The 144179-nt window shown below is 46.2% G+C and overlaps 1 protein-coding gene, 1 non-coding gene and 1 pseudogene across 5 annotated transcripts; all 3 read left to right on the forward strand.

Moving 5' to 3' along the window:
* The window catches only part of LOC119956811, a 115900-nt pseudogene extending 107775 nt beyond the window's left edge, over positions 1-8125 (forward strand).
* An 18644-nt stretch (positions 8126-26769) lies between these two features.
* Positions 26770-108464, forward strand: LOC119956911 (secretory carrier-associated membrane protein 5-like). 4 transcript variants are annotated; one of them, XM_038784472.1, is made up of 8 exons: positions 26770-26872; positions 36579-36654; positions 45301-45363; positions 47867-47986; positions 83487-83643; positions 86601-86702; positions 92816-92933; positions 102720-102917. In XM_038784472.1, exons 3-8 carry the CDS (start codon positions 45357-45359, stop codon positions 102915-102917), a joined length of 702 nt encoding a protein of 233 aa, XP_038640400.1. In that variant the 5' UTR covers positions 26770-26872; positions 36579-36654; positions 45301-45356. The 4 variants fall into 4 exon arrangements, with proteins under 4 accessions (XP_038640400.1, XP_038640401.1, XP_038640399.1 ...); XM_038784471.1 differs by having other exon boundaries at positions 26772-27017; positions 102720-108464; XM_038784473.1 differs by lacking the exon at positions 36579-36654 and having other exon boundaries at positions 26771-27017.
* Positions 108465-109210: 746 nt separating this feature from the next.
* Positions 109211-109369, forward strand: LOC119956949. Its single transcript, XR_005458715.1, has one exon. It is a non-coding gene; the product is annotated as a U1 spliceosomal RNA (small nuclear RNA).
* The last annotated feature ends 34810 nt before the right edge of the window (positions 109370-144179 follow it).

Below are 144179 nucleotides of genomic sequence, written 5' to 3' on the forward strand. Positions count from 1 at the left end.
CAACTTGTATTTATTTAGTGACTTTAATGCAGTAAAAACACTTCTGAGGAGTGTTACCAAACTGAATTTGATAGTGAGCCGCCTCAGGAGACATTAGGACAGCTGACTGAACACTTAATCAAAGTGGTCGGTTTCATGAATCGTCCTGGATTGTGAAAGACACAAACAGCTCAATTCCCACAAGCATTCAAACCACAAACGTAACAGTAACACAGTGTCTGTGACCAAAGGCTGAAACACCAAATTGTTTTCCTCAGATTTACCTGGACGGGCCATTTGGTGAGGGCCACCAAGAGTGGAACAAGTTCGAGGTGTCCATTCTGGTGGGAGGAGGGATTGGTGTCACACCTTTCGCGTCGATCCTCAAAGATCTTGTCTTCAAGTCGACTATCAACAGCAAAATACTGTGTAAAAAGGTAAACCTGCTCTCACATAGTCCTGGTCCGTTCCCAAGCTGGCATCTTTTACCCCAGATTCCGTCCCCTTCTCCCCCTGAAGGTGCCTGACTCTTATCAACATTGGCGTTGGCAGTCCCATGGCACGGAACCCATGTGCTATCATGTGTTTGCCTATACAGAGAGTGTCAACGCGCTATTCGACCACAGAGGTCAGCACTTGAGTCCAGCTGTAGGTTCATGCACTACCCACAAGCTTAACAACAAAGGACTTGGGAAAGCTCTCCAGAGTGGATTAAATGGATGTTTTTCTGTTGCCTTCCTCTCGTCCCGATAAAATGGAGTTAGTTGTAGGGTAGTGGGAGCCGAGTGGTCATGTTATTGAACTAGCATTCCAGAGACGTTAATTAATGATCGGGAGACACAAGTTCAAATCCTCCCGTGGCAGTTCGGAGGAATTAAATAAATCCATTATCAGTAATGGCGATGCAGAAAGTATTATATTGTGATAACCACCTGGTTCTCTAACTGTCTTTAGGGAAGGAAATCCTCCAACATTACCTGGTCTGGCTGATATGGCGGTGGCATGGTGGCACAATGGTTAGCACTACTATCTCACGGTGCCAGGGACCCGGGCACGACTCTGTCCTCGGGTGACTGCCTGTGTAGAGTTTGCACGTTCGTGCCATGTCCACGTGGGTTTCCTCCGGGTGCTCTGGTTTCCTCCCACAGTCCAAAGATGTGCAGGTTAGGTGGAATGGACGTGCAAAATTGTCCCGTTTGTGTCCAAAATGTTAGGTGGGGTTACGGGGATGGGACGGGGTTTGGGCCTGAGCCAGGATGCTTTATTGGAAGCCGACTGGATGGGCAGAATGGCCTCCTTGTGCATGGTAGGGATTCTATATGTGTCTCCAAGCTCACAACAATATGGTTGACTCTTAACTGCCCTCTGAGTTGGCCTAGCAAACCCACTCAGTTGTATTCAAGAACATGGTTCATTACCCACCCCCTCCAGGGCAATTAGGGATGGGCAATAAATGGTAGGTTTGCTAGCAATGCGACTGAGGAAATAAAATTCTGCTGTAGCTGTGATTACCTCCTGTAGCCTGAACCGTGGATCGAGTGAAGGACCTTCTGGTCTTTAGATCTGTATCACACCAACAGAGCACTCAGTCAAGTCACAAAGGGAGAGAATAATGTAACTATGGAGGGCCATATCACAATGTGGTCTTTGTTTAACCAATCTAGTTGAACGAGTAGAGCCAAGTACAACATCATTTTTATGTTCCTCATGCATATATCATATTAAAGATGTTTTCAGTAAACAAGGAAGCAATACATTTTATAATGATAACATTTATTTGAACACACTTTGTTCAGCTGCTTCCTTGAGAACTGGCATGATGATCAATGACCTTGACTAATGGGGAATTTGTTCTAACAACCCTGACTATTTTTATTTTTGTTGCAAGGTGAGGCGGGGAGCATTCCTTCCGTATCGCGTGCTGTGGCATCTGAGGAACATTAGTCACTCCTAGCTGGTTAGCTGTGGTGATTCAATATAATGCGGAGAATCTGCAACTATGTTCCAAGACTCCAAAAGTTGCGAACGCATTGTGAAAAAAAAGATTCCTCTTGATTTCCTGGCACTGCTTGGGAGGCTGTGTTGTCTTGGGAACTTTGAACTGCGTTCCCATCTAGTAACATGAAGCGGGTTTCTAGAAAGTATTTATTGGATCTGACATTTCACTGACTGCCCCCAGGGATGACCAGTGGTTCCAGATTGTAAATATGTCACGGTAGCATGGTGGTTAGCATAAATGCTTCACAGCTCCAGGGTCCCAGGTTCGATTCCCGGCTGGGTCACTGTCTGTGTGGAGTCTGCACGTCCTCCCTGTGTGTGCATGGGTTTCCTCCGGGTGCTCCGGTTTCCTCCCACAGTCCAAAGATGTGCGGGTTAGGTGGATTGGCCATGCTAAATTGCCCGTAGTGTCCTAAAAAGTAAGGTTAAGGGGGGGGTTGTTTGGTTACAGGTATAGGGTGGATACGTGGGTTTGAGTAGGGTGATCATTGCTCGGCACAACATCGAGGGCCGAAGGGCCTGTTCTGTGCTGTACTGTTCTATGTTCTATTAAGGGCTGGGCATTCCCTCTGACTGGTCTAGCCACCCTCCCCACACAGCCCTGCACATTTCTCCCCACTGCAAGCTCGATCGCTACCCTTGATTTTCCGGCCTTTCGTTCCAAAGACTGACGATGGTTACAGGCCCCGTGCAACTTCCTGACGTGATAAGGGCACCACGGTCACACAGTGGTTAGCACAATTGCTTCACAGCTCCAGGGTCTCGGGTTTGACTCCCGGCTTGGGTCACTGCCTGTGCGCAGTCTGCACGTTGTCCGCGTGGGTTTCCTCCCGGTGCTCCGGTTTCCTCCCACAGTCCAAAGATGTGCAGGTTAGGTCAATTGGCCATGCTAAATTGATCATCGTGTCCAATAAGGCTTAGATGGGGTTACGGGAATAGGGTGGAGGTGTGGGCATAGGTAGGGTGTTCTTTCTAAGGGCCAGTGCAGACTCGATGGCCAGATGGCCTTCTTCTGCATTGTAAATTCTATCTATTCTATCAGCGAGCAGGAGAGTCATTTTGCTTGTGTAGTAACCCTCACCAAACCCATGGGGATGACCTGATTGATCACCCTGTGAGGTGCACGGAATACGAGCTTCCCCACTGATGGGCGGAGGCCCAGAAGCTGGGGGCTCATGGAATCAACCCTTAAAAACCAGCCAGGATTGGGACCGGCATGATTGGTAGTCCCGGTTGGGATCTACGTGCTGTACGCCGCTTTGCGGCCTTTCTTAGTTCTAAACAAATCTTCGTTTGAATCGACTTTGATCTCCTGAGCTTTCGTATGGTGGTTACCCAAAGGAGGGAACATAACCCTTAGCAATATTCATGGAATGCATGACTTGCATCTGCATTAAATATTCAGGGCTTTGCGATCTGGAGGAAACTTCACCTTCTTTGAGGCTCTGGGTTAATTCCAGGTCTTCCTACATTTGCACGGATCCATTTGCTTTGCTTTAATCACGTTTTACTACTCCCCCATTTCCAGATCTACTTCATCTGGGTGACTCGGACACAGAGGCAGTTTGAGTGGCTGGAGGACATCATCCGTGAAGTTGAGGAGACTGATAAAAATTCCTTGGTGTCTGTCCACATCTACATCACTCAGTTGGCGGAGAAGTTCGATCTGAGGACGACCATGCTTGTAAGCAATGCTCGGGGTTTGTACTTTACAGGTAGCAGCTTGGGGCCATGAATTCAAGAATCCTCGGGTGCCCTCCATGCGTCCCTGGCTCTCCATTCTATTCCCTGCCTTTGCTCGGCTGCTGCTGTCAGCCATGCCTTTGTCAGCTCCAGGAGTGACTATTCCAACATTCTATTCACCAGCTTCCCATCTTCTCCCCCTTGCTCCTCCAAAGCTTAATGCCTGCATCGTAACTAATGCCGAGACTTTGCTGGTCCACTGTGCTCACCAACCGACATAGCTCCCGGTCAAGCAATGCTTCAATTTTAAAATCACCATCCTTGGGCAGGATTCTCCGACACCCCCGCCGGGCCGGAGAATCGCCGGGGGGAGGGGGGCGGCGGTGTGAATCCCGCCCTGCCACCGGCTGCCGGATTCTCCGGCACTGGTTTTTCGGCGGGGACGGGAATCGTGATGCGCCATTCGGAGGCCGTTGGCAGTGGCCCCGCCGGCGATTCTGCGGCCCGCGATGGGCCGAGTGGCCGCCCGTTTTCGACGGGTCCCGCTGGCATATTTTCCACCATGTGCTTGTTAGGTGAATTGGACATTGTGAAATCTCCCTCTGTGCACCCGAACAGGAGTGTGGCGACTCGGGGATTTTCACTGTAACTTCATTGCAGTGTTAATGTAAGCCTACTTGTGACACTAATAAAGATTATTATTATTATTGAGATGGTGTACTGCGCTGAAGGTGCCATATAAATGCAAGTTGCTGTTGTTAAAATCCCTGCCTTGGTGTTGACTCTGCAAAGCACTCAGATGCAATCCCGTGTGGAAGCTGCAGCTGAGCGCCAGTGTTTCCATTCATTATGTTCGCCGTTACCGCAACAACACGAGCGATGCACCAGAATTTAGATCTGAAGGGGAGGGGGTGAATGTTGGTTTTGCTTGAATGTGTCTTCACACACGGCTATCCTAACCTTGTCGTGACCAAGTGTAGTTGGCCTGTACCAACATTAGGGAAGTCCCACGGTCAAAACGACAGCCCCGCAATGCTCTTTAGAATAAATGTGAATGCACACGGGGTTCTGGGCGTACACAGTTGACCTGGCATCGAAGAACCTGCTCTGGTTATCAACGGAGCGCAGTCAGCGCTAAGCGGATCCGTTACTTGTTGAACTTTCCTCCCCCCCTGCCCTTCCGTGAATGATTCGATGTCTTGTTTCCTGCTCTAGTACATTTGCGAACGTCACTTCCAGAAGGTGTCAAACCGGAGCTTGTTCACCGGACTTCGCTCCATCACCCACTTCGGACGCCCCCAGTTTGTCCCCTTCTTCAACTCGCTGATGGAAGTGCACCCTGAGGTGAGTGCTGGCGTTGCGGAAGCTCAACTATATTTAACCTTCACCGTGAGGAACTTGATCAACTTGGGATGGTGGTGATGCTGGAATGGAAGTATTTGGATAGATTTATAAATTTGTTACAGTCTGAGACCGCACCCTCTCTTCCCCCCCCCCCCCCCCACCACCACCACCAAGTTGATAACCTATAATGGGTGCCTCAGAATTTAGAGTGTAATCATTCATACTTTTGTAGGTTTGAGTGTCAGCAATGGCTGAGTTGGCAGCACTCTTGCCTTTGAGTTACGAGGTTCAGGTTCCAGTCCCCACTCCATGGTTTGAGCAGACAGACCAGTGCTGTACCGAGGGAGTGCTGCACTATTGGGGGTGCTGTCTTTCGGATGAGATGCTGAAGCAAGGTTCCATCTGCCTGTGCAGATGGATGTGAAAGACCCCTTGCCAAAAGAGCAACGTATCTTGGCCAATATTCACCCCTCAATCAACATTACAAGAGAATAAAAAACCTGTTTTGTGGTGATATGCATCACTGTAAATACACTAGGGGTCAAAGTAGATACACTAGGGCACTGTAGATACACAAGGGGTTAATGTAGATACACTAGAACTAAATAAACACTAGTGGGAGCGCCAGAGACATCATGGCACACAGACATTCAACCAATAGGTCAGTAAGATAGGACACGACCAATGAGTAGTCAAGACGCACCCAGAGGTGACACTACCACAAGGGGGCTACCCATATAAAAAGGACAGGACACACATGCTCTTTCTCTTTCCATAGGCGACACTCAGAGAGACAGGGGCAGATCAGGAAGCACCACACCCACCACATGGCTTAGAGCAGACTGTTTAGTTGGATTGAGAGACTATAGTAAGATTAGTAGGAGAGTCGAACCCAAGTAGGAGAATTGTTAACTGTTCAATAAATGTGTTCAATAAATCTCCAAGTCTGAACCTTCCTTTGTCAGAGTATACATCAAGGAAGCAGCTTATGCGACGTGAAGAAGCATAACACAGCATGTTTGATCTGTATCTGCTTCTAGGTGGTTAGCCCTTCTGCCCCCATCCCACCTGCAGGAAAGTGGCCAGAGAATGTGCTGGGAATCGGGCACACCAGCGACGTGGGCATTCGCGCCTGCCCATTTTTATTTGGCCCATTAAGGGGTGAAAATTAAGCCATTGATGCCAATACAGTGATTGATTATGCAGGAAGGAGAATGTAGGGTGGACAAAGAGTCACTTGGCAATACGCAACTTAAGTGTTGCTGACAAAAGAGACGGCTGTCAAAGCTTTTCATCTTGTACTCGTCAGGAAGGACACAAGAATGCCAAATTTCAAAGGGAAAGACAGCTGATGCTGCACTATTGTTTGAACAGTAAACTATTGTTGTTGACCGTGAATAGTTCATTGTGCATTGATAATAGTGGATTCTCCATGGGAACATCTCTGTTCCCTTTGAAATTTGGCATTCTTGAGTTGCGAAATAGGAAGCTGCAACGACATGTCTCTCTTCAGCAGTTCTCACGTCACACATACCTTTGGGGTGCCAATAATGGAAAGTTCGGAGGAACACTAGGCATTATGTATAAAACAGGGCCAAAAAGGGCGCAATAGGCAGCACCACTGAGATAGATTGACAATTGTTCTATTTCCTGCTCAGCGTCGGGCGAGGGAGTCCTGAATTCCGATCCGGAGTGAACTAATCTTTTGTCCATTTGAACAGGTTACGAAGGTTGGAGTGTTCAGCTGTGGGCCCCCTGGAATGACCATAAACGTGGAAAAGGCTTGCAAACAGATGAACAAGCGGCAGGCGATCCAATTTAGCCACCACTATGAGAACTTCTAGACCCGTGACAGATTATGAAACTGACCGCTCGCATTTCGCAATGTCCAATTTTGTAACCTTTTCTGGCAATGGAGGTTAATTGTATTTTTTTTTAATCGTGAAAATGTTTTGTCTCTTTCGCATTGAGCACAGATAACAGGGCGCTGGCTAATTGTGACCAATCTCGTAGTGGGATCTGAAAATCTGACTTGCCTCCGCTGGGTGCGATTTTTCAATTGTAAGGATCTGTAAACATGGGGGAGGGGGGGGGGTAAAGCATATAACAGGCCAGAATTTGATGAAGTTGTGTTGCCTGAGCGATACATGCTGTTCTTAAAGTGCAAAGTAGCCAGCAGCAGCTTGTGCTAAGTAAGATATCGCCCACGAATTGTGAATCATCACATATTTCTGCACAGGACATGGATTAAATGCAACCTCATTGCTTCCAGCTTAATTACTCTAATTAAACTGGGCAGAGCAATGCAGTTTTCCCTAATGCTGCAGGGTCCACATCGCTTTGATTGAAGTGAGATTCAGACGGCACGGTGGTTAGCACTGCTGCCTCACAGCTCCAGGGACCCAGGTTCAATTCCGGCTTCGGGTGATTGCCCGTGTGGCATTTGCACTTTCACCCCCGCGTCGGCGCGATGCTCCGGTTTCCTCCCACAGTCCAAAGATGTGCAGGTGGATTGGCCACGATAAATTGCTCCTTAAGAGTCCAGGGATAAGAGTCCAGGTTAAGTGGGGTTACGGGGATAGGGTGGGGAGAGTGGGCCTAGGTAGGGTGCTCTTTCAGAGGTGTCGGGGCTGGCTCGATGGGCCGAATGGCCTCCTCCTGCACTTTAGGGATTCTATTCTAGAGTGTGACGTTTTCTCAGTTCCGCGATAATACACAAGCGGAGAGACCTGTGAACGGGAGCCAGTCTTCCTGAGGAATATGGTCCATATTTATCGAGCAAGATTCCGAGTTTTGTAGCAGATCCGTGTTTTCCTCTCTCGAAAGGGTCACAATTGATAGCCTTCAACTTGCAAACAGCTCACACAATTGAGGAAAGTAACTTGAAGTTGTATAATTATGGCCTCACTATGATCAGGTAGCAATTTACGTTCTGTTCCAGGAAGGTAGGCTGTCGAAGGAAATGGAAATAATGTGCTTTGTGCGTCAACCTTCAATCAGTGACAGGATCAGTAAAGTCTAATGTGATGCAATCAAGGAACTAAACCAAAGAGTCGGATATTTGTATCTACACTTAAAGTCGCTTCAGTAAAATGATTTGAGAATTCATTTCTTCCAAGTAGTAACATTGCTGTGTTATTGACCTTCTTTCATTCAGATTATTGGATAATTCACAATTTAATTAATAATTCATAACTTTTAAGGGCAAACTCTGTCTAAATTGCCAACCGTATTCAAGACTCTCAACACCATCCAGGAGTCGGCAGCCCACCCGATCGTCACTGCCTCCAGCAACACACAGTGGCAGTGGTGTGTACCATCGAGAGGGCGGTTATCCATGAAGGGCCCCGTCTTCTCAACCTTGCCCCCTCACCTGAGGTGTGGTGACCCTCAGGTTAAATCCCCACCCGTCAGTTCTCTCTCAAGAGGGGAGCGCAGCCTCTGGTCCTCGGGGACTATAATAATAACAATCTTTATCGGTGTCACAAGTCGGCTTACATTAACGCTGCAATGAAGTTGCTGTGAAAACCCCCGAGTCGCCACACTCCGGCACCTGTTTGGGTACGCAGGGGGTGGGGGGGGAGAATTCAGAATGTCCAATTCACTTGACGAGCTCATCTTTCGTGACTTTGTGGGAGGAAACCGGAGCAGCCGGAGGGAACCCCCACAGACAGTGACCCAAGCCGGGAATCGAACCTGGGTCCCTGACGCTGTGAAGCAACAGTGGTAACCACTGTGCTACCGTGCCGCCGATATGGCAACTTTCACGTTCTATCTGGAGGGATGTACTACAGCCAACTCACCAACTGCTTTGGAAGCACCTTTCAAGCCCAGACAACCCTATATGTTTTACTCATGCAAAACAAAGTGTATACATTTCAATTGGATCACGTCTCGTTCTCCTAAACCGCAAGGAACACATGTCTAATCTACACGATCTCTCACGAGCATCTCGAAGGGCAATGGCAGCTGATGGATAGAAGCGCATACACCTTCCCGACATGAAAATATATCGCTAATCCTTCTACTACTTCCCTAATGACACTGTGTGTGTGTGTGTGTGTCTGCACCATCTGGATTGCAACTGTTCAAGAAGCCAGCTCACCGACAACTTCTCAAAGGCCTTCTGAAGGGCAGCTAGGGATGGGCAATGAATGCCGGCCTAGCTAGCGGCGTCCAAATCCCGTAAATGAATTTTGAAAAATTAAAGGGTGGCCATTGCTTACAAAGTGCTCTGGGGTGCCCTGGGATCACGAGAGGTGCTACATGAATGCAATTATTGTTCTAACTTTAAAAAATTAAACTAGAACACTGAGCCATATTTCCACGGAGCTGTAATATTCTCCTGCGGCGTTGAGAAACTTTCTGATCTGGAACGTACTAACATCTAGAATAAAACATTGAACAGTACGCTTTAACATTGTTCAAATGTTTAGATGGCAGCAGCTGCTCAGCAGCACACTCTAGTGGCCGTGATCAACACCTGCAGGGCAGGTAATGTCATTACGCTCCATCTGACACAGCTTCATATCTCGTGATAGTGTGGGTATACAAGAGATTGGAGGTTGCCCATTAAGCCTGCTCGTCATTCAATGGATGTTTGATGTCAACTCCACCTTGTCGCACTATCCTCATACTCCTTAATTCCTCCAGTACTCGAAAATCCAGTGACCTCTGTTTTGAACCTACTCTGACCTCTCTGGGTTAGAGAATTCCAAAGATTCTCAGCCCTTGGTGTGAAGAAATCTCTCCTTATTCTCAGTCACGAATGGACAACCCCTTATCCTGAGACTGTGGCCCATGTTCAGGCTTCCCCAGCCCGGGGAGAAATATTTTCTCAGTGTCTACCTTGTTGAGCCCCTTAAGAATCTTGAAAGTTTCATTCAGATCATGGCCAGGATTCTGCAAAAACGCGGCTAAGTGTTGACACCAGTGTAAACACTGGAGTGTTTCACGCTGGCATCAACGGGCCTCTTGGCCCAGTGATTCTATAGCCGACAGGGGGCCAGCACGGCGCCAGAGTTCTCCGAGCTACTCCAGCTGCCGTACACGGGCCTACACTGCCGGCGCCGCGCAGCATGGCGGAACCACACAGCGGGCCAGCGCGGAAGAGGATAGACCCCCCCCCCCCCCAAGATTATGCACGCCCGCCAATCGGTGGCCCCGTGGAGGCACCCCCCCCCCACCCGGAGACTGATTCCCCCTGACCGCCCACCAGGACAGCCACCGCAGCCGCGATGCCGAGCTCCTGCCGGGTGAAATCATACGTGAACCACGCCGGCGGGAACTCTGCCGGACGACCGCGGAGAATCGCCGCAGGGGCCTATTTCAGAGGCCCCCGACCAGCGCCGCATCGACTGCGCACGCACGACTGCCGCCAATTCTCCGGTCACCAGAGAATCGCGGACCGGCGTTGGACCCGATCGCTGGTCTGAGGCCCCATTCTGTGCCCCCGCGTCGAGCGCCATTTCGGCATGGAGACTCGACGAATCCCGGCAGATGTCTCCGGATCACGGGAACCAATGCAGTGAGCCTTTGCTTTATACTCCTACTTGCTTGTTGAACCTGCATATTGGTCTGGAAGGACATACAAGTCCTTCTGAATACAAACATTTTCCAACGTAATGAAGATGTGTTGAGTAAAATATTACTTTATAATGTCTCAGCTGTGTGGTGATGTGCATGTAAATACACGAGGGGTTAATGTAAATACATGTAGACTAGGTAGACACTAGAGAGAGCACCAGAGACATGACACACACTCAACCAATAGAACAGTTAGATAGGACACGACCAATGGGCATTCACGATACACACAGAGGTGATACTACCACAGGAGGGCATTACACCAACCCATATATAAAGGACACAGCACACATGATCTTCCTCTTTCCAGTGGAGACACTCTGATTACAGACACAGGGTTGATTCAATATCACTCCCACCATGTGGATTGTAGCTGACTGGTTAGTCAGTCTGGGTAGCTATAGAAGGGTTAACAGTAGTGGCGAACCTGAGTAATAGAAGTGTAAATAGTTTACTAAACGTGTTGAAGTTATCTCCACGTCTGAACCTTCCTTTGTCAAGTGCACCACAAGGAAGCCGCTTATGCTATGCCAAGAGCATAACAAGACAAGCTGGACATACATATGTATCAAACTTTTCTGGGGAGAACATTTTTCCTAAGTAAAGGACACTGGCTTACAGCTATGTGGCTATGCTGAATTTGCAATGGACACAAGCTGCTTTATGGAGACATCCCGGCCGGGCTTCTCCGACCCCACGTGAGAATCACGCCACGCGCCACGACGCCGGCTCGGGCGCCCACGGCATCGCTACTGCGCCGGTCAAGGGCCGTTGAAAACGGCACCCCCACCCCCCACCCGACCCCCCCCCCCCCCCCCCCCCCGGCGTGGTTAACAATAGTTAACAATTTCTGCTTCTTTACCAAGTGTGGTTTAGCGATAAAACTTACTCTTTACTTGTTAACTTAAGGAACCTGACCAGTTTCTTTCTTGCAGTGAACTATGCACAGTTAAATATATTTTAACCACCCTTTTAAATTCAAACTGAATTGAGGAGTGGGACAAAGAGAGGAGTTAGTTCATCCATTGATCGTACCACAAGTCACTCGAACCCTTCAAAGAAAATCTGCTTTTAAAAAAAGGAACAGATAACTTCACACTTTACCACGTTGTATTCCATCTGTCAGGTTCTTGCTCGCTCACCGGGCCTGTCTGTATTCTTCCGCATCTTTTGCATCTTTTGCAAGGGACTTTGTTCCCTTTTGGGAGAATCGCACCCTATCTTTCCCAGTTGCTTTCTCCTCGAGGCAACACCTCGCCAATCAGAGTTGGTTGACCAACCAACCAGCACCCTTTTCTCCTGTAGCATAAACTGTTTGATTTTTGGTTGTCTTGACCTGGATCCTCAGACCTCCCAGCCGGGCGTTTCTGTGCAGCGAGAAGTGGGGCACCGTTTGCTGGCAGCGGGATTCTCTGTACCCGCCGCTGTCCATGGGAATTCCCACTGAAATCACCCCATGCCGCCGCAAAAGCCACGGATGGGGGTCCGCTCACGACACCCCAAGGATAGCCACCAAAGGTTAATCCCAAACCCTCCCCCCGCCGTGTGCCACCATTGTGAAGGAACCTTTCGGAAATGGTTCGCGGGACATTCAAAGCTCAAACCCTGTGTGGTAGTATGACTAGGGGTATTACGGTACCTTGGAAGTGAGCTACTATTGGTGCAGAGGATTCGCTGCCCATTGGCCCGGGTAAGTCATGTGCCTCTCAGCCGATTGGCTGAGGAAGTCATGTGCTTCTCAGCCGATTGGCTGAGAGGTAGGTAGCTCCACCTACAAGGCGGGATATAAGAACCCGTGCGTCCCGGCAGTCGGCCTTTCTTCTGTACGACTGCTGCCGGGCACACATCTTGTGCATTAAAGCCTATCATTTGGATCTCATCTACGTTTCGTGTCCATTGTTTGTGCATCACCCTGTCCATCATCGATGGTGAGGGTGCCAAGGGGAAGGAATCTCCAAACGCAAAAGGTTACCCACTATAGACTATAGAGAAATACAGCACAGAACAGGCCCTTCGGCCCACGATGTTGCGCCGAACTTTTGTCCTAGGTTGATCAAAGAATTTTGGACAATTTTCCATGGCCAATCCACCCAACCTGCACATCTTTGGACTGTGGGAGGAAACCGGAGCACCCGGAGGAAACCCACGCAGTCACGGGGAGGATGTGCAGACTCCACACAGACAGTGAGCAAAGTCGAAATCGAACTTGGGACCCTGGAGCTGTGAAGCAATTGTGCTATTCACAATGCTACCGTGCTACTCTTAAGAAGTTAACCTACACTCCATTATTCTACCCTAATCCATGTACCTATCCAATAGCCGCTTAAAGGTCCCTAACGAGATAACGTGATAACCTGATAACACCAAAACAGATTAGTTCTTGGAAGTTAGAACTTGCCCAACCAGTCCTCAAAATCAGCAAACTTTCTTTCTATGAACAAAACCGCACCAACCCTTAATTCCCCCCCACCCCGCACCATACCCAAAACGAAGAGTCCAAGGTCATCGCAACAAAACAATGATCACCGCAGAATGGGGCTATCAGCTTGAAATGTTGCCGAAACTGTCTCTATGTTCTCAAGAGTGTCCACAACTACCAGAGTGAAGTCCACTTGGCAGGGAAAACGGGAGAGGAGCCGTAACCAAGGCCCTCAAACTACTGCCTCTGGAGGCACTCCTCTCCACCACCCCCCCCCCCCCCACACCCCCCATCGACTCTGTGCCCATAAACCACCCTCATACCTTCTCGATTTTAGCCGCCCAGTAATAAAATAACAGATTGGACATATTATTTCTCGCTAAAAATGTACTGTTTTAACTAATTTTGGCTGATTATATTTAATCCTGGAAGAGAAGCCAAAGAGAAGTTTTCACCTCTGTGTGGCAATCAACCTCTATTCTATACCCTACGATGCCTGCTTCCACTGATATTTCCATTTCTGTCTCAGTCTCTCCGTTGCTGAAACCCTTATCGTGCTTTTGTTGCCTTCTATTCATACACTTAAGGGAGTCAGCCCATACTCTACTGCAGGGGTGGGCAAACTTTTCCGTGCAAGGGCCGCATTCAGAAATTCACAATTCACAAAGGGCCGCATAGTATATTAAGTAAAATAATTACTTCACCCGGTTATGATTCTGGGCGCCTCATATAGAACATAGAACAGTACAGCACAGAACAGGCCCTTCGGCCCTCGACGTTGTGCCAAGCAATGATCACCCTACTCAAGTCAACGTATCCACCCTATACCAGTAAGTAACCCAACAGCCCCCCCACCCATTAACCTTTAAAAAAAAAATTTTTTTAAAAAAAATTAAAAAAAAAAAATTTTTTTTTTTTTTTTTTTAATGACTTGGTGGGCCGCAGAAATACCTTTGGCGGGCCGCATGCGGCCCGCGGGCCGTAGTTTGCCCACCCCTGCTCTACTGCCTGCCTTCTAACTCATACCCATGTCCTGTTCAGCCATCACTCCTGTGCTTGTTGACTTACATTGTCTCCCCGATCCAGCAATGTTTTGTTTTAGAAATTCACGTTGTTGCTTTCAAATCCATCAGCGGCCTCGCCACCCCCCCCCCCCCCCGAAATTCTGGCTTTCCCTCCCACTCCAGTTTCCTTCACTGTTACATTGGCAGCCGTGCCTTCCGCCTTAACCTCTGAACTCACTTCCCAAACCTGCACGGGTTTCTTTCCACCTGCAAAACCTCAAGCTCAAACTCAGCTGTCCTCCATTGGCTTTGATGTAACTCTGTGCCTGATTGCCGTGGGATATCTAACTGCGTTAAGTAAAATGAAATGAAATGAAAATCGCTTTTTAAAAATTTTTTTTAATTCAATTTACAGTGCAGAAGGAGGCCATTCGGCCCATCGAGTCTGCACCGGCTCTTACAAAGAGCACCCTACCTAAGGTCAACACCTCCACCCTATCAGGCTTCAATGAAGTTACTGTGAAAAGTCCCTAGTCGCCACATTCCGGCGCCTGTTCGGGGAGGCTGGTACGGGAATCAAACCGTGCTGTTGGCCTGCTTGGTCTGCTTTCAAAGCCAGCGATTTAGCCAAGTGAGCTAAACCAGCCCCTGGTGGCCGAGATTCTCCAGACGTTATCGACGGGGTTGGGGGGGGGGGGGGGGGCGAATCATCCAGTCCTGCCAACGGCGAGCTCCCGCCGCGGGCTCTATGGTGGCGGGTGCGGTGCGGTGGGGGGGGGGCTGTGCGAACAATCTGAAGATCCCGTTGCCAGTCATTGGCGGGCTGCCTATGCCGCCGCAAACAACACGCCGTGGGGTGCAGAAAGACCCACCTTATGTTTCTGGATCAGTGGGTAGCTCTGACCCCTTGGACAGATTGGTGCGGGTTCAATCCCCCTCCAGAACCTGAGCACAAGGCTGACCCTCCAACACAGGACTGATGCCATGCTGTGGAGTCAGAGGTGCTGTCTTTTGGGCTAGACCTTAAATCAAGGCTCAATCTGTGTCCTCGTGTAGATGTGGAACATCCCATGGCACCATTTTGAAGAAGGGGCCTCCAGTGCCCTGGCCAATATTTCTATCAGCATCAGAAAAACGATTATCTGCCCGCGGGAGCCATTAGTACTTCATTGGCTGTAAAGCGCTTTGGGGCCATACTGTGGTCATGAGAAACAGCGGGGGGGGGGGAACTTCCCCAGACTTGTTGGGTACTGGACAGCCTTCTTTGAGGCTATGTCCAAAGTGATGGGGGTGAGGGTGGAGCCATGCCCGATAGTGGCGGTCTTCGGGGTTTTGGACCAGCCAGATCTATTCCTGGGGAGGAGGCCGGTCGCCCTTGCCTTTGCCTCCCTGATCGCCCGCCATAGAATCCTGTTTGGCTGGCGGTCAGCAGCACCACCCAGAGCTGCAGACTGGCTGTCCGACCTCTCAGACTCTCTCCACATGGAGAAAAGCAAATTCGCCATCCGAGGGTCAGACGACGGCTTCCACAGAACGTGGGAGCCATTCACCCAATTGTTCCGGGACTTGTTTGTGGCCAACGAACAAGCAGAAGAATAGCCAGGTAGTCAAGAATCAGGGGAAAGTAGCCAAGGCATGAGAGGGAGGGATAGACCCCGGGTGGGGGGAGGGGGGGGGGGGGTGCAGGGACACCTAAACCTAAGAGAAAAGGAAGGCAAACCACAGGAGAAGGGAAGGGGGGCAGAGGGGGGGGGGGGGGGGGGGCGGGGGGGGGGGGGGCGGGGGGGGGGGGGGCGGGAGGCAGAGGCGGAAGAGTGAATGATAGTCGGAAGGAGGGCACGGGAAACGACAACAAACTCAGCAAATACTTATCAGAGAGCAAGGAAAATACGTGCGAAAGACGGGACGAATGGCCGAAGCGGAGGTGAACATACAACGACAACAGCAGTGAGAACCGTCCAGGAGAAGCAAATAACAACACCAACTCCAGATCCATTCGCGTATTTCCTCTCTGCATTGGACATAACCAATTGCTTCTCCGGCACCCAAATGTATATGTACCTCCCTAGTTTTCGCCCCCTCCCTCCACAAACAGGTGCCTACTTATTTGTTAACATAATATTGCAAACTGTACATAGTTGCTGTTGTTGCGCTAGTGCACAATATCATACCAGTTTATTTATTTTATTTTCTCTTCTATATATATATTTCAATCTGTGTCCGTAACTGTAAATATACTGGTTCCGCACACTGGGCTAAATCGCTGGCTTTTAAAGCAGACCCAGGCAGGCCAGCAGCACGGTTCGATTCCCGTACCAGTCTCCCCGAACAGGCGCCGGAATGTGGCGACTAGGGGCTTTTCACAGTAACTTCATTGAAGCCTACTCGTGACAATAAGCGATTTTTCATTTTCAAAAACCCCCCAAAAAAAGTTTATTAAAAAAAATTTTTTTTCTTGAGGCGTGTTGATGCCGGGGCAGAATTTGTGGACTTTTACAACCGCAAAACTGGCGGGGAACCTGGACCGAATCAGCGCCTGTTTAGGGGCTAGCACCGGCACCACGTGGAACACAATCGATTTCAATGAAAAATGGTGCAGGATTCGCCGGGTCCGTGATTGACACTCGGGAGGCTGACAAGCTGCAGCCGCACATACACAGTACACTCCCCACAGACACTCATCCCAGCTAACAAGATGGCACTGCTTGCGCCCATCCCGCCCTGAGGGCACCCAGGGGAGTGCCCAGGGGCGACACCCATACGACCCGTGGCCCTACGTTCACAGTGGGCTGTTAGCGGTGTGCGCAGCTGCATGGCTGCCTTGCCGGCTGCGGCATTGGCGTTCCGTGCCCGTCCACCCCAACCCCACACCTTGGCCACCCCCCACTACTCTCCCTCAGCCCTGGCAGAAGCCCCCTGGCCAGCGGCGCAACTATCAGCAAACTATGGCGATGTTGGACACTTTCAGTACCCCCTCTCTCTCCCTCAGCAGCCACGCCGGGTTCACGATTTCTAAGAGCACAAGTGAACCGTGCCGTCGGAAACTCGGTCCATCGGAGACGGAGAATCGCGGAGGCCCCGGAGTTTACCGGGGCGGGCCCTCTAATGATATGCAAATGGTGTTTACGTAAATGCCTTCCCGGACGCATTGACGCCGCTGTCGAGGTGACGGAGAATTGTGACTTGGTGTCAAATTGGCGCCCGCCGCAATGGTGTTCCACCAATCGTGTTTCCCGATTCTGACGTCAGCCAACGGAGAATCCAGCCCAGGGTTTTTTATCATTTCATTAAACTGTCAGATGTTGCAGATCGCTGTGCATTGTGGGAGAGAAACAGTATTTTAACTGGTTGCCCCTGGTGCGGCCCCTGGCAAATGGAGCTGCTCATGTTACTGGAGTGATGTCAGAGTGTGGGTGGAGCTGAGCTCTACTTCTGCTTTTTAAGTTTCACTTTGAGAAAAGCTTGGGTGTGTCTGTGAGCTGCACTGCTGTTGATCTCTGCCATCCAAAGACTATCTCTGGATCATTTGCTGAATTCAGAAGAAGTATAAATGTTTTCAGTCTTGAATGTAAACCCTGATGTACTCCTGTTTGAAGGTTTGTTAAGTCTTTTGGATGTTAAAAGAACAGCATACAGATTACTTAGTGTTGTCGTCTTTGGGGGGTGTATTTGATTTACTGGTTGCTAAGATGTTCACTGTTTGTTTTGGAAAGGTTAACTTGAGTTCATAGAATAAACATTGTTTTGTTTTAAAAACCACTGGTCCATTTTCTGCTGTACCACACCTGTGGAGTGGGCCGTGTGCTCCCCATACCACAATCTATTAAAAGTTATGGGTCAGGTGAACTCCATAATGCACTTTGGGGATCTCTAAACCCTGACCCATAACAAGACCCACATAGACACGGGGAGAATGTGCGAACTCCACACGCACAGTGAACCGGGCCCGGGATCGAACCTGGGTCCAAGCGCCGAGAGGCAGCAGTGCTAACCACTGCGTCACTGTGCAGACCTGAATTTTATTGACAGAATTTTACACAAAATGACTACCTCCCCCAAACCCCGTTCTTGCAGCCTCACCTCTAGTTGCGTCTATGCAGTCTGTTTATTTTGCTCTGAACCAACATCCAGGCTTAACCAATCAAGCATAATGAGCATAGATCAGTTACCAGATCTACATAATTAAACACTGAACAATTGAACCATGAACACTACCAATCGTTCGGGCTTATACACGCTGGAGTTTAGAAGGGTGAGAGAGGATCTGATTGAGGTGTCTAAAATACTAAAAGGGATTGATAAAGGCAGCACGGTAGAATTGGGGTTAAGGCAGCATGGTAGCATTGTGGATAGCACAATTGCTTCACAGCTCCAGGGTCCCAGGTTAGATTCCAGCTTGGGTCACTGTCTGTGCGGAATCTGCACATCCTCCCAGTGTCTGCGTGGGTTTCCTCCGGGTGCTCCGGTTTCCTCCCACAGTTCAAAGATGTGCAGGTTAGGTGGATTGGCCATGATAAATTGCCCTTAGTGTCCAAAATTGCCCTTAGTTTTGGGTGGGGTTACTGGGTTATGGGGATATGGTGGAGGTGTTGACCGTGGGTAGGGTGCTCTTTCCAAGAGCCGGTGCAGACTCGATGGGCCGAATGGTCTCCTTCTGCACTGTAAATGCTATGATAATCTATGATTTCTTAAAGGTACATTCCTTAAACACCCATTTTTTAAAGGGTACTCTCACATGGCAGTCTCAACCCCACAACCTAAAGATGTGCAGGCTAGGTGGATTGGCCAGGCTAAATTGCCCCTTAATTGTGAAAAAGAAATAATTGGGTACTCCAAATGAATAGAAAAAATTAAGTTAAAACTCTGTCAATAACGTTTCTGCACATTTCGAAACGAGTGCCACTGCTGCATTGCTTTACCATATATAAAAGATACAACCAGGTCCTTGGCTGACTGACTGCCAATGCTTCATCCCTGAGCAATTTTATTTTTGTCAATGGTAATTTGCTAACACTTTCTGCTTTTTGGGGCACAGCAACGTTCCAAGGCAACTTGGCTGGAACAGGAATTGAACTCACGCTGTTTAGTGTCATTCTGAACCAGGCATAAGTCAACTGAGCTAACCGGCCACCTCTCTTAAGGTCTTGCGTCACTGATTTTGGAATCGAACAGGCTCAGTTACTAGGTAAATGAACTTCAGTACTACAGGTATCAGGAAAAGAGCGTGGAAACTTTGGACGACATAGATTGGAGAATGAATTGAGCTCAATGGTAGCTTGTTGCTGCCACCTCGTGGTAATGATTTGCGACTGCATCAATATAAATTCTGATGCCGTGTTAAGCTTTGCACACAACAGGGAGGTTGAGTTTCTCTGTCAGTTCTTTTTTTTCCCCTCTGCTCACCTTTATTCCCGGTGAGAGAGAGACAGACATTCAAATTAATGGGCAGAGCCGCGCAGAATCAAGAAATACAGTTGGGATAGAGAATTTAGTAAGTGGGGACGCAGAAATTTGTCCAGAGACGGCTCTGAGATAATAATAATCGTTCATTGTCACAAGTAGGCTTCAATGAAGTTACTGTGAAAAGCCCTAGTCGCCACATTCGGGCGCCTGTTCGGGGAGGTTGGTACAGGAATTGAACCCGCGCTGCTGGCATTATTCTGCATTACAAGCCAGCTGTTTAGCCCGCTGTGCTAAACCAGCCCCATTGGGCAGTCGTTACTCGCTGTAGCAGTTTGGTACAACGGAGTGGCTTGCAAGGCCCCTTCAGACGGTAGCTCGGAGCCGACCTCATTGTGTAGGACTGGAGACACACAGAAAGGTTACAGTGCGGAAAGAGGCCATTCAGCCCACTGTGTCGGCCAAAGAAAGGGAGACGAGTTTCAGGCTGGGCGAGGCCAGCGTCGGGTTTCCTTGACAACAGGGCATCAGCGAACCAGTCGGGGTTTCTCAGCCAATCCAAGAGTTTTAGCGTCACTTTTGCTGTTGCCAGCTTTTTTCACTTCAGAATTAACATTGAGTTTGGATGGCTCTTCAGAGGTGGAAATGTAATGGCTCATATAGTTGGAGAGGAGGGTGGGGGGGAGGCACCGGCAGAGTTGCTGATGGGCCAAGCACTGAGGACCCGCCTTAGTTACACACACTCCCGACCCAGCCCCACAACAGCTAGAAGTGCACCCGCAGATAAAGCAACAAAAGAGACTTTCTCCAACCACTAATGACAAGAGTGATGTGTGGACTTCGGGGGCGGGCAGGATGGGGCGGGGGGGGGGGGGGGGATGTATAACCACCACGTGACCCAGAGGGACAACCTGATTGATCTCCCCATGGGGCTATGGAACATAAGCATGCCTGAGGGGCAGAGGCGTAACTGGAGGGGCTGGTTAGATCGGACCGATTAAAGCCGGCCTGGATACGAACCGGCATCTTCGGATGGTCCTGGCTGGGTCTCTCGGTACCGCCGGCCACTTTGTGGCTTTGCATTTATTCACTCAATGAACCTCTAAATTTAAGTCCGACTCGGGGCCTCACCTCTGCAACTCAGCCCAATCCTCACCTTCTATTCTGCTCCGCCTCCCCCCACCCCCTCTCTCCAACTTCATTTCTACCTCTGAACAGCCATACAAACTCGAAACTTTAACTCTGTTTCTCTCCCCATAGATGCTGCCAGGCATGCTGAGTTTATTCAGCATTTTCTGTTTTTTCCACCATTATTTATCATTCGTTGTTTCCTCATGTACTTACCAAGTTTCCTCTCAAATGAATTCATGTTGGTTTTGGAACCAAAATTCTCAAGCAGAGCCAGTGGCCCAGTGGTATTGTCACTGGACTTGTAATCCAGAATAATGATCTGGGGACCTGGGTTCAAATCCCACCACAGCTGATTGTGATGGTGAAATTTGAATCCAATAAAATCTGGGATTAAGAGTTTAATTGATTAAATTTAATTAATGACCATGAAAACCTTGTTGTAAAAACCCACATGGTTAACTAATGTCCTTCAGGGAAGGAAATCTGCTGTCTTTACCTGGCCCAGCCTACATGTGTGATTCATGACCACAGAACAGTGTGGCTGACTGTTAAATGCTATTTTGAAATATTCAGTTAGGACGGCGAATAAATGCGGCCCAATATTGTCATAATATACACCCATGTATATGATGGAGTGCAGACAGGCAGTGATTGACACACAGGATGACCAGTGAGCACACAGAACACAGCAGCCAATCACCAGACAGGACACGACCACTATAAAGCCAGAGGGCACCAGTTTTCCCGCTCTCTCGGGATCCAGCCTCTGAGACAGTCAGAGCTCGTGAGCAGCAGCCAGTGCAAACACCATGTGGTAGTCAGTTAGTCTGGTCAGGTTAGCCTCATGTCTCCAGTCAAGTCAGCATAGTGTCAACCCACAGTTAAGCATGTAATATAGTTAGATGTTAAATAAAATCGTGTTGCATCTCATCAAGTGTTGGAAGCCTGTCTCTCTCTACACTGCATCAAACGCAGTCCACATAGACCCAGCTTACCCAACACATCAAAGGTGTCAATGAATAAAACACAAATAATGAGATTTCACCTCAGGCTCCCTGTGATTAACCCAGGCCTCAGAATTACTGGACCCCCTCATTGTGATACTTGGCCAGAGAAAAGAAAACGTATGTATCTAATACTGTGCCTATATGATGTGCCAGAGCACTTTGCAGTCAATTCATTTACTTTAAGGGTAGTCACTCTTGGAGGAGATACGGCGGCTAATTTTCACACGACAAGCTCCCAAAAAAGCAAACACGATAATGTCCGGAAAATCTGTTTTGTGATGTTGACTGGGAGGACAAGTATTGGCCAGAACGCATAATGTCATGAGAAGGTGGGGCAGTAGGCCATTCAGCCCTCCAGGTCAGTTCTACCACTCAATAAGATCTTATTTGAGGAAGGATGGGGTGTCATTGGAGGCAGTTCAGAGGAGGTTCACCAGATTGATTCCGGGGATGAACATGTTGATGTGTGAGGAGAGATTGAACAGTTTGGGCTCATACTTGCTGGAGTTTAGAAGGATGGAAGAGGATCTGATCGAGGTGTATAAAATACTAAAAGGGATTAATAAAGTAAACGTAGACCAAATATTCCCCCTTGTGGGGAAATCTAGAATGAGAGGTCACGGATACAGAGTGAGAGGAGGTAGATTTAGAACAGAGATGAGGAGGAACTACTTCTTGCAGAGGGTGGTGAATTTGTGGAACCCGCCCCATAATTCAGAAATGTTTTCAAGAAGGAGATAGATATATTTCTGATTTTAAAAACGGGTTAAAGGGATATGGGGAACATGTAGGGAGGTGGATTTGAGACCAGGAAGAGATCAGCCATGATCTAATTGAATGGTGGAGCAGGCTCGAAGGGCTGAAATGCCTACTTCTACTCCTAGTTCCTATGTAACCTGCCTTTGCTCAGTGCACATATGACATGACAAAGCCATTAGCTGCAGGAGTAGGAGGAAACCATTCAGCCCATTAAGCCTACTCTGGCATTCACACACCAGCGCGTTGCGCCTGAAACCACTTATTGTTTAAGAGCACAGAACTGGGACTGGCCTATTAGCTGCTCGTGAGATCAAAACAAAACCAATCCCACTGCCCTGTGTTATTGTGGCCTCAATGCCACTTCCCGCCTGTCCCCATCACTGTTGACTCACTTGTCAACAAACATTCTGTCTGGCTCACTTCAAGGAGCCCGCCTCCACGGCTCTGTGTGGAAGAGAATGCCGAAGACGCACGATCCTCTGGGATAAGAAATTCCTCATCACCTCTATCGAAAATGGGACAACACTTATTTTTTAACAGCACCCCCTCGTAGAGATTCACCCACAAGGGACACATTCTCTTTGCATCTACCCCGCCATGCAATTTGGCAAATTGGACACAAAATTGGCTTAATGGCAGGAGGCAGAGGGTGATAGTTGAAAGCTGTTTTTGTAACTGGAAGCCTGTGTCCAGTAGTATTCCACAAGGCTTGATGCTGGGCCATGTGCTGTTTGAAGTGTACATTAACGATCTGGGCGTTCGGGCAACACGGTGACGCAGTGGTTAGCACTGCTGCCTCACGGCGCCGAGTTCCCAGATTCAATCCCAGCTCTGGGTCACTGTCCGTGTGGAGTTTGCACGTTCTCCCCGTGTTTACGTGGGTTTCGCCCCCACAACCCATAGATTGTGCAGGGAAAGGTGGATTGTCCACGCTAAGTTGCCCCTTAATTGGAAAAAATTAATTGGGCACTCTTAAAAAAAAAATTTTTTAATGATCCGGGCGTGATTGTAGGAGGTATGATCAATAAGTCCGCAGATGACACAAAAATTGGTGGTATGGTAAATAGCGAGCAGGAAAGCCGTAGATTATCGGGCAATATAATCTGGCTGGTTCGATGGGCAGAACAGCAGCAAATGGAATTTAACCCTAAAAAATGTGAGGTAATGCATTGTGGGAAGACTAACGTGGCACGGGATTATGCAATGAATGGTAGGATCCTAGAAAGCACAGAGGATCAGAGTGTGCATGTCCATAAATCCCTGAAGACAGCAGTACGGGCAGATAAGGTGGTTAAAGGCGTATGGGTTATTTGTCTTTATTAACCGAGGCACAGAATATAAGAGCAGGGTCATTATGATTGAGCTGTATAAAATGGTGGTTAGGCCACATTTGCAGTGCTGTGTGCAGTTCTGGTCGCCACACTATAGAAAGGAAGTGATTGCACTGGAGAGGGTGCAGAAGAGATTTACTAGGATGTTGCCTGGGCTGGAGAAACCCAGCTATCAAGAGAGACTGGATAGGCTGTGTTTGTTTTCCTTGGAGCAGAGAAGCATAAATTCATGATTAGCACAGGTAGGGTGGCTAGGACCACAGGAATTTAGGAGCAGAAGTAGGAAATTCAGCCCCTCGAGTCTGCTCCGCCATTCAATCAGATCATGGCTGATCTCTTCCTGGTCTCAAATCCACCTCCCCACCTGTTACCCATATCTTTTTCACCTGTTTTTTAAAAATCTCTTTCTTGAAACTGATACCTTCTGGGGCTGGTTTTGCACAGTGGTCTAAACAGCTGGCTTGTAATGCACGACAAGGCAGCAGCGCGGGTTCAATTCCTGTACCGGCCTCCCCGAACAGGTGCCGGAATGTGGCGACTAGGGGCTTTTCACAGTAACTTCACTGAAGCCTACTTATGACAATAAGCGATTATTCTAAACCACAGTGTGTATTTAACCCGTATACAATGGACAAATGACCATCTGTTGCTTAATACAATAATAGTTTATTCAGACTCATGTCATGATATACACCAGTGTATCATGGTGCAGACACGCGCTGATGGACACACGCAGGGACCAATCAACATGCACAAACACCGCAGCCAATCACCAGTTGGAATACACACACTATAAAGGCAGAGGGCACCACGGTTCCCGCTCATTCTGGGTGCTGCCTCTCAGTGTAACAAGAACTCATTCAGCCCAGCACAGACTCACACCACGTGCTGAGAGAATCAACTGGTTTGGACAAGGCTTAGGTCTCTAGTTTAAGTTAGCATCATTTAGACCCACAGTCATCGTGTGTTAGTTAGAAGTGGTTAATAAATTGAGATCTGTGTTGGAAGTGTCTGTTCATCTCTCAAGTCTACACTGACCAACATGACAACACACACAAAGTTAATGTCATTCAATCACACACACATACACGTTGAACTCTAAATTGATACACAAGAAAGACCATGACTTAACTTCCAGGTGGCTGGCACGTAGATGAGGCCTTATTTGGAATCCTGTAGTCTGGCAGTGCTGGATGTTTGTTGCTGGTCGTCTGTGTCCTCAGCTCTGATCCCTCTGTGGATGGTGTGGATGGTCTTCCTCTTGGTTGTTGAAAGCTGCAGTCGCGTGAGCGTGTGGCGGGCTGGCAGCACCTTTTATCCATTGGGAATTTTGCGCGCTCTTGGGCGGTCCCAGGTGAATGTCCAATGGATCGATCAGGGCTCGACCACCCTGATCGACCTCAACCAATTAAGGGTTGCCACCTTGATGGCTGGGCGGGTCCCGGTTAGCCATTGGCAGTTAGTGTCAAGGCACGTAGGCCTTCCCAAATAATGAAAACCGACGCCACCAAGACTGCCACTTATTCTTAGTTTCTACCTGGAGTCCATTGTCCCGGGATGGCCTTTTAACGGCCTTTTTCCTGTGTCAGTTTCTGCAAAAGTTTGAGCTGCAGCCTTTGTATATTTGCAGGCTGCAGCCGGTCTGTGCTCTGGCTTTGGCCAAATTTCCCATTGATCCCTGTAGGGGCTATTCTAGGTGGCCACAAAAGCCATTTAATACCTCAGATTCCACCGCGCTATGGGGAGCGAGTTCCACAAATTCACCACCCTCTGCGAGAAGCAGTTCCTCCTCATAGGATAGGAAGGAACGTTTCCCCTTGGGGAGGGATCAATAACCAGGGGGCACAGCACTAAGGGGCAGGAGGTTTAGAGGAAATTTGAGGAAAAACCTTTTCACCCAGAGGGTGGTGGGAATCTGGAACTCGCTGCCAGAAAGGGTGGTGGAGGCAGGTACCCTCCCAACATTTAACAGGCATTTAGGAGAGCACTTGAAATGCAATAACAAACAAGGCTATGGACCAAGTGCTGGAAAATGGGATTAGAATAGATAGGTGATTGATGGCCGGCACTGACACGATGGGCCGAACGGCCTCTTTTTGTGGCTGTAAAGCTCCATGACTCTAATTCTGCAAATCTCTGACTTTGTCTATATAAATGTTTCTGGAACATACCTCTCCATTCACCTGAGGAAGGAGCTGTGCTCCGAAAGCTCATGTTTGAAACAAACATGTTGGACTTTAACCTGGTGTTGTAAGACTTCTTACTGTGCTCACCCCAGTCCAACGCCGGCATCTCCACATCAAAAAGGTTAGATGGTGTTATTGAGTTACGGGGATAAGGTGGAAGTGAGGGCTTAAGTGGGCCGGTACAGACTTGATGGGCCGAATGGCCTCCTTCTGCACTGTATGTTCTATGTTCAATCAGAGTCTGCTTCCAACCAGCCAGCACTTTCTTCATGTGAAGCACAAATTGTTGTTCTCTTTATGATTGCTATTCTTGCGAATTGTCCTGATGAGTGCAAGACGGAAAGCTTCGACAACATGTCTCTTTGCAGTCAACACTCAGAGTGGAGTTTCCATTTGAAGGACATTTGCTCGACAGAGCATGCCTGCAGAGAGGGGGCGGGGCGTTACCACTGGCGACCGGTCTGAGTGACATGGAGCTAGAGCTGGGGTGGCCGAGCTGACTGAGGGGGCGGAGCGTTGCCACCGGCGACCAGTCTGAGTGGCAGGATCTGGGGTCAAGCTGACTGAGGGGGCGGGGCTGGGCTGGTGACCTGCTCCAGCTGGTGCTGGGGGGCGAGCTGAGTGCGGGGGGCGGGGCGTTGCCACTGGCGACCGGTCTGAGTGACAGCAGCCAGTGCTGGTGACAAGCCAGCTGAGGGGGCAGGGGCGGGGCGTTGCCACTGGCGACCGGTCTGAGTGACAGCAGCTAGTGCTGGTGACAAGCCTGCTGAGGGGGCAGGGGCGGGGCGTTTCCACTGGCGACCGGTCTGAGTGACAGCAGCCAGTGCTGGTGACAAGCCAGCTGAGGGGGCAGGGGCGGGGCGTTGCCATTGGCGACCGGTCTGAGTGACAGTAGCTAGTGCTGGGGCGAGCTGACTGAGGGGGCAGGGGTGGGGCGTTGCCACTGGTGACCGGTCTGAGTGACAGCAAGCCGGAGCTCCAGCCGTTCAGGGAGTCCGGGCCCAGTTTAACGGTCGGGAGCGAGTTGGTAACCGTCGGGAGGAAGGTGAAAGGAGGGAGCCGCCCGTCACAGCACCCCGTTACCGGGGAGGGGAGGAGTGGGTGGAAAAGGGGCAATAAAGAGGGTAGAATGCAATAAACACATCTCCAAGCGCGCAGGCTTGAGGGAGAGACACGGCCGCAGCTGGACGGTAAGGACAGGCCCGGCCCGGCTAGGCCCGGGCGCCGGCACTGCAGCAGGGGGACTGGGTTTATGCAGGGAGAGGGGGAGAATCCAACATCCAATGCAGGCCAGCTGCAATGCACGGGGAGAGCAACCTTGCATCAATAAAAGTGCAAACCGTATTGGCAGGAAAGGTTAAATCGTTTGCATTGAGCCAGCCTGAAACAGGCAGCAGCCACTAGCAGAGGGGGAATCTCCCCAAATCTTTGCAGATTAATGCAATGTTCACTTTATGCATAGATTCACTTGGGGAATAATGCAATCTTGCATGCTTGACATTGCAGGGATTGAACCTAAATGCTTGAAGTTGCATGTGTATTATGTATGCATAAATATATATATTGTGCACTTAAATATACATATTTATGTCTTGCACATTAAATATACATTACTTAAATAGACATTTCTATGTGTATGTTACTTATACGTTTATGTGTTGGTACATTTCTTTTTATTCATGGGTTGTGGGTGTCACTGTCTAAGCCAGCATTTGTTGCCCCTCCCTAATTGTCCTTGACAAGGTGGCATTGAGAATCCTAGAATTTACAGTGCAGGAGGCCATTGGGCCCATCGAGTCTGCACTGGCTCTTGGAAAGAGCACCCTACTTAAGCCCACAACCCTACCCAACCTTTTTTTTGACACTAAGGGGCAATTTAGCAAGGCAATCCACCTAACCTGCGCATCTTTGGACTGTGGGAGGCACCCGGAGGAAACCCACACAGGCTCCGCACAGACAGTGCTCCAAGCTGGGAATCGACCCTGGAGCTGTGAAGCAACAGTGCTAACCACTGTGCTGCCTTCTTGAACCGCTGCAGTCTACATAGGGAGCACCCACTGTTAGGGCGGGAGTTGCAGGATTTTGATCTACCACAGTGAAGGAATGGTGACTTTCTTTTCCCCAAGTCAGCATAGTGAATGGCTGTGAGGGGGAACTTCCAGGTGGTGCTGTTCCCCGTGTGCCAGCTGCCCCCCTCCTCCTTTTGTGGTCTTTGCTTAGGAAGGTGAATTCCTGCAGTGCATCTTGCAGATGGTACACACTGTTGCTACTGTGGGTAGGTGAATGGAGGGCCAATCATGTGGGCTGCTGCGTCCTGGATGGTGTTGAGCTTTACGTGCATATTGGAGCCGCACTCATCCAGGTAAGTGGAGAGTATTCAGAGCACTTCTGACTTGTGCCTTCTAAATAATGGACAGGCTTTGGGGATACAGGAGGTGAGTTACGTGCTACAGGGTTCCCAGCCTCTGACCGGCTCTTGTATTTATATAGCTAGTCCAGTTTAGTTTCTGGTCAATGGTAACCCTCAGGTGTTGATCGTGGGGGATTCAACAGTGGTAATACCATTGAATGTCAAGAGTTGATGGTTAGATTCTCTTTTGTTGGAAATTATAATTTCCTTGACTTGTATGGTGTGAATGTTACTTTCCACTTGCCAGCCCAAGCCTAGATATTGTCTAGGTCTTGCTGCATTTGGACATGGACTGCTTCAGGGTATCAGTGAAGTTGTTAATAATGCATTGTGCAAATATCCCCGCTTGTGATGGAAAGAAGATCATTTGTGAGTGCCTGTCATTTTGATTTCCCTTTGTTCCCATTTCTTTTGTTATTTTATTATTTTTCGTTCGTGGATGAATAACTGGAATGTGCCTTTAAGCAGTGGACTCCATTTGAAGCAGCCTGCCAGTCAGGACAGTATGTTCCAGGTTTTGTATTTTGGAGAGGAGAAAACGGGTGAATCTTCAGAACCAACTTTGGATGAAGTTGGCTCATTTGGGTGGCTAGCAACCTGTGGGTTGGCCAGGGACAGTGTTCTGCCTGACAACAGTCAGTGATTGGTTCCTGCGTGTAGCTTCTGAGAGAGCTGGGCAGAAGTGATTAGCCCTTGAAAGAAGAACAAACTCTTGCTGCTGAAGTAAAGAACTGCTTTATTGTTCTAAAACCAGTTAGTACCTGGCACATATTTGCTATACATTTGAAATTATCTTGAACCTATAGTAGACAGCCTTGCCAGAGAAAACCATCTCAAAGCTAGAAGGAAGAAGGATTGAAATAAAAGCTTTTGATTCCTGAAAGACTTTAACTGGAAGCCATCCTAATACTGTTGAGATCCTTTATCCTTTTATTTTATCATTATTTTCTTTACCACTCAACCGCCCTTTCCCTCTGTGTTTGTGTGTGTCTATGTACTTAGAACATACAGTGCAGAAAGAGGCCATTCGGCCCACTGAGTCTGCACTGACCCACTTAAGCCCTCACTTCCACCCAATCCCCGTAACCCAATAGCTCCATCTAACCTTTTTGTTCACTAAGGGCAATTTATCATGGCCAATCCACCTAACTTGCATTTCTTTGGCCTGTGGGAGGAAACCTTAGCACCCGGAGGAGACTCGCACAGACACTGGGAGAACGTCCAGACTCCACACAGACAGTGACCCAGCGGAGAATCGAACCTGGGACCCTGGCGCTGTGAAGCCACAGAGCTATCTACTTGTGCTACCGTGCTGCCCACCACTTAAAGAGTGTGGAAAGGGGGGGTGGGGGGATGTATGGAAAGGGGTATTAGGTTGTCATTACATTTTTGTTAATTATTATTATTGTTAAATAATAAAAGGTTATTTGTGTTAAAGTTACAAACCTGGTGACTGCCGTTTATTGGGCTCAGCCAAAGTCCTTGGGTATTTTAAAATAACATTGAATTTCGCTCGTGTTGCGACTCTGAATTCAAGTTGGCCGAATTGTCTGCGCACTAGCCCAGGGTGTTGTGACACATTGATGAAGTAACTGAGGATGGTTGACCTCGGACATTACCCTGAGGAATTCTTGTATTAATGTCCAGGAACTGAGATGATTGACCTCCAACAAGCACAACCATCTTTCTCGGGTATGCCTCCAGCCAGCGGTGGGTTTTCTCTGATTCCCATTGCCTCCAGTTTTGCTCAGGCTCCTTGATGTCAAGGGTGGTCAAATGCTGCCTTGATGTCAAAGGCAGTCCTCTGCTCTGGAACTCAGCTGTTTTGTCCATGTTTGCACGAAGGCTGCAATGTAGCCAGGAGCAGAGTGGCTCTGGCAGACCTAAACTGAGTGTCAAGGAGCACATTATTGCTCAGCAAATCCAGCTAGATAACACTGTTGATGACCCTTTTCATCACTTGCTGATAATTGAGAGTAGACTGATGGGGAGATATTTGTTCTGCTTTTTGTGTGCATGGCATACCTGGGCAATTTTCCACTTTGCCGGGTAGATGCCAGTGTTGTAGCTTTGCAGGAACAGCTGGCTAGGGGTGCAGCTAGTTCTGGAGCACACATTTTTCAGTGCTGTTGCTAGATAGTTGTCGGGGTCCATAGCCTTTGCAGTATCCAGTGCCTTTCTCTGTTTTTTTGATGTCACGTGGAGTGAATTGAATTGGCCTCTGTGATGCTGAGGACTTCTGGAGGAGGCCAAGGTGGATCAACCACACGGCACTTCTGGCTGAAGATTGTTGCAAATGATTCAGCCGTGTCTTTAGCACTGATATGCTGGGCTTTCCCATCAATGAGGATGGAGATATTTGCAGAGTCTCCTTCTCCAGTGGGTTGTTTAATTGTCCACTTGCATTCACAACTGGATGTGACAGGGCTGCAGAGTGTAGATGTGATTCATTAGTTGTGGAATCGCTTCAATCTGTCTTTTGCTTGCTGCTTATGCTGTTTGGTATGAGTACAGATACACACATACAAATATGTATATTTGTACTTAAATATGCATATTTATATATGTATGCACTTGAACATAAGTTTATATATACACATGTATATTTAGCTACTTGTATATACAAATATATTTGTATGTATATCCAAATATACATCTTTTTATTATAAAGTGCTTATACACTGTGAAGCTTTTACCTGCATGTTGCATTGTGTCATCTCAACCAGTTGATTGGTTTGCATGTAGTTTTAGAATTCACCCCTCCCTGTTCTTTACCTTGATGTTTTCCAGCTCTCTTAAAGTATTTATTTGAGGTTTTCTTTTTATTAACAAAGATCAAATTGCTGGAAAGGCTCAGCAGATCAGGCAGCCTCTGTAGAGAGAGTTACAAGGATTACTTTTGCATGGCAGACTTGAGAGGAATTGGACAGACTTGGTGAGTGGGCAAAAACATGGCTGATGGAATGTAATGTGGAGTACTGTGTACAGTTAGGAAGGATATTCTCAGAGGGAGTATTCACCAGACTTGTTCATGGAATGGCGGGACTGTCCTATGAAGAGAGATTGGGGAAACTGAGCCTGTATTCTCTAGAGTTTTGAAGAAATGAAAATGAAAATCGCTTATTGTCACGAGTAGGCTTCAATGAAGTTGCTGTGAAAAGCCCCTAGTCGCCACATTCCGGCACCTGTCCGGGGAGGCTGGTACGGGAATCGAACCGTGCTGCTGGCCTGCGTGGTCTGCTTTAAAAGCCAGCGATTTAGCCCAGTGAGCTAAACCAGCCCCTGTGAATGAGAGGTAAACCAGCCCCTGAATGAGAGGTAATCTGATTAAACCCTGTAAAATTCTTAAAGGGATAGACAGGGTAGATGCAGGTTAGATGTTCCCCCTGGTTGAGGAGTCCTGAGCTAGGGGCACAATTTCAAAATAAAGGGAATCCACTTGGCACAGAGATTAGAATTCTTTTTACTTAGAGGGTTATGAATCTTGGGAATTCTGCACCCAGAGAGCTCAGCCATTCAGCATGCTTAAAGCAGAGATTGACCAGGTTTCTCAATGTCAATGACTTCAAGGATTATTGGGGTGGAGTGGGTGCATGATCAGCCATGATCGTATTGGATGGCGGAGCAGGCTCAATAGGCTGAATGGTCGACCCCTGCTCCCATGTTCCTTCAGTTTAAAAAAAATTTAAATCCCATAGGATCCAGGGGAATGTAGCAGGCTCGATACAAAATCGGTTCAGTGGCAGTAGACAAAGAGCAATTTTGAAGGTTATTTGTTGCAACTGGAAGGTTGTTTTCAGTGCAGTTCCGAATGGCTCAGTACTCGGTGCCCTGTTTTCTGTGGTACATGTGAATAATGTGGATGTAAATGTAAGAGGGATAATCAAGACGTCAGCAGATGGCACCAAAATCGGCGGTGTGGTTGATGGTGAGGAGGATAGCTGTAGCCTGCAGGACGATATCAGTGGACAGGTCAGATGGACAGAAAACTGGCAAATGGAATTCCACCCGGAGAGGTGTGAGGTGATGCATTCGCGGAAGTTAAACATGGAAAGCAAATACACAATAAATCCGAGAGAATACCGAGAAGTGTAGAGGGAGTGCGAGAACTTTTGAAGTGAATGTCCGCAGATCCCTGGAAGTAGCAGGACCGGTTGATAAGTAGTTACAGCCATGATCTTGTTGAATGGCGGAGCAGGCTCGAAGGGCCAGATGGCCTACTCCTGCTCCTGGTTCTTATGTTCTTAAAGGCGTATCGTTTGCTGGCTGAGTCATAGAATACAAGAGCAGGGAGGTTATGCTGGAAATGTATAAAATATTATTTTGGCACAACTTGGAAACTGTGCAGTTCTGGTCCCCTCATGTCAGAAAGAAGAGGATCATAGAATTTACAGTGCAGAAGGAGGCCATTCTGCCCATCTAGTCTGCACCAGCCCTTGGAAAGAGCACCCTACCCAAGCCCATGCCTCCACCCTATCCCCACACCTCCACCCTATCCCCGTAATCCCACCTAACCATTTTTGGACACTCAAGGGAAATTTAGCATAGAAAATCCACCTAACCTGCACATCTTTGGACGGTGGGAGGAAACCCACGCAAACACGGGGAGACTCCGCACAGGCAGTGACCCAAGCTGGGAATCGAACCTGGGACCCTGGAGTTGTGAAGCAACTGTGCTGTGCTAACCACTGTGCTACCGGGCTGCCCAGGATGGGGTTGTTCTCCTTTAGAACAGGGTGGGCTGAGGGGAGATTTGATTGAGTTGAACAAAATTGTGAGGGGTCTGGAATGAGCGGATATGGGAAGGGCCTATTTACCTTAGCCGAGCGGTCAGTGAAGAAGGGGCATCGATTTTAAGTGATTAGTGGAAGGGTCATAGGGGAGGCGAGGTAAAGGCTTTCATCCAGAGGGTTGTAATCGGTCCAACTGCCTGCAAGTAGTACAGGCAGAAACCTTCCACTCATTTTAAGGTATCTGGATGTGCACCTCCAGCACCCTAACCTACAGGGCTATGGACCAACTGCAAGACTGTGGGAGGAAACCGGAGCACCCAGATGAAACCCACGCAGACACTGGGAGAATGTGCAAACTCCACACCAGACTGTCATCCAAGGCTGGAATTGAACCCGCGTCCCTGGTGCTGTGAGGCAGTAGTGCTAACCACTGCGCCACCACCGTGGATACTTTTTAACTGTTGGAAAAGCTGAAAATATTGGAGGTCCAGGTTTAGAGATAATTAAAAATGTCATGAAAAGGTATATAAGAGTGTTCGTCATAATTGGCTGCCCCTCAATGCGGGAATGGCGTCTACTCAGGGCTGTGTGTTTCTGTCAAGGGTCTTTGTGTCTCAACAGGCCAAAATCAACGTTCTGATTTTCACGGGCAAGGTAGTAGGGTACGGGCGGGGCAGGTTTTGCTGCCTTTTCTTTGCTTCTCTGCAGCCACTCTGTCTCATCATTTAAGGTGTTGGGAAGCTTGATGGACCAGTTGTCGCTATTTTGAATAATTGGAATTATTGTCGACTATGAGGACAGTGTTAAACTTCAAAAGGATGGGCCGAATGGCCTTCTGCGCTGTATGTTCTATGTAAACCATGCTCAAACACATGACATAAATGGTGGAATGAGCTGACAATTGGGAAATTCAATCCAAAAAGTGTGAAGTGATTTATTTTGGTGGGACGAATGTGGGGGAAGAGGGAGGTAATGCAAAATAAGTACAATTCTAAAGGGGCAAAGGTGTACAAAATTATGAGGGGAAGAGATGAAGTGGACAGGATAAAATTGTTTCCCTAAAATTGTTTCTAGAGAATTCTAGAACCAGAGGACATAGATTCCACATAAGACAGAAGGTGTAGAGGGGACATGAGGAAGAACTTTTTTATGCAGAGGGTAGTGGGAGTCGCTGCCTGAGTTGGTGGTGGAGGCAGAGACAAACTCTTTTAAAGGGTACCTGGATCTGCACCTTGTGCTCTAAGCTACTGGGCTATGGGCTAGGTGCGGGAAGGTGGAATTAGAAAGGGCACCTGGGTGTCCGCGGGCTGACATGGACAAGATGGGCCGAATAGCCCCCTTCTGTGCTGTTCTGTAACTTTTCTATGATTCTTATTATCTCGGTGTATATCTGCACAACTCGATGAAGGTGGTAGGGCAGGTTGAGATGCAGTTTGGTGGGGGGGGGGGGGGGGGGGGGGGGGGGGGGCATTTAGGATATGGACTTAAAGTTGGAGCATAGATTATGAAAGCAGGGAAGTTATAGACCTGACAAAACTGGGTGGCACAGTGGTTAGCACTGCTGCCTCATGGCGCTGAGGGCCCGGGTTCGATTCCAGGACAGAACAGATTGGGAGAAACTTCCCATTGGAAGGATCAAGAGCCACAACATGAGGAAAACCCTTTTACGCAGTTGAGTGGTTTGGATCTGGAATGCACAGCCGGAGTGTGTTGTTGATTCATTTGTGGCTTTTGAAAGAGAATTGGAGCAGTATCTGAAGAGGAAACATTTGCAGGGCTACGGTAGACCCGGTGAGAGAGCGGCACTCGGTGAATTGCTCTTGCAGGGACCTGGCAGTGACACAACAGGCTGAATGGCCTACTGCGCTGTAAGAATTCTAATGTTGCCTTCAACAAAATAATCAAGAAGGTTTGTGAAATGCAAGAGCATTGGGAGCCCGAACTAGAAGTCCTGTTTTAGGTGTACAAAGCCCTAGTTAAGCCATACCTAGCATAACTGTGAGGAGCTTTGGGCACCACACCTCGTGAAGGATCTATGGTCCTGGGTGGCACAGTGGTTAGCACTGTTGCTTCACAGCTCCAGGGTCACAGGTTCGATTCCTGGCTTGGGACACTGTCTGTGCGGAGTCTACACCTTCTTCCCGCGTCTGCGTGGGTTTCCTCCGGGTGCTCCAGTTTCCAAAGAAGATTTGGGTTCGGGTACATAGATCTTTAAAATGCCACAAACAAGTGCAGAAAATAATCGAAAAGGCTAGTGGAATGCCATAAAGGATTGGAGCATAAAGACACTGAAGTTATGCTGCAGCTGTATAAAGCCCTGGTTAGACCTCACTTGGAGTCACTGTGAGCAGTTCTGGGCACCACACCTTACACCAGGATATATTGGCCTTTGAGGGACTGCAACATATGTTTAAAATTACAAGGAGAAAGTACACAAATTAGGCCTATTATTGCTGGAATTACGAAGGCTAAGGGGTGATTTGATCGAAGTCTTCAAGATATTAACAGGAAAAGACTGGGGAGATAAAGATAAACTGTTTCCACTGGTTGGAACTTCTAAAACTGGTCAAAAAGTAGTGAAAAAGGTGGGTTAATTTTAAATCTGAAATAGAAAAAATTTTGTTAATCAAAGATATTAAGGGATATGGGCCAAAGGCAGGTATATGGAGTTAGGTCACAGATCAGCCATGATCTCATTGAATGGCGGGATAGGCTCGAGGGGCTGAATGGTCTACTCCTGTTCCTATGTAAGAAATGTTCATATTTATTATGGATACCAAACTATACCACAGGCCCTAAATGTCCTACTTCTATTTGAAATCTAACCAGAAATAAACACCTTATTTTAATAGTCATCAGCGGGCACAGATTTCTTGCTGAAAGCAAGATCAGATACCATTGGAGCTTATATTGTGATTCCAGAAAGAGGAAAATAAATCCCACTGTTGCTCCAATTCATAAGTAGAATATCGGTCAACACTGAGAGCAACCATATCTACAAATGACTGACATGGCAATTGTAATGCAGCCTAATATTTTGAGAATCTAGTGCTTGTTGCTTATAATGGCTGCCCTGTTTTATTTTGATTCGATAACCTGTGGTTTGCTCACAATGAGTCAGAGAATATGTTGTTTTGTAACAATTGAGGTTTTGTCAACATAGTGCGATAAGAGAGTGTTGCGCTGGGCAAGGATTTTGTGTATTCTATATAAATTTGATTCGATTGGTATGAGAGGAAGCGCTTTGGGTTTTTTTTTTTGTCACTGAAATGTCACCAGCAGGGAGTGGTTTTGCTCACTGCAGTCACTGCAAGCAAACACCTCAAAAGAAACCAATTGTGAAAACTACTGATATTTTGGCTTACTGCACAGCTGACTCCTCTAACAAGAGTGTGTGCTTGTGTCTCGGCTAGCTTTCTGGGACAATGGAAAATCTTGGCACGGTCTCTTAATTAGCATTGTGGAAATTGCTGCAAATCAGTTTGAGAGCCATTGATGGTGTACACAGATCGCGGTGAATTATACCCTTGGAACCATACTCGCCATAATTGCAGCCACACTGGGAAAGAACTTGAAACCTTTCTCTTTTGCATTTTAAAATGTTGCAGGACCAAAAGGAGCTGGAGGCTGGCACACCAGGGACGATAAAAGGAGAAGGAAAGGACACAGTGGTGACATTTTAATGTAAGTCGTGACAGAGGTACAAGGGTGGAAGTTATTGGCTGAATTCTGAAAGTACATTTCACCTGTCATCCTGGGCTGCTTTTTATCGGTGAAGCCAAACTCATTGGGCAACCTAGAAGTGGAATGGGAGGGCCGGGCCAGGCCAAGTTACCTGTGCCCAGCACTGCCGATTTTGATCAAATGCATATGGTGGAGTGAATCATGAGCTTTTTCGTCAGCACACTGCGGCAGTCCGTTGATGCCCGTAAGTGGATGCTGTCACTTAGTTCATGCTGCAGCAGAGGGTCACTTGTCCGACAGGAATAACTTGTGTTTGATTTAGGCACAAAGGATTCAGCAACAAATTGTAATTTGGGTCTTGCAGTGGAGCTTCTTTTCAGTGTTTCATTAACTGACAAACATTCACGTAACTTGGTTCTCTGCAGACTCTGGGTGATCAGACTCGACCTTCGTCACGAGGCTATGGATTCTCGAGAGGTCTCAAGCCTGACTACCAGCCCTATAATTATACACAATCTGATGGGGTCCAATTATACACATCCTGGCCGCATCCTGTTGTTAACCATCTGTTATCTGCAAGGATCATGCGTCTACTAGCTCAGTTTATTCCCAAACAATATACATTCAGGTAGCACGACGCAGTACCAACAGGCAGGGTCTGGTAGGCGAATGGGCAATAATTAACTATCAACTTTCTTACCGTGAATAAGATTATTCAACATTGATTCCACACGATTTGGACTTTGCGGCAATATTTTTTGACCAGTTCAGAACAGTGAACATCAAGCAACCCGAGACTATCTGCCTTTTTTTTTTGTGGAATTCTCTGCCCCAAATTGCTGAAGATGCTCAATTGTTGCGTTTATCCAAAACAAAGTTTGATGGATTGGGGCGGGTGGGAGTGGGGGGCATTTATATAATGCCTTTCATGACCAGAAACATCTCAAAGTGCTTCACAGCCAATGGAGTACTTTTGAAGAGTATTCAATCTTGTATGTAGGGACAGGGCAACCAACTTACACACAGGAACAACGATGTAATAATTCAATATTTTTTTGCCAACATTGATTGAGGGATAAATATGGGCTAGGACACCAGGCTGCTCTGCCCGTCTTTGAAATAGTGTAACAGTGTCTTTTATGGCCAGCAGGAAGACTGGCCCTTGGTTTGAGTGAATGCAGCAGTCGCTCAGTACTGCACTGGAGCATCAGCCTTGATTATTCTTTCATGAGGCACGAGTGCTACCAGCTGAGCCACAGCTGGCACACAAGTACTGAAGAAATTAGTTTGAACTTCCAAATTTGTGGAAATAATAACCAGTAAAGATGTCACCAGAATTAGTGGTCCTTTCCTTAGGTCAGTATTGTTGTGGTGCTTCGTCCCATGACATGTGCCCAAATGCCTGACCGCACCACCGGTGGGCTTCCATATTTGATGGTGTGATTTCTTTTTGCAAAATTACACAAGGTCTGCTGTTGTTTTCTCAAAGTTCCCTCTCGCTTCAATTCAGTTGGCAGCTGCATTGCAAGTATATTTTTACTACCTGTAGCTCTGCCACCTGAGCTTTCCACTTGCCGCAGTCTCCTTCCGTTGCAGCTGGCGATTTAATATGAATACCATCTGCGCACTCTGCACTATTTTCTCCTCGATCAACAATTATCCGCATGACTTGGAATTTACAGCATTGAACCAGGCATTTGGCTCAACAGGCCTATGCTGGTGTTCATGTTCCATACAAGACTCTAATCCTTTTAGCATATCCTTTCATTCCTTTTCCCTAGCATCCTCTTAAACGCACCAGCACTATTCTCCTCAACTGCTCCTTGCCTTAAGTGTCACATTCCTGCGAGTAAAAATGTTTCTCCTGAATTTGTTACCAGAATCTTAGCAAGTGATAGTTGTCCCTAAATTTGAATTCTCCTGCAAATGGCATCATCTTCTCGATGTCTACCCTATCAAACTTCTTCATTTTATATTTGCGGCCTCTATTGTAATTATTATCTTTATTGTCACAAGTAGGCTGACATTAACACTGCAATGAAGTTACTGTGAAAATTCCCCAGTCGCCACATTCGGGTACACTGAGGGAGAATTCAGAATGTCCAATTCACCTAACAGCACTTCTTTCAGGATTTGTGGGAGGAAACCGGAGCACCCGGAGGAAACCCACGCAGACACAGGGAGAACATGCTGACTCTGACCCAAGCCGGATATCAAACATGGGACCCTGGAGCTGTGAAGCAACCGTACCGCCCTCTTTGTTTCTATGTTTGCTAGCTGTGCACATTTATTTTTTTTGAGGCCTGAAGGTCTGTGGTGTTCTCTTCCCCAGAGAGCAGTGGAGGCTGGGTCACTGAATATATTCAAGGCTGGGTTAGGCAGGTTCTTGATCAGCGGTGGAGTCGAGGGTTGTGGGAGGCCGTCGGGTGGGTGGATGTAGGCCACAATCCAATCAGCCATGATCTTGCCAAATGGGTGGAGCAGACTCAAGGAGCCAAAAGACCACACCCCTGCTCCGAGCTCTTGTGTTCTTTGCTGGTTATTCAGCAAGAAAACCTCTCCACAATGGATGATAATCAACTAAACCACAAAAGTGCTGATCCAGTTAAGGTTTTTGCACATTGTAGAATTGGCACGGCACTAACCATCTTTATAACTGTGGACCTTTGGAGACCTGGGATTTGGCTGCACTTGCTGTGTTTAATTCTGAGACGTGGCGGGGAAGCTTGCCTTGTGATTCTGGGCTTTCTACAAAATGCAGAAACAAGGATCGGCCTTTGCATGGTCCTAGTACCATCATGTTATTACGTTCTCCAACAGTGGCTAGGATACTGGGCAGAAACCCCAATATTTATTTTCATTTTGCAAGACTGTGAAAAGGATGCCTTTTTTTTGGCAAATAGGCATATGATAAATCAAAACAAACATTATTTCTAACACCGTATTAAAATATCTTTAACATCACGCAAGCAAATAGATTACAATTGCCTCTTAAACAATGATAATCAATAGTGACACAACCCTCAACTGCTATCTTTATTTCCACTCAAACCGAACCATTTCTGAGGGGACAGCACGGTAGCACAATGGGGTGGGGGCATCACGGTAGCACAGTGGTTAGCACGGCTGCTTCACAGTTCCAGGGTCCCAGGTTCAATTCCCGGCTTGGGTCACCTGTCTGCTGAGTCTGCATGTTCTCCCCGTGTGTGCATGGGTTTCCTCTGGGTGCTCCGGTTTCCAGCCCAAAGATGTGCAGGTTAGGTGGATTGGCTGTACTAAATTGCCCTCGGTGTCCAAATAAAAGGTGAAGTGGGGTTACTGGGATAGGTTGGAGGTGTGGCCTTAAGTGGGGTAATCTTTCTGCTGGTGCAGACACGATGGACTGATTGGCCTCCTTCTGCACTGTAACTTCTCTGATCCCAATCCACTTTTAAATACAGTTAGCACTCAGGAATACGTACTGTACAGAAATATCTGAGAAAGAGGGATCTTTTCAGACAGCTTCCGACCTGTCAAAATAATGCAGAATCTCTGGCTGTATTTCTTCATTGAACCTTCTCAGCTCCCCTTGAGAGGGCAGGAGAATGGGATAAGAAAAATATCAGCCATGATTGAATGGCGGAGCAGAGTCGATGGACCGGGTGGCCTAATTCTGCTCCTATGTCTTGCGGTCTTTCAGCCACAAATTAAAACTGAACCTCAGCACCTGACTGCTTCAACTCCTGACTCCTACTACATCACCTTACTTAGCTGAACACTATGTGTCTAGTTAAACTATTCCGCAAGGAACTCTCTTGATGTAAATAAAAATCTATTAGCCCAAACTTTTTGAGATGGTTTAATTGCTCCTCTGGCTCCATAAAAGCCCAGCTAGGATATTTAAAAACAGTACTGCAGCGGTCATAAACACACTAACCCAGGCTTTCAACACTTACGGCAGCAGATATACACAATACAATATGTCTGAAATTCCTACATTCGTCGCAATGTATTTAGGCACCTTGGATTAAAAATTAAAATTACCAAGTGAATGGGCAAAGGATTCGGCAAAGAATGCAGTCGGGTTTCTGGGTCCGCTAATTCATTGAGAGTGGCCTTTCATAAACACAACTTGTGCATTAAAGCAACATTAACATAATTGAAGAGACAGTGTGCTAAACTGAAGAATGACTAATAATTTTCAGTTTCATCAGTTATATATCCAAAGTTAATAATAATCTTTATTGTCACAAGTAGGCTTACATTGCAATGAAGGTACTGTTCGGCACCTGTACGGATACTGAGAGGTTGAATTCAGAATGTCCAAATTACCTAACCGCATGTCTTTCCAGACTAGTGGGAGGAAACTGGAGTACCCGGAGGAAACCCACGCAGACACTGGGAGAACGTGTAGACTCCGCACAAACAGTGGCTCAGCCGGGAAACGAACCTGGGACCCTGGCGCTGTGAAGCCACAGAGCTAACCACTGTGCTATCGTGCTGCACCAGTTGGCACGAAGCTGAACGCACTTTTGAACACTTTTATTCTCCTTTGCAATGAAAAAAAAAATCTGCTTCAAAACTGTTAAATATCAAAGCTGTGATGCATAAAAATTAGTGTTTTTCTGCATATTCAAGATCAGTTATGAATGGAATTCAGGAGAATAAGTCTATACTCGTTAAGTATACTCAAGATGAAGATGGTCAGATTTTTGAAGATCTCAGGAACTAAAGGGATTTGGGGAGCAGGTAGGAAAGTGGTTGGGACAGAGGATCAGCTGTGATCAGATCGAATGTTGGAAGTTGGCTGAAGGGGGCCTTAGGGCCTACCCCTATATTTTTAGGTACTTCAACTGTACATTTTAGAGGCAGCAACTTTTGTTTGAAGGCCATTTTCTGACGCACTGACTTCGGTTTGGGAGCTACTCCAGTGTACTTTCCGTAAAGCATAATTTCCACACGAGCCCAGATTTTCTGTCTCCCCTTTTAAAAGCTTCCATGCTTGCCCTAGCTTTTTTCACACTGAGCTACGTTTGATGCAGACTAACGCACACTTCAGTTTTGCCGATCCTCCTGCCGTCTGCTTTTTTTTTTTTGCTTCTTTCCTGAAAAACGTAAGATTATTTTAAAAGCAAAAATTATCAATCTGATCTGTAACAAACGACCACACAGCATAGGCTAGATTGCACGTTCATTTTGAAATAGTTACTTTCATTGATTCAATTCCCTTTTATTGAGTGATCGGTATTATGTTCAATCATAATTTGTCTGAAGGGGCTGATTTAGCTCACTGGGCTAAATCGCTGGCTTTTAAAGCAGACCAAGCAGGCCAGCAGCACGGTTCGATTCCCGTATCAGCCTCCCCGGACAGGCGCCGGAATGTGGCGACTAGGGGCTTTTCACAGTAACTTCATTGAAGCCTACTCGTGACAATAAGCGATTTTCATTTCATTTTCAAGATGTGTTGACCGGTCCGTCCTTGTATTGTTCACAATCCCCTGATCCTGCTTACGAAAAATAAATAAATAAATTGAGATTAATCTTCTATCCTCTTTACCTCCCCACCACCAAAACAGAAATACGTGTTGCTATAGACAAAACAGAAGTCATTAAATAATAAGTAGAAGAGCTTGTTGATTTAAAAAAAAAAGACATTGACAGTGTTTAGTTGCTGAATATATTGAATGGGGGAGAAGAAAAGAAACTTGACCAAAAAGAGAACGTTGCGCAGCTTAAGTTGAGCGTCATGTGAGAGTACCTTTAAGAAATGGGTGTTTATCTGTGATATCAGAGTGGGGTGAAGCTGGGCTGTCTGTCAGCTTTTTACTTTCGTTTTAGGCTGTTTGCTGCAGTGTATGTTTTAGTTTTGTTTTCAGAGCTGGATATCTGCAGTCATAGCCAGAAGGGCTCTCTCTCTCTCTCTCTGTATTATTTGGCGGTTGTATTTGAATTGATGGTTGCTAAGATGTTCACTATGTTTTAAAAAGGTTAATTAGAATAAACATTGTTTTGCTTTAAAAAAAAAACTTTTCCATTTCTGCTGTACCACACCTGTAGAGTGGGCCATGTGCTCCCCATACCACAATCTATTAAGACTTGTTGGTCAGGTGAACTCCATGATACACTTTGGGGTTCTCTATGGGCCATAACATAAGGCAACTGGGGCCTGTCCAGAATGCTGCGCAATTGCCCGATGATGATTTGGGGAGAAAGGCAACAGCGTGTCCGAGCCTGGAAACAGCTTGTTTATTGCATCAGATTAGTCATTGGTTGGGTGGCATGGTGGCACAATGGTTGGCGCTATTGCCTCCTGGCACCGGGGACCCAGGTTCCCTTCTGGCTTTTAGTGGCTGTCTATGTGGTGTTTGCACATTCCACCCGTGCCTGCGAGGGTTTCCTCCCATGGCCAAGCTAAATTTTCCAGAAGGTTTAGTGGGGTTGCAATGTCATGGAGACGGGGTGTTGGGGTGGGCCGAGGTGGGGCGCTCTTTATAAATTAAAAAAAAAAGTAGTCGCTGGTCACAAGGAGGTGTGGAAGTGAGCTCCAAATGTGACAGTCATTCACTGCCGTGCAAGTATCTCTGGCCAAGTAAATAAAAATAACCTTTTATTGTCACCAGTATGAAGTTACTGTGAAAAGCCCCTAGTCGCCACATTCCGGTGCCTGTTCGGGTAAGACGGTACAGGAATTGAACCCGCGCTGCTGGCCTTGTTCTGCATTACAAACCAGCTGTCTAGCCCACTGAGCTAAACTGGCCCAAGTGAAGACCGTCTCCCAAATTACACAGCCAGACTATCAAAACGAGGGGGTGAGGGAGGGTGCGCACAGGAAATGTCAAGCTGGCTAATGGAAGCTCCCAAGAGCTCCCATGTATAATGCATGACCACTTGCTGTTTCTGAAACCAGGACATCTAGCATGCTGTTAATGCTTTAATTCAACTATGATATTCATGTAATCGTAAATCAGTGAGTACCTTTCCAAGGGACAACAAAATTGATGTCGGGAATGGGCCAGGGAGTGAAAGTTTTTACCTCTGTCATTTGAGTTGTCTCCATACCATCAATCAAATGAGACACTGGAGAGAGTCATTTTTTATTATCCTCCACTTAGCCACCATGCAAATAGACTTTTGAATTATTTTCCTAAATCTTTGTGCCCTCCGCCTGCATATTTACCTTCAAAAGCTTCCTGAAACTTGTGTCTAGAGCTGTGAACTTTTAATCAAACTCCCTTGACTGCTCTCTTTCTAGTCCAGTGTTCATGGCTCTCTGTTTTGTGACAGGAAGGTTACTTTCAAAATGGAAGTTATTTTAATAGAGGGATCAGTCATAATGCACCATGCTTGTCCCTGCATGTTGCAGTTCGTCCTAATGTTATCTTTGCATATGTGAAATGAGGATTTGTTGTAAACAAATGCAAACCAATTTTTACTTTGTGCATTGCACGCTAGTTTTCTAAGGAAATACTCCAGGATAAATCCTGAATAGAACCTTGTATTTGCATAATCAAATTTATCATAATTTTTTTTTAAACAGATAAAAGTTTCACCTGGTGGTGTACTTGATGTTCGGTTATAAAATATTTTTATTTAGGCCATTGTTGCAGACTCGTGGTAGGTTAGCTTGCTTTGCCTCAACCCCTGTAATCCACTAAGCTGGATAATCGTGATACATTTAATTATGACACCTCAGCAGAAAGTCTTTCCACTTGAACGCAGATGATCACAATTCAAAGGTGTTGAAACTAACCAGATTAATTTGTTTTTTGTATTAATGATAATTAACATTGGAAAATAATTATTTGGAAGTGGGAGAAGCCAGAAGAGTAAGAAATCTGAATGCAGGCAGAGAGGTTTAGGGAGGGAGCGGGACTGAGGTGGCATTGCAGCCAGAAGTGAGCTGAAAGGAACTGGAGATGTGCAGGACCCCTGAATTGGGTTTTGGGGTATTTAGGAGGTGCTATAAGACTGAAGAAGATTGCTAAGTAAGTGGCACAAGAACAGGATAGCTAGATGTGGATAGGAAGGTACTTTTCTCCTTTTAGTGGAGGGGTCAATAACCAGGGGGCATGGATTTAAGGCAGGAGATTTGGAGGAGATGTGAGGGGGGAAACCTTTTCACCCAGAAGGTGGTGAGAATCCGGAACTCTCTGCATGAAAAGGTGGGAGAGGTAGAAACCCTCACAACTTTAAAGAAGTATTTAGATGAGTACTTGAAATGCCATTGCATACAAAGCTATGGATCAAGTGCTGGAAAATGGGATTAGAATAGTTTGGTGTTTGGTCGGCAGGGAGGCGATGGGCTGAAGGGCCACTTTCCATGCTATAAAATACTGTTTAAGACTATTGGCTTAGACCGAAGATAACTCAACTGGTTGGGCCAAATATCCTGTTCCCATATTGCATAGAACATGAGAAGCAGACTATTCAACCCAGCCGGTCAGTGCAAGTGAGATTCACCTGGATAAGAATAATCTGACCTGTTCTGTGACTGTAATTTGGGAGTAGGCAATTGTAAAATTACTGAAGTTTAAGTGGGAATGTTAGTTTAACAAATGTGAGCTGTTAAAGATGTATAATTTAATTTTGTACAGCAGCTGGAATTCTGACATGCACTCCTCCATATTCAAAAGCCTGTTTTTAAAAAAAATTATTTCTGTTTTCCAGGTTAGAGCGTGCAGTTCATTTGAAACACCAGAAACGCAGCAAACACCATCTTAAAAATGGCAGGTAGGGATGTAATTCTACATGTTCGACGCAATATGTAGCTTCTATTACGGAGTTTCTGCTCAGCATTGTTTTGAAAGCATAAAGGACCCATGGCTCCACATCACCATAGGACCTCACTTAGGATATTTCGGATCACATGCACGGTGATCAGCACTGCTGCCTCTTAGTGCCAGGGACCTTGGTTTGATTCTGGCCTTGGGTGACTGTGAGGAGTTTGCACGTTCTCCCCGTGTCTGCGTGGATTTCCTCCGGGTGCTCCGGTTTCCTCCTACAGTCCAAAGATGTGCAGGTTAGATGGATTGGCCATGCCAAGTTGCCCCAGAGTGTCATGACGAGGCAGGGGAGTGGGCCTAGGTAGAGCGCTCTTTCAGAGGGGCTCTGCGGACTTGCTGGGCCGAATGACCTCCTCCTGCAGTGTAGGAATTCTAAAACTGACTATTTTTAGCTCATTTTCTTCAACTTGCCTCAGCAGTTAATTCTTTTTTGTAATGGTGACTAGATTTCCAGTGGCGCTGTTTGTCGCCAGTCCCAGATACCTGAAACTCTGAACATCTTGATCAGACTTGTTCATCTCTGCACCTCACCCTCCACAAACCAACATTCGGCTGACTGTCCAGACTAGAGCTGGTTTCAAGCTTGCCTGATTTGCAGAAGATAATAAAAAGCAGAGTAAGCACTTTAAACGATCTCCACATTACTGGAGTGGAAGTGAGTCACTCAAATCTGTCCATTGTGCGACTGAAGTCCTTCAGCTATATCGGCTAACATTAAAGTCCGCCAAAAGCCATGATCAACGAATAACATTTTAAGATCCAATTGGTTGCAGCAGTGAGTGACCTTCAGGTCTTGGGAGGGCTGAACTGAGTATGGCCTCTCCCGTCAGCATTTATCTTCCAGTCCAGGAGTGGGTTAGCTCAGTTGGCTGGACGAATGGTTCACGATGCAGAGCGACGCCAACTGGATCTATTCCCATGCAGGCTGAGCACAGTAAGAAGTCTTCCAACACCAGGTTAAAGTCCAACAGGTTTGTTTCAAATCACAAGCTTTCGGAGCACTGCTCCTTCTGAGGTTATCCATGAAAGCAAACTTTTTCAACCTTGCTCCTCGCCTGAAGTGTGATGACCCTCTGGTTAAATCACCACCAGCCTGCTCTCTCCCAAAGGGGCGAGCAAACTTATTGTCCTCTAGGACTATGGTAATGTTTACGTTTTATCTTTGGTCTCCTTAAAGAAATTTATACATGTTACAAATAATTATCTGCTGTGCATTGAGGCTATTGTGTTTTTAAAAACGTATGTTTAAAATGTTACAACCTTTAACTGCAATGTGCTTGTATTGCTTGAAGGGCTATCTATTGGCAATTATTGTTTTCCCAGTTTGTTTTCTCCCTTTTTCACATACCACCAAAAGGATTTCAATTCTATTCCATCAAAAATAAATTTTGGGAAGCATCCATTATGCTTGTTCCACACTTAAGAATAATGCAATAAATGAGAAAATGGCAATCTGCCTGCAACACCTCCATCTCTCATCACCTTTTTTAGCATCTTCTGTAACACAACTTATGGACCTCTCAACATGTTTTGACTCAAGAGTATAGCTGCTCCAAAGTTTACAGAAGTACAAGTGACGGAGGTCAGTGGTGAGGGCCAGGTTTGAGAGCTAACAATGACTGATAGACGCAGATGTGCAGGGGTATGCCCCCAATAAATGGCCTCCCAATTTGTATGTCAGCTGGAGAACTAAGTGCTGACCTAAAGATGTTGGGGACTGGGGGGAACGACTGTTTCATTGTTTTTACTGAACATTGAACAAATTTGTTTGTCTTGACATCAAATGTTATGCCTTATTTCTAATGGGCCAAAATGTCCTGACGATCCAATGCTGATTCTCCGCAGCCTTGGCTGCAAGGGGAAATACATCAATGAGGTGCCAGACAGTTGAATGGGGAAGGAGACTTTTTTTTTTGTTGAGAGTGAGTGTACAGGGTTATCTTCTCTCCTATAGGGTGCGAGGAGGAGGGACCCTATGGCAAACAATTGACAGAGGAGAGAGAATGCTTTCAACCTGTTAGAATATGCTCTGGTCCACACCATTTCCTAAGTTGGAAGTATTGAGGATATGGTTGGAAGGAGGGCTGGGGAAGAAGGAAATAAACCCTGTTGCGTGAGGAGGGGACAGAACAGAGGGGGAAATGGAACCCCATTATTCTGGGAGTGTGGTTGGAGGTCCTGTGGAGGGAGACATTCTTTTTCTGAAGGGATTCAGGAGGAGAAACCCTTGCTTGGGGCATGGTAGGATAAAAGAAGAGGAGGGGAGACTCTGAGTAGGTGGGTCAGTGGCTGTCACAATGTAGACCTAATATAAAACAGCATATCCTCTGACTTGCTCATGGCCCCTAAGATACGCCAGTATTAATAAACAGCAAATATTTGATTTACTTTAAATCTTACATAATGTTTGCAATGATCTACAGAATGTTTTTATGTATTTTGTTTTCTAGAAAACAATTTTCCACCGCTCCCAAAGTTCATTCCATTGAGGCCATGCTTTTACCAGGATTTTAATGAAATTCCAGAACCCCATAAAGTACTGGCAAAACGCATTTACTACCTTTGGATGCGTGAGTATGGCAGCTGTATCATAAGTGATTGTGAATGCACCCTAGATGTGTTGTGGACCCTTGTAACATACCTCTAACCTTCCAAACATTGTTACATTCCCTTTATTTTCACAAGGACAAATGCCGTGAAATTACCATTTATGTCTATATTTCAAGGTATCAAATATCTATTCAATAACTATATTGAATCCGTGCAAGTTGGTTTAACCAGTTAAACTATATCATTTTTCCCTCCTTGCAAACTGACTTCTACACTGATTTAAAACATATATAGTTGTGTCTTCAGCTAAGGAGACTAGGTGGCACAGTGGATTGTAGAACACCATCGTTTGACCTCTGAAATCCAGATACAATTCCGGCCTCTGCAGGGAATCCAAATCTCTAAAGATTCAGGAATTGACGTGCAAGCAGTTTTTACTTCCTTGATCAGAGCAAGCATGGTTTTTAAAAATATTCTTCCATGTGGGTGTTGTACCTTCTAAACCACAGCATGTATTTAACCCGTATATGATGGACAAATGACTGTAAGTTGCTTAATACAATAATAGTCTACACACAAAGTTAAAGTTAATCAATTACAGACACATGTAAACTAATACACTAGAAAGACCTTAACTTCCAGGTGATTGGCAAGTACAGAGCAGATATAGCCTAATCTGTAATCTTGTAGTCTGACAGTTTGGGTGTCTGTTGCTGGCCGTCTGTGCCCTCTGCTCTGCTCCCTCTGTAGATGGTGTGGTTGGTCTTCCTCTTGGCTGGTGAAGGATTCACCGTTGTTGTTGGCTATCGAAAGCTGCAGTCGATGAGAACAAATCATGGGCTGCGCAGCACCTTTTTATCCTTTTGGGAGTTTCACATGTTTTTGGGCGGTTCCAGGTGAATGTCCAATGAATCGATCAGGGCTCGATCACCCTGATTGATCCCAACCAATTGAGGGCGGATACCTTGATGGCTGGGCGGGTCCAGTACGGCCAAGGCCATTGGTGTCTGAGGCACGTAGGTCTCCCCAAATAAGGAAAGCAGGTGCCACCGAGTCTGCCACTTACCTGCATTCCATTGTCCTGGGATGGCCCTTTAATAGCCTTTTTCCTGTGTCAGTTCCTGCGTAAGTCTGAGCTGCAGCCTTTGTATATTTGCAGGCTGCAGCCTGTCTGTGTTCCGGCTTTGGCCAAATTTCCCATCGATCTCTGCGGGTGGCCATTTTAGGTGGCCACATGGTTCTTGCTGGCAAGGCCAGCATTTGTTTCCCATCCCTAATTGCCCTTGAACTGAGTGACTTGCTGGGTGGGCCATTTCACAGGGCAATTAAGAGTCAACCACATTGCTGTGGATCTGGAGTCCTGTGTAGGCCAGACCAAATAAAGATGGCATATTTCCCTTCCTAAAGGACATTAATGAACCAGACGGGTTGTTACATCAATTGATAGTTTCCTGGTCACTGTTACGGGAACTAGCTTTATCGCCCAGATTTATTGATTGAATTCAAATTCCATCAAGTGCCTTAATGGGATTTAAGCCTGAGCATTCGCCTGGGCCTCTGGATTACTAGTTCAATAGTAATATCTACCAAACATTACCACTGTGCTACCATCTTCCTCTAAATGCCACAGCTGGAAATTCCACGTGGTTTAATTATAAGGTCCAGGTTTGTTTTAAGTGTTGCAGAGGGAGCAGTTCTCTGCTTCTGACCTGAAAAATTTGGAGCTCCGATTTTGTGAACCTTCGCACTCTAACAATCTCTCAAATGCTGTGAGCCCAATACCAGTTCTCTAATTTGTTATTTAGCCTTACAACAGCTACATTAGGGTGATTTTGATTTTTAAAGGCTGGAAACCCAAACTTCTTGATCAGTTTAATCAGTCAAGATGAAAGGGGGTTTTCTGACTGCTTACCTTCTCTCATCCTTTCAGAAATAATTACCAATTTCTGTCCAGTTATACAACAACCTTATGCTTTTGTGTGCCTTGTGGTTCGTGCTGCTGCTCCCAAATGGTCGGTTGTGAGCAATCTCTGACACGCTCATCAAAACAGATTTATTAAACTGGCATGGAGCAAGGTCTGTATTCGTTTTGAGCAATTGTTCAAGGAGGAATTTTCCCTTTTTTCATTTTGCCTGTGAAATGCTCATTTGATTTAAAAACTGCTTGGTAGGCCCAGTTGCGAGATGAGATAATATACAGAGAATCTCTCAGTAACACGGATTAAGGTTTTCTTTCTTGACGTGTAGGCCTCTTTCCAAATTAGTTTAACCCAGTGTAGTTCAACTGTCCATAACATTCAGAAAAGGAATCGGGGGCACTAATTTAATTACAAGTGGCCGCTTTCTTTTCTTGCTGGCTTCGTCCCTCAGCCGAGGACAGAATCTTTTTGATAATTCATTCTTCAGGAGGTCTGGAGCTTGACTGAGTACTGGATAGGTACCCAATTCATTTATTGAAAAGTCCTCCCAAGCTGGACAGTTGCTTCTTTTGGGTCCTTGCATGTTAATTTCAACAGTGGAACTCAAATTGTTTAATTGAGTTTGCTCAATAGTTTTCTTCAGCTTGTCTCTCAAGATTGCTTCTTTAATGCTTTTAAGGAGTAGCCATTTCAGTTATACTTTGAGCAGCAAAGTTAGAGCAAACAGATACTTACACAAAGTATACAGAATAGTGTATAGCAACACTAGAGAGATCGGGGTGAAGCACACTGTATTCTAAAGCTTGAGAGATGAATGCGGCTTGACTTTCACTTGTGCCTTTCTGTCAGTCACAAAACTTGGTGTTGAAATGAAATGAAAAAATGAAAATCGCTTATTGTCACCAGTAGGCTTCAATGAAGTTACTGTGAAAATCCCCTAGTCGCCACATTCCGGCGCCTGTCCGGGGAGGCTGGTACGGGAATCGAACCATGCTGCTGGCCTGCTTGGTCTGCTTTAAAAGCCAGCGATTTCGCTCAGTGAGCTAAACCAGTGTTTTGTATCAGCCCACTATATTTACCAAAAGGTTAATGGGATTTAATCTGAAAGGGGGGGATGGTGATAGAATACAATTAGAATAAATTGTTTCTGCTGTGCCGTGTCTTAGTCTGACCCATTCTGGAATGCTGCAGTCAATTCTGGGTGAAAGTCGTCACAGTCCCAGAGGACGCATAGGCTGCTCTCTCCGCAGAGAGAGACGGAGCTGACTGGTGGTGATTTAACCCAAGGGTCATGAGTAACTTCAGACGGTACGGGAACTGAACATGCGCTGTCGGCGTCGATCCGCATGGCAAACCCGCCACCAGCCAACTGAGCTCATCGACCCCCACAGGCAGTTCTGGGTCCTGCTCCTCAAAAGGTACATATTGGCCTTTGGGCCAGTTCATTGCACATCACCAGAAGGGTACCAGGTCTCAAATGGTGAAGCAGGCTGGCATAAATTTAATGTGTATTGCTTTTGAATTTCGAAAATTGAGAAGCGATCTAATCCGGGTGTTCAAAATGTGAAGCGGGATTAATAGAGAGAAACAATTTCCTGAGTTGGGATAATGATTAAGAATGGGAGGCTGTAGAGCAGTGAAATCAGGAAGCACTTTTTCACACAAAGGCAATGGAAATTTAGAATTCTCTTCTCCAAAAATCTGCAGACGCTGGGGGTGAATTGAAAGTTTCAATACGGAGATTGGTCGATTTTGTTTTAGGTCAGGTACTTTGGTATTTTTGGACTGGTGTGAAGCAAAGTTGGCTAACTGGACATCATTTTACCCAATAGAATTGACTCGATGGGCCGAATGACCCACGAGTTTGGAACTGTGCATACTTGGGGGTTTGGTCGATGGGAGAGTTAGGTGAGGCAGGGGTGCTCCTTTCATAAAATTTTCACCCTGTAGGAATTTGCTGCTGCTCTAGCCCAGCAGAACAAACTCGCTGTTTGGTAAGTGGTTAAGATCCAATCCATTCCGAAGGTTTAAATTAGTACAGAAACTGGTGCTAAGTTTAATAACATTTTGATGATAAAAGGAAAATGAATAATTGAATAGCATAATTAAGTAGTTAATTGAAACACATTAGGGATGGCGAGGCAGGTGATGTGTCACATCTGCAGGCTACAGCATGAGAGAGCTCTTGGATGCCATCATGATCCAGGGCAAACACTTCTGCAGCGAGAATTTGCAGCTTGAGGAACTTTGGCTCAGAGACAGTGGCAGGTGGAGCTGCAGACATTGTGGCACATCAGAGAGGTGGAAAAGTTACTTATAGAATTATAGAATTTACAGTGCAGAAGGAAGCCATTCGGCCCATCGGGTCTGCATCGGCTCTTGGAAAGAGCAGCCTACCCAAGGTCCACACCTCCACCCTATCCCCATAACTCAGTAACCCCACCCAACACGAAGGGCAATTTTGGACACGAGGGTAATTTAGCATGGCCAATCCACATAACCTGCAGATCTTTGGACTGTGGGAGGAAACCGGAGCACCCAGAGGAAACCCATGCGCACACTGGGGGAACATGCAGACTCGCACAGACAGTGACCCAAGCCAGGAAACTTGGGTGCTTTGCGTCAGGAGGCAGTCACGTTCCTTAGTATTTTGTCTTTTGATTTGGTCAGTGGTCCGGCAGCAGGGAGTATGACCACAAGTGAGGTAGGTGAAGGGACCCGGAGGTCTGGAGTGCATGAACCTCAGCCTTTGGAATTGTCCAATAGGTTCTCTCAGCGTGTTTGGATGAACTGAGGGACTGCATGAGCTGACTGAGCGTGGCACAGGAAACCATTCAAGTTGGAGGAGCAAAAAGGAATGTTGTGGTAATAGAAAACTGTATAGTGAGGGGAATAGGCACAGTTGTCTGCAGCAAAAAGCGAGAGTCCAGGAGGCATTTTGTCTGCCCGGTGCCAGATTTCAGACAGAGCGGAACTTAGAATCATAGAATTTACAGTGCAGAGGAGTCATTCGGCCCATTGGGTCTGCACCGGACCTTGGAAAGAGCACCCTACTTAAGCCTACACCTCCATCCTATCCAGTAACCCCACCTAACCTTTTTGGATACTTGGGGGTATTTTAGCATGGCCAATCCACCTAACCTGCATATCTTTGGGTGGATACCGGAGCAGACATGGGGAGAACGTACAAACTCTCAGTGACCAAGCCAGGAATCGAACCCAGGTCCCTGGCGCTGTGAAGCAGCAGTGCTAACCATTGTTACCGCGCCGCCCACTTGCAGTGGGTTCCGGAGGATCCAGTCGCCGCCATCTGCGTAGGTACCAACAACATAGGTAGAACGAGGATACTGGTTCTGCAGAGCCAGTATGAGTGAGTAGCTAGGCACTAAACTAAAAAACATCACCTCCAAGGTAATAACCTCTGGACTATTACCTGTACCACGTGCAAATTAGCATTAGGTACATGAAAATTTAGAGCAAGGAATGCGTGGAAGAGGTAGGTTCTAGTCTACAAGGCAAGAGGTAGGTTGTGGTCCATGAGGCACTGGCACCAGTATTGGGGAAAGTAGGATGGTCTGTACCTGAACCATGCTTGGATTGGTGTTGTAGCAAGCTGTAGAACTAGGTAAGAAGAGAAGGCATTCAAATAAATAGTGGGGGCAAGGTATCAAATTTGGCAAATGGTGTTCCATCAAAGTGTAGCGGCAAAGCAAGAGGAAAGGTATTAACATGGGAAATGAAAAACAGACCGTGACAGCCAGAGACCATGCGTGCAAATCTTAGAGTACATCAGAGAATGCTAGAGGTTACAAAAATAATACAAGGACAGAACTATGCACATAGCTTTCAAAACAAAATAGATGAACTGATAGCATAGATAGAAATAAATACTTCCAATCTGACAGCCATTACAGTGATTTGACTGCAGGATGACATAGATTGGGATCTGAGTATTGAAGGTTACATGAAGTTTGAGAAGGACAGGAAGTGAAGAAAAGAGTAAGGGTGGCATTGGCACAATGGAGAGGAGGGACCCAAGTTCAGGAAACCAGGGTGTAGAAGCGCTTTGGGTAGAGATGCAAAATGATATACGGTAAGAGGTCACTTGCAGGAGTGTTGTGCAGGGCCGCTGACTGTAACCATATGGTTGGACAGAGCATAAAAGAGGAAATAATAGGAGCTTGTCCGAGTATGGCGATAATCATGGGGGTTTTAATCTACGTACAGACTGGAAATACTCAGATAGCAAAGGAGCTCACAGAATGTTTTCTGGGTAGTTTCTTACCTGCATATTCTGATGCCAACCACGGAGCAGGCTCTACTTGACCTGGTATTCTGCAATAAGAAATAATTAAATGATGACATCGCGGCGAAGGCGCCCTAGGTAGTAACAATCATAATGTGATTGAATTTTATATTCGGTTTGACGAAGAGAAGTGTCCAAGACCAGTATTTTAAACCTGAATAAGGGCAATTATGAGGGCATGAAAACAGAGCTAGCTAAGATGAACTGGCAGTTAAGGTCAAGGGCTAGTTCAGTGGCAGACATATGCTTTAGAATGCACAGAATAGATACATTCTAATGAGAAAGAGAAACTCCAGGGCGAGGACCAAAGGATAGTATCAAACTTGTTGTGCAAAGATTGGTGGCAGGTCAGAAGTTTGGATAGAATTTAAAAACAGCGAAGAGTGGCAAAGATCAAAGGAAGAATGAGCGTACAATAGAAAGTTAGCTAGAAATATAAACACCACTCGTAAGAGATCTGTAGATATTTTAAAAATAAGTTAACCAAGTGAACATTGTTCCTATAAAGTGAGCCTGAGGAATTAATAATGGAAGATGGCAGATGAATCACAGGTATTTTCCCCCAGTCTCCACTAAGAGGATACAGACAATAACCCAGATGTAACAGTAAATCAGGAAATTGAAGGAGGGAGGAACTCCGGAAGATCACCAGGAAAATGGTACTGAGCAAATTGTTGAAGTTGTGGGCAGACAGGTTCCTGGGTCCGGTGTACTTCATCCTATGGTCTTAAAGAAGTAGCATGGGAGATATTTGATGCCTGATGCGTTGGTTTTAATTTTCCAAAATTCTTGGGATGCAGGGAAAATGCATTAGATTGTGGGAAAAAGCAAATGTAATTCCTTCATTCAAAAAGGGCGAGAGACAAAGTAGGGAACTACGGGCATAATATTTAGAAAAAATGTTAGAAGCTATAATTAAGGACGTTACAGCAGGGGCACTTGGAAAAATTCAAGGTAATCAGACAGAGTCAACACAGCTTTGTGAAAGGATAATTATGTTTAACCAAGTTGTTGGAGTACTTTGAGGAAGTAAGATATACTTTGGATGAATGGGAACTGGTGGATGTGCTATACTTAAATTTCCAGGAGGATAAGGTGCCACATCAAAAGATTATTGCAAAAATAAAAGCTTATGGTGTTGGGGTAAGATATTGGCATGGATAGGGCATTAGCTAGCTAATATGCTGTGTGGAGTCTGCACATCCTCCCCGTGTGTGCGTGGGTTTCCTCCGGGTACTCCGGTTTCCTCCCACAGTCCAAAGATGTGCAGGTTGGGTGGATTGGCCATGAAAAATTGCCCTTGGTGTCCAAAATTCTATGATTAACCTAGGACAAAAGTTCGGCACAACATCGTGGGCCGAAGGGCCTGTTCTGTGCTGTATTTCTCTATAGGCAATAGAGGGAAGTATGCATAAAGGGGCATTTTTCTGTCACGCACTGAGTGGTGTGCCACAGTAATCCGAGCCTGGGCCTCAACTTTGTACAATTTAAATACGTGACTTGGATGTAGGGGCTGAAGGTATCAAAGCTAAATGTGCTGATGGCGGTAGTTGGGGACAGTAAGATGTGAAGAGGACATCCGGAAGCTGAAAAGGGATATAGATAGCTTAAGTAAGTGGGCAAATGGAGTATAATCTGGATAAATGTGAAATGATTCACTTTAGCAGGAAAAATAATAAAAAAGCCTATTATCTAATGCTGAGAGATTGCAGAGCTCTGAGATGCAGAGGGATCTGGGTGTCCTAGTGCATGATTTGTACAAGGGTAGTACGCAACTACAGCAAGCAATTAGAAAATCTGAAAGAATGTCATTGTCTATTGCGAGGGGAATTGATTACAAAAGTAGGAAGTTATGCTTCCGCTATATAGGGCATTGGTGAGACCACATCTGGAGTACTGTATACAGTATATGTCGCCTTATTTAAGGATGGATTTACATGCATTGGAAGCAGTTCAGAGAAACTTTACTAGACTAATTCCTGGAATTGGTGGGTTGTCTGATGAGGAAATGTTAGGCTAGGCTTGTATTGGCTGGAGCTTAGAAGAGTAAGAGGTGACTTGATTGAAAAATAAAAAATCCTGAGGGGTCCTGACAAGATGTATGTGAAGAGGATATTTTGTGGGAGAATCGAAAACAGGCTGGTTTAGCTCACTGGGCTAAATTACTGGCTTTTCAAGCAGGCCAGCAGCACGGTTCGATTCCCGTACCAGCCTCCCCAGACAGGCGCCGGAATGTGGCGACTAGGGGCTTTTCACAATAACTTCATTGAAGCCTACTCGTGACAATAAGCGATTTTCATTTTTTCATTTAATTTCAGTCACTCTATTAAGAATAAGGGATCGTCCATTTAAGACAGATGAGACTAATTTAATTTTTCTGAGGGTCAGGAGTCTTTGGAAAACTTCCTCCAAGACTGGAAATAGAGGGCGGGATTCTCCCAACGGGAGACTTAAGTGCCGACGCCGGAGTGAAAACCGGAGTGTTTCACACCTGCGTCGGAGGCCGCTCCTCGCCCCCTATTCTCCCACCCCCGGGGGGCTAGGAGCGGCGCCGCGTCATTGCGCATGCGCAGGTTGACCGGCGCGTTTGCCGTCCTCCCCGCGAGCGCCCTGCAAGAAATGTCGGAGTGATTTTGCGGGGCGGCGGAGGAAAGGAGTGCGTCCTTCAGAGAGGCTGGCCAGCCGATCGGTGGGCACCGATCGCGGGCCAGACCCCTTTTGAGCCCCCCCCACACCACAGGCCGTTCCCGCGTTGTTCACACAGGCAGCGACCAGGTGTGGTCGGCGCTAGCTGGAACATGTTGTATTGGGCAGGCCACTCGGCCCATTCGGGCCGGAGAATCGCCGCTCGCCCGTTACAAACGGCGAGCGGCGATTCGCCAAGCGGCCAGCCGTAAATCTTGCCGTGCCGGTTTTGGGGGGGGGGGGGGGGGGGTGGTTGAGAATCTCGTGCGGTGCCAGAGCGGCGTGGCAGGACTCGCCCGGCGTCCCCACGATTCTCCCACCCGGCGTGGGGGGGGGGGGGGGAATTGCGCCCAGGGTCTTTGAATATTTTAAAGGCAGGGTCGATGGCTTCTTGATCAGCAAGGGGGTGAAAGGTTTTAGGGAGCAGGCGGAAATTTGAAGCTGAGGTTACAGTCAGATCAGCCATTATCTTATTCAATGGCAGAGCAGACTCAAGGGGCCGAGTGGCCTACTCCTAATTTGTATGCCTGTCTGTTGCACGGGTCCTAGCAATTGACTCGGAGCCAGATAATCGGTTAAGGTGGCAGAAGACAAGGGAACCTCACCCTTTCTCTTTGCACCAGTAATGCTCTTTGTAATATTTGCAAATTACTTGAAAGAAAACATGGCGGGTCTGATTAGCAAGTTTGCGGATGATACTAAGATTGCAGATCTTAGTTGCGGATAGTGATGGAGATTGTCAGAGAATACAACAGGATAAAGATAGGCTGCAGAATTGGGCAGAGAAATGGCAGATGGAATTTAGCCCAGACAAATGCGAGGTGATGCATTTTGGTAGATTCAATTCGGGTGGGAGCTATGAAATAAATGGCAGGAGCATACAGACAGAGAGCTGGGCATGCAGGCCCACAGATCCTTAAAAGTGGCAGCACAGGTGGAAATATTGGTAAAGAAATCATATGGCATGCTGGCCTTCATAGGACGGGGTATTGAGTATAAAAGCTCAAAAATTATGTTACAATTATAAAGAATGTTGGTTCGACCACATTTGAAATACTATGTCCAATTCTGGTCACTGCCCTACCAGAAAGACGTGAAGGTTTAGCAGGATGTTGCCTGGTATGGAGGGTATTAGCTATGAGGAGAGATTGAATAAACTGAGACCTCATAGAAGTTTATAAAATTGTTAGGGGTATAGAGAGGGTGAGCAGTTGAAGGTTTTTTCTCAGGGTGGCAATAACAATTACAAGGGGGCACAAGTTCAAGGTGAGGGGGGAAAGGTTCAGTAGAGATGTGCGGGGGAAGATTTAGAGGGTGGTGGTGGCCTGGAATGTACTGCCAAGTGAGGTGGTTGAGGCAGATATGTTAGCGACCTTTAAGACTTATCTGGATAGGCACATGAACAGACGGTATAGAAGGGTACAGGCAGTTGGTCGAGATAGGACTCCTGATTGGCGCAGGCTTGGAGGGCCAAAGGGCTTGTTCCTGGGGCAGCATGGTGGCACAGTGGTTAGCATTGCTGCTTACGGCGCTGAGGACCCGGGTTCGAATCCCGGCCCCGGGTCACTGTCCGTGTGGAGTTTGCACATTCTCCCCGTGTCTGCGTGGGTTTCACCCCCACAACCCAAAGATGTGCAGGGTAGGTAGATTGGCGACTCTAAATTGCCCCTGAATTGGAAAAAATAATTGGGTACTCTAAATTTATTTTTAAAAAGGGCTTGTTCCTGTGCTGCATTGCTCTTTGTTCTAGTTGTTCTTTGTTCACCCACATGATTCAGAAACTACCTGGAAACATTTGGAACATTTCACCAGTCTGAAATTCCAATCCATTCACTGCGATATTAGCGCAGCGTTGAATTAGCCTTGCACATCAGCATTCCAGTGTTCCTGATGGCAAAACAGTCCTGTGAAAGAGTGGGATAATGCAGCAGCTTGTGCTACTGCAACACTTCGTGTCTGCAGCTGGATGGTGCTGTTTACTTGATCATCCGTAAGGCTTTTTAACAGATGCCAGCCTACAAGTGCTGCAATCTTTTGTTGACATTGCTGGCTTCTGGGCCCATTTGTCCTCTCCGACTTCAGACCGTTTGTCTCCATTTTGACTCCAGCCCTGCAAACTGCAGAGATCTTGGCTGTTGCACTAATAAATTGCTGTTGTTTCAAATTTTTCAAAACCGTTAATGAAATGGTGTTGCGTTTTTTTTTCTACGTGAAGAATCTTGCATTATTAGCTGCAAATAATGTATCCTTAAATACACTAGTTATCCTCACTTATAATACCCGTTCGGTGTTATGAAAATTTAAGGAAAGGATATCCTATTTGATCAAAGCCTGAGTGCAAAATGTTAATCTCTCCAAATATCTACTTAAACGATTTCAGAATTTGGTGCAGATCCAGAGTTGTGTAGAAAATAAACCCAACCCTTTGACTACTGAATCCATGAATTTCTATGAAAGATTATATAGAGTCTGTAATATTTTGTGTTCTTATATACATGCCCTCTTGGAGTTCAGTGTTTCAGTGCACATTTTCAGTACTCTTAAATGTGCTTTATGCTCCAGGACATGTACTGCACTACATAATATTATGGCGTAAAATTATTATCTTTACATTGACCCCAGCTAACGTAATATTTGCAATGCATAATCATTAGGGTAATGTGGTAGCCAGTTTGTGCATAGCAAAGCCCCACAGGCAGTATTGAGACAAATTTCCAAATAATCCAGTTTAAACGATTTTATTTAAGGGATAAATATTGGCCAGGGCATCAGGAAAACAGCCTTGCTCTTTTTGAATTTTTTGTATCCACTGGAGAGAGTAGATAGCCGAACTGAAGAGAATTCCTCTGACATTGCTGCACTCCCTCAGACTGCACTCGCCTGTCGCGCTGAGTAACATGCTTAAGTCTCTGAAGTGGAATCTGAGCTCTCAACGTCTAGCTCTGAGGCGGGAATGCTGCCACTGAGCCAAGACTGAATCACCCCCCCCCCCCCCCCCCCCACCCCCAAAAAAGAAAGGTTAATGTTCTTTTTGACTGTCTTGCTTTTCCTAGCTTACTTTGATGGGCAGGAGCTGTTCTCTGTAGTAAGAACATAAGAATTAGGAGTAGGCCATTTGGCCCCTCGAGCCTGCTCCGCCATTCAGTGAGATCATGGCTGATCTGTTGTGGACTCAGCTCCACTTTCCGGCCCGAACACCATAACCCTTAATCCTTTTATTCTTCAACAATCTATCTTTATCTTAAGAACATTTAATGAAGGAGCCTCAACTGCTTCACTGGGCATGGAATTCCATAGATTCTCAACCCTTTGGGTGAAGAAGTTCCTCCTAAACTCAGTCCTAAATCTACTTCCCCTTATTTTGAGGCTATGCCCCCTAGTTCTGCTTTCACCCTCCAGTGGAAACAACCTCCCACATCTATCCTATCTATTCGCTTCATAATTTTATATGATTCTATAAGATACCCCCTCATCCTCCTAAATTCCAACGAGCACAGTCCCAGTCTACTCAGCCTCTCTTCGTAATCCAACCCCTTCAGGTCTGGGATTAACCTAGTGAATCTCCTCTGCACACCCTCCAGCACCAGTACGTCCTTTCTCGGGTAAGGAGACCAAAACTGAACACACTACTCCAGGTGTGGCCTCACTAACACCTTATACAATTGCAGCATAACCTCCCTAGTCTTAAACTCCATCCCTCTAGCAATGAAGGACAAAATTCCATTTGCCTTCGTAATCACCTGTTGCACCTGTAAACCAACTTTTTGCAACGCATGCACTAGCACACCCAGGTGTCTCTGCACAGCAGCATGTTTTAATATTTTGTCATTTAAATAATAATCCCTTTTGCTATTATTCCTACCAAAATGGATAACCTCACATTTGTCAACGTTGTATTCCATCTGCCAGACCCTTGCCCATTCACTTAACCTATCCAAATCCCTCTGCAGACTTCCAGTATCCTCTGCACATTTTGCTTTACCACTCATCTTCGTGTCGTCTGCAAACTTGGACACATTGCCCTTGGTCCCCAACTCCAAATCATCTATGTAAATTGTGAACAATTATGGGCCCGACACTGATCCCTGAGGGACACCACTAACTACTGATTGCCAACCAGAGAAACACCCATTAATCCACACTCTTTGCTTTCTATTAATTAACCAATCCTCTATCCATGCTACTACTTTACCCTTAATGCCAAGCATCTTTATCATATGCAGCAACCTTTTGTGTGGCACCTTGTCAAAGGCTTTCTGGAAATCCAGATATACCACATCCATTGGCTCCCCGTTATCTACTGCACTGGTGATGTCCTCAAAATATTCCACTAAATTAGGCACGACCTGCCCTTTATGAACCCATGCTGTGTCTGCCCAATGGGACAATTTCCATCCAGATGCCTCGTTATTTCTTCCTTGATGGTAGATTCCAGCTTCTTCCCTACTACCGAAGTTAAGGTCACTGGCCTATAATTACCTGCTTTCTGCCTACCTCCTTTTTTAAACAGTGGTGTCATGTTTGCTAATTTCCAATCCACCGGGACCACCCCAGAGTCTAGTGAATTTTGGTAAATTATCACTAGTGCCTTGGCAATTTCTCTAGCCATCTCTTTTAGCACTCTGGGATGCATTCCATCAGGGCCAGGAGACTTGTCTACCTTTAGCCCCATTAGCTTGCCCATCACTACCTCCTTAGTGAAAACAATCACCTCAAGGTCCTCAGCTGTCATAGCCTCATTTCTATCAGCCACTGGCATGTTATTTGTGTCTTCCACTGTGAAGCCTGACCCAAAAAACCTGTTCAGTTCCTCAGCCATTTCCTCATCTCCCATTATTAAATCTCCCTTCTCATCCTCTAAAGGACCAATATTTACCTTAGGCACTCTTTTTTTGTTTTATATATTTGTAGAAACTCTTACTATCTGCTTTTATATTCTGAGCAAGTTTACTCTCTTACTCTTCTTTATAGCTTTTTTAGTAGCTTTCTGTTGCCCCCTAAAGATTTCCCAGTCCTCTAGTCTCCCACTAATCTTTGCCAGTAGTAATCACTGCTACTTTCTACATGGCTGAAGCTGGGTGCAACGTGAACACTCGCTGCCTGAGAGAATGATGGAGGCGGATTCAAATCATGACTTTCAAAAAGAAAAGTGGACCAGTGCCATTATCTCGAGGGGAAAGATTTGCAAGGCTACGGGGGAACGAAAGTCAGGGAGTGGTAAATTGCGTTCGCAGTGAGCTGGCACAGACATGTTGCCGGTATGACCTTGTGTGCTATAGCATGAGAACTAGGAGCAGGAATAGGCCATTCAGCCCCTCGAGCCCACTCCTCCATTCAATATGATCGTGGCTGATCTCATCTCCACCTGCTTGCCTGCTCCCCATAATCCTTCATCTCACTACTAATTAAAAATCTGTCTATCTGCCCCCTCGAGTGTTCCGGCATCCCCTGCACTCTGGGATAGAGAATTCCACCCTGTGAATGAAGTAATTCCTCCGCATTTCTGTTTTAAATCTGCCCACCCTTGAGCCTAAAACCACGGCCTTTGGTTTTAGGATGTCCAACAAGGAGGAATATTCACTCTTTTATGTCTACCCTGTCGATCCTCTTTAGCATCTTTTTTATTCATTCTATGATTCTGCTCACTTATTTAGCTCTGGATCGGAAGGCCAAGAGGTGGGCTGAAGCACCGAAATAATTGTGTCTGAGTGTTCATTTTACAGCAGAGCTCCGTTACTGTGGTTAATTGCTGTATACAAAATTATATTTTGAGGGAGGGGATGGGAGGAAATGCAGCGATTTGAATCCCATCAAGTGTTATATTCCTTGTCATTGGCCTCTGCCCGAAGTATTGATGCTCCACTTAATTTTATAGATGTAATTTCCGTTGCTGGGACTCGCTGAGTAATTTTCATGTTACCTCGCAGACAAGGTTACCACAGACTGCAGTGCTTTTTTATTGCCTATGTTGAAAATGAAATGAAAATCGCTTATTGTCACAAGTAGGCTTCAAATGAAGTTACTGTGAAAAGCCCCTAGTCGCCACATTCCGGCGCCTGGTATGGGAATTGAACCTTGCTGCTGGCCTGCCTTTGTCTGCTTTAAATGCCAACTATTTAGCCCTGTGCTAAACCAGCCCCGTGTCTTTTGAAATAAAAATACAGTGTTGAACTTGAATGCCCCAGATTAAAAAGTTTTGAAATTACCCTAAAGATGGAAGGGTGTATTGCTTAGTGCAATAAAACGTGCAAAACTTTAGGCATACATTTTTCTCCAACATTTTCTGAAATATATTTTTCATCAGATGCAGTCGACTTGTCTTAAGGTTTTATATGGGGTTCTTTCACCTGATCTCTGAAATTTACCTTTCGTTATTCAAGTATAATTTCTGCAGTTTTTGACTTCCTCTCGTAAAATAGGGGCCAACAGGAGTTCAGTAAGGGCGGCACTTTGCTTAGCGCTGCTGCCACACGGCGCCAGGGACCCGGTTCGATTCCGGCCTTGGGTGACAGTCGGTGTGGAGCCTTGCCTGCACGCATTTCCTCCAGGTGCTCTGGTTTCCTCCCACAGTCCAAAAATGTGCAGGTTAGGTAGATTGGCCATGCTAAATTGCCGCTTGGTGTCCAAAGATGTGCAGCTTGGGTTATGGGAATAGGATGGGAGAGTGAGCCGAGTGCTCTTTCGGAGGGTCAGTGCAGACTTGATGGGCCAAATGGCCTCCTTTCGCACTAAGTGTTTCTGTGAGATAATACCAGCGTCCGATCACAGATGTTATTTACCTTTCCAGTGGTGGTTACCCATGTTGAAAGCTTCAAATGCTTGATGCGCGTATCATAATCACACAGGGATGCTCGTTAGAATAACTCTAAACTGGTATGGAGCTGACAGTTTGGCTGAACAACCACCTGTATAGAATGATGCTGGTGAAAAAATTATGGAGAGATGAACAATTACTGCACAGAAATATCTGATAATGAAAACTCGGGAAAGGATCCTCTTAATGCCAGATCTGGGGGTGTGGGACATTGGACTATTTAATGACATTCTAGTTGCGATGTTGCGAATAAGCTGTTGATGCACATTGCTATTTAGCTACCTGGCACTTGTAATCTTAATGTTGTCAGCATGCTTAAAATCTAATTTAGATATCTGAATTGTCAAGTCATTTCAAATAGAAACCGTGACCCAGTGTGTTCTCAAGTAATTCACAGCTGTGAAGATGCATTCCAGTGAGAGAGAATGACTGGTGGAAGGACATGCCATCCGTGGCTATCTAAGGAAGTTAAAAGTTAGTGTCAATTCCAAAGAAATTCTGGGAAGATTAGTCACAGTTCAGAAGGTTGGACAGAATATATAAACACCAAAGAATGACAAAAAGATAATGAGGCAAAAATTAGAGTATGAGAGAATGATTACTAGAAATATGAAAACATAGGAAGAGATTCTACAGGTATTTTGTGAAGGAAAAGATCGCTAAAGTGCATGTAGGTCTTTTGGAGAGCGAGAGAGGGTCTGGGGAATTAATGATGGAAAATAAGGAAAAGGGGGATGCCTTGAACAGATGTCGTCGTCACTGTAAAAGGCACACGTAACATTCCAGAAATAATTGTAAATCGAGGGATGAAAGGGAGGAAGGAACATAAAACCATTACAGTCACCAGGGAAAGAATACATGAGAACATTGTTAGAACTAAAGGCTGACAAGTCCCCAAGTCCTGATGGGCTTCACTTCAGGTCCTCTGAAGAAGTGGCTGCTGAGATTGTAGATGCATTAGTTTTAATTTTGCAAAATTCCCTGTCCTGCCATTAAAACATTCTGATCTCTTAATGTGCCACTATCAGCACCCTTCTTGGTCATTATTACCACCATTTACATTCCCTTTGTCTTTTTGTCCACAACATCTTGGTCAGTCTCCACCTATCACTGGCTCTCTATCTAGGCCCACTGCTTCATGCCCCCATCACCTCAGTTCTGTCTAGCTTCCAAACTCGATGTCAGCTACGTTCTCCCTCCAGAGATGCAGCCAGACCTGCTGAGATTGCCGAGCATTTCTGTTTTTGATTCTGTAGGGACCGTTCCCTTTGTAGCACCCTGGTCCACTCCTCCGTCACCACCAATTCCTTATCTGCTTCCGGGGCACATCCCATGCAATTGCAAAAGGTGCAACACTTGCCCCTTTAACCTGTTGCACGTTTTACTATGGGCGTAAAACGCGTTTATTGGAGTGTATTAACACGCCTCCGAGTTCGACGTGTGCTTAACACTGCTAGGCTCTGTTCTATGTAATTATTTAGCTCTGGAGTCGCCAGCTGCCGTATAGGCAACGTCACAAGTATTCCAAGGTCAAATTCAAAGTAATAAAGACGATACACCGATTAGTCAAGTTCAAACGATCAATATTTATTATACAGTTAATAATAAATACTCATGCACACACTAAGAGACTAAGCTACCACTAAACATAAGCAAACAGAATACTTATCTAACAGGAACAGGCAAGGTCAGAGAACGAGGCCTTCGTCCTGGTTTTGTCTGCAGCCTTCAGCAAGCGTTCTGGCACTTGGGAGTCTAGCGGGCTTGGATCGCGTAGCGAGCGTTGAACTTACGGTTTCGGCGGCTGGTGCTCAACGGCTGGAGTCAGGATACCAGGTGTCAGTCGGGGCCGGAGCACAGGTTTAACAGACCGGACAACACGAGGTCCCTAGCTTTTATAGGGGTTCCGTTGTCCTTCCCTCTTCTCGGGCGGGCTCTACCTATTGGATCAATTTCTTATCGATACTGGATTAATTCCCCAATGCGAGGGGGTCTCCGTGATGGAGGGGGCGTTTCTTATGTCCTTTTGTTCGGAGGTTTCTGGTGCCTCGATGTCTGGGTCTTGATTGGAATGTGTCCATTCAGAACCAAATGTATCTATTGTGTGGGTGTTCAAGTCTGATGGCCTCATTAGCATGCAAAGCGTTTTGCCATTTGCATCTAGCTAAGGTCTTTTCACCTGAGCCCAAACTGGTTTCTGCTGCTGCAGAATGCAAACTGCTCTTTGCAGACTGCTGTTCTGGCTGAACTGTCTGTTTCTCAGCAGCCTTCCATTTTAGTTTGGCTCAGTGTCCATTTTGCGTGGCCAGCATGGCTACATTCCCTCCTTGTGATCCTCACAATCATACTATTGTGAAGGATCACCTATGTACTTTGCCTCCTTGTGTTCTGACCTCTTGCCAGTTCCTGTTCTACTCTGTTCTAAACTATGGGAAGAAGAGAAAAAAAAATTTAACTAACATCTCTACTTGGCCCTATGTCAAAAAGGGACATGCATTACTACAATTGGGAACCTCTACCTATCACTATTAACCTTAACCTTAACTTAAACATTTAATCACTCTAAAATCTTAACCATTCACACCACAACATCACACTTCCCAACTCGGCAGTCGAGTATGGAACAATATAATACATGGCTGAATTTTATTTACAGAGTGTTGTAATCAGTGAGGGGTTGAGGGGTTTGGTGGAATCCGAAGATGGGGGATTGCACTCTATAGATGGGTGAGGTGCTGGAACGAGAGGCTCTCCTCTTCCATTTCCTCAACCTGAGGGTCTGCACTAGGATGATGAGGATCGCAATCACCAACAGTGATTCGATTATGTAGGACATGGAGTACCACGTCATGAATTTAGTACACCAGGTCTGAACCTCGCTGATCAGAGCTGAGCACTGGGGGTTTGCTGTACTAACATTTACGGTGGGGGTTGTGGGGGAAACGTGTCTTGTTTCCACACACATACATATGACATTAAATAGTAATAAGTGGGCTTCCATCATTTTGCTGTTCTTCTTCTTTCTCTTCCTTCTTCCTCCGGTATTGACAATCCTGGCTTCGACCTCTGTCTCGTCCTTTGAAACCTTTGGGATCAAGCACAGTATCTGTCAATACACAGTTTAAGACCTTTACTTGTTAGTGCATCTGTCTTTCAAAACCCAATTGACCCTTTAAAATGACTGGCTAAGTCACACCCTGTGACTCCCCTCATTTTTTTTTCAAAAAGCGAATTTAAAGACCAGCATACACCTAACAATCCTTCCTTCTGCGAGCCGTCTCGCAGGCTTTGCTGATTTACCATCCGAATGTTCCCGGATGTAAATAGCATGTGGGATGGTGGCCGAAGGGCTACCTAACCTAAAATGAAAACAAATTTGGAAATAAACATCCGAATGAGTTGCGTATGGGCCGCTACGGGTATGAGTTGGATGGGATCCCCGGGTAGGGCGTGCTGTGCCATACCCGAGCTTGGCTGACCAAGGGTTGGTTCTCAGACAGGGCGGGTCCTCAGTGCCGTTTGTCCACTGCCTGAGTAACCTGGAAAAACGGGTACGAATGTGTTTACCATGACTTGCAGCCTCTATTGCGCCGAATAGAGGGGCACCTAAAAAACCAAGGGAGCCAAGATGCTCCAACTGAGGACATCCCTGAAGTTCTCAGAGATATCTGCGGACAAGCTATTTGGCGTGTGGCCTTACAACGTTGGAAAGGATCTCCAATCAAACCGAAGTTCTCAAAAGTTTCGGCAGACAAGCTAACGTGTATGTGAGGTGGTCACAATCTTTTCAGCTGAAAAGAAGATGTCCATCCTCCAGCTGAACAATGTACATTCCTGAAAACAAACAAACATAAAACGAAGACAAACATACGTGCAGGTTCCATCAGAAAGGACATCGTTTCCCTCAAACGATTCCTATCTTACATCATCTGGACACCTCACTTTGATTCTGCCTCTGTGAACAGGGTCACAAAGGGGTTGCCGTGTCGGGAGTCAGACACCGTGTCGTCCTGCTCTCCCGGATCCCACACCCTTGTGTGGATCAGGCATGCTATTTTGGAGTTGTGTGACCGGGGGTCACTCTCGTCATTGCGGACAAGTCTGTAGGAATTGTCCCTGTGCCATTGTGTAGTGTCGAGTGTGTTGTCGGGGTAGTCGGGGTCGGGTGGTGGTTCGGGGTTTTTAAGGTAAGTGACTTCCATGGGGTCACTGGAGTCGGGGTCGTAGTTGGTGCAGTGTGGGCTGTATGGCTGTGTGGTGTCGCTGTCTTCAGAGTCAGTGTCAGTCCTGCTGTCTCTGCTGTGGCAGCTTGTGGGCGTGTCGGGGCGTGGTCTGTAGTGGTCTGGGGGCGGAGTCGTGGGCGAGTCCGTGGATGAACTGGTCTGTGAGGGGGATGGTGGAAAAGTGTCTCTGGTGGGCGGGGTGAAGTGTTCTGCTGCATCCAGCAGGACATGGTGAGCATGGTTGGCCTGTGTTCCATAAGCCTTTAACTGGTTTATATGGAACCACGCGGTCTTCCCATTAGGATACTTTATCCTGTAAACGGAGGGGCTAATTTTGTCCGAAATTGAGTAGGGACCGGAATATTTTGGAGCCAAAAAACTGCTGGGGTTATAAACAGATAACATTACCTGTTGCCCAACCTGGAATTCTGTGGTGTGTACGGTCTTATTGAAACAGGCAGTCCGTTGCTGTCGGCGTTTCCCTAGCTGGACTGCGGCTGCGATCTGTGCAGACCTCACAGTCTCAACTAGTTCTTTAACTGCCTTTTCATGTGTGAGGGCCGTCACTTCGGGGCTTGTCATGTCCAGTCCTAAAAGGAATTCTGTACCTTTCATAGGGCGTCCGGTCATGAGTGTGTGTGGTGTGTATCCTGTCGATGTGGAGACAGTGTTCCTTATGAACATAAGTGCAAATGGGAGCACTGAATCCCATGTGGAATTGTTCTGTTGAACCATTTTCCTAAGGGTCGTTTTTAGGGTCCGATTCATGCGCTCCACAATCCCGCTGGACTGTGGATGATACGCAATATGGAAGTTCTGTTTGATTCCGAATATTGTCAGGACGTTCCTCATGACCCGTCCTGTAAAGTGAGATCCCTGGTCCGAATCGATACTTCGGGGTAAACCCCATCTCGTGAAGATGTGGTGGGTCAGGATCTTTGCAGCTGTCTTTGCTGTATTTGTTCGTGAGGGAAATGCCTCTACCCATTTGGTAAAGGTATCTATGACCACCAGAACGTATTTATAGCCATTCCTACAAGGGGGCAATGGACCTATAAAGTCGATCTGGAGGTTTGTCCAAGGGCCGTTAACTGGGCGAGTATGCCGAAGTTGTGCCTTCTTAGAATACCGCTCCGGGTTATTCTGAGCACAAATCAGGCAATTCTCTATGTAGTGCGTTACATCATTCCTGAGATTAGGCCACCAACAGAGTTGCCTGAGGTGCCTCGTTGTTGCATCAATTCCCTGATGCCCGTGTCCGTCGTGGAACAAGGCAATCATCTGATTCCTGTCCTGCTGTGGGACCACGTAAAGTCGGTCCTTAATGATCACACCCTCATGTGTGGTCAGTGCGTGTTTAAAGTGCTCGTAAGCAGGCACAAAGTTTCCCTTGAAAACCTCCCTGAGGTCTCCGTCCTGTTTCTGTGCTGCCACGAGATCTTTAATATCAGTCTGTGAGACTTGGACTGCGCTCACAGGGGCGCTAGCTGGTGCGCTAGCTGGGGGGGTCCATAAGTGTCCTCTCCTGGAACCTGCCTTAGCCAACGCGTCGGCCTTTACATTCCCAGGGGGTGATGACCTATGGTGGCTTCGAACTTTTATTATGCCGAAGGTCCTGTCCTTCGCTTTCTCTAGGATATGCTGGAGTAAGGGGGCTGATGGAAGGGGTTTTCCGTCTGCGGAGACAAAACCTCGTGTCCTCCACAGGGGCAGAAAATCGGTCAAACTGTTACAGACATATAAGCTGTCTGAATATATGTCTGCTGGGCTGGGGAAAGAATCGGGGTGGTCCACTATGTATGCTATGGCTGCTAGCTCTGCTGCCTGCGCGCCTAAGTGACCTGGTAACTTAAGAGCTATCTCTTCGAGAGCGCGCCCCTGCGCGTCCTCTACATAGATGCCGCATCCTGTGATACGCTCACCATTTAAAACTGTGGAGGAACCGTCTACATAAATCCTCAAGGGTCCACACGTGTCTGTGGGCTGGGGGCTTTGTTTCGGGTTCCCTATCTTCCTGGGGGGTGTTTTGGCTAAAAAGGGTCCTGTGTTATGCAGGGGAGCTACAATTTCACAGTCATGGGGCTGTCCGGGGTATTGGAGGTTGTCTGCTAAGTATGTGTGGGTGCGTGTCCGTTTCACTGTAATGTCCCGTCCTTGTAAAAGTAGGGTCCACCTAGCTGCCCTAATCTGGCTAACTGAACCGTCCTTCAGTCGACCGTCTAGTAGTAGCTGTGTGGGTGTATGTTCGGTTAGGATGGTGATGGGGTTTAGTCCGGTGATGTATGAAAAGTACTGTACTGCCCAGAAGACAGCAAGGAGGTGCCTCTCACAGGCCGAAAATCCTTGTTCTACTGGGTCTAACAGTCGGGAGGCATAAGCCACTGGTCTTAGCTGCTCGTGCCGTTCCTGAAGCAACACGGCCGAGAGGGTCAGATCGGTGCTCGCTACCTCTATTGCGTACGGTGAAAGTTGGTCGGGGACTAGCAGCGCGGGTGCTGCACTAAGGGCTCGTTTCAACTCTTCCACAGCGCCTGTATGCTGCGGAAGCCATTCCCAGGGGGCTCCTTTCTTAAGGAGGTCTGAAAGTGGGGCGGCTTTTGTCGCGAATCCGTCGATGTGGTTCCGACAATAGCCAACCAGTCCTAAAAACGACCGGAGGGCTGAAACATTCTGGGGAAGGGGCAATTTGACAATCGAATCAATTCTTTTGAATTCGATCTCGCGTTTGCCGTGCGTGATGACTGATCCCAAATACATTACTTTACTTTCCAATATTTGGGCCTTTTTCGGGTTAACTTTACAGCCAATTTCAGTTAAGAGTTCCAGGAGTTCGGCCAGAAGCGAAATGTGCTCTGCCTTTGTGTCTGTCTGCAGTAGTAGGTCGTCTACATACTGTACCAGACAATCGGGTCGGGAAAATTTTTCTAATCCACTTGCCAGCTGTCGGTGGAAAATGGAGGGTGAATTGTGGAATCCTTGTGGGAGGCATGTCCACGTGTACTGCTGTGTTTTAAAAGTGAATGCGAATTTGTATTGGCACGCTTTTGCCAATGGTATTGACCAGAATCCATTACTGATGTCCAATACCGTGAAGTACTTGGCGTTGAGACCCTGCTTGAGCATGGTCTCGGGACCAGTAGCTACCGTTGGGGCTACTGCGGGGGTTACTTTGTTGAGTTCCCGATAATCGATGGTCAGACGCCATGATCCATCGGGCTTCCTCACTGGCCAAATAGGGGCATTGTTGGTGGAGGCTACCGTTCTCAGTACACCTTGGTCCAACAAGCTGCCTATAACCTTTTCTATTTCCACCTCTGCCTCGAGGGGAAATCTGTACTGCTTTTGCGGTCGGGGGTCCTGTCCGGTAACATGAACTTGTCCAGTCATTCTGCCACAGTCATGACGGTGACTTGCAAATGCTGTCCTGTGTTTGTTCAGTAGGGCCTTAATTTGTCTGTCGGTGTGGAGCGTAGTCAGGTCGAATGAGTACTCTCCCACTGCGCTAATCCGATTAGCGTAGTCTCCTACTGTGAGGGTGGCTGGGGCTCTGTCTGATCTCGCCATTCGCCAGACACACTGGTTCACTGGGTCGAACGACAAGCTGTGAGCGTTCATAAAATCTATCCCCAAGATGTGCTCTGCTGTCCGGGGAAGATTTACTAAAACTACGGGGTGCCTTGTGCTAATGTTCCCTAGCTGGATCGCTACGGGTGCTGTGATATGTCCCTGCTGCGAGTGTCCGGTGAACCCGCTAAGTGTGATGGTGGAGGTGGTCGGCCACGTGTCTGCGTGTGCCGTGGTTGTGGAGTTAATGGTGGTGCGGGATCCTCCTGTGTCCCACAGTAACTCTATGGGCTTCCCTTTGACTTTTGCCGTGACTACGGGCCTCCCTGATGAGTCCCATAGTGTGTCACAGACCCAAGTGGGGGAGCCCGAACACCGTCAGTTCGTCTCGTCCACATTGGTGGGTCCTGACTGTACTGCTACATTGTGGATGGGTTTTGCCTTACTGCGGTTCAGAGTGCCTGTCTGCTGGCCTCTCTGAGATCGCTGGGGTGCTTGGCACTCTTTTGCCCAATGCCCTAACTGTCCACAGTTATAGCATTCCTGTCCTTTCTGTTGAGGGCTGCTCTTGCCTTCGTTTACCCATGCGGGCTTCTGGTGCTCTCTGACTGCTTGGATATCTGCAGCAGCCTGAGCCTCTTCTGGGGATCTAACCTTTCCTTTTGCCTGAAGCGATTGCTCCCAAGCGCGGGACAATCTTTTGAGGACCCATTTTTCGTTATGGGCCTCTTCTGAGGGGTCGTAATTATTGCAAGCGCTCTGTCCTGCTTCTGTTGCGTGTGAGATAATTGTGCGCGTCCACTTAACCATGTTTTCGCGGGTTAAATGCGCTCTATCTAGCTGTCCGAAAACTGCGCTGAAGTGAATCCACAGCCTTCCTGCGAATGCTGTGGGGTGTTCGGATCTCTTCTGCCTGCACTTATTCAAGCCTTCTACGGGGTCACCTCTATTGTACCCGATGGCATCTAAAATGGCAGTGTGCATCTCCTCTAGGCTGCCTCCTGCCACGTTCTGTGGGTCGGGGAGGGCTGCCACTACACTCTGGTCTAAGCTCAGCACGGTGAGCTTAACCTGCTCTCTCTCATCCAGGCCGTACATGGTAGCCTGCTGTTTTACTTTGGCGAAAAACTGGTGGGGGTCTGCAGTGGGGAGGAACGGAGTGATCTTTTCACAAGCGTCCCTTAGCTGGGTTACTGTTAAAGGGGTGGTGTAAGTTATGTCTGGGGCGCCTTCTGATTCGGCTTTCCTCTGTGTGGTTACGGGATTCATGGGTGCGGTTATGATCTGAGCTGTGGGGGGTTGGGGTGCCTGTCGTTTCTGCTGAGCTGCGGGCGCACATGTTCCCTGAACATAACGCTGCGCTGTCTCGCTTAATTCCTGCCAATCTGGGGCATTTTCCCCATCTAACTGAGCTCCAAAGGTGCTTTGGAAGCCATTCTGCACCGAAAGCAGAGATTGCAATTCCGCAATCTGTTTCCTGCATTTCGCGTGGTCAACTGTGCTTTGTCTTTGTTCGGTCGTTGCAGCGTGGAGTGCTCTCAAAGCTGCTTTGAGATCGGAACATTGCCTCTGCAATGCCTCCACCTGCTTCTCCGATTCCTGTCTTATCAGAACGGCACGTTGCACGTCCTGATAGGCTTTCTCATACTGGGTCTGGGAACTGTTCAGATGAGCTAGACAAGACTGGTGAGCCCTCTTGGCATCATCCACCTCTCTACCCTTCTCTGCCAACTTCCCTTTTAATTCCAGGTTTTCTTTCTCGATGTCCCTGACATCGACCTTACTCATTCGGTTCCTTTCCTCTAAATCTGTCCGGAGCGCCCTGATGACCTCCTCTGCGCCTCGCAACTGTGCCAAGCAGGACACAATCGCCATCGGCTTGCGTGCTTTTCCTAAACTCTTTTTGTGTATTTGAGAGAGGTTCTCCCACCAAGTATGACCTATACTTCCGGGACCTGTCTCCTCATTTGCACAAAACTCTTTCCAAAGGGGCCATCCCTTTCCTTGTAAATATTTGCGGAGTTCCAGCTCCCACGTGGGACACTGGCCTACCCTGCTACTGCTGCTGGTCGCTGCGACCACAAACTTTGCTGGATCCATCAGACGTTCCATTGCCTGCATGGCCATTTCCTCTGACTCTCTTTTTATAATTTGGAACAGGGGGTTGTTGGGGTGGTGTTTCGTAAAAAGGGTACGGCTTACGCTATTTTCCGATCACAAAACTACCGAAAGTTTGTCGCAACAAAAAGCTTTCAGTTTTACCTTACAGCCCTGTTAGTACGCATGCACTAAACACACTTCCGAATTTCGCTTATTATTTTGAACACCTTGAATACTTGTGATCTCTTTCTTTCTCTGCAATTTGGAGTTCTAATTCAAATTTCAGGGTCCTGGACACTGTGGTGTTTCCACTTACAACAGGGTCCCGGCGGAGTCGCCACTAAATGTTGCACGTTTTACTATGGGCGTAAAACGCGTTTATTGGAGTGTATTAACACGCCTCCGAGTTCGACGTGTGCTTAACACTGCTAGGCTCTGTTCTATGTAATTATTTAGCTCTGGAGTCGCCAGCTGCCGTATAGGCAACGTCACAAGTATTCCAAGGTCAAATTCAAAGTAATAAAGACGATACACCGATTAGTCAAGTTCAAACGATCAATATTTATTATACAGTTAATAATAAATACTCATGCACACACTAAGAGACTAAGCTACCACTAAACATAAGCAAACAGAATACTTATCTAACAGGAACAGGCAAGGTCAGAGAACGAGGCCTTCGTCCTGGTTTTGTCTGCAGCCTTCAGCAAGCGTTCTGGCACTTGGGAGTCTAGCGGGCTTGGATCGCGTAGCGAGCGTTGAACTTACGGTTTCGGCGGCTGGTGCTCAACGGCTGGAGTCAGGATACCAGGTGTCAGTCGGGGCCGGAGCACAGGTTTAACAGACCGGACAACACGAGGTCCCTAGCTTTTATAGGGGTTCCGTTGTCCTTCCCTCTTCTCGGGCGGGCTCTACCTATTGGATCAATTTCTTATCGATACTGGATTAATTCCCCAATGCGAGGGGGTCTCCGTGATGGAGGGGGCGTTTCTTATGTCCTTTTGTTCGGAGGTTTCTGGTGCCTCGATGTCTGGGTCTTGATTGGAATGTGTCCATTCAGAACCAAATGTATCTATTGTGTGGGTGTTCAAGTCTGATGGCCTCATTAGCATGCAAAGCGTTTTGCCATTTGCACCTAGCTAAGGTCTTTTCACCTGAGCCCAAACTGGTTTCTGCTGCTGCAGAATGCAAACTGCTCTTTGCAGACTGCTGTTCTGGCTGAACTGTCTGTTTCTCAGCAGCCTTCCATTTTAGTTTGGCTCAGTGTCCATTTTGCGTGGCCAGCATGGCTACAAACCCCCTCACTGTCAAAGGTCCTAAATACTCCTTTCAGGTGAAGCAGCACTTTACTTCCATTCCCTACTATTTGGTCTAATGTATTCGCTCCTCCTAATGCAGTCTCCTTTCCATGGAGAGACTATGCACAGACTGGGTGACTGCTTTGCGAAACACCTTCACTCTGTCCGTAAACATGACCCCGACCTTCCTGTCGCTCGCCATTACAACTCTCCGCCCTGCTCTCATGCCCACATGTCCATCCTTGACCTGCTCCAATATTCCAGTGAAGCCCCGGGTAAACTGGGCCCTCCGCTTCTAATTAAGCACTTTTCAGCTTTTCTCAACTTAATATTGAGTTCCAGAACTTCAGATCATGAACTCTGTCTTCCTTCTTGACCTCTCTTAATACATTCTGATATCTTGCCTTGATGCCACGCCTTCTTTAGTCTTTAATGCTACCACTAACGCTCCTTTTTCTATTGTGTCCATGGCATCTTTGTCAAATCTCTCCTGAACTCCCACCTTCTATTTTGCTCCATCTGCTCCACCGCCTCAACAGTATCAAATCTATCGCATTTCTCCCTCTCTTTAGCTCTGGTGGTGGGGGAAAAAAAGTCTTATGGATTCGAAACGTTAACTCTGTTTCTCTCTCCAAAATGCTTTTCAAGCATTTTCTGTTTTTCACCCCTTTTTAAAAAAAATCTTTTATTGTCACAAGTAGGCTTACATTAACACTGCAATGAAGTTACCGTGAAAAGCCCCTAGTCGCCACAGTCCAGCGCCTGTTCGGGTACACCGAGGGAGAATTCAGGATGTCCAATTCACCTTGCAGCACATCTTTTGGGACTTGTGGGAGGAAACCCACGCAGATACAGGGAGAACGTGCAGGCTTCACACACACACTGACCCAAGCCAGTAATCCAACCTGGGACCCTGGAGCTGTGAAGCAACTGTACTGCCGTGCCGCCCACAATTTTCTTGCAGTTTGGCTAGCTCCTGTCCCACATTTTGTTCTTTTTAAGGAGAGCAGGCATCACTTTTTAAACCAGAGCCACTTGATACTAACCATGTGCGATTAACGGCAGAAATTCCTCTCCCTGTCGCACTTGCAGCGATCGAATGCTTGCTGTCAGATGGACGGGCCACCTCATGTGCTGTGGAATGTGGATTGTGTTGTTATCAGATTGTTAAACATAACTTTTCATTTCCCATAAAAAGGAAGCTGCTGAGCTCCCAGGGTAATATATTCTTTGCTGTAACCTGGTTCTTCAGTATAAATCAAAATCATATTTGTTCTGCTGAAGCAGAGCTTCAAGATAATTTTGTTACAGAACAGTCCGAAACAGACTTTGGTGAGGGCAATGGGGCGCAGTTGCGTCGGCCACTTTTTTTTTTTTTGCGGTACAGTGTTTCAGTTGCGGGACGGGCTCCTTCCCCATTCTTCAATGTGACTGCGTTTGCAGTCGTCCAGTTTAAACATGTTAAATTTGTCACCTGCAAGCGCAGGATTGCATATTGAATCTTCTTGTTTGGGTTAACATTATTAGTAATTGCCATTAGATGGCAGCACCTCACCATTTTACACCATTCGGCAGAAGTTCATTAAATATCCACTGCCGGTGTGTTGTGATAGTACTGAACTTAGTTCCACAAACCCCACCTTGACGTTGGTTTAAAATTTGATTTCCACCTCTGTTAGTTATTACATAATGTTCAAGTTTTGTTTCAATTTTGTCTGGCAGAGATATTAATTGGAGGAAAAGTTTTTTTTTTTCTCTCACCTATATAACCTTTGAAAATGTTTGTGTTTTTGTTTTTATTAAGACAGAGATAGATAGGTTCTTGATTAATAAGGGGATCTGGGGAGAAGGCAGGAGACTGGGGATGAGAAACAGGCCAGCCATGATTGAATGGCGGAGCAGACTCAATGGGCCGAATGGCCTAATTCTGCTTCTATGTCTTACGGTCTTACTATAGCCCCCACTCCTTTCACCTCGTGTATTGACAGCCGTGCTTTCAGACATCCAGGCTCTATTGTCTAGAATTCCCTCCATTTCCCTTTCCAACCGCTTGTCCCAAGTGGGAACCTTGGTTGTGGTCGGGAGAAAAGCACTCGCCAGACTCCATGCCAGCAATAAAGAGAATGAATCGCTTAAAAGTGCAAACTGATGCAGTTGTCTGAGGTAAAAATGATTCACAACATAGGTTTAGAGTTGCCTGCGGGAGGTGCTGCAGGACAGCCACTGACCCCAGCTGTTACGTGGTGGGGAGGCTTCCGTTCGGGTATCTCCTCGAAGCAATTGGAATAGGTTCAAGATGCTGGTGAGCAGAGGATTATAGAAGACAGCATGCTGATCATGCAAGCACCCTGCGTCTTGCGTACTTTTATATCATATCCTGAACATTAAGGTTGCAACACAGGGTCCAGCAAGGAATACAAATGCAGATCTGTAGCCTATTGCAGTTTGTCGATCAGCATGTTATATCACCATCCATAGGTCAGCATGTTCTATTGAGAGGCTCCACCTTGACACACACCAGGAAAATCCTCGATATTTGATGAGCCGTGTAGGTGATTGAAGTGACTTTCCCTGAGCTTTTTAATATGCTGAGTCTGTAATTTGACTACTTGCTGGGCGAATAACGTGAAATTCATGCTCTTCTCCCCATGAATGGGCCCACTGGGTAAGAACCAGCCAGCTGCTTTGCCAAACTGTAAGCCACTTGGTAGTAGGGAACTTGTAACGGGAGACGTGTTGAAGCTTTTCATCCTGCGGTCAATCATCAGCACAAACGCAAGAATGCCAGACAATTTATACGACAAGAAAGGGAAGCTTGAGGAGCCTGTAGTACACCATTGCTTTCTCCATGACAAAAGTCTCGGCCAGTCGGAGTTGACTTGCCAGTTAATCAGCAGCGTCCTGGAGTATAAATCGTTGTTTGAAATCTAGCATCCTTGTGGTTGCCCTGATGAATGCAAAAACGAAAAGCTCCGGCAACCTGTCTCTCTCTCCAGCAATATTTACAATTAAATTTCTCCAACCTTCTCAGAATATAGGATATTTCTGTGCCTTCTACCTCGTATTAAGTTGATCTTTTCTCTACACCCTAGTTATGACTGTAACATTACATTCTGTAGTCACTCCTTCCTTCCCTGTGTACGGTATGCATTGTCTGTATAGCATCCAAGAAACAATACTTTTCACTGTAAGCTAATACATGTGACAATTATAAATCTCAAATTCTTTTAACTGCTGCATTATGATTTCACAATTATTGGTTCGTGTATTATAAGCTGGATGTTAAGGAAAGTGATACATGTAAAATAGAGACTTTCTATGCTATCTAATAAGGTGGAACCTGAACATCTTGAGGTGTATTTCTGATTATGAAGATTGTTCTTTAAAGGGTGTGGTAACAATGTTTGTGTTTTTGTGTGTGTGTGAGACTGTTCTAATATGTTTAATTACTGACTCCCGAACTAATGCTGTAACTACATGGAGGTCAGCTGATGAAATTATGATTTGGTTTCAAAAGGTTAGCTTTTTACATTTTTCAAAAATCCTCTTGCAAGTCGCTATCAAAAATGCAGTTCGGCCCAGATGTTCATTGAAGCACATCTTGGCGCCCTGGGATGTCATCAGAATAGAAGGTGCAATGTTCCTTTGGGTAACGTGTGTCCTCTGCAACATTCGTACTGCTGTTCTGTGACCTACTGTACAACAACCGTATCAAGTTGAGAACTGAGCATTTCAAATTGGGTCTTACAGAGGACTTCAAGGATTCCAAAGAGCCGTCAGAAATTGGGGCTAAAGCTAACCCAGGTTACAAGGACATCCGATGGAGATGTTTCGAATTAAGAGGGGTGATGATGATTATGATGATGAGGCACAGGGCTAAACCACCTGCTGAGTTGATCAGAGGAGAGCATAGCCACAAGAATAAAGGAGACTATAGATTTCTTTTTTTAAAGAGAGTGTATTAAAATAGAGAATTCTCGAAACTAGCATGGCTCCGTGGGTAGCTCTGCTGCATCTGAGCCAGAAGGGCCTGGGTTTAAGTTCCACTCCAGGATTTGTTGGCTACCAAAGAGCCCAGGCACTGGGGCAGGCAAACCACTGTGTATTGGAGTCAATCCTCAGCCAAGGCAAATGGGGAGGGTTAGCGGCAGGAAGGGCATCGAGCTGTAAAGCAACCTGCCAAATCCAAAAATGAAGGGGTGATCAACCAGCATTGTAGCGACCCCATGTTTTTTGTCTTCATTCATGTGATGTGGGCATCGCTGGCTGGGCCAGTGTTTATTGCCCATCCCTAATTGCCCTTTAACTGTCTGACTTGCTGAGCCATTTCAAAGGGTAGTTAAGAGTTAACCACACTGCCGTGGGTCTGGAGTCACATGTAGGCCAGACCAGGTAAGGATGGCAGATTTCCTTCTCTAAAGGACATTAGTGAACCGATGGGTTTGAACGACAATGGTTATCATCCGACATTTAATTCAACGTTTTTTTAATTCTGATAGCACTCAAAAGAAAAAAAAAGTACCCTACACTCTCCCTTTGTTCAACTCTCAAAATAATTTAGCACCTGAACCTCACAAAAACTCCTAATGAAAAAAGGTGCAGGAGAACAGGACTATGGATAGCTTTGAGAGCTGGTAGGATGCAGAATGGGCCAAATGGCCTCCATTTGTTTCTGTAATATGGTTGTGCTTCCCTGACCAGGTGTTTGCACGCATCTGGGCTTGGCGCGCTCCTTGTGAGCGCACACTGTTCTTTTTTTTTCTCTCTTCACTTACCAGTGCATTATTCCTGTTCTATTCCAAAATTACTTTTCTGCAATGATGGCCTTTGCACAGCAATCGTTGTCTTTCGTACAGGCGCTTGCTGGAGTGTGTGGTTTTTTTCAGGAAGTCGGCACTGTCGGAGAGAACTAGTTTAGAGAAATGTGAGAAATGTCCCCAAAGCTCCTATTAGTATATTTATTTCTTATAATAAACAGACCCTACTAGAATCCTGCATTGTAAAAGCTTGATTTAAATTCCTAAAGTGTCAGTGTGCAGAACTGTCCATTATCATTGGCTGTGCAGGTGTATCCTGGAACTGGGGTAGTCGGAGTTAATAGAAAGCTGTGCAGTTCATATTGTGCTTCAGCTAAGCTGTCCATCCTCATTTTACTTCACTTCAAATCTCTTGCATGCTTACATCCCTATGGCGATGATTTTAACTGTCGTCAAGGACTTGCAGTTTTAATCACAACTGTTATTTCTTTTAAGAAACCCTCCAGTTGCAGAAGGAGGCTATTCAGCCCATTGAATCTGCACCGACCCTTCGAATTAGCACTTTACCCATTTCCAATCCCGGCATCCACCTCGCCCTGTCCTCGTGACCTAACTTGCACATCCCAGGGACAATTTACCATGGCCAATCCATCCACCCCTTACATCTTTGGACTGTGGGAGGAAACCGTAGCACCCGGAGGAAACCCACACAGACACTGGGAGAACGCACAGTCGCCCAAGGCCGGAATTGAACCCGAGTCCCTTCTGCGAGGCAGCAGTGCTAGCCACTGTCCCACTGTGCTGCCCATTTTTAATAAGGCAAAAAGGGATTGAGATTCACTTGGCCCAATAGGAACAGGCAATCCCCACTTAAAATGGGGAAAAGAATTGGACAAATTTACATTGGACAATTTAACATTGGGGAAAGCAGAGTTTGTAGGTTTGAGGGAAAATGGCAGCTGTTTCTACATGTTATTCAGGATAGCCTGTCTAATAATCAGAAAATGGCAAAGGACGTCATGAAGATGACTTAATGGAAAGCAGACTGGCAAGAGTCCGATGTCCATGTGCAGCCTGAAAGATAATGGTGGCAAAAGCGTGTATTCTCCCAAAATTATAACCACAAAACTGCGACAGCCTTGGCAGAAAGGTGGCTGCAGCATCATCACAATCCTCCACGTGCTGTTGCAGACATGTGTCCCAGCTTCCAGTTTAAAGATGCCAAACGGCTAAAAATGCACAAAATTAATGAGAAGGCAGGGATGGCCTGTTGCGCTTGTATCCAGGGCAAGCTCCTTTGCACCAGTTCATACCTTCTTAAAGGGACTTGGCTTTTTTTTCTCATTGATCTCCTATTGTCTGAAGTTTGACATGTATACTCCAGCTTGACCACAGGCAAAGGTTAGATTAATGAGGTGTCAGAGTATCTAATCATCCTATAAATTTATCCGGGCAGCAAAATCCAAAGCTTTTGATGCATTTCATCATAGACTAGCGGGGCTGTGATTAGTGTCGCTCTCCTGTGATGCAAAGCACCGGCTATTACGCCATGTAACGATGGCGATATTTTTGGCAGAGCAACTGCAGCAATATCTTGCGGAAAATAAAACCAGTCAAACTTGCCTTCTATCAAAGAGGACGACATTCTGCGTAGCTGGGAATCTAAAATTTAAACTCTGTTGGAAATGCCCCGCAGGTCAAGCAGCATCTGCCCAGCGAGAAACAAATAGACTGGCTGACTGTGAAAGGATGCTTATGAAAGAGCCTCCGCGCTCCCCGTTTTCTCCCCGCCCACTCACCTAAATGGTTAGGAAATGTCGGGGGTAGAGTAGCTGTTTTTTTGCGGCACAGGCAGAGTTCTTGGGCGAAGAATCTTGCCCTGAAGTAGCATTTTGCACTCTTGTGCAGCATGGACTAGTTGAGCCATATGTATATCCTGTGCAATTCCAAACAATATTCAGATACAATACTAAGGATCCACCAACATAACTAGACTATTTAAAGCCTTGTACCAATGACAAGCTTGGTACTTTATGACATGCTCGGCTTGAGACTAGGAGGAGGGCTGTTCGTGGTTTTATAGAAATCATCGTTATGGACATATTGCTTCTAATTATCGGAAGAACGACATTTTGCATTGCACCAAGGAATTGTGGAATGAATTGACTAGTCTACATTTAACTTTCTGTTACAGTAGCTGAATTGCAAACAGAGGCTACTTTTTTTTTTATGCAGGATGTGGGCGTTGCAGGCTGTGCGCCAGCATTTATTGCCCATCCCTTTGAGGGGCAGTTAAGAGTCAACCACATTGCTGTGGGTCTGGAGTCACATTTAGGCCAGACCAGGTAAGGACGGCAGATTTCCTACCCTAGAGGACATTAGTGATCCAGATGGGTTTTTACGACAATCAATGGTTTCATGGTCTTCACTAGACTTTTAATTCAAATTACACCATCTGCAATGGTGGGATTTGAACCTCGGTCCCAGGAACAGTACTCTGGGTCTCTGGATTACTAATCTAGTGACAATACCACTACACCACCGTCTCCCTGATACTAAGATCACTGTTACCTTCCTTGCAATAAATCAGCTCGGCAAGTTAAGTGTCATTGCATCCACTTGCTTCCTGGGCAGCGATCAATCAGATTGTAATTGATCACATATACATATATATATTCACTGGAGAGGGAGCATACAGTGTCCTCCGGTGCGCTTAAAACTTTGTGTTCAGTGGGCACACGAGGGCTAGGGCGCATCTTCGCCCTGGAAATCCTATTTTAGATTGATTAGTTACGTTTCCTTTGACGTTTTGATTTTTGTTGTAACCCCCCCCCCCAATATTTGGTCTTTTGTTTAATTTGTTAATCAGAAGTAAATAGAGATTCCATGTAGCGCAATCCTGACCGATGTGCTGTACGTTACCCACTGGATTTAAGTACCCCGCACCATAATAGTTGTCACGCATTGGTTGACTAGACTGGTGTTCCCGACTCTTCATTTTCTCATGCAATTCCCGTAATAGCCTCTCCGAACAGGCGCCGGAATGTGGCGACATGGGGCTTTTCACAGTAACTTAATTTGAAGCCTACTCGTGACAATAAGCGATTTTCATTTCAATTGTGGTCGGCATTCTTCAGATGGTGGACATCATTCACGCGCTGCAAACCCCCAGCTCTGGTGTTTGGTTTTATGGAGGGGGGGGGTAGCACAAGTGGTTAGCACTGTGGCTCCCAGGGCCCAGGTTCGATCCCCCGCTGGGTCACTCTCTGTGCGGAGTCTACACGTTCTCTCCATGTCTGTATGGGTTTCCTCTGAGTGCTCCGGTTTCGTCCCACAGTCCAAAGACATGCAGGTTAGGTGGATTGGCCTTGCTAAATTGCCCTCAGTGTCCAAAAAAAAGGTTAGAAGGGGTATTGGGTTATGGGGAGAGGGTGGAAGTGAGGGCTTAAGTGGGTCAGTGCAGACTCGATGGGCCAAATGGCCTCCTTCTGCACTGTATGTTCTATGTAAGAAGCAAGACTGAGTGATTCGCTGGTTCCAGTTTGGCTTCAGGTGCAGTGTTGGGCTCTATGTGTAACTAAATAGAGAACAACCTCAGCAGCAGTGGTGGAATTCTCATATGCATCCTCCGAATATGGCATATCCATAACCAGTGGAGTTATGAAGTGAGTGGATGGAGGGGGGGGTTTATCAAACGGGTTCTCTGGTGTAATGACTCGAGGAACCTTGGCTTTTGATCACGACTTTGCTAATTCGCTCATTGGTGTTTCTCTGGCGATGCTGACCTCCATGTTAGTGTTGCCTGCAATGTGAATGATCACTGGCTGTTGTGTGCTATTGATACTTTGTTGCAGTGAACAGCATCACACTTGCAGTGAATCTGATTGGCTGTCTAGCTTGGTTGATTGGAGGAGGTGGAGCTGTCAACTTTGGACTTGCCTTTCTCTGGCTGATTCTATTCACGCCATGCTCTTATGTTTGCTGGTTTAGACCAATCTACAAGGCCTTCAGGTAAGTACCCTGAGCTATCACTCATTTTTTCCTTGGCCCCATTCACATGGATGAGAAATTTTGGAACTTTTCCGTGAAAGGCAGTCGCCACGCTTCCTAGGTGAGGGGTGTTTGAGGTAAATTGGGGGGGGAACTCTTTTTTTTCTATATTGGCTTCTGGGTTACAGGAGAGAAAGCAAAGCAAAAGATATGGGAAGTGTAATTTTTACAGAGGGTTGTAAGGACATGTGTTGCTTTGTCAGAAATAGTGACATCCCAACAAATGGGCACTTCAGCGTCCGATTCAGTCCGGCGCGGGTGGGGGGGCACTTCAAAGATGCGCTGAGGAATCCCTTCGGAGGCTCCCAGGTATGGGTTGCACGGTCGTTCCCGGGTGAAGTTTGCGCAACCTCGGAGTTACCCATCCAACCCCCCCCAATCCTCCAAATCGTATCCGCCTACCTTCCCCATGGCCTGTCAAGGGCTTTTCAAATTTCACTGGATCTTTTAAACCTACCTGGTTTATTGAAAAACGTGCTGGTTTTTTTCCTTCACTTTTGACCCTGCTGTACGTTGGCGCTGGGCCCTGGGGGGTGTGCTGCACTGCCTGGATCTCGCCAGGCCTGAGTCGGGCGAGGTATGCAGGGAGGGGAAAAAAGAAATCTGGTAAGAAACTCGTCCCGGAATGGCAATCCAATGCTGACTGCCACTCCAAGGAAGTTCAGGAAAACAAATCAAAGGTCCAGATCTTCTGTTATTTGCCCCCCCCCCCCCCCCCCCCCCCCCCCCGGGAGGTGCCCCAGGAGATGTGCTGGGGACCCCCACAAAAGGATGGCACAGGAATTGCCTGGGAGGTTTGAAGTTCCGCAGGGCGATTGCCGTGCACCTGGAACCATACGGAACTCCGATTTCAGTTGGAGACTTCGGAAGTTTCCAGCTTCCTCTTGGCACAATATTTACCCAGGAAAGTTTAGAGGGGTTGAAACTACTTCTAACTCCTGGGTAACTTTGAGATATTTCTCCTCCCCCACTCCCCAACTCGTCCCACACTCCCAAACACCCGGCCTTCCTAGCCCCTCGCCTTATTCCGGTCACAGTGGTTATGACCTTTTACATTTACTACGTTACAACAGCTAGTGCCTTCAAAAATGGGGACGTGGCTTAATTTTCCCTGATGCTGCTGCCTTGCCCGTTCCCCACCAAGCCCGGGATGGACGTTTGGGCAAGAGATGTGCAGCTCCGAACCCGGGTAAGCAATGGGGAGTGGCAGCAAAGAAGGGAAAAGCGGGGAGGAGCAGGGGAAGGCGACTGGGAATTAGCTCTTCCAGAAAGCCAGCACTGAACCACTGGACTCTTGACTCTCCCTGTGCTGCAAAATTCCATAATCCTGTCGTTTAATGGCATCAATTTTTTTTATTTTTTGTGGGGGGGGGGGGGGGGGGGCAGGATCCCCTGGGGCTCTTGGGTCGAATTTCTGGAGGTGCAAGCATTGATGCTGTGGAGGTGGCAGAATGGAGCAATCCGAATATCGCAGCAATGGTAAACCGTGGAAGAATAGGCCCCAATCCGCTGGTAACTGCTTGCCTCGTACACTGAGCGGCGCCGACTTCCACAAAAGTACAAGCAGTGGGCTCTCATTTGGGTGGAAGCAAAAGACTTCTGAGGATTTCTAATTGCATTTTGAAAGCTACTCTTAAAAGGTGAATACAGCGAAGAGAAAATTACTACAGTGCTGCCGAAATTACTTTTCACTGTAATTCTCTGCACTGATTATTGAAACCTCCATGTCAGTGGGGCTTCAGATTCATGACTAATTCTATTGCTGTGTGGTTTCTATTTCCATTTTTATTTGGCTGAGGACCCAATTCCATGTTAATTGAATCGCATTTTTCTTATCTTGGGTCATGCAGCAGGGTGATTTCTATGCCTGAAATTATGTTCAAGCGATGCCAGAACTGTTGTTGATGGCGCACTCGTTCTCATGCCAGAATGTCATCTGAATACGGGGGCCCTTCAGTGCAGTTAACAAAGAAATCGGGAATGACAAAGAATGAAAGCCCCAAACCAATTATAGCTTTTTTTTCTTGGGGGTTGACGACTGTCCTTGCAATATTTTCAAGCTTTGATCCTTGCTTGTTTTCTGCTAATGCTGCTGCACTTATTCTTCCAGCTGTGATCGTTCCCCACCATAATCCTCCATATCTCTGCCGAGGTGGGACTGACCCTTGCCATTTTCTGTTTTTTTTTTGTTGTTCTTCATCTTCCCTCCAACCTCCCTCTCTTCAAAGTCAAGCTGCGCAAAATTCACCATCTAATCCATTGGAGTTGCCGTTGGCTGCTTTTGATTTGACGATGTTCATTTTACATATGCCAATTTGATTTCGAGACACCACTACTTTTTCCCCGAAAGGAGGAATTGACTTTTTGCTAACTTGCTCTTCCTTTCCAGGTAATGCAGAAGAAAGCGAGTATTTTGCTATCGGGTACCATATAAAAAATGCATATAACGCTGGGATATGTGAGACTGTTCAATTCTGTAACGTGCGGAATTGAATGTACAATCTTTATGTGTAGATTGGTATAATCGACATTCACGTCAGGGCTTCCTTAGCTTCTTTTCATTTCAGTTATTTAACCAATAATGTTATAAGATTAAAGAACAGTCGGATTTAGTTGAACAAGGCGACAGAGATTTAATGATCTGGTTAACGAGCAGCTTTCCTTTGAATTGCCTTTCCAATTGACCATGTTCTTGCTCAGCTTTTGTGACTCTTCTCAATGACTGCGGCTACAGTGTTTTAGAGGTTTTGATTACATTTTCCACTTTTAAGCTAGCATTTCAAATGAACACTAACTTGGCCTTTTTGATCCGGATATTTTATATCATCAGAGAGCAGTGTATAGTTAGGCATGAGCTGCCAGAGCCAGTAAATGGTTCTCAACTGAAAATGTCTTCTGTCCTATGTTTGCACTTTTAGGTCGGATAGTTCATTCAATTTTATGGCATTTTTCTTCACATTCATGGCCCAGCTGGTAATCAGTATTATTCAAGCAGTGGGGATCCCTGGCTGGGGAGTCTGGTAAGAATCTATTTATTATTGCACAAATTGTAATGCGTAACGTACTGAATTCAAGAATCGTGCTCTGAATTTTCTGCCTCAGGAGTTCAACCTATTTTGGATGAGAAGCAGGTTAATCAAGGAGGTCTATTTAGAGTTAAGTAACCAGAGACGAACCCATCATTAGCTGGGCTCCAAAGTTTCGGAAGTTGCAATCTTAATTGACTATCTCTGAAAGTACAATGGAGGACTCTTGGTTTAGCAACTCCTGTTTATTGTGCACCTCTCATTGTTTTGTTCCCATGTTCTCTGATTCTCCTTTGGACTCTTGCTGCGCCTCTCCTGAAACTTCAGAGGCCTCCTTTTTAAACCCCGCTTCTTTTACCACACCTATGCTCGTCTCCCTTGTCTTGCGCCTTACTTTTCTGACCACCTGACCCTGATTTCGAATCACTTTGGGATATTTCAGTATGTTCCCTAGAACGTGTAGTGTGGAATCGGGCCATTCGGCACAAGTAGTTCATGCTGTTGTTTGTGCTCCACATCAGACCCCTCCCACACCTCATCATCTAAACCTTAGTTTATGATTATTATCAGTGGTCCCATATAAAGCATCATTGCAAAGCCAAAAATGTTGTGTTGCTGAGGGCAGGGTCATGCCCGAACATTTGCATGGTCGAGAAGTCTTGGTTATTCGCAAGTTAGGACTTTATTTAATTAAATGTTCCTTCCATGCAAAGGACATTTCGGATATCCATGATGGCCTCTGCATCATTCTCTGTGATCATGAACAGCAGCTGTTTATCTACAGAGGTGCAATGTTGACTGTATTCCACAATCCCCATGGTGTACCTTGAAGCCTGCAGTTTGCAGTAGCCCAGCCTCACGAATAATAGCCAGAAGAGTCTCCATAGCACGTTGTTATTCTGCTACCTCAATGCTGTTCTCAAACTTGGAATCTTGATGCTTGAGTCAATGAATCAATTTAACCACATCACTGGTAAGGTGGCCACATTGCACTTAAAATATTGCTGCCGTTATGAACCTTGGCACTGCTTAAGTTAGCAAATGCTTATTCAGTTTGTCCAAAACAGTGAAAGAACTGGTGCCAGATTAACGATTACAACTCACTGGATGTGATGACCCAATAATTCTTATCCGTCTTGCAAATGTTATCGTGTCAAGGACAGTCCTCGGGATCTGACCACCGCTGCTTTGCATCAACCGGCATGAATGGACTGGTAAATTAAGGCATTTGGAGAACACATAGCGGTATCCAAACTTAAAAATCTGCAAAGCCGCCTCTTTATCGTTTTGTGTTTTGGCACTTGATGCCTATGATCCTTTTGACAGCTTGCTGAGCTATGCTGGATTCAGGGTTCAGAAGGAAACAAAACCTTTCAAGTCTACTTTGCCATTCAATAAGATCATGGCTGATCTGATTGTAGCATTAACTCCTCTTTCCTATCTGCCCCCCCCCCCCCCCCCCCCCCCCAAAACCTCCCTCCGTCAATCAAAGCTGTCGAACTCGGCCTCAATTGTATGCAATGACCTAGCTTCCGCTGCTCTACGGAGTACATAATTCCAATAACTAACTATTCTCTGCCAAGAAATAACGTCTTCTCAGATCTTTTATTTATTTTATTTATTCATTTTTAAAAAATTTTAGAGTACTCAATTAATGTTTTCCAATTCAGGGGCAATTTAGCGTGGCCAATCCACACTCCCTGCACATCTTTGGGTTGTGGGGGTTGGACCCATGCAAACAGTGGGAGAATGAGCAAACTCCACACGGACAGGGGGCCGGGAGCGAACCCGGGTCCTCGGTGCTGTGAGGCAGTAGTGCTAACCACTGTGCTGGCCCCCACCCCCTCTTATTTATTTTTAACCTGTACTCCCAAGTTCTAGTTTCCTCCACGAGATGAAGCATCTCCTCATCTACCCAGTTGGATGACCTCAGAATCTTATCTCCTTCAATAAAACCACCTCTCCGTCTTCTAAACTCGAGAGTGTAGGCCCAACCTGCTCACGCCTTTCCTCATAAGACAAAACCCTTCATTCCTGGGTGCCTGTTGAACCTCCTCTGGACTGCTGTCCATGCAGGTATATCCCCTCCTTCAAATAAAGAGATCAAAATTGTACGCAACACTCTAGATGTGCTCTCACCAATAACCTGTACAGTAATGGCAAGACTTCCCTATTTTATGTACTCCATTCCCTCAGTAATAAAGGCCAACATTCCATTTGCTTTCCTAATTACTAATTACTTGCTGTGCCCGTAACTTGTGACTCGTGATCAACTTGACGTTCCCGTTTCCTTAACTGCGAAGCATCCTTCTGAAGAATTGTACTCCAAATTTCACATCTTTGATCGAATAAGAGTTGTATAACCCACTGAGACACTCTTGTCTCCACTATATTTTAATAATGAAGCAGCTATAAATATTAATATCCATTGCAGTTTAATTTGGCCGGTTTGATTTATGCCTTCTGAAGGAACGAAAGAAATGTGCAGGCTTCACTGAGTTTAATTTGTATCAAAAGAAACTTATTAAAAGCATCATAACTCATAAATGGAATCTGACTTATGTTTTATATAAAAAGGGATTGAGTGAGTTTATATTAATGTGACAGTGGAAGTTTGCATTCTGGAGTATTAAGCTGGATAGTTGCAGGATTCATACTGGAAATAAACATTTCAGTGTTAATATTAGAATGGTAATAATTTTTTCCAGTTCCTTCTAAGCAAGAACTTTTGGGACCTATTACTGGGAAAAATGGCCAGTGAGCAGTTATAAATGAACAAAATATCGCCCCTAATCATGCTCTGATGTGTGAAGATCCATGAGTGTAGATGTATTGAAATGGCAGATGATTAATTAGCACAAATGCACGTAGCTAAATATTGGCCCTTAACCTGACTCCGCAGTTTTGGATTGGGGTGGGGGCGGGCATCCCAAAGATGCGCAGGGGAATCCCTCTTGGAAGGGCGCAGTTGAGGGTTGACCCGGCAATTGTTCAGAAGCGCAAACTTCCCCATGGACAATTGTGCTGCCATGTGAACCACCATCCAGCAAAGCCATTTAAATCACTGACTTTGGATGGTTCTGCTGGCGTTACGCTAATAGTTACTCTGCAAGAGTTCGAAGAAATAAAATCAATTTGAACTTCAGCGTAACCACACCCAGACTGAGCTCGACACTGGACAGCACCCAGCCGTACGGTATACTGAAGTTGCCCTGCACAGGTCTTACACAGGTCCCAAGCATCTCCAGTCAGTGAAGGCTCCCATAGCCGAAACTCCTATAATCCCAATGACTCATGACTCGTGACTTTACACCGCTAGTAGGAAGTTGTGGCCTATTCACTTTATCTGTTGTATTTTGTTTGCTCTTTTTTTCTTAATTTTAATTCATTGCCGAATTAATTTCACCTTTTTTATTTTTAAGCCTAGAAATGTGTGATCAGTTAATTGTTCACATTTTTTTGTAGTAAATTCATCTTTCAGTATTCCCTCAGGCCCATGAGCAGCTATCTATACACTGTTCCCTGGATCTCCGATACACTCCATTTTCCTGTGAACAAACATTTAATGAGTTGTAAGAGGCTAATAACTACAGATAATATCATAGCGCGTAAATGCCAGACATCATCATTTAAAGTATCCCAGCTCCAGAAGAACGTTTCAGATCATAAAATAATAGAATTTACAGTGCAGAAGGAGGCTATTTAGCCCATCGAGTCTGCACCGGCCCTTGGAAAGAACACTCTACTCGTGCCCACACCTCCACCCTATCCCTGTAACCCAGTAACCACAGCTAACCTTTTTGGACACCAAGGTCAATTGAGCATTGCCAATCCACCTAACTTGCGCGCCTTTGGACTGTGGGAGGAAACCCACGCAGACACTGGGGAGAACGTGCAGATTCCATACAGACAGTGACCCAAGCCAGGAATTGAACCTGGGTCCCTGGAGCTGTGAAGCAACAATGCTAACCATTGTGCTACTGTGCCGCCAATATGGATTTTTTTTTTGGGTCCCATCTTGTCAATTAACAAATACTATTACATTTTTGAGACAGTGGAGGATTCAATGGGGGTTTCACTTATTAAAGAACAGACAAGTTGAATGTCCTTTACTTACCAGGAAAGGTTAGTGTGGTTAATGAGTATTGACCACATTGCAACATGAAGGACAATGGAGAAAGTGAGTCAGTGTTGACTGAAGAGTGGGACATGGCACGACTTACTTGAAAACCTTTATCCCTTTTGTAGGGACAGGAGGTTTTACACTTCTTGTGAATTGAGACTAATCTTTACATTCAATTTTCTAAAAGCTGAAGTACAGTGCATACCTATCGATCATTAACATGTTTGTGAGCTTTAATTTATTTTCCATTAACTGCAAAATTGGTGGCTGAGTTGACTTGATGGCTAGCTTGTGGTTCGGGATAATGCCAACAGCGCAGGTTCGATTCCCGTTCTTACTGAGGGAGGTAGACTTGGGGACTGCCTCCTTGCCCTATCCCTGAGAGTAAAGGACATCCAACTTGTCTGGTTCTTTAATAAGTGGAAAGCAATGGCAAACCACAACTGACGAAAACAGCTAAGAAGATGCCTCAGGATAAAGCATCCGTAGACAATAAGCCATGAACCTGCCTTTGAGCAAAGCACACAATGAATGAATAATCTGCACAGTACTTCATGAGTGAGGATAATTTAATAAAGGAATTGTTTTGGATGCCAAGGCACATTCTGTTAAAAGACATCTATTGTACTTTTTATGTGAAAGATTGGATTTCATAATCTGGCAGGAATCTAGATTTTTGTGTCAACCAGTGTTGCTGCTGCCCCACTCCACTGGTGTTGCGGGGAAGGGGAAATGGCTGTCACAACCACTTGAGGTATAATGTGAGCCACAGCTCTGACTGGAGAAGAGAAAGCGAGTACAGAACAAGGTGCCCAGCAAATTTGTAAACATATTTTCATTCACCACCTTGGTAATGGTAGATACCAAGAATGCACAGATATTCTGATCGGCAAGGCACAGGGGTAGACCCAACGCTGGTCATTGCTAAGGTTTCAGTGAAAGGAAATACATTGACCTATTCCACTTATTAACGTCAAACATAACATATTGGCTGAAGTGAGGGTTAAGATGGGCAACATCCAACATCGCTTCTGACATGAAATCCTGGATTTCGGGAAAGGGATAGAATAGGTGCCCATATTCCAGATCCACTCGCCTCTCTTGCCCCAAAAGCGTGCAGCAGTGTTGCCAGAAATCCACCCTCAAAGCTCATGAAATAATTTATTATGGAAGACAACCGAATTGTTTTAATAATAATGTGGAGATGCCGGCGTTGGACTGGGATGAGCACAGTAAGAAGTCTTACAACACCAGGTTAAAGTCCAACAGGTTTGTTTCAAACACGAGCTTTCGGAGCACGGCTCCTTCTTCAGGTGAATGGAAAGGCTTGTTCCAGAAATGTTTATATAGACACAAAATTGCCGAGCAAAAACTTATAGCTAAGTTCCGCACGCATGAATGCGGACTCAACCGGGATCTGGGATTCATGTCGCATTACATTCGGCCCCCACCAACAAGCCTGGACTTGCAGAGGCCTACCGACTGAACTGGCTTGGGACAATTCACACCTCTTTAACCTGGAGTTACCTCTCTCTCTGCATCTTTGATGATTTGATTGCCTGCAGGTGCTCGCATTCCGGGGCATCTCTGACTGTGTCTATATAAACATTTCTGGAACAAGCCTTTCCATTCACCTGAAGAAGGAGCCGTGCTCCGAAAGCTTGTGTTTGAAACAAACCTGTTGGACTTTAACCTGGTGTTGTAAGACTTCTTACTGTTTTAATAATAAGGGAGAGGATTGTGGCAAATGCTCGAGGCAGAAATAACTTGCCTTTGTTATTGTAGCCCCTCATTGCGCCATTGGATCTGAATAACTTTGCAACACCCTGTGAATTCAAGATGGAATCAGCATTATTACAAAGTTAACATATGGCAGGTTAAAGTTTGCATGAATTTAAAGCATTGTGGTTACTGTGAGAGTTATTAAAATAGAGCTATCGGTACTCTGGCTGAGGCTAACATATGTATCATTTCCTTCCACCAGTGGCTGGATAGCTACAATTGCCTTCTTTGGGACAAATGTTGGCTCAGCGGTTGTGATGCTGATCCCAACTGTGATGTTCACGGCAGTCGCTGTGCTGTCCTTCGTCGCTCTGACTAAGGTAAAGCTAATTTGATTGCGATTGGAGTCTGGACACCTATTGTTGCTCAAAGCTAAGTGTTCGCCTGCAAAAGAGTAAGTTTTAATGAATTCGAACTTTGGTGTTATTCGCATAGCCCAGAAATTGTTATGAATCACTTTGGTTTCCTTGTTGTCAGTGCATCACCACGGTGCCATATTCTAATTTAATTTTTAATACAGACATTCAGATCCTGCCTCCACGCTGTTTAATAGTTATGGGAGCTCTCCGGTTGCTGCTTCACAGGGAGCAACACTTTGAATTTTAATATAAAATTCAGAGGAAGACCATTTGTCCTAACATGTCCGTTTGCCTTTGGGCTCTATACGTTGCCAGAATTTTAACAAAAGCTGCATCAGGTTATTCCAGATAGCCACCGACTGAGAATCCTTAGAGGCAGAATCGCATAACCCCCAAATGCAGGTAAAAGCAACACCTAAAAAGAGGGAGATGGGGGTCATCAAGGGCAAATATTAGATGACGTTCATAGATTTAGTCAAAATTTGAGCAGTCTTCTGCTTTCTTTTTCTATTTTATTTGAACTAATAAAATATCAATGTTCCCCTAATGCCACACAATTGCTGACAAATTTCTCCTTCTATGAGGAAAGCATTATTACAGTGGTTTATTCGAGGCAAACAAACATGTGGGCGCAGTTACACTAACCATGTCCTATGGTGCCCACTGAGCTGAAACATTGGAAGCAAACCAAATGGGCATTGTGCAATCCTACCCCTGGGTCAACCTCATGAGCACATTCCCAGTTCGAAAGGACCATGTTAAGATGCAAATAGTATGATACCGCTCGACAGCAGAGTAGAACATTACTGTTTGATTAACTCAGTGTTTTATTGCCTTTAAAGCTCCTCAGTTCTATTATTTACTTCCCCAGGTTTGGTTGGATTGTTTAGGCCTTTTTTGTTCTCCTGGTTGTTTTTACTTCCTTCATGTTCTTTCCCTCTTTCCTTCTCTGCAAAAGTGACAGCAGCAGAGCATTAACTGTGCGGACCATAAGACATGGGAGCAGAAATGGACCATTTGATGCATCAAGCCTGCTCTGCCATTCACTGAGATCATGACTGATCTAATGTGATACTTATCCCCATTGCCCTTGATTTCTTCACTGAATAAAAATTGGTCCATCTCAGCCTTGGACACACTTTGCGACCCAGCCTCTACAGCCCTCTGCTGTAAAGAATTCCACAGATTCACTACCATCTGAGAGAAGAAATTCCTCTTCATCTGTTTCTTATACGGGCCGACCTCCTTGCTGTGAAATTATGCCCTCTGGTTCTAGAATCTCCGACAAGGGGAAACAACCTCTCAGCATTGATCCTGTCAAGCCCCCTGAGAATCCTAATCTCTCCATAAAGTCACCCCTCATTCTTCTAAACTCCAGTGCATACAGGCCCAACCTACTCAACCTCTCCTCATATGAAAATCCCTCAATATCTGGGATCAACCTAGTGAACCTTCTCGACTACCTCCAATGCCAGTATATTTTCCTTAGATACAGGGACCAGTATTCCAGGTGTGGCCTAACTAATGCCTTGTATAGTTTCAGCAGGACTTCCATATTTTTGTACCCCATCCCCTTTAAAATAAAGGCCAACATTCCATTTGCCTTCTCAATTACCTGCAGAACTTGCATGCTAGCTTTTTTGTGAAATCCCTCCGTGCTGCAGTTTTCTGCAGTATTTCTCCTTTTTTATATAATATTCGGCTCCTTTATTCCTCCTACTAAAGTGCATAACTTCACATTTTCCTACACTATGTCCTAACCGCCAAGTTTTAGCCCACTCATTTAACCTGTCTGTATCCCTCTGTAGACTCTGTCGTCCTCACCATTTGCCTACCCACTTATTTTTGTGTCATCCGCAAATCGTATATTCCCTTCCCTCATAGTACATAGAGTACATAGAACATACAGTGCAGAAGGAGGCCATTTGGCCCATCGGGTCTGCACCGACCCACTTAAGCCCTCAATTCCACCCTATCCCCGTAACTCAATAACCCCATCTAACCTTTTTGGTCACTAAGGGCAATTTATCATGGCCAGTCCGCCTAAGACTGTGGAAAGAAAGCAGAGCACCCGGAGGAAACCGGCACAGACACTGGGAGAACGTGCAGACCCCGCACAGGCAGTGACCCAGCAGGGAATCGAACCTGGGACCCTGGCGCTGTGAAGCCACAGTGCTATCCACTTGTGCTACCATGCTGCCCTCGTCGGAGTCATTAATATGTAGTAAATCAGGAAGATATGCCCCTGTGTGCACTGTGCACGTGCAAATGCTATACTGAAACTCGTGGTCTAAAATATATTTTCGCCTCTTGAGGTGTTGTGGTTTGCCCTAGGAAATCCATTGGTAGACTATGATAATGATATGGCCTTGGTCAGTCTCGGCAGGGAGGGCATTTTATTTTGGGCCTTTCTTAAATGCATTGAAAGGCCCTATATTGCATACTTTACCCAGTGGGGGTCATCCCATGGTCCATGTTTTTGTGGCGTCAAGCTATTTTTCTCTCTCTGTCTTGTGAATAGGAAGTGGAATTTAAGGGAAAGGTGAACTGGCGGGGGTGGGGGACATATTACATGATATGTAGGACAGCCGAGGATTTTTCTCTGGTCACTCACTTATCGCACAGTTAGGCTGTGGTGAGGAGTGTTGTACGTTGGGGATGAGGGAGGGAAAGGGATTTAAATGAAAGGATAAGAACTTCAAGTTCGCGGTGGTGGGGAACCAGAAGCCACTGCAAACTAGCGTGGGCTAGAGTGATGGGTATATGGAATGTGTCCTGGATTGCAAATTTTGAATGTGCCGGATTAGTGGGCATTTTATGGATGGCTACTCCAGTTGAGCTCAGAAATAAGTGAGGGTTTCACTGGCAGATTTCTTGGGAGTTGAGGCTGAATATCTGCATCTCACTCATCTTCCAGTCAGTAAGATAATGACAGGAAAGCGGAGTTGTTCAAAGAGTGGCATCTGTTTTCAGATTTTGGTTTAAGTAGCAAGTTTGTCAGGGAACCGACTTGGAAAAATTAGTGAATGTGACGGTATGAAGAGTCTGGATTAACATGCAGAACTGAAATGCCGATCACTGAAACATGCAGGATTATTGACTATATCTGGGAATGTTAGTTCCGCTCCCTTACAATGTGGAGCAGTAAATCTTCCAGACCAAATGCCCCCTTGGCAATCGATGTAATCCTGACTAGGGCCGAATTATTATCAGCATCTACTAATACATTTCCCAGTGCAAGCCGCAACACCTCCAAGGCAAAAATAAATATTTGGGCCATGGGTTTCCGTGTAGCATTTTCACATGCACAGATCTTCCTTATTCGCATTGTTCAGGTCACTTGAAAGTTTTTGTGACGTCTTTCACAGCGGGCAACTGTTCCTAAAAGTCCACCTTTTCCGTTTCGATCAGGAAAGGTGTCTTTTTCTCTATTTTTGCTCTTGCAGAGACGCATTCCAAGGCTCCCAGCCATACAATAATAATCTGTATTGCCGCAAGTAGGCTTACATCAACACTGCAATGAAGTTACTGTGAAAATCCCCTAGTCACCACACTCCGCCGCCTGTTCGGGTGCACGGGGGGGGGGAGAGAATTCAGAAAGTCCAAATTACCTAACAGCACGTCTTTCGGGACTGGTGGGAGGAAACCCGCTCAGACACTAGGAGAGCATGCAGACTCCGCGCAGACAGTGACCCAAGCCAGGAATCAAACCTGGGACCCTGGTGTTGTGAGGCAGCGGTGCTAACCACTGTGCCACCGTACCGCAATTAGGGGTTTGGGAGCTGTTTGATTGAGTTTGGTCTGCATTACTGTAACATAACGTTCAGAATGTCTCACAAAGCAGATATCAGAAGAACGCGTTTATTTTCGATATGTAGATGTTAATCTTTTGATCAAGTATTCATCAGTGAAAGTGACCAGAATCCTGAGCTGCTTAATCACGTTCAGCTGGATTCTGTGGGTTCTGACTTTTCAGCAAGTATACTGTTTGAACAGGTTCAGTATGTTAATACGGAAGGTCATTTTTCTCAACAGCGTTGGGAAGCATTACTCCCTTTGTTTTCTGCAGGCTTGAAAATATGCGCGGCTGGCGAGCTGCATATTTTATTTCCTGTTTCAAATCAAACAGTATCTCCCGCAGTTTGCCAATTTAATTTGGGAGGCCGTGATGATAAGTCAGATGTATGCTGAAATTCCCATTCATCTAGAAACCTGTGATCTGCACACCCACAAAGGCGAAATGCAGTCTATTGAGAATCCATTTTTAAAAAGCCTTGCATGGTCCCAGGAACTGGATTTGTTCGTTAATTGAATCAGTGTTATTTATAATGGAATAAGCCGGAACCCCTTGATCAAATAAAACATCTGCTAATTAAATCCATGAGTCAACCTGATCTGAGATTTGAACAGCCCGTTTGAACATTAAAGCTGCGAATTGAAGAATTGCTGTTGACTGCATATAACACAGAGGGGGGCCCCCCTGTTTTCTTGACAGCATCAGAGGTTCATTTGTTGTTGTCCCATGTGCTGCGTGTGTGGTTATGATTGCCTCAAAACGGGGCTGGGTTCTGTCACGCATTGGCCTTGGGTAAATCGGAGAATGCCGTGTGTGACGGTGTTGCCAAAACTGCTTGGGTCACTGTCTGCGCGGAGTCTGCACGTTCTCCCTGTGTCTGCCTGGGTGTCCTCCGCGTGCTCCGATTCCCAAAGACATGCTTGTTAGGTGAATTAGACATTTAAATTCTCCCTCCGTGTACCCGAACAGGCGCCGGAATGTGGCGACTAGGGGATTTTCACAGTAACTTCATACTTGTGGCAATAAAAGATGAATGCAAAGCTACTTGTGACACGAATAAAGATTTATTATTGTTTGAATGTAAAAACTTTTTGAAAGAAAGAACCAATTCAGATTTTGTCATGTGCTCATTTTAACTGGCATGGTGGTGAGGATGTCGGTCTTTTGTATTTCATGAAAAAGAACATGAACAGTAGCTTCATTTTGTCAGTGACTTTACGTTTTTGCATTTTGAATCTGTTCAGTGTGTGTTTGATTAATGATGTATTAGAATAACTGTAAAGCTAATGAGTGCAGCTGCCACTTTTTTGGAATCAATTACGATGCCATTAGCGTACATTGCCAATGTAAACAAATGCCATGTCCTGCAATTAATTTTGTGTAAAGTTCACCTACTGGAGAGCTGCGTGTTCTGGGTTCTGTCTGGCTTTTTGACACTAGAATTATGATGCTGGTTTCTAGTAGTTAACGAGCCATGGTGTGTTTTGATATAAATGGTTCCTTGTTCATTGCACGAGATGCTGAGTTATCCAACTCCATTGCAGTTTACAGCATGAGAGGTCTTCATAGACGAGCAGGATACGGAGGCAATGGTTTAATGCTGTTGAGTTGTCAGCATTTGTTTGGATTTATCCATTTTACCAATTAAGCTCCCATCAACAGTGCTGACCTTCTAATGAACTGTTATTCTGCAGCTTGACCTATTAGATCAATAGTGTGGAGAGTACAATATGGAAGTCGATGATTCCCATAAACGTGGTCTTGTTGAGGCATGTTTTGGATTTGTTGCATGTTTATGGGATTTATATGTTCGACAAATCTGGTTCACAAGTGACCATCTTTCCTCTCCTTGCATTTATTCACCCACCGCCCCCTACCCCATCAAGCAGAATAAACATTGACCAGTAGCTTCCTGGCTCCCCAGCGCACCCGACCGGAGTCAGGTAGGCCGTGCGCCACAGGATTTTAGCAATGTTGGGTCAGTACAGAGTGGCAATCCGCCGCTGATTGCCTCTGAAGAAGTTGTGACCCAATAAATCAAACATAGCACCTTCACTGTGGTCCAAATCTTCATATCATTGTTGACTGATTGTGGTTTGAGATGCAGTTTAAAGTTTTGAGAAATGAAAATAATAAGATTATCTCTTGTTTAATAAAGTGCAGCCAATCTTTCTTTTGTATTCGTTCATGGGATGTGGGTGTTGCAGGCTCGGCCAGCATTTGTTGTCCATCCCTAATTTCTCTTGAAGTGGTGGTGAGCTCCTTCCTTGAACTGCAGCAGTCCACGTGTTGTAGGAGCCAGCACGGTGCTGTTCGGAAGGGAGCTCCACGGTTTTGGCCAAGTGACCATGAAGGGAAAGGGATGGTGATATAATTCCAAATGAGGGAGGTGTGTGTATTGGAGGGGAACTTGCAGGTGATGGTGTACCCATGGTTCTGCTGCCCTTGTCCTTCTGGGCGGGTTTAGAAAGTTCTGTCGAAGGAACCTTGATGAATTGCTGCAGTGCATCTTGTAGATGGTGTACACTGCTGCCACTCTGCATTGGTGATGAAGGGAATGAATGTTGAAAGCGGTGAATGGGGTGCCAATCAAGTGGGCTGCTTTGTCTGGATGGCGTTGAACATTTTGAGTTTAGTTGGTGTTGCACTCATCCAGGCAAGCGGAGAGCATTTCATCACGTGTCTGACTTGTGTCTTGTAGATGGTGGGACAGGCTTTGGATGGGTGGTTGGGGAGAGGGTGCAGGAGGTGAATTGCTCTCTGGAAAATTCCCAACCTCTGACCTGCTCTTGTAGCCACATTATTTATATAGCTGGTCCAGCTCAGTTTCTGGTCAATGGTAACCGCCAAGATGCTGATTGTGGGGGTTCAGTGAAGGTAGTGCCAATGAATGTCATGGGGAGATGGTTAGATTCTCTCTTGTTGGAAATGGTCATTGCCTGGCACATGTTTTGCGGGGATGTTACTAATGTAAAGAACATTTAGATTGATTTGCCTATCTGTGTGTACATCATGTAACTATAGTATTGGATAACAGTGTTGAGCTGGCAAATGCACAAATGGAGTAAGCTAAGTTGGCAGCTATCTGTCTCATACTTCTTTAGTCTTGGTTTTCTTAATTTATAACTTGCGGGAATATATACAAAGAGTAAATATTGATTTGTTGGAATTTTGCTGTAATCAGCATTAAAAGTAACCATAGACTGAGCTCTGTATAAAATAAACGCAGCATCAATTTGGACAATAAATTGAGCTTTAGTCATTAGGTGTACCTGTATTTGGGGAGGGGGGATCAGTTGGTTGGACGGCTGGTTCGTGATGTGTGTGCTGCAAACAGTACAGGTTCAATTCCCCTCTCGGCTGATGTTCGCCATGAAGGCCCTGCCTTGCCCGAGGTGCGGTGACCTTCTGGTTAAATCACCACCAGTCAGCTCTCTCTCTCTCTCTCACACACAGGGGGGAGAGCAGCCTATGCTCCTCTGCGAAAATGACGACTTGCATTGAGAAGGAATAAGCTTTACATAATACATGGCAAAACCTACTGCAAATATTAGTCATGCTTTTGCAAGCTACTGTGTTATCTCTTACACAGTCGGCAGATCCAGAGAAATGTTGGCACCCTATGAATCTGAATAAATATGCATTAAAATTATCCAGCTGTTGGCTGTATCTTTATTACTAGAACACGTGTTTTAATATACTGAAACATTTGCAGAAAGTATTTCCAGCCACTATCTGCCTGCTATTCTGGTTTACTATTTCAACTTTAAAAGCGACCCATTTCTTTTGACTCTAACTTAATTTATTTATCTCATGGTTTCTCTTCTTTTAAAAAAAATAAAATAAAACCTACATACTTATTTCCCTCCGAGCTCTTCTTGGCCATTTTGGAGGTGAGCACAATTTTTTTAATTTTTTTTTTAAAGGACTCATTTTTTTGTTGGTCTTTGATTTTAGTCCATGAAGGAAGCCAAAGAAAGAGCAGTGCCCCTGTGTTGAAAATTGGCTTCAGTCTATTCGAGTGGCAGCGTATAGAAGCCAGAGGTTCTGCTGCCATTTGAATGTACTCCTCCGCTGGAGTGAGCTGATCAGTGATGCAGTAATAATCTTTATTAATAATCTTTATTGTCACAAGAGCGCTTACATTAACATTGCAATGAAGTGACTGTGAAAAGCCCCGAGTCGTCACATTCCAGCGCCTGTTCGAGTATACTGAGGGAGAATTCAGAATGTCTAATTCACCTAACAAGCACGTCTTTCGGGACTTGTGGGAGGAAACCGGAGCGCCCGGAGGAAACCCACACAGACACTGGGAGAACGAGCAGACTCCGCACAGACAGTGACCCAAGCCGGGAATCGAACCTAGGACCCTGGCGCTGTGAAGCCATAGTGCTAACCACTCTGCTACCGTGCTGCTGTGGTCTTCGCTTTAATTTCCGATTAAGGGGCAATTTAGCTTGGCCAATCCACCTACCCTGTACATCTTTGGGTTGTGGGGGTGAGACCCACGGAATGTGCAAACTCCACACGGACAGTGATCGGGGCTAGGATCGAATTCGGGCCCTCTGCGCTGTGAGGCAGCAGTGCCAGCCCCTGTGTCGCCCTTTCATTTTTTATTTTGGTGATAAATTTCTGACCCCATTCCCTGCATTATCTCTTTGTTTACATGGAGAATTAAAAACTAATAAAACCCGTAAGGGACTCAGAAAAACTTTTTTTAACGCAGAGAGTGGCTGATGTGGTAGTTGCTATAGATAGCATTTTTTTTTTTAATTGATTTATTGGATGTGGACATCACTGACTAGGCCAACGTGTGCAGAGAGATCTGGGTGTGCTAGTGCATGAATCACAAAGTTGGTTTACAGGTGCAACAGGTGATTACGAAGGCAAATGGAATTTTGTCCTTCATTGCTAGAGGGATGGAGTTTAAGACTAGGGAGGTTATGCTGCAATTGTATAAGGTGTTAGTGAGGCCACACCTGGAGTATTGTGTTCAGTTTTGGTCTCCTTACTTGCGAAAGGACGTACTGGCACTGGAGGGTGTGCAGAGGAGATTCACGAGGTTAATCCCAGAGCTGAAGGGGTTGGATTACGAGGAGAGGTTGAGTAGACTGGGACTGTACTCGTTGGAATTTAGAAGGATGAGGGGGGATCTTATCGAAACATTTAAAATTATGAAGGGAATAGATAGGATAGATGTGGGCGGGTGAAAGCAGAACTAGGGGGCATAGCCTCAAAATAAGGGGAAGTAGATTTAGGACTGAGTTTAGGAGGAACTTCTTCACCCAAAGGGTTGTGAATCTATGGAATTCCTTGCCCAGTGAAGCAGTTGAGGCTTCTTCATTAAATGGTTTTTAAGGTAAAGATAGATAGTTTTTTGAAGAAAAAAGGGATTAAGGGTTATGGTGTTCGGGCCGGAAAGTGGAGCTGAGTCCACAAAAGATCAGCCATGATCTCATTGAATGGCGGAGCAGGCTCGAGGGGCCAGATGGCCGACTCCTGCTCCTAGTTCTTATGTATTGCCCGTCCCTAGTTTGCCTCGAGAAGGTGGTGGTGAGCCGCCGGTTTGAACTACTGCTGTCTGGGATTTAGGTGCACCCACCGTGCTGTTAGGGAGGGAGTTCCAAGATTTGTACACCCAGCTGGTAACTGAGGGAAGCAGCATGGGGGGGGGGGGGGGGGGGGGGGGGGTGTGTGTGAGAAAGCTTGGTGTGTAGCAGAAACACCTGTACTTCGCTGTTGCTCCGAGCAGCCTGTTTGCAGGCTGTACCGTTACGTTCTACTAAATTTAGCATGTTTTTCTGAAATAGATAGAATTTACAGCGCAGAAGAAGGCCATTCGGCCCATCAAGTCTGCACTGGCCCTTAGAAGGAGCACCCTACTTGAGTCCTACTTTTTGTGTAATTTTTGTAAAATTGGATTCTGTAATTTTGTCATTTTCTAATCACAGGTTCATAACTACTACCGCGGCAGTGGTGGAAGCATGAGCAAGGCGCAGGAAGAATGGACTACGGGCGCATGGAAGAGCCCACATGTGCAGCAGGCAGCCCAGCAGGCTGCTGTCGGCGCGGTGCAAGGGACCGTGCAAACCCCGCAATACACCGAGTATTCGGACACTCCCAACTATGCGTACAACAACCAGATGTAAGAACACCCCCACCCCCCCCATTGCATCAGTGCACCTCGCCTGTTTACGGAGCCCCGAAATGTGTTTTCTTTCCGTCTGTATGGCTTCGATAATAAGAGCTCGGTCCTTCGAAAGCGGCTAATAATTTTGTGGTGTACTCGTTACAAACCCGAACGGCCGTGACTGTAGAACAATGTGCAAATACCTTTTTTAAACAATGTGATGTTATTGGTATTGGAATTGTTTGTGAAGATATAAGTCACTTTCAACTTGAGCAAAAAGAAACAAAAAAAATCGCGCACACCCACGCGCATACAAGAGTAATATCTGGTAGTCTAATAACACTGACGCCGACAATGCTAGGAATAATCAGGTATTTTCTGAGTGGGTGCAGAAGAATCTCCTGCCCATGTATTGCAACGCACTCGCAGTATTGATGGTTAGTTTTGATGTATTTTACAACAGCATTGTGAGTACCAACCCGCAAGGCTGTTTTGTGGAACGCTTGTTGTATAATCCAGTTTTGTAGAGATAACGTGATGGCGCAAACTAACTACGGATCCCGGAATCGCAGCAAGTTTCATTTATCATAGCTTGTATAATTTATGCAACGATCAACCATGTACCTGTGGGCACCGTGACTTCTAAAGAAAAGTACACAAGGGTCTTTCCGTTTTGAGCTCACCGTGGATTATTTCACGCACGTGCATTTGAAAGAGATGCTCTTCGCCCTCCAACCTAATTGGGCCCTTCAAACAAGCAAATCTGCTACTCTACTGATTATTGTAAAGCTAGAGTTAATACAGAATGTTGAATTATGTGTGTGGAGTGGGCAACATAATTGGTAACCATCCCGTCTTGGTTGTTTCAACACACAGGGGGGGGGTTTAACTTGAGGAATAGATCTGCTTGTTTGATCACTGCTAATATTGGGAAGAACATCTGGATTCTTAGTGTGTGCTCCTGCATCATGTTTGCTGCAAGCACGATTGGATATAAATTTTAAATACTATCCTAGTTACACCTCCTCTCAGGAATTTGAGTGAACCGCATCTTTGCAGCGTAGTCATGCTTTGCCTTGCATTTGAAGCCAGGAACGCGACTAGTTGCAAAGGGATCACATCGCAGTGTACAGGAGATTTTCTTTTCTTCAAACTCGCTCATTTTAATTGGCATTTAAATTTTTTTTCTGATTGTTTTCTTGATTTGTTTCACCAATCCTATTTTCTCTAGGCTATAGCAAGCACATGGGAGTTTCTAGGGCATTGAGCACCGGTAAAAGGTGGGCCATTGATTTCCAAGGGGGGAGAAATGAGGGTAGCAATGCACAACAGGGTAGAGGCAGTATGCCAATAATGTCGCTGTTTGTTGACCCTAGTATGCTTACTGCCTTCCATTCCTTTCACTCCACCATCTAGGCTTTTCCTCCATGTAGCTCCTTCAGGTGGGTCTAAAATAAGGGACCCCAGAGAACTACTGTTACAATGGGGTAAAAGATGACCATTGATCTCATGCACATTAAAGCATAGGGCTGCTAGACTTGGGACTTGAATATCCAGCTACAAGCAATAAGCATAGCTTGCACCCTCCATTTCCATATTTGGTGCGTTCTGGATGGGGAAATCAGGAGCTTAGTTGCCATTTGAGACTCCAGCTTGATGCCACAATCTGTCTGTCTCTCAGCATATGGAAATTTGTTATCCATTTGTCTTTCATAGTTCAAGATCATTGAACTCGGCATGGCCTGTAGCAAGTGCAGTAACGCTCCGTTACCCGAGACAGAAACGTGGATGGGTAGGTTCAAGGGATGCCAAACTGAACATGAGGATCAAGCTCATGGAATCAAATGCAGAGATGTGGCAAGTTAATGTTGTTCTTTCAAGTCAATTGTCAGGTCTTTAGTTACCCAACTATTTAAAACTGGTGGAAAAATTGGCTTGGAATTGACACTCAATCTTGCAAATTTTCCAATTAGCTTTGATCAGTATTGCAAAAATAAATGTCTTATTTGCAAAGCTGCTGTGATGTTCAAATCTCAAAATATTCTCATTCGGGGAGATGTAGAAAGTTAATTAATTTTATATAAATGTTAAATATAATCTCGTTAGAAAAAACTAATTTAAAATTGTGTGAATTATGATTGAATATATGAGGTGTACATAAAGAGTATTTAAGGTGTACATTCAAACTGTGGTGTGGTGAGCTTAAGTGTAAGTCGTATAAATTGTCTGCATGTATTCCAGAAGGTGCGTCTCTGGTGTTCTGGGTTGCCCACATACTTCAAAACTGTTTTGACCTGCTGCTCTTTATTCTGGGGACTACAGAAATAGTGCTGTAGTCTGTAGTACAAACAGTATCTTGTTTTGCGTGCAACTTTTATCTTTTTTTTTCCAAAAGTGTATTTACAAAGACACCATCCTCTGCTCTGGCTGATTTATATCTTATTACTCCCCAAATTTCCAGTTCAGAACATTTCTCCCAAAGTCGCTCCTTTTTTATTTACACATAATTGTAGAATTTGGCAATCTTGAGCCTAGACTAACTTATTTTGCCGATGCTAGCACCTAGAGAAGGTTCTGTCTGCATAAAAGTGGGTATCACGAGAAAACATTCCGTCTGTATTAAGGTGGGAATCATGATCCAGAATTGTGCTTTGTGAGAAGATGTTACGCAAATCTGACCTGAGAGCATAACTACATTTAAATGTAACGTTTGTTCATTGCACGACGGGAGTGAATAATGGTTTAATAAACTCAACACTTGTGGCTTACAAAGCTGAAATCCCTATACCGTTTCACAAATTATGCAGCCCATTGTATGTTTCACAGTAAAATTGTTTTTTGAGTTGTTTCATTGTCTTGATGATTTTCTGTAAATAGTTGAAGTGATGTAAAAAGAAAATCCTAATTGTGAAAATTCTAATTAGATTTTTTTTTTTTTTAACACTTTTAACCACTACTTGATTGAATGCAGAATTCCTTGCATAAAAATACAGACTGTCGTCCATAATCAGTTCAGGTGCTTAATTTCATCCCAGGCACAGTTCACAGAATCCCCACAGTGCAGAAGCAGGCCATTCGGCCCACATCTCCACAGTCACCCAAGGCTGGAATCAAACCTGGGTCCCTGCCGTTGCGAGGCAGCAGTGCTAGCCCACTGTGTTTTAATCAAAAATTGATTCACTTTTTCTCTCATTGTTATCCTTTAACTGCAGGGGAATTACATTGCTACAGAATAATTCTAAAAATCCATGTATAACCGCGTATGAACTATTTGTTTGGATGAAATGATTGTGTTTGTATGAAGCCATTTATCTAACACCAGGACCAAGTGACAATTGCCTTCTGGCACCTCAATATCTTGCAAGTAAACAGGAGCAATTGGCTAACCCAGTAGACTGTAGTGAAAAAAATGTAATTTTCCTGGTGTTTTCTCTTTGAATAATTGGACTTCCTGATGAATTTCTAATCGACTGTAGATGATTAATTTGAGATTTTTAGTGTCCACAGTAACTTGTATCAGAATGATAATAGCAGGGATTTGGCATGGACTGCTGACGGTAACTATGTTTCACCACGGTGGAAGGATGTCTAGAGGCAAGAATATTTTCAGCACCGCTTTAAGGTGACTAGGCGCAGCGAGGTGAAACACTAGAGTCTCTGCTGATGCCACGCCTATTGACGACAGGTATCCGAGAATAACTGGCCTGTTGGCTGAATTGTTTCTTGCCACAGAATTGAATGAATACATGGAACTGCAATTTCCCGAATTTTTTTGAACAATTAATGCCGGGTTGAATACCCCACTGCTAGGCCCGACTGAAGATTGAGCCAAGCAGGCCGTCGCCCCTTTCCTTGCACATCACAGTACGTTGGAATACACCCTGTTCCGCTGTGCTTTGTAATGTCAATTTTGCTCCCTGAAGAAGCCACGACAATGCGATAGGCTTATGTTGACATTTATTAATCCATTCCAATGCATTAAAATAAGGTGGTTTAATATAAAAGCAGATGCTCCTGGCAGCTTGATGCAGGGTAATTCTACTGCCGCATTGTAGACGTGTAGCGTTAATTACAGTTGTTGTATTTCTTAAATCATATTTTTCAGGAAACGGAATCACGCGATTTTTCATTTTGTTCATTCCTTTTTGATTTGCCCAGCTGCCTGGTTCTGTTTATTTGCACTGATCTAATTTACATGTTTTTTTTAATTGCACACTTGCAACTCCCCCCCCCCCCCCCCCCCCCCCCTTTCCAAAGCTGCCCAGATGAGAGCCTTCAGGAACTCAGCCATAGCACTTTTTCTTGCTCCTAATTAGTTCCAATTTATTTAAATTCTTCAAATCTAATTGTGAGTTTGTGGTTCTCTCCCCCCCCCCCCCCCCCCCAAAAAAGTTTGTTTTCTAACGGGGGGGGGGGGGTCCCAACGAGGTGTTGATCATGCAATGGGAACGAGGAGGTTGGTGGAGCTGTTTACACTATTTCATTTTTCAAGGAACCAGTTTAAACTGAGCGACCAATTTGCCCAGGAAAGAAAATCCCTTTTATTTCGCCGAGGAGCATCTTTTATGACTGTGCTTTGCATTGCTGAAGAGTCTTAAAGCTGTTTTAAAGCTCGTCCATTTCAACTGAAGTTGGAAGCCAGGGTCCAGGAATGTGCGTTCTTCCTCCCCCACCAGTTGCATGTCGCAATTGGGAACTGCTTTTTCAAAGATACATATTTATTAAGACCACAACCTGAGTAATTGAAATCCAAAGTTTGGTTAATCCCTGGCAGAGGGTTGTGTTAGAGTAAATAAACTTAGGACATGCTGGCACAAAACGAAAAGTGTAGCCATTGTGTTTTGAAACAAAAACTGGTGAATGTGAGCTGCCATTTCTAGAGTGAATCATGTCGATCACTCATCTGTACCATTTTTCATCATCCAGAAGCACTTGAAACTGTAAATATATTTTTTAAAAGTAATATATTAATCATGCTTCATTAAGGCTGCTGTGTACTGGGGCTACATGGAAATTTGTGTCTCTAATGGTGGCTTTTGGAGTTTAATTTGGTGGTACAGTTGAGGCATTAGAATTAACTTGAGTATTGATATCCAGTATCTTAATTATGAGTAATAATTTGAAATAGCTTTGTGTGACATGGCATTGTGAGTCTCTATTATGGTTCTTTCAAATCCTAGCTTATGCAAAAATGTTGATACACGACCCCCGACTAAACATGGTACTGCTGTTTTGGTCAGTTAAGGTTCACTGTTTAACTCCTAAACTATTCTCCTTCTAATCGCACAGTGCAACTTATTAACAGACCTCTTACAGTTTACAGGAAAGGGCATTTCTACAAAAAAAAAAGCTAAAGAATTGTCACCATGTGTGTGTCGTTTAATAGCTACTGTGCTAATGCATATGATATGTAGAAAGTATTGTCTCTATTGTTTTATTACCTTTTACAGTACAGTAATTCTTCAAAATGAGTGTCCACCTTTTTTCCTATTGAGAAATTATATCACTGTCATTCCAGTGCGTCAATGTGTCAATGTCATTCTGGAGAAATAAATGGTAAAACCCAGTTTTATTATCTCATTCTGTTTTTTTTTTAAGATGAGTGTTGCAAATTCTTATTTCCCATCTCACCCAGGACAATGAGTCCCATCAATAGAAGCACATACACCCATCTCCAAAATAGAATTTAATAGTACCAATTGCTATGGTTGGCCTGATTAAGAATTCCTCCGTCATGGCCATTTGTAAATTGGAATGCAGTGCGAAAATTCTAAATTATGCGACACATTTGGGAAAAACAAATCCCTGTTTTTTAAACTATGGAAATTGCCATTTCTTAAGGACATACTTAATCTGAGATTCTAACTGGACGTATATAGTCTGAGATTCTAACTGGACGTATAACAGGATGTATATAACGTATGAAATGAAAATCGCTTATGTCACAAATAGGCTTCAATGAAGTTACTGTGGGAAAACCCCTAGTTGCCACATTCCGGCACCTGTTTGGGGAGGCTGGTACGGGAATTGAACCTGCGCTGCTGTCCTTGGTCTGCTTTACAAGTCAGCTATTTAGCCCACTTGTGCTAAACCAGGCCCTATAATCTGCAATTCTAACTACAAGCGAGCAGAGTTAGCCAATTAATCCTAAAGTGGGAATCTAAATGCATACTTTCAAGGTTCAGAGTGTCTTGTTTTTATGTTGCAGGATGACCCAATATAATTATTGTAGACTAACTTTAATTAAGAACAGAATATATATACAATTGCAGACTTGCTGCCTAGGCCTCCAGCCTTTACAATGTAATGTCAGTCTTAACCTGGCAGGGGTGAAACCATGATCAAGAAAGCGATGAGCCTAGCCCACAGCACTTTCCGTGCACTGATGCCTGTGATGTCTCCAAGTGTGGGTTACATGACTGCAACATTTATGGCAGTGGGGGACTATGTAAAATAACATAATGTCGCCACAGTCGCAGAGGACCATAGGCTGCTCTCCCCTTTGAGTGCTGACAGATAGTAATTTAAACAGAAGGCGGGACCTTCTCAGAATCACCGAAAACTGCAGTGCAGAAGAGGCCCTTTGGCCCATCGAGTCTGCACCTACGTATGCAAGCCCCCCCCCCCAAGCTCACCTGCCAGCACTTGGCCCATAGCCTTGAATTTTATGGCGTGCCAAGTACTCATCCAGGCACTTTTTAAGGATGTGAGGCATCCCCCCTCTACCACCCTCCCAGGCAGTGCATTTCAGACCATCGCCACTCTCTGGGTAAAAGTTTTTCCTCACATCCCCCCTTCCCCCAGGAAATCTCCCACCCCTCACTTTGCACTTGGTGTCTCCTCGTAACTAACTCTTCAACTAAGGGGAACAGCTGCTCCCTATCCACCCTGTCCATGCCCCTCAAAATCTTGTAGACATCAACCAGGTCACCCCTCAGTCTTCTCTGTTCCAGCGAAAACAACCCAGGCCTATCCAACCTCACTTGCATGTTCCAACCAATGGCAACATTCAGTAGAATCTTCTCTGCACCCCCTCTAGAGCAATGTCTTCCTTCCTGTGATGTGAATTGCCCACAGTACTCCAGTTGTGGCCTCACTGAATGACCTCAGCCGGTAGGGGAATTGAACCCATGCTGTTGGCCTCGCTCTGCGTCACGAGCGTGCCGTCCAGCCAACTGGCCTCATGCCAAAGTCAGTTGACCCACTCAACACCGTATTATCTCTAATATGACAGCTTTAGAAGTTCAATGTTTAAAAAGTTTGGGAGGGAGATGTTTCAGAGCAGTGAAATGTTTTAACTGACCTCTGTATTTGTCACAGAAAATAGAAGAATTTGACCTACGCAAATAATGAATCTTGGTGCAGAAAAGTTGCTTTTGAATCAAAATAATGGATTCTGAACGTGACACCAACTTAAGACAAATATTGAATTTCTGTGGTGATAGATTCACAATGATTTCATGCCCTTCGGAAATGTAATGAGTTTCTTGATTTTCAGGCCTTCAAACTAAGCTCATAGGAAAATGTATAAAAACAAAACGCTTGTATGCTCATAATTTTAGAGAAAATAATCATAGGCTGATTCCTTAATTTCTTACCCCCTTTCCTGACTCCCCCCATCCCGCACAAAAGAAACTAGGATGAGATGTACTCCTGGTATTCTTTAACCTGTAAAGTGCCACATGTATTCAAGCTTCCACGCAATCTCTCGGTTACTCAGCTGAGCCAATAACACTGGGAGGCAGTGGCATAGTGGTATTGTCGCTGGGCTAGTAATCCAGAGACCCAGGGTAATGCTCTGGGGACCTGGGTTCGAATCCCACCAGGGAGATCGGTGGAATTTGAATTAAATAAAAATCTGGAATTAAAAGTCTAATGATGACCTTGAAACCATTGTCAATTGTCATAAAAACACATCCGATTCGCTAATGTCCTGCAGGGAAGGAAATCTGACGCCCTTACCTGGTCTGGCTTACATGTGACTCCAGACCCGCAGCAATGTGGCTGACTCTTAAATGCCCTCCAGGATGGGCAATAAATGCCCTCAAGGATGGGCAATAAATGCTGGCGCAGCCAACGACACCCACATTCCATGACTAATTTTTAAATAGTATTTGAAACTTGCAGGTTGTCAGGACCAAGATCTTGTATTAACATATTCAAATTGAATACCTTGGTGTCCTAGAATCAAATTGAAACTTTCTAGACCGATTGGATTGGGTGCAAAAATATGTATTATGATTTGTGTAGCGTGTGTTTTATTGGCAGGACAATAAAAATATAAAGAACATAAAACATACAGTGCAGAAAGAGGCCCATCGAGTCTGCACCAACCCACTTAAGCCCTCACTTCCACCCTATCCCCGTGACCCAATAACCCTAACTTTTTGTTTTTGGGTCACTAAGGGCAATTTAGCATGGCACTATAGAAAGCATCCTATCGGGCTGCATCACAGCCTGGTATGGCAACTGCTCGGCCCTGGACCGCAAGGAACTTCAGAGAGTCGTGAATACCACCCAGTCCATCACACAAACCTGCCTCCCATCCATGGACTCCATCTACACCTCCCGCTGCCTGGGGAAAGCGGGCAGCATAATCAAGGATCCCGCCCACCCGGCTTACTCACTTTTCCAACTTCTTCCATCGGGCAGGAGATACAGAAGTCTGAGAACATGCACGGACAGACTCAAAAACAGCTTCTTCCCCACTGTCACCAGACTCCTAAATGACCCTCTTATTGACTGACCTCATTAACACTACACCCTATATGCTTCATCCGATGCCAATGCTTATGTAGTTACATTGTATATCTTGTGTTGCCCTATTATGTATTTACTTGAATTTTGTTTAATTCCCTCTCCTTCCCATGTACTGAATGATCTGTTGAGCTGCTTGCAGAAAAATACTTTTCACTGTACCTCGGTACACGTGACAATAAACAAATCCAATCCATCCTGAACGTCCTTCGGGGCTTGTGGGTGGAAACCAGAGCACCCGGAGGAAACCCACGCAGACACGGAGAACGTGCAGACTCCACACAAACAGTGACTCAGCGGGGAATCAAACCTGGGACCCTGGGTGGTGAAGCCACAGTGCTAACCACTGTGCTGCCGTGTTGCCCCTAATACTGGTAATCTATTGTAGAATTTTGTTTGGAAATGTTAGTATACACATGTGGCAACGTAAACTTCTTTGTGGACGTGTCTGTCGAGTTTCTAGATTCCTATGGATCCGTTTTAATGAAATCCCTTTCCTCTTGAGCTTTCAATTTCTCAATTCAATTTAATTTGGTGAACGTTGACATTTTTCTGTACTTCTATTCAGTTCATTTAGAAAATATTCTGAAAAGCAAGGATCAAAAAAGTGGTACCTCCCAGGGGGCTCCGCTGGTCACTGCAGCCCAATTAGATCAATTACCATTGACAACTATTCCACTTTCCATTTATCTAGGCAATTAATAATCCGATTTACAACTTCATTTTGCTTCCCCTGGGTTTTCAATTCAGACAAGTCTGAAAGTCAAGACACGCATTGTGCAGCATCTTCGACTCATCAACTGTCTTTCTACAGCTCCGCGGAGAATACAAGGGAATTGGTTCAAGCCTGGCTTGCATAAGCACGTGGCGCTTTGAATTGTTTTTGAATTTCTGCTTTTAATACGCCTCAATGATACGAATCTAATATCGTAAGAAATAGGGAGTAGGTTATTTGTCCCCTCGAGCCTGCACAGTTGAATGATGATGACTGATCTGCTTGTAGCCTTGACTCAACTCCCCTGACTCCTCGCTACTCCCCCACCCTCCCCAAAACACCAAGAACGCTTGACTCACTTGTCAAACAACAACCTATCAAACGTGGCCTTGTGTATCTCCAGTGACCCAACCTCCACTACTCCCCTGGGAAAAAGTCTAATGACCCTCTTGAGGTTAAAAACTGCTCATCACCTCCATCTTAAATGGGTGATCCTTAAACGGTGCCTGCTTCCCCCCCCCCCCTCGTTCTAGACTCCCAAAGGTAAAGCATCCACTCTGTCACGTTCCCTCGGAATCTTTTATGTTTCCATAAGATCGCCTCTTGTTTTTCTAAACCCCAATGTGTGTAGGCCTAACCTACTCGACCTTTCCTGCATAAGACAACCCGCTAATCCAGGGAAACAGCCAAGTGAACCTCTGCACAGCTTCCGATGCAAGTACATCCTTCAAGTAAATGATATAAGCCTATTCCAGTGCCCCTAGCCCTTAAATAGTGCTTTCGTAGGATGTGTCACTTGCAAAGCCAGCATTTGTTGCCCATCCCTAATTTGCCCTTGAACCGAGTGGTTTGCAAGGCCATTTCGGAGGGCATTACAGAGTCAACCACATTGCTATGGCTCTGGAGTCACGTGCAGGCAAGACACCGAGGAGGAGGGCAGATTTCTTTCGCTGAGGGGCATGTGAGCCAGATGGATCTTTGCAGCGAGCAATGATAGTTTCATGGTCAACATTACTGAGACTACTTTTATATTCCAGTTTTATTCATTGAGCCCCTGTCTCGAGTGATCGGTTGTGTTATATTTCTTGATTGCCGCAAAGAGAAAAGGTATGGAGGTACCCGCGCTCTGGATTCTTGTAGAACACGATGGGAGGTTTATTGAGGGTGTCGTTCAATGCAATCAAGGTGGTGATCTACTCCAAGCCCGCAAAAACAGTCTGCTGCCGTTACTACACATCATGTTACACCGAACCATCAGGAATGTATTCCCAGATACATAACACCCCTTCCACGGCAGCAATTAACATTTATATAACACATCGCCTGATATGTTATTTCTATACATATACACAATTCAATAAGACAGTCTCCGTGGTGGTCATCTATTCCTTTTTGGTAGAATTTGAACTCGGCTACTTATGGCCTCAGCAGTGTCCTTGTTCCTTTCTGTAGATGGTACCTCTAGAGTAGTTATTTCTTTATCTGTCACTGTCGACATTGAAAAGTCCCCAGAAACCGTCCTGAACTCGCCACTGTCTCTGGTCTCCATTCCAAAGTCTACCTTTCTCGATCTCCCAAAGATCGAGCCTCTTGAGGAGGTTTCTGCAAACTTGCGTTGTGTAGCAAGCAGCTGATTAGCATGGCACTGCCAAATTCTTTCAATGTCCGTCTGTACAGTGTGTGATATTGGACCCGTCTTTGCTCGGATCATAGCTGGTGCCTACTTCTTGTTCGTGGCTTAACACCAAGCTAACACTCTCACTCCCTGGTTGAATACTCTTCTTTATGAGAGTTTCTCCCTCCGAGCAATTTGTGTTTGTAACAACAACCTCCAAAGTATCAGGTGGAGTTAAGAAATCAAACCGTGTTCCCAGATTCCGCACTAACAGTAGCATTTCCAGTGAACTCTGCATGGTAGAATGTAGGTGCTCCGATAAGATATTCGAAATTTGTTTACTCTTCTTGGTAATGTTCCCTGGTCCTTTGACACTTTGATAGACTACTTTAATGATGTGCAAAACGTTCACCCAATCCATGGATAATATGGAACTGGCTTGATATGGTGTGTATATCACCCCCCCCCCCCCCCCCCCCCCCCCCAAGTAGTCCTCAAGCCCCTAAGTAAACTGCGTACCGTTATCCCAGATAATCTGCTTCGACGTTCCAAGTCTTGTGAAAACAGGCATGGCACTGATCGGAAGTTTTTCGATGGCCTGCTCAGTCGATGTTGACTTCATTATCACGACTTCTGGCCCCTTCGAGGGCGTGTCCACAATCACTAAGAGCATGTGGCCCTCCAGTGGACCAGCATAATTGATGTTTATTCCCTGCCATGGCTGAGTTTGCCATCACCATGGATGTAAGGCGGAGTGTTCCTTAGTTTTGCACAAGATTGGCACTGCCCAACTCTCTCTTCAATTTGATCATCTCATCCTGGACACCAAAACAAACTGCGTACCAATTCCTTCAACCTTACCACATCAGGATGTCCCTCATGCAGTTGGTCAAGCACGGGGAAATAATCACATAGCTTCCCCATAATAGAACTCCATTCTGTACTGTCAGCACAAGTCTTTGTGTGATGTAGGGCTTGAAATGTTTTGTTAAACCTTCACATCAGCGGCAGTGCTTTGCCCGACGTGTATGTGTGTGCGCACACGTGCACGCGAGTCCGGTCCTGAGAATGTACAGTCGCTCCCGATGCCGTCCCACAATGGCTTGACGCAAATCTTCTTTCCAGTGATTTTTCTCTTTTTGCCTCAATCCTTGTCGCCTGATTTTTCTCCTGTTCGATTTCTTGACTGCAGCAAAGAGTAAAGGTAGGAAGGTGCCCACACTCTGTATTCTTGTAAAACGCGATGAGAGGTTTATTGAGAGACGTTGCCCATACAATCAGAGATGGCGCTCTGCTCAAGGTCAGCACAAGCACTCTGCCTCTGTCACTACGCATCACATAACGCAGAACAAGCCAGAATGTAATCTCAGATACATAACAGGCTGGACCTCTGGATTACTAGCCCAGTGACATTACCGATATTCTATTACCTTCCCCCAATGCAGATGCTCTGCAAGGTTAAGCTATTGCTGGTGTTCCTTCTGTTGTTTATCATGTTTGATTGCCCTGTAGTTACACAGTGATGCGTAATTCTTTTCAAGCACAAAATATTCCACTAATTGTATCACTTTGCCACCCTCGGTTCTGGAATTCTTGTCCATTCTGTTTTCCTGCACCAGCATTTTCAAGTTTGAGTCGGGTTTTTAAAGTGCTTCCTTTTCACCGACACAGAGAGCCACTCTGTGATTGTTCCGCATTGGCAACCTTCTGCAAATCCTTTCCCTGGCCACCTTCAGCTGCTCCTGATGATAGCTCTGCCTTTGTTGAAATCACACAAAAACATGAATTGAGAGAACGCCAATTTCTCCAGACAGGGCATATAAGGAACTAAAATGCTGAATTATAAATGGACAGAATTGCCATGCTCCCGCACACATTTCCATTCCCAGAAATGTTTGTAGATCCAGTATCCTGGCTGAAAGAAGAACATCGATTGGCTCTTAGTTAAGCAACCCCGCGATTTAAAAAAATCAGTTTGCACATTCTCCCCGTGTCTGCGTGGGTCTCACGCCCACACCCCAGAAGATGTGCAGGGTAGGTGGATTGGCCATGCTATATTGCCCCTTAATTGGAAAAGAAAAGAATTGGGCACTTTAAATTTTAAAAAAAGGTTGTTTTCCATAGTGCTTGTCAGAAATATATCTGCTACTATGTGTATCTCTAAATCTTTGGAGTTTTGTTCACCCTCAATATTGATGCTCATGGATTTCTCAATGCGTAAAGCTTTAAATACTTCTGCTGTCTGTATTTAAGTGATTTCAACAGGTCACCCTTTGCAGCATCACTTAGCTCGGAGATTAAGCAAACTATAGACTCAGTAAGTTGAGAGGTTGAATTTGTAATTGAATTTGAGTTTTATTCTATGTTTTCAGCAGTCTAATGCAGATTACACCTTGTCTACACCACTGGAGCTTTTTAGTTCTAAACCACAGAGATAAGGCTGCACCCAAGGCACAAGTCACGAGTGTAGTGGAATACTCTCCACTTGCCTGGATGAGTGCAGCTTCAACAACGCTCAAGAAGCTCGACACCATCCAGGTCAAAGCAGCCCCATTTGATTGGCCCTTCTTCCACAAACATTCACTCACTTCATCACCAATGCGCAGCAGCAGTGTGTATCTATGTACAGCAAGAACTCACCAAGGCTCTTTAGGCAGCATCTTCCACACCAGTGACCACTACCAGAACAGAACACCTTGAAGTTCCCCTCGGAGTCTCTCAACTTGGAAATATATCGGCCGTTCCTTGACTGTCGCTGGGTCAAAATCCTGGAATTCCCTCCCTAACAGCACTGCGGGTGCACCTACACCACCTGGACTGCAGAGGGTCAGGAAGGCAACTCACCACCACCACCTCAGGGGCAATTAGGGATGGGCAATGAATGCTGGCCTAACTGGCAACGTCGACAACCCATAAATGAATAAAAATATATATTTTGTTTTACAACATTAAGGATCTATTTCCAGGCAATGACTTGACACATAGGTCATGGGATATATTTGACTGTGCTAATAGCGAGGAGGTTAAAAATTAATAGAAGTAAAAATCTCTCATTTTTTTAATTAAAAATTATTTCATCGGGCAAATAATACCCGGAACTTCGTTAAACACCTCATTTTAAGTTATTTTTATAATGCAGGGGCATCTCTTCCAGCATAAAACTTAAGTCAGTCCTTAAGATCAGATCATGACCTGCTATCTTTCTGATTATATACTTTCTCCCCATGTCTGCGTGGGTTTCCTCCAGGTTCTCCGTTTTCCTCCCGCAAGTCCCAAAAGACGTGCTGGTAGGTGGATTGGCCATGCTAAATTGCCCTTAGTGTCCAAAATTGCCCTTAGTGTTGGGTGGGGTTACTGGGTTATGGGGATAGGGTGGAGGTGTGGACCTTGGGTGGGTTGCTCTTTCCAAGAGCTGGTGCAGACTCGATGGGCTGAATGGCCTCCTTCTGCGCTATAAATTCTATGATACTATGAATTTGGACATTCTGAATTCTCCCTCAGTGTACCCGAACAGGCGCTTGAATGTGGCGACGAGGGGCTTTTCACAGTAACTTCATTTGCACTGTTAATGTAAGCCTACTTGTTACAATAAAGATTATTATTATCAAAAGTAGGCAATTTAGCCCCTTGAGTTTGTTCCGCCATTCAGTTAGATCATGGGTGTTCTTCATCGAACCTCCATTGACAGTCCTATGTTCAATGTCCTTTGATACCCTCACTTAGCAAAGATCTATTGATCAAAATCTTGCAAATTTTCAAGACTCTCATTTCCATTGATATTCCATACTCCCGCTATCCTTTGTGGAAAAGGGTGCTTTTTGATTCCTCTGCGCTCCGATTTTAACCTTTTCTTCTGTATTTTCCCTACTCTATCATAGCTAACAGCTGCTCCATATCTGCCCTATCAATCGAATCATTTCAAACACCTCAATTCGACCGTAAACCCAAACGAATACAAGCCAACTTTATGCAATCCAACTTCACAAATTACCCTTTAAACCCTGCCCATTCTGTCAATCTATGCTGTACTCCTCCCAAGCACCTCAATAAAAGCAAACTCTCGCCGGTGCTGGAAACGTAGAAGAAAAACAGAAAATGATGGAAAAACCCAGCAGATCCGGCAACGGGTGGCACAGTGGTTAGCACTGTTGCTTCACAACGGCAGAGTCCGGGTTCGATTCCTGCTTTGGTCTCTATGCAGAGTCTGCACGTTCTCCCCGTGTCTGCGTGGGTTTCCTCCAGTTTCCTCCCACAAGTCCCGAAAGACGTGCTTGTTAGGTGAATTGGACGTTCTGAATTCTCCCTCAGTGTACCCGAACAGGCGCCCAGAGTGTGGCGACTTGGAGATTTTCACAGTAACCTCGTTGCAGTGTTAATAATGTACCCATTTCTTGTGACAGAAGTAAAGATTATTTATTATCCATGGAGAGGGAAGAATAAAGTTAACTTTCTGAGTTCTTCTGAGTGAAGAAGGGTGGTACAGGCCCAAAACGTTAACAAGGGTTCTCCCTCCACAGATGCTATCGGGGCTGCTGATGTTTTCCAACACTTTCTGTTTTTACCTCAATATCTCCTTCCAATGATTCAATGAGGAAACGTTTTCAGCATTTATCCCAGATGGTGCTCTGCTCAAGGTTGGATACAATGGATATCGCTTCTTCATTTTGAATTTCAATATTACATTTTGTACTTGCAATCCCCTTGCTCCTCAACAGCTACTAGCCTCTCGCCTGGAAGAAAATGTCCTTGTTTGGTATTCTTGGATCTGAAGGAGTCGACCCCACACTGAACTCAATTGCTTTGTTCAATCATTCAATCTTTCCATGTCCCTCAGCTTCCCAGTCCAATCTGCACAATTGACATTGCCTTCTAAAATAATGTCATATGCCAACTTGGATACGCCATTCTGTTCCTTTAACCAAATTATTAATATATTTGAGGGAAAACAAAGGCCTGGTATAGAACCCCGAAGAATACCATACCCTGTCAATCGGAGATTGATGCTGTGTCCTGCCACTTGTCCAGTTACCAACCCATGTCACCATTGTTATTCAAACTGAGGTCATCGGTCACCTTGGGCAGTATTTAAGGGAGGCAGCAGGGGATCAAATGCAGTTGAGTGTCCTGCATTGTCTATTTTAGGAATATCCCACAGAATTAAATGCTACTCAGGCACTTAGCTGGTCAGTGGCATGCCTTCCCTGGAATCAAGGACCCCTAGGAGGGGAGGGGGGTGGCGGGGGGGGGGATGTCCTGTTTGCCGCGAGCTGCTGGCCAGTCAGAGGGTGGCAGCTCTATTGAACGACAGTGCCACTGGGAGGCAGTGGTTGCTGCTAGTACCACACCCTACCCAAGGCCTATCTATCGTAACATTGCTGGAACCCAGGCCGCAGGTGGGTGGTAGTGGGAGGGTTACCGTGGGGTGGGAGAACAGCAGCAAGGGCGGGGGAATGGTTCTCAGTGACCCCCACCCTCCCAGCCACTAAAACTGGCACAGGGAAGGGCAGTAATTCCACCTCTTGTTTCCCCTGCCTTCCCTTTTGAAATGGTTGCTTAACTACACAATCGGAGCCTTTCATTTCAAGACTACGCAATAGTTTAAATTGTCCTGAGTTGATTTTGAAATACTTCTGGATGTTTATCGGTGAACAATTCAGACCAGTTTATTGCAACCTTCAAGGTTTGCGTCGCTTAAATTTCAGACCTCGGTTTGTGGCTCTGGCCTTCCCATCTGAAGCCTCGAACCAAGGCCGGGATTCTCCATTGAGAGTCTGCCCCACTCCCGCTGCTGGCGAGAATCATAGAGTTACAGAATCATAGAATCTACAGTGCAGAAGGAGGCCATTCGGCCAGTCGAGTCTGCACCAGCCCTTGGAAAAAGCACCCCACTTATGCACACACCTCCACCCTATCCCCGCAGCCCAGTAACCCCCAACTACCCTTTTTCCTTTTGGACACTAAGGGGCAATTTAGCACGGTCAATCCACCTAGCCTGCATATCTTTGGACTGTGGGAGGAAACCGGAGCCCCCGGAGGAAACCCACGCAGAAACGGGGAGAACGTGCAAACTCCACACAGACAGTGACCCAAGTCGGGAATCGAACCCGGGTCCCAGGAGCTGTGAAGCAACAGTGCTAACCACTGTGCTGTGCAGTACATGTCGCGTGATGGTCCAAAGGCTTCACATCTGAAACATTCTGGTGGTAAATCTGGGGTGGGATTCTCCACCCGTTCGCGGCAATGGGATTCTCTGCCCCCACTGCAGTGAATGGGAGCTTTGGCAGATCACCAAATTCTCCCTTTCCCACCCCCCCCCCCCAGCAGTAGCGGGGGGAGGGGGGGGGGCTCACAAAGGAGAATCCCGGCCTTGATCTGGAGCCTAGACCGCGGCGACTGGTATGGCTGCCGAGCCGTGGAGTGCGTTACTGCGCCGAAGGAGGCCATTCGGCCCGTCGTGTCAGCCCCAGTTCTCCAAATGAGAATTCTGCGATTCTGTGATCATTGATGACCCTAGCCAACTGACATTGTCCATGCTCATGAACCATTGATCCATTTTTTTCGTGCCAGGAGCAGCGGTACACACTGATTAATTGTTCATTAGCGCTGCAAACCACATGTTTTGTCAGCTGCATCTGCCGCTTGTTAAAAAATTATTAAATACTTCCTTTTTAAACGGGGCCTTCGACGTGCATTTTGCCGCAGGGGTATTTTTGCTTGATTGGTCGGACAAACTGGGAATTAATTCCGGACTGGTTTGTTGGATTTTTTTTCTTCAACTTACAGGATGAGCGACCAGCCACGGGCATTGTTTTGTTTTTTTTTGGCGGGGGGAGTTTGTGTCGAGTCTCTCAGCTGCTGTGAGCCTCCACGTCCACCTCAGGTAGGTCTCGTCTAGTATCTGCTGGTACTCATGGTCTCCGTACATAGAACATAGAACATAGAACAGTACAGCACAGAACAGGCCCTTCGGCCCTCGATGTTGTGCCGAGCAATGATCACCCTACTTAAACCCACGTAACCCGTATACCCGTAACCCAACAATCCCCCCATTAACCTTACACTACGGGCAATTTAGCATGGCCAATCCACCTAACCCGCACATCTTTGGACTGTGGGAGGAAACCGGAGCACCCGGAGGAAACCCACGCACACACAGAGAGGATGTGCAGACTCCACACAGACAGTGACCCAGCCGGGAATCGAACCTGGGACCCTGGAGCTGTGAAGCATTAATGCTAACCACCATGCTACCGTGAGGCCCTTTCTTACCGTACTTTCTGCTCCATTCCAGTCTGCGAAAGCGAGGCTCGCGCGACATGAGACACCGCCCTACCATCAACCCCCCCCCCCACCACCCCCCCCCCCCCCCCCCCCCCCCCCCCACCCTGCCAGAGCTGACCATCTCCGACAGCTTCGTTCTCGAACAAACGATTTACTCCGGCAATGCGTCATTCAACCTCCTGCGGTTACCCCCCCCCCCCCCCCCCCCGCGCAGAACAGCGCAAGGGTAATCAACACGGCAACAGTCCTTTCGAAATGGGCAGATTACTTCGAGCGACCTCTGAACCGCCTTCCGCTGGCACTCTTGGGGGAAAAAAGGCACGATTTGTTCAATTCTTACAGAAGCTCATGTTTGAAAGCTGGAATTTGAAGCTACCCCTTGAACCGTGCATTAATATTCTCCCCTCGTCCGCTTCAATTTTTACTTTCTATTATTTAAGTCCAGTACCGTCTTTGAATGTGTGTATATATCTTTCATAGACGTACTAAGGGAGAAATAGAGGCTGTGGGGGCTGGACCGTTTATATTGCTCCTTCTCTGCTCTTATTGCACAATTGATCAAGATGTTCCCTCTGGTTAGCAAAATAGCCAAAGCTTGTAGATTGCCAATTTAACAGGGACACAGAATGTAACTGCATCAGAACAATCTTAAAGCATCGTGTTTATTTCTGCTTTATTTTAACAGCTATTTAGACCTTCCCAGAGAGTTGGCAACTGCATTAATGGAATTGTTTTTTTTTTTGGACAGTAGAAAGAGAAAACAATTATGAAGATGCAAAACTGCCTCGAATTCACAGCACCAAAGCAGACCATTCATTTGGCCCAATTGATCCATGCTGGTGTTAATGTTCCTCACCAGCCTCCTGCCCTGTTAACATTATGTTCTATCCCTTTTTCACCTTCGTGTCCCTTTCTAGATTTCCCTGATGGTTACTCATCTCATTTTTTTAAATTCGTTCTTGGGCGTCGCTGGCTGAGCAAGCATTTGTTGCCCAACACCTAATTGCCCTTGAACTAAGTGGCTTACTCGACCATTTCAGTGGTGGGGGGCGGGGGGGTGGGGGGAGAGGAGTGCAGTTAAGAGTTATCTGCATCGCTGTGTAGGTCTGGAGTCACATGTAGGCCAGACCGGATAAGGACGGCAGATTTCCTTCCCTGAAGGACGTTAGTGAACCAGATGGGGTTTTGCGGCAATCAGCAATGGTTTCATGATCATTGTTAGACTTTTAATTCCTGATTTTTTTTATTGAATTCAAATTTCACCATCTGCCGTGATGGGATTCGAACCCGGGACCCCAGAGCATTACCCTGGGTATCTGGATTACTAATCCAGTGACAATACCACTATGCCATCTCCTCTCTGGTTGCATACTCCTCATCGCAGCAGGCTCCACATACCGACCAGCCTCTGGCTAACAAAGTCTTTCTGAATTTCCTACCAGACTCATTAGTGACCATCTCGTATTTATGACCCCAAGTTTTGGATGTCCACTGCAGAAATGAGCTGGGCCGAAAAAAGAATGCTGGGCTGAATCGCAAATAGTCGGTCAGGTGAGGTCAATCCCCGAGTTGGGACTGTTCCACACGTTTAAGTGTAACCTCCCATCGGCTGACCAATTTCGGGGTTGGTCACTGTGGGAAGAGGGTCCGTGACACTCTTGGGACAGACACAGATATAATCGTTTGGTGGCACAGGTATCGCTGAAAAAAAGGGGCACGCTATCAAAGCTTTTCACCTTGCACTCAGGAGAGCTTGCAAGGAATTACCAGCTGCAACGGGGAAACAACAATTTCCACTGCCTGAGAAGAGATTGCTGATTGGGTGGCAAGTGGACTCTGGTGGAGGTGTCGCCATGGAGAATGCAGCATGGAACAGTTAATTTCCAAGCTTTATTGAAATCCAAATTGGGCAGGCTGACTGATTGGTCAGGTGACCAATTATTCCCCAGGGCGAATTGCCCTGGGGAATAAACCAGGGAATGGCATTCCCTTAATCTATTTTGCTGAAATAGACACCAATTGTGGACGCGTTCCTTCTGTCTATAAAGTACAGGGCCCCGTGTGTGAATACATGTTGTTTCTAGCACACGTTAGTGAACCATACTGTGAGCCCGACTGACAATCTTAAATTGATTTTCACCGTAATTCTGAGCACAATCGGGATTGTTCAGCAGGTGTTGTCCAATCATGGAATCACATCTAATGTTGGACACTTTGTTTTGAGCTTCACAAGAATAGGCTGGTTGAATGCGGTCAGTACTTTGCCTGTTGCAAACAGCTGAAGGGATGTGCTGTTTGGTATAACCTGCCAATTATTGGGACGTATGGCATTATAACAACATTGAAACTCATATACCATATTACTCATTCGTGTGGTAGGCAGGATATAACTTGGGCTTGACGGCTGCATCCTGTTAGAGGTGAATACCGCTCATGGTACTGCACAGGGTAACAGCGAGCTTCACCCATTGCTCAAATTTATGACATACCTTCCCTTCAGGGTAATCTGAGCTACACTGGGCACTTATAGCAAGTCCCTTCGATTGTTGTGAACACACAGCTGATTCACTCATAGAACATAGAACAGTACAGCACAGAACAGGCCTTTCGGCCCTCAATGTTGTGCCGAGCCATGATCACCCTACTCAACCCACATATCCACCCCACACCCGTAACCCAACAACCCCCCCTTAACCTTACTTTTATTAGGATACTACGGGCAATTTAGCATGGCCAATCCACCTAACCCGCACATCTTTGGACTGTGGGAGGAAACCGGAGCACCCGGAGGAAACCCACGCACACAGGGGGAGGACGTGCAGACTCCACACAGACAGTGACCCAGCCGGGAATCGAACCTGGGACCCTGGAGCTGTGAAGCATTTATGCTAACCACCATGCTACCCTGCTGCCACTCATCCCCTTTAGGGAAGGAAATCTGCCGTCCTTACCTGGTCTGGCCTACATGTGACTCCAGACCCACAGCAATGTGATTGACTCTGAAACGCCTTCCAAAATGGCCAAGCAAACCACTTTGTTCGAGGGCTATTGGGGATGGCCCAGCCATCCCATGAATGACGCACACTGTCCCTTGCAGACATAATTCAACTAAACAAAACCTTTGGGAACAATCATTCTCTGGATTATTTCCCAGGAAAATGCCTTGACCAAGTGACCTGCACAATTTTAATTTGCAGTTGACTGTTCCATGCTACACTGTCCATGCTAATGCCAAATCCTATTGCTAGCCAATCAATATTCTCTTCTCGTGTGGTATAAAAACAGTAAACATCGATCCTTTATTATCTCTTCCTACTCCCTCTGCTGGTACAAGTGCGTATACACAATGCAATATTCATTAAGCTACTGGGACAGCCACGAGAGGACTCATCTCCTGTTGAGGAGAGCAGCAATGAAAAGCCATCCAAGGAAATACAGTGAAAATAAAGACGCTTTTCAGAAGCAATTTTGAGAAGGGGCTGGTTTAGCTCACTCAGCTAAATCGCTGGCTTTTAAAGCAGACCAAGCAGGCCAGCAGCACGGTTCGATTCCCGTACCAGCCTCCCCGGACAGGCGCCGGAATGTGGCGACTAGGGGCTTTTCACAGTAACTTCATTGAAGCCTACTCGTGACAATAAAGCGATTTTCATTTCATTATTCTTGTGTGGCTTACGCCAGGCCTATACATTCTGGTCCATTACAATGGGAGTTCCATTTCAATGAATGGACTTTTAATCTATAAAATGGAGTACCAAGCAGCCTCGAGGCAATTTCCCAGCGCAGGAGAGATAAAAAGCAAATATCAACTGTCCGGACACATGCACCATTTATTTTATCTGATCTTCACCGAAATTATTTATTTTCTCAAAAATGTTGTTTGTTTCCTGTCAAAATCATAGCTCACTGAACAGATGTTTACCTAATTCAGTCACGATAACATAAAGTACATTCAGGGAACTGGCTCCCTGACTTCTTCCAATGATGTTGTATGTTTACTAAATTAATACCAGAATTGGGAGGAATGTCTTCTGAGGAAAGGTTGAACAGGTGAGGCTTGTAACCGTTGGAGTTTATAAAAATAAGAGGCGACTTAAGGGGAGTGGATGTGGTGAGGATGTTTCCTCTTGTCGCAGAATCTAAAATAAAGGATCACTGTTTAAAAACAAGGGGGGGGGGGCCTATTGAAGGCAGAGATAGGAATTTTTTTTTGTTTTCGTCGGAGGGTTGTGAGCCTTTGGAATTCTTTTACTCGGAAGGGACGGCATGGTTGCAGTGGTTAGCGTGCATATTTCCCGTGTCTGCGTGGGTTTCCTCTGGGTGCTCCGGTTTCCTCTGGGTGCTCTGGTTTCCTCCCACAGTCCAAAGATGTGCACGTTAGGTGGATTGGCCATGCTAAATTGTCCCTTAATGATGTGCAAGTCACGTCTGGGTTACGGGGATCGGGCGAGGGATGGTCCTAGGTAAAGTGCTCTTTCAGAGGGTTGATGCAGACACGATGGGCCGAATGGCCTCCTTCAGCACTGTTGGGATCCTGTGATTCTAAGGTGGTTGAGGCAGAATCTTTAAATATCTTTAAGGTGGGTCTTGATAGATCTTGACAAAAAAAAGGGAGTGAAAGGTTATAGGGGCTGGGCAGGAATGTGAAGTTGAGGTTAAAATTGGATCAGCCATGATCTTATTGACTGACGGAGCAAACGTGAGGGGCCGAGTGGCCTTTAGGGACAGAATTCTGCCACTCGCACTCACGCTTGATTGAAACGTGACCGCTGACCCACAACAATGTGGATGACTGTAATTGCCCTTTGAAACAGCCCAGCAAGCCCTCAATAGCAAGTGACTCTCCTCCACTTTCCTACTCAAGTCACATTCATCACTTCTCGGCATTTTGCCTAAGATCAAGCGGAGGCTCAACTTCCAGGTGAGGTGTAAATATCTGTTCTTGTCAGCTTGTATGCATTATGTCTCTTTTGTGGAGAGCGTGAATTGGATTCAATTTGAATTTATTTTTGGAGCAATCAAGTAGATGGATTAAGGGCTTACCCCTGTCCACTCTGCACATTGATTCATAGAATTTACAGTGCGGAAGGAGGCCATTCGGCCCATCGAGTCTGCACCGGCTCTTGGAAAGAGCACCGTACCCAAGGTCAACACCTCCACCCTATCCCCATAACCCAGTAACCCCACCCAACACTAAGGGTAATTTTGGACACCAAGGGCAATTTATCATGGCCAATCCACCTAACCTGCACATCTTTGGACTGTGGGAGGAAACCGGAGCACCCGGAGGAAACCCACGCAGACACGGGGAGGATGTGCAGACTCCGCACAGACAGTGACCCAAGCCGGAATCGAACCTGGGACCCTGGAGCTGTGAAGCGATTGTGCTAACCAGTGTGCTACCATGCTGCCCAGTGGCTTTGTAACACTGAGAAAGGAATGGAAGTTAAATAAAAAGAACCTTAGGCATGGGCAATAAATGTCGGTCTTTTCAGTGACACTTGCATCTCAAGATCGAACTTGAAAAATAATCCTGTTGATTGCAAGACCATTCTGTTAATGTAATGACATTGACACATAACTTCCGCAGAGTGGCAATCTCCGGCTGATTGTCGCGCTCGACGGGATTACCCGCGCTGCGATTTCAGAGCCCCTGTCTCTCCCAAACTTCCTCACTCAGGCTGGATGAGACAGGAGCAGGGAAGCATTCCCCCAGCAGGATTGTCACGGACTGACTGGAACGCAGCGAGGTAAGCCACTCCCCCTTTTTATGTGGTGGGGGTGGGGGTGGGGGGGGGGGGTTCAGGGGGGGGAGGCGAGGGGGCAGTCCAGGAGGGAGGGGGGCCAGTCTGGGAGGGGAAGTCATTCAGGGGCTGGGCTTTAGGACCATGTTGCTGCGGATGGCGGATGACAGGCTGTGGGTGGGCCATCGAGTCATGTCGGTGAGTTGGGGGGGGGCGGCAGGTTGGATAAGAGGTGGTCTGATGGGTCCTCTGGGGGGGGGGGGGGGGTTCGTGTTTGTGCAGAATGAGAGGCTGGGGGCGCGATTCTCCCAAAGGGAGACTGAGTGCCGACGCCGGAGTGAAACCCAGAGTGTTTCACTCGGGTGTCGGAGGGCGCTCCTCGCCCCCTATTCTCCACCCCCCGGGGGGGCTTGGGTCAAAGCGGTGCGCCGAGAATGACGGGGCCGGCAGTGCCTAAGTGACGTCAGCCGCGCATGCGCAGGTTGGCCGGCTCCAACCCGCGCATGCGCGTTTGCCGTCTTCCCCTCCGCTGCCCCGCAAGACGTGGCGGCCTGATGTTGCGGGGCGGCGGAGGGGAAAGAGTGCGTCTCTTAGAAACGCCGGCCCGACGATCGGTGGGCACCGTTCGCGGGCCAGTCACCTCACGAGCACGCCCGTGGTGCTCGATCCTCTTTCTGCCCCCCCCACAGGCCCCATACTTACCTGTCGCGCGATGTTCACGCCGGCAGCGACCAGGTGTGGTTTCCGCCAGCGTGAACTGGTCGGGGATGTCAGGCCGCTCGGCCCATCCGGGCCGGAGAATCGCCGGTCACCGGGAAAAACGCCGAGCGCCGATTCTCCGAGCGGCCTGTCGCAAAACGCGACACACTATTTTTTGGGGGGTGGGAGAATCATGGGGGGTGCCAGGGCGGCGTGGCGTGATTCGCTGGGCCTTCTGGCGATTCTCCCACCCGGCGTGGGGAGCGGAGAATTGCGCCCTGGGTCTGGGTTTTTAAAATAGTTACTCTGGAGTTCAAAGTGATCTTTTTCCCTTTCACTCTTTCAGCGTAACAATTGAAATCACTTCTGTCGGATGGTTCCCAGCCAGCGATAGCTACAACTTCTGGGCAATTGCCGGGTGAATCCTGATGCGGGAACCTCCAGGAGGGATTCCCACCACAACATAGGAGTATCCCTTAAATGTGATGCTGGGGAACCTGGACATTTTGGGATTACTACTAATAATAATCTTTATTAGTGTCACAAGTAGGCTTACATTAACACTGCAATGAAGTTACTGTGAAAAGCCCCTAGTCGCCACATTCCGGCGCCTGTTCGGGTACACAGAGGGAGAATTCAGAATGTCCAAATTACCCAACAGCACGTCTTTCAGGAGAAAACCAACGCAGACACAGGGAGAATGTGCAGACTCCAGACAGGCAGTGACCCAAGTCGGGAATCAAACCTGGGACCCTGGCACTGTGATGCAACAGTGCTAACCATCTGTGCTAATCTGTGACTGTACATTGCATATGAAAGGAGAAGTAAATGTTCAAAAGACTGTGGACTGTAAATCTTTTTTGTGCATATTTAAGTGGTTAAAATTGTTCTGTTATTAGAAAGGATTACCTGTTCAATGTGTTTTTAATATCTCTCGTTCAGAGCCCTTCTAGATCCTCAATGCATTATTCCACAGACAGGAGGAAGAAAACTGGCTGAAAGGCTCGGGTCGATGTTACCCTAACAATTTGCTGCAAACAGGGTCTTAAATGGATCGCTTTCTTTGCTTTTCTGCTCCTGGGCTGAAATGTTTGAGCATTTTTAAGTGAAATATGTGGCTGGAGTTTCCCAGTTATCTTCATTGAACCGCTTTTGCTGGTGGGTAATGAAACGGGAACAACAACCCAGGCTAAGCCGTCAATAATATTGTTTGTTATAATCGAGGCGCACTTTGCTCTGTGCTCATTCACAGCGATGGTTGCCAAATGATAAATCTCATTCAGTGCTCAGTAATCTAGGTCTTGTAATAGAAATTGTGGTGGAGCAATCCTTCAGTGGAATGAAAAGTATTGTAATGCACTAAGGGAGAGTCTATTAATGAGGACAACAGTGTCAAGTATCAGATGGAAAATAAACCATTGCTCAACTGATTTTTCTGGGCTTTTTTTTACGGGGTCCTGGATCAACGGGAACACGCTAGAGCTCAACCTGGAGTATAGAACTTGGATCTTCTGAGCTTCTGTCGGCGTGGGGGTCGCAGCGTTGCTGTAGGCCTCAAACCAAGCCAGCCAGTGATTAAAGTCCTTTCTGGCGTCTGGCGAGTGCGGATCCAAATGCAGGCAATCTGGTTTGATCCTGATGTCCATAAATGTAGAAAAATCTGACTGTAATAAATTGATGCACAATCAATTGCACGAAAGACTCAGATTGGTACAACTGTGGCTTTATTATAGACAGATGCGTGGCCTCCTGCTGCAGCTGGCCAAATGGCTGATCAGGAGGAGGTCAGGCATATTTATACGGCTCCTTGTGGGCGGAGCTAGCCGGCAGGGGCTACCGGCGAACCTGTAGTGCAGGTCCTACCTTACATCCCCTAATACAGGTGCACACAGTGGATCACCACAGGGGAAAGGGGAATTAAATATGCAAATATGTTTCGGAAATATGAACATCTCAACATCAAATAGTCCAAACACTCTGAGCTGTTCTTTCCCCTTCAATAGACTGGGAATTCAGCGCCAGGTAACTCACTTCCAACACTCCATTCACCATGTCCACCATGTACAAGGCAAAGGTCAGGAGTGTGATGGAATACTTTCCTCTTGCCTCCATGAGTGCAGCTCCATATTACGATCCCAGACCAGACCCCAACAGTTGCTAGGATACCAGACTGAAACCCCAATATTTCATTTCATTTGTCAGACCGTGCGGAAAGGATACTTCGCTCCAGGAGTGACTCCACACACAAATAGGGATGCAATATATTAAAACAAACTTTATTACTAACACAGGATTAAACTAACTTTAACATCAGACAAGAAATAGCTTTCAATTACCAACAACGCTATGGAACACCAAATCCTAACTGCTATCTTTTATTCCCCACTCAAGAAAAACCCACCTCAGGTCGAAATGCACTTTTAAATACAGTTAGCAGACCCATGAATACTTGCTTTATTGAAGTGTCTTGGATACACCGCTTTGAAAGAGAGATCATTCAGGAACCAGCTTGCAGATTCTTGCCCGTGTTAAACTATTGTTTAACCTTTCAGCATTTGACAAACAAATGCTTGTCTGTTCACACACCCCCAATCTAAACTGAACTGAAACTCAACACCTGACTGCTTCAGCCCCTGCCTCCTTCCATTAACTGCATCATCTTACTAAAGCTAAACACGATGCCCGTATTTATCTACTCCCAGGGAACCTTCTTTAGATAAAGAAAATTCTATCAGCCCAACTTTTACGATGCTTTAATTATCCCGTCTGTAGCCACAAAGCCTGGCTGTCTTTCAAATCAGGATTTTAAAAAACGTGACAGCAGCAGTCGCACACACATTAACCCAGAATTTTAACCCTTACTGCACTAAATACGTATTGTACAATATATCTGAAATTGCTACACTCAGCACATCCAACAACAGTCAAGAAGCTCAACACCACCCAGAACAAAGCAGCATCAAACATCATGCACCACCTTAAACATTCACACTCCCCATCGCTGATGCATGGTGGCAGCAGTGTGCATCATGTACAGGTATACCTATGATTATCACTCACTCCACTCACACTGTTTGTTCCTGTAAAGACTTATTTACCTGCAGAGACTCACATTCAAACCACCCTTCACATTTGAATCGGCAATTCTCTTGCAATTGTGTCTCTCCTATATATGCTGTGTTTGTGAACCTGACTCCACTTCACCTGATGAAGGGGCAGCGCTCCGAAAACTTGTGATTTCAAATAAGCCTGTTGGACTTTAACCTGGTGTTGTGAGCCTTCTTAAGATGCACTGCAGCAACGTACCTTCGACAGCAGCTTCCAAAGCCACCAACCCTACTGCTTAGATAGGCAAGGACAGCAGACGCATGAGAAGAGTGCCGGTTTCAAGTTCTCCCTCCCCCAAGCAACACATCATCCTGACTTGGAGTTATAATGCTGTTCCTTCACTGTCGCTGGGGCAAACTCCAAGAACTCCCTTCCTAACATTACCATGGGCGCACCTACACCACCTGGGCAGCAATGGTTCAAGAAGGCAGCGATTCCCTTTTAAAAAAATAAATAAATTTAGATTACCCAATTCTTTTTTTTTCTGTCTGAGGGGTAATTTACCGTGGCCAATCCACTTACCCTGCACATGAAATGAAATGAAAATGAAAATCGCTTATTGTCACGAGTAGGCTTCAATGACGTTACTGTGAAAAGCCCCTAGTCGCCACATTCCGGCGCCTGTTCGGGGAGGCTGGTACGGGAATCGAAACGTGCTGCTGGCCTGCTTGGTCTGCTTTAAAAGCCAGCGATTTAGCCCAGTGAGCTAAACCAGCCCCTCGGTTCTTTGGGTTGTGGGAGTGAGACCCACGCAGACACGGGGAGAATGCACAAATTCCACACGTATGGCGACCCGGGGGCCGGGATCGAACCCGGGTCCACAGCGGCGTGAGGCAGCAGTGCTAACCACTGCGCCACCGTGCCGACCCCAGGAAGGCAGCGATTCTGAAGGGCAATCAGGGATGGACAATACATTATGACCTTCCCAGTGACACCAGCATAGATCATAGAATTTACAGTGCAGAAGGAGGCCATTCGGCCCATCGAGTCTGCACCGGCTCTTGGAAAGAGCACCCTACCCAAGTTCAACACCTCCACCGTATCCCCATAACCCAGCAACCCCACCCAACACTAAGGGCAATTTTGGACACTAAGGGCAATTTATCATGGCCAATCCACCTAACCTGCACATCTTTGGACTGTGGGCGGAAACCGGAGCACCCGGAGTAAACCCACGCACACACGGGGAGGATGTGCAGACTCCGCACAGACAGTGACCCAAGCCGGGAATCGAACCTGGGACCCTGGAGCTGTGAAGCCATTGTGCTATCCACAATGCTACCGAGAAAAGTTCTAAAAGAAAAGCTGGGGCTTGCACCATTGACGGCTGCTACACTCCTGGATTGGGCATTGGGAGCATTGATTTTGCAGCCGTTCTGCACGCCAGTTGCACACCATCTACGCATTCAGTGGATTATGACCTTTGCAAAGCAGTGTCTGGATGCTTGCATGCCCTGTGGCTGGAAGAAGCTTGCTGCTGCTGGTTGATGGGGCCGATAGTCATGTTAGTCAGTACGTGGGTTACTCTGGGCATTGGAAGATTGGAGTTTGTAAGAAGAACAATTTCATGAGCCATGATCTAGCAAGTAGAATCTCCCTTACTGTTCCAGATTAGCACGGAAGATACTTGAGAGGATCAGGGTGCGTTCGATAGCACAGCAGTAAGCGCTGATCAACTTGCTTTGCATCTATCCTCAGTTTTCTGTCAAGACTTTTTGATTATCTATTTATCTTGGATGGACGGTTTGGAATTGTATAAGTGCAGCAAAGCAGAGATATTGTCACTGTGAGCCCAATGCAACACAACATAAACATTTGCATTTATACGACGCTATAAATTCCGTGCGTACTCTGTTCAATGGCAGCTCTTTGCCTCACTGTCCGCTGACACTTTATCCTGAGCTATTTTCTTGGTAGTGGTGGTTTATCATTGCCTTCCACTCTCAGGGGCAGGGAAAGGAGACAGGTCCCAAGTCTACCTCAGCTGGGATGGGAATTGAACCTGCGCTGTTGGAGTTATTCTAAACCATATGCGAGCCAATTGAGCTCTTCAGCCTCTATTGCGCTTTAAATAGCCCTTGAGAGATGTCAGAACTCTAATATTTTGGAGTGCGGCAAGTGTTTTGTGGGGGAAATGCAACTCTATTTTGACTACAGCAAGATCATACAACCCTGCAGTGAGTTGTATGACCAAGTGCTTCTTTGACTGGTGGGCGAATGTTGGCCCGGACAATTTTCTTAGACTCGTACCTTGGAACCCCTCATCTTCCCTGTAGAGCCTTGTGTGGCTGAATGAATTGTTGCTTATTTAATGGCAAGTAGTAATGGAACAATGGATCGGTGATTTACGGCGGCATGGTGGACAGTGGTTAGTGCTGCTGCCTCACAGCTCCAGGATCCCGGGTTCAATTCCGGCCTTCGGGTGACTGTCTGTGTGGAGTTTGCGCTTTCTCCCCGTGTCTGCGTGCGTTTCCGCCGGGCGCTCCGGGTTCCCCCCACAGTCCAAAGATGTGCAGGGGCTGGTTTAGCTCACTGGGCTAAATCGCTGGCTTTTAAAGCAGACCAAGCAGGCCAGCAGCACGGTTCGATTCCCGTACCAGCCTCCCCGGACAGGCGCCGGAATGTGGCGACTAGGGGCTTTTCACAGTAACTTCATTGAAGCCTACTCGTGACAATAAGCGATTTTCATTTCATTTCATTTCAGGTTAGGTGGATTGGCTAAATTGCCCCTCAGTGTCCAAAAGGTTAGGTTGATTTACTGGGTGACAGGGATAGGATGTAGGCGTGGGCTTCAGTAGGCTGCTCTTTCCAAGGGTCGGTGCAGATCTGATGGGCCGAATGGCCTCCTTCTGCACTGTAAATTCTATGATTCAAATCAGCTTTGATCCCATAGAGTGGGAGAAGAAGCTCAAGAGGCCGATTATGCTACCTCTGTGTTTCTATTGACAATTTATTTGATTATTAATATAGAATCATTTTGATTAAAAATACAAACTATTTGAGCAATCATAATTAAGACAGGTATGAGAACCTTATCTAAGAGAAGACGGCTAAAGGGATTTATCTGTGGCTTTTAATGATTGTCCCTTGTGGCTAGTTTTGCATGACTAATATAATGAGCAGAGCTCCCATGCTGTAGAGAATGTTTACTTATTAAAATCAAATGATGCGTTCAGTCCTCAATGCTAGTAATGTAGTGGAACCATGCTAATTTAATTAAAGCCAATCTTGTTCTTTGGATCGAGATAATAGGTTTCAGCTAAAGGATAGCATACATCTCATGAGGGACTATTAATGTGTTTCTGTCATCTTTGACTGCGCATAGGTGATTGCACTCATAAAATAGTGTAACATTGCACAGGCCCAAGTGTGCAGCAATTCTTTTCTGCTTCACAGTATTGAACCACATATATAGACCCAGGAGGTCCTTGTGGTAAGTAAACACGAGTTGATTTCAGTCAGATAAAGCAGCCGCTCCGGCGCCGCATGCACACAATAAGTCCCCCGTCCCCCAAAATGCCGGTCCATACCCGGGCGGGCCTTCACATAGCCTGATAACGAGCCCCAGCTGAGCGTGGCCTCTGCCCATGAGCAAGGAAGGTCATATTCCACGAGACCAAGGGGGAGATCGATTAGGGCTTCCCCATGGGCCTCGTAAGGGTTATTACACCGCGCCTCCAAAAGCGTTTCATTGGTAGCAAATTGGAAGGTCCTGAGGTCGTGAAAGCCGATATGTAAATGTCATTTACATTCCATTCGATTTTGTTTTCCGATTCCCCCCCGTGAAGGTTGATGTGACCATCAATTCACTCGGAACACGATTGGAAGTAAACTGCGGTTTTAATAGTCTTACAACTGAGCCTGCCTGCGACCAGAGGAACTGAGGGCAGGCTCACACGGCTGCAGCACTTTATACTTCCGGTAGTGGGAGGGGCCAAGGGCGGAGCCAAGGGTGGAGCCCTGTACAAGTTCCTCATCCCCCCCTATGGGCAGAGCCGCGCAACAGCTCACAGACAGAGCCCACAAGGACCCAATACCACGAAGGTAAGATGCAGGTTTAGGTACATCTTTAGGGTCAACCTATTCGCATCTATTTTTTTTCTAAATTTAGAATACCCAATTCATTTTTTTCCAATTAAGGGGCAGTTTAGCTTGGCCAATCCACCTACCCTGCACATCTTTGGGTTGTGGGGGCAAAACCCATGCAGACATGGGGAGAATGTGCAAACTCCACACGGGCAGTGACCCAGGGGTGGGATCGAACCTGGGACCTCGGTGCCGTGAGGCAGCAGTGCTAACCACTGCGCCACCGTGCTACCCTCACCTCATCGCATCTTGCTCGAGTTGTCACTACATAGCAGGCGAGACTGGAAGGGTATTTGACACGTGGGTGTCATAACAGCCAATCGTGTTCTTACTTCATGCATTCATTTTCTAGATGAATGACAGAGTGTAACAAGCCAGAATAACGCCGTCAACCCTTGTCTGACCATTCTAATCCATTATCCATTTGTGATGCAAAGCACTGGGCTACTGAACCATCTAGTGGAGGGTGGCACAATAACACAGTGGTTAGCTCCAGGGTCCCAGGTTCGATTCCCGGCTTGAGTCACTGCCTGTGCGGAGTCTGCACGTTCTCCCCGTGTCTGCGTGGGTTTCTTCCGGGTGCTCCGGTTTCCTCCACAAGTCCCGAAAAACGTGCTTGTTAGGTCAATTGGACATTCTGAATTCTTCCTCTGTGTACCCGAACAGGCGCCGGAGTGTGGCGAGGAGGGGCTTTCAACAGTAACTTCATTGCAGTGTTAATGCAAGCTTACTTGTGACAATAATAAAGATTATTATCAAAGTTAAAACGGCAGTGCAAGAAAGGAAATACATCAATGTAGCACATTTGGTGACCTCAGTATTTCTCAACATGCTTTATGACCAATGAGTACTTTTAAAGTGTAGTCACGGCTGTCATGGAGGAGACACAACAGCAAATTACACACAGCAAGCAACAATATGACGATGACCGGGTAATCTGTGACATTGTTTGACGGATGCAGTCATAACTTGGCCAAATTGGTTGATTATTAGTCCATGATGCCTGTCATGATGCCTGCAGCAGGAGTTCAGGGAGCTAGGCAGAAAGTTAAAAGACCTCTAGGGTTGTTATCTCGGGATTACTCCCTGTGCCACGTACCAGTGAGGCTAGAAGTAGGAAGATAGAACAGCTAAACACGTGGCTAAACAGCTGGTGTAGGAGGGAGGGATTCCATTATCTGGACCACTGGGAGCTCTTCCGGGTCAGGTGTGACATGTATAAGCAGGATGGGTTGCATTTAAACTGGAGAGGCATAAATATCCTGGCCGCGAGGTTTGCTAGTGTCACACGGGAGGGTTTAAACTAGTATGGCAGGGGGGTGGGTACTGGAGCAATAGGTCAGAAGGTGAAAGCATTGAGGGAGAATGAGGGAATAGGGCCAGTATAGCTCTGAGGCAGAGCAGACAGGGAGATGTTGCTGAAAACAGCGGGTCTGGTGGCCTGAAGTGCATCTGTTACAATGCAAGAAGTATTACAGGTAAGGCAGATGAACTTAGAGCTTGGATTAGTACTTGGAACTATGATGTTGTTACCATTACAGAGACCTGGTTGAGGGAAGGACAGGATTGGCAGCTAAACCAGGAATTAGATGTTTCAGGCTGGATAGAGGGGGATGTAAAAGAGGTGGCGGAGTTGCGCTGCTGGTTATGGAGAATATCACAGCTGTACTACGGGAGGAGTGGTAGGGAAATTACTGGAGAGAATTCTTCGAGACAGGATCTACTCCCATTTGGAAGCAAATGGACATATTAGTGAGAGGCAGCTTGGTTTTGTGAAGGGGCGGTCGTGCCTCACTAACTTGATAAGAGTTTTTCGAAGAGGTCACAAAGGTGATTGATGCAGGTAGGGCAGTGGATGTTGTCTATATGGACTTTAATAAGGCCTTTGACAAGGTCCCTCATGGCAGACGAGTACAAAAGGTGAAGTCACATGGGATTGGTGTGAGCTGGCAAGATGGATGCAGAACTGGCTAGGTCATAGAAGGCAGAGAGGAGCAATGGAAGGGTGCTTTTCTGATTAGAGGGCTGTGACTAGTGGTGTTCGGCAGGGATCAGTGCTGGGACCTTTGCAGTTCGTAGTATATATAAATGATTTGGAGGAAAATGTAACTGGTCTAATTAGTAAGTTTGCAGACAACAGAAAGGTTGGTGGAATTGCGGATAGCGATGAGGACTGTCAGAGAATACAGCAGGATTTAGATCGTTTGGAGACTTGGGCGGAGAGATGACAGATGAAGTTTAATCGGGACAAATGTGAGGTAATGCATTTTGGAAGGTCTAATGCAGGTGGGGAATATACAGTGAATGGTAGAACCCTCAGTAGTATTGACAGTCAGAGAGATCTAGGTGTATAGGTCCACAGTCACTGAAAGGGGCAACACAGGTGGAGAAGGTAGTCAAAAAGGCATACGGCATGCTTGCCTTCATTGGCCGGGGCATCGAGTATAAGAATTGTCAAGTCATGTTGCAGCTGTATAGAACCTTAGTTAGGGCACACTAGGAGTATAGTGTTCAATTCTGGTCGTCACACTACCAGAAGGGTGTGGAGGCTTTAGAGAGGGTGCAGAAGAGATTTACCAGGATGTTGCCTGGTATGGAGGGCATTAACTATGAGGAGTGGTTGAATAAACTCGGTTTGTTCTCACTGGAACGACGGAGGTTGAGGGGCGACCTGATGGAGGTCTGCAAAATTATGAGGGGCATAGACAGAGTGGATAGTCAGAGGCTTTTCCCCAGGGTAGAGGGGTCAATTACTAGGGGGCATAGGTTTAAGGTGCGAGGGGCAAGGTTTGGAGGAGATGTACGAGGCAAGTTTTTTTACACAGAGGGTAGTAGGTGTCATGGAACTCGTTGCCGGAGGAGGTGGTGGAAACAGGGACGATAGTGACATTTACGGACCCAGGAAGTGTAGAAGATTTTAGTTTAGACGGGCAGCACGGTCGGCACAGGCATGGAGGGCCCAAGGGTCTGTTCCTGTGCTGTACATTTCTTTGTTCTTTGTTCTTTATTTTGGGGAGGTAGTGTCGTAGCGGTATTGTCTCTGGACTAGTAATCGAGAGACCCAGGGCAAATGCTCTGGGGGCAGGTGTCCGAAACCAACCACGGCAACTGGAGAAATTTAAATTCAATAAAAATCTGGAATTAAAAGTCTAATGATGACCATGAAACCATTGTCGATTGTCATAAAAACCCAACTAGTTCACGAATGTCCTTTAGGGAAGGAAATCTGTCGTCCTTACCTGGTCTGGCCTACATGTGACTCCACATACACAACAATGTGGTTGTCACTTAAATGCCCTTGCAGAAGGGCAATAAATGCTGGCCCAGCCAGCGATGCCTACATCCCGTGAATGAATGCTGGGAGAGTCTTCAAGGTTGGCCAGGACCGTGCGGTAGCTGCAGTGCAGGGGTCTTTCCATCTGAAAAGAACCCCACACAGTTTCTTGATGCAGGCTGCATTCTGTCTCAAGTGTCCTTCTTACTTTAAGGGACCACCAGCGAGAGACAGAAAGAGAGAAAGAGGTTGAGGGATGAATATTGGCCAGGAAACTGGGGAGAACTGTCCTGGTCTTCTGTAAGTTAAGGCCAAGGAATCTTTCACGCCCACCTGAGAGGACTCCAATTTAATGATTAATCCAAAAATATGGGACGGGATTCTCCCACCCCCCGTCGGGTTGGAGCATCGTCGGGGGGGGTGGCGTGAATCCCGCCCCCGCCGGCTGCCGAATACTCCGCCGCCAGGGTTTTGGCAGGGGCGGGAATCGCGCCGCGCCACTTGGCGGCTGCTGGAAGTGGCCCCCCCCCCGGAGATTCTCTGGCCCGCGATGGGCCGAGTGGCCGCCCGTTTTCAGCCTGTCCCGCCAGCGTAAATTACAACAGGTACTCACCGGCGGGACCTGGCTGCGCAGGCGGCCTCCGGGGTCCTCAGGGGAACCTGGCCTCGGGAGGTGCTTCACGGTGGCCTGGCCCACGATCGGAGCCCAACTGATCCGCGGGCGGGCCTGTGCCGTGGGGCACTCTATTCCTCTGTGTCGGCCGCTGTAACAGTCCACGATGGCCGACGCGGAGATAAACCCCATCCCAGCATGCGCTGGGATGACGCCAGCACACGTTGGCGCTCCCGCACATGCGCCAACTCGTGCCGGCTGGCGGAGGCCCTCCGCCGCCGGTTGGCATGGCGCCAGGCCCCTTCCGTGCCGGCCGGCATGGCGCAAACCCCTCCGGCACCGGCCTCACCCCTGAAGGTGCGGAATCGATGTGGCGGCCTGACGCTGGAGTGGTTCACGCCACTCCTTCGCGCCGGAGTTGCCCGCCCCGCCAGTTTTCACAGAAACCCACCCATTGAGCCTGTGATGTTTTTTTTAAAATAAATTTAGAGTACCCAATTCATTTTTTCGAATTAAGGGGCAATTTTAGTGTGGTCAATCCACCTAACCTGCACATCATTTGGGTTGCGGGGGCGAAACCCACACAAACATGGGAAGAATGTGCAAACTCCACACGGGCAGTGAATCAGAGTCGGGATCGAACCTGGGACCTCGGCACCGTGAGGCAGCAGTGCCAACCACTGCGCCACCATGCTGCCCCTGGAGACTGTGATGTTAAACACAATGCTCTGTAATCTTTACCCTAAATTACGTGCTCTAGTACTGAGTGGGCCTTGAACCCATGAACACCCGACTCAAGGGACACAGCGGCATCGTTGAACCATGCCCAATGCTTTGGGATAGAGAGTAAAGGCAATTTCCTTTGGGTCCACTGCATTCCGCACCCACCCTGCAGTGCTTAATATCCACAGCGAGCAAGTTGTTCAATCTGCTATCCCCTCGTTGTCATGAGGACACCAGACAACCTGTTATGCTAAAAGCACATTCCGAAGAATAACTTGTTTGTTGTGAATTTGACAAAAGCAGCACTTTGATGAAAGAACGCGATGGGGACCCGACTCCCAGTGCATTTTGGAAAGAGAACCTGATTTCATAAGTGACATTTAAAAAGGCGATAATCACAATGTGGGAGATACGGACCAGAGAGAGACCTTTTTTTAATTCCTTTTTTTTTCAGGGCCCTTTGAGGGGTATAATTATACATAATGACCAAATGGTGAGTTGGTTTCACTGAAAAATTACAGACAATTATTTCTTGTAGAACAGAAAAACAGATTTAATAAAAAATGAAATTGGGAATTCCAAAGAGAGCAGATTATATGCTTAATAGCCTGAACTAAACACTCACTCAGTGTAATTAAACTGGAGAGGTTTTTTTTTAGTAAGGGTATTTGGGAACAAATAGTAAATTATACCTCTCAATGTGGATGAATTCGTATGGAAATTATAGTAGTTAACACGGGAAATTATTAAATAAGTTCCCACCGACACCCACACTTGGGTCTCTGCTCAAACAGGAACCAGCTGTCGGTCTTTCAATAGAATTAACAAGGGACTCTAATGAACTGTTTCAGGGGAATGCGCTCAGCAAGGTTGATACAGCGGTTAAAGGATTTAAAACGAGAGCTTTTAAATGTTACCGTTGAACAAGGAACTATTTCGTTTTAGATCAGGCATGGTAGTTTATAAAATTCTACCGCAGAATATGGTTTTACAGTTTTACTAACTTTTACTTCCAACAAGAGAGGAAAGACTTGGATTTATATTGTGTCATTAGGGCATCCCCAAAGCCTTTCACAGCCAAACAAACATTGCTGAAAGTATAATCACTGCTACAATGTAGGAAATGTGACCATTAATATGCACAGCGCAGTCTGATAATGATGGCAGGAAGCAGAGGTAGTTATAAATATTCTCTGTTTATATTGTTGGGCATTAGAAATAAGGTAGAGACGTAAGTGAGTTTAATTTAGTGTTTCTGTGTAAGAAAGGGTAAGACCCTAGTTAGATTCATGTTTAACAAAGGTGTTGGCACGCACGGGGGATTTTGGTTTCGTATTAAAATTACGGGGCCAAAGGTAAACAAGGGGTTGGAGAAAGAATGAGTTGTTGCCCAGCAACCAGGCGCCATTTTAAGTTAGAGAGACCTTTTGAGTTTTTAATTTAACTGGACCCAGGCAGAAAGCTCTCTCTGCTCTGCTAGAAGTAGAACAATGAGGAAATGGGCAAGAAAGGCAAAAGCCAAAGAAATTAAAGGACTGTTATTTCTAGAGACCGAGGGATGATAAAAGAAGCTCCAAGGAAGTTTGAGGTCAAAGGGACAATGAGGAAGATTTGGAACAGGGTCCTTTTCATTGACGTTAACGTCAGAGCTATAAACTATAGACTGGTGAATTTGGTGAATGGGAAACCAGAGATTTGAAGTAATCCTAAAGGTTGGTGACATCTTACCACAGCCTGTGAAGCAATAAGCTGAAGCAATCATGAAGCACTTAGGGGCTGGGTCCCTGAGAGATTGTGTGGCAGCTTGAAAGCTCAAGGCTATTCAAGACAAAAGAATACTGAAAGGAGAGTCGGAAATCCCTGGAAGTGGATCCTTGTTGGAACCCGTAGAGGGAAAGCACTGTTTGAAAGAAGACTCTAAGGCGTGTCTTTTTTTGAGAGTGGAGTTGGGAAACACTTGTGAGGAAGCCAGAGTCCAGCGAGATCAGTTGGCTCATGGTGTACTAATCATCTGGGGGGATTTGAGGAGAAATCCACAGTAAATCGATTAGCGGGCTAATGGGGTGTGTCTGACCACAGTTAGCCTGTTGGATTACAGGGACTGTGTGTTTACTGAGAAAATTAGAGCATAAGATATATACTGTCACCTATGTTATCCTTAAAATCTGTGCATATTTGTGAAGATAAGTGGGTGTGAAGGAGTATTGTTTGTAGTCAAACTTTTTAGCCGCGATCTACCCGAATGGGTACAGAGTCCCATAGTGCGATTAGCTATTTCCCAGTGGTTGGAGCACCGAGAAACACCAGGCTATCGAATGGCCATTCAGGTAGATTGAGGGCTTCAGCAGGGAATGCATGGCCAAGGATGCACTTGGTCCCATTTTTTGTACTGAGGAGCTCTGTCCGCCGGAACTCCTCAATGCAGGGAGAGATTGGGACACCATTTTTAAATGGTGTCCTGACCTCAACCCCCTGCCGTGACACACAAACTCCCACCTCAAGCCCCAACTGACCAATAAGGGGGTTCTCACCCCCCCGCTGACCCCCCCCCTCTGGTACACCCGGGCCCGATCCCCATCGTGCAGAAAATCCCAGCTTGTCAGTGCCAGCCTGGAAGTGCCACCTGGGCACCTTGGCAGTGTCAGGCAGGCACTCAGGTGGCAGTGCCAGGCTGGCAGTACCTGGGTGCCAGCCTTCCCAGGTGGGGCCAGCTGTGCCAGGTTTGCCCCCCTGCCCAGAGGGCAAGCACCTGGGGGCCGCCGATCCCTGGGAGACCCTGACGAGCGCCATTCCATCTGGTGCCCATTTGTGGAGACCAGTGCTGAACGGCACTCGGCCGAGGTCTCCAAGGCGAGGGAGTTAGATCCCATGCCTTGGGTAAATCTCAGAAATGCATATTGGAGTGTGACCAACTAAAGCGATCCCGCCCACAATGGACAGGACTCACATTGTGACGTCTCATGAGATCGGGTGAGATCCCGCGAGGCATGGCGAGCCAGGTTGATCAAGGAAGAGGGATTTCCCGGCATCTACCGGCCGTTGCACACTGCTCTTTGGGTGCAATGCGGCTGGTAGATCTCGCTCTTCATGTTTAATTTTTTTAAAAGGTCACAGGCAACAGATTTCGCAGGTCTTGGGCAAGAGATCCGAGGGTGGGGGGAGGGATATGAGAAAGAGTTTTGTCACGCAGCGAGTGGTAATTACTTGGAAATTATTGTCTGTGAAGATGGTGGGAGCAGAGACAATCATTAATTTGATGTGGAGATGCCGGCGTGGGACTGGGGTGAGCACAGCAAGAGGTCTTACACCAGGTTAAAGTCCAACAGGTTTGTTTCAAACACGAGCTTTTGGAGCGCAGCTGAGGAAGGAGCAGTGCTCCGAAAGCTAGTGTTTGAAACAAACCTGTTGGGCTTTAACCTGGTGTTGTAAGACTTCTTACTGCAATCATTAATTTCAAATGGAAACTAGATAGACGTTTTGAAGGAAACAAACTTGCCAGACTGTGGAGATAGAATGGGGAAATGTAACTGACTATTGCTTTATAGAAAACCAGCAAGGGTTCAATCGATTGAATGGCCTCATTCTGTGCCATTGAAACTCACTGGGCACCCTACCACTGGAGTGTGGTTAGCGACTCGTATTCTGCAAACCCAATATCATATGATGCATCTTCAATGGGTCGTCTGACACTGTTCAGACTGTGGATCAAGTACAGTTCGATTCCACTTTGGTGGAGGGAAGCACTTTGAAAGTGTCCAGGCAATTTACTGGCATTATAGTAAATCTACAATTGATTCTTTCTTTGTGTTTAGCTGAAGCTCACACCAGCATGTCCTCTCCTGGCCTCATGTGAAGAGACTGTCAGCTGGCCCTCCAGGAGAACCTCCATGCTCCCAACATGTGACCCCCCCCCCCCCATGTACCCGTGTCATACATTCATAGAAACATACATAGAAAATAGAAGCTGGAGGAGGCCATTTGGCCCTTCGAACCTGCTCCGCCAATCATTTGATCATGGCTGATCATCAAGTTCAATACCCTGACCTCCCCCCCCCTATTCCTTTAACCCAAGAGCAGCACGATGGCACAGTGGTTAGCACTGTTGCTTCACAGCTCCAGGGTCCTAGGTTCGATTCCCCGCTGGGTCCTGCCTGTGCGGAGTTGCACGTTCTCCCCATGTCTGCGTGGGTTTCCTGCAGGTGCTCCAATTTCCTCCCACAGTCCAAAGATGTGTAGGTTAGGTGGATTGGCCGTACTAAATTGCCCTTAGTGTCCAAAAAGGTTAGGTGGGGTTACTGGGTTGTGGGGATAGGGTGACGGTGTGGGCTTAAGTGGGTCGGTCATTCTGGTGCGTACTCGATGGGCCAAATGGCCTCCTTTTGCACTGTACATTCTATGTCTAAGAGCTATATCTAATTCCTGCTTGAAATTACACAACATTTTGGCCTCAACTACTTTCCACAGATTCACCACTCTCTGGGTGAAGACATTTCTCCTCACCTCAGTTCTAAAAGGTTTACCCCTTATCCTCAAACTATGACCCCTAGTTCTTGACTTTCCCATCATCGGGGACATTCTTTCTGAATCTATGCTGTCTAATCGTGTTCGGATTTTGTAAGATTCTATGAGATCCCCTCTCATGCTTCTAAACTCCAATGAATATAATCCT

Source organism: Scyliorhinus canicula, chromosome 24 (genome assembly GCF_902713615.1).
Source record: "Scyliorhinus canicula chromosome 24, sScyCan1.1, whole genome shotgun sequence".
Classification (NCBI taxonomy): domain Eukaryota; kingdom Metazoa; phylum Chordata; class Chondrichthyes; order Carcharhiniformes; family Scyliorhinidae; genus Scyliorhinus; species Scyliorhinus canicula.

Bases quoted from the DNA above. Each gene is read 5' to 3' on its own strand.
- LOC119956911 (XM_038784472.1), top strand. The intron at 86,703-92,815 runs GTAAGAATCTAT...TCCTTCCACCAG, and splicing joins ATCCCTGGCTGGGGAGTCTG to TGGCTGGATAGCTACAATTG. The intron at 92,934-102,719 runs GTAAAGCTAATT...TTCTAATCACAG, and splicing joins CCTTCGTCGCTCTGACTAAG to GTTCATAACTACTACCGCGG.